At 47.9% G+C, this 144179-nt stretch overlaps 1 protein-coding gene across 1 annotated transcript; it reads left to right on the top strand.

Annotated features, from left to right (window-relative positions):
- Positions 1-49912: 49912 nt before the first annotated feature.
- LOC144168200 (arylsulfatase B-like) lies at positions 49913-123894 on the top strand. Its single transcript, XM_077697236.1, has 10 exons — positions 49913-50017; positions 68099-68258; positions 69779-69891; positions 72057-72167; positions 78878-79000; positions 79304-79427; positions 83307-83600; positions 86703-86973; positions 89666-89843; positions 123799-123894. Exons 1-10 carry the CDS (start codon positions 49913-49915, stop codon positions 123892-123894), a joined length of 1575 nt encoding a protein of 524 aa, XP_077553362.1.
- Positions 123895-144179: the final 20285 nt, after the last annotated feature.

The raw sequence follows: 144179 nt of genomic DNA, 5'->3' as shown, positions 1-144179 counted from the left end.
TCGCACGCAATTCTACTAGGCTCTAGAGTTAAGGAACCTATCCCATTGAAATTTTAGGGCAAGAACTGTACAGAAAGTTACACAAATACTATTCTTCATAACGGCCTTTATATCGGAGGCGACTCCCTACCCCACGAGAAATATCCCTTTCCTGCTGCAGCTCCACTAGGTTCTTGGGAATTTGCAATGTTGATCGAGAAAGCTGCAGACGAATAATTATATAAAAGCTTTGCAGTGAAGGGACATCAGAATTAGAAACAGAGGACGATGATAAACGCCCTGATGGCTTTATTATTTCGCTCACCTCAGTGCCATCAAAACAACCTCTGCTTTTCAGTGAATGTGGTGTATCGCGCGCCTTTTTTTTAACGGCTTTTTTGGAGTGTAATGATTCTCACTAATCCGTGTACCATTTCAGACAAATCTTGTAACATTGCGCATAGCTAATTACTGCAGCAAATCATGGAGTAGAAGTAGAAGTAGTAATGGTAGAAGAAGTAATGGTAGGAGTTTTTTAGGCAATCAAAAAAGCCACCGGTTGTTCTGGTTTATTTATCTGACCTTGTTTAGAATATCGATTATTAGGCATAAACGGTGCATCGTTTTTCCAGACATGTAGTTTATTTCAGTGAATGTGTGATCTGCAATGAATCTAAAGAACTACGAGCGTCGAATGAGCAAGCAAACTGCATTCAAAAGACTGAAGCTTGCGGGAGACCTGGAAGATGGGACAAAACATACTTGGGGCCAGAGAAAGTCTATGGCCAAATTTACATATAGAGGACACACATAAGACGAATACAGTCAGTTGCCTTTGAAAGATACAGTGGACATAGAGAATATATACGGTATCTGTTGCCTATTTGCCTGCTGGAAATATACTGGATATATGGAGGAGAGAAACTCAAAGTACACTTGGAGAACGGAGGAATTCGGTGGCGAAATTTCAAACGGGAGGACACAGCGTCTATTGCATTCGGGACATTGACTTTTTTTGACTGAACATGAAACTTTTTGTAACAGTGCCGCTTAATATCCCGCGCTAGTTATCACGTAACCTTTAGGCGCAAAAGCAAAGGCTAGTGAAAAATCTCAAACGCCAAATACCCGCCCCCCCAAAGCGAAAGCCCACTGTGCCCGCCGCAACTACTAGTAACGGGGACGTGTGCTTTCGTTCCCGCGAATGAAACATTCGCGCTGCTCCGGGAGCAGTGAAAAGAGGGGGAGGGCGAGATGTCAAGAGTCATGTGACCAAACGTTTCCCGCGCTCGCTTGCCGGAGCATTTCGCGCGCTCGTGATGCCCGCACGCAGTTATTCCTCGCCAGTTTTGCCAGATCGGCGCACGATAAAGATCCCCAGGTGGTCAAAATTAATGCGGAGCCCTCCACTACGGCGCGCCTCATCGCCTGCGTTGCGTCGGCGCGTTAAACCCCACAATCAATCAATCAATCAGTTTTGCCAGATACGTGCCGGTAGTTTTGTGTCTGCCTTCCGCATGGCGACGAATGAAGAAGCCGAGCGTCTGTTCATGTTGATGATAAAGGGGTCACCATCGTGTCTCCCAAAAATTAGCTGCGAACGATAACAGCGTCCGCCGTCTTTTCCAGATACGACTCTACCTTCGGTCGCTGCTCCGGCGGGGTGAACAGGTGCTCGAACATAAACTCATGCAATGTCAAATCCTCGTCGTCGTCGCTGCTGCTGCTGTCCGATGATGAGCTTGCGCTTGAATCTGTGGTGCTTTCATCATCTAAAAGTAGCAGCAATTCCTTTACCAGACGGCCGCGCTTAGCTGCTGCCGTACGCACTGAGCGACTACCGCGGCTGCTGGATTCCGCCATTTTTCCTCCGCCACCCGGGGATAAAACCAGAAGTGACGCAAAAGAGGTCATGTAACTTCCTCCGCGTTCCCTGTTACTCCGCCGCTGGCGACGGAGCACCGAGAACTGCTCTCGGCTGCTCTCGGCGCCAAAAAAGTGCTCCTCATCGACCAATGAAACACAACGCCCCTGCTCCTGCCCGACCACTGGAAGACGTCAGAACTCGCGAGAGCACTTTGGGTGCAGTTAGAAGTGCTCCTGTTCGCCCAATGGAAAGCGCTATAAGTGAAAAATACAAAGAAAAAAAGCAGCGAGCATGCGAGAAGCCCACCAGGAAGGCCCTGCTGCAAAAATGGACTGGTAGCCAGAGAAGGCGTGGTAATATGTATTTGCGTTCATAGCCCGGGAGTATCCGCAGGTGTCTGAGTGGAACCTCCCCCGTTCATATTCGTGTGTGTTGAAGGAGGAAGCGGGTGTAGAGGGCCGCACCGAACTCAGTTGCTGCAAGTGTTTGGCTGCCGTGACGACACTTTCCAAGAGCGCTGTCGTGCTTCTTGGAAACAACGACAAAATTCGAAAGCGAACTTTGTGGAGGCGTGGTAGCTTACATTGATGTAACTGTAGCGGCCGTGTTGGCGCGCTGCCCTCAAAGTAGGAATCTGCAGGTGTTACATCGAGTAGCAATGAGATAGCTGTAAGCGCTGGACTAAAAGGGCAGAGTGTCGTCATCTGAAAGCCACATAAATCACGACACGCTTTCAGCTGCATCCTTCAGTAAAAAAAGTCAGCGTGTGGCATTGGCGTTCATATCAAAAACGGCCTCTTTCGAGGTCTTGTGCAGTGTGAGCTTAAAGTTGGTCTGTAAATAATAACGAGGGTTGATCACCCGCGCGAAAATTCCGCAGATAAAAGAAGGGGAAAAGCAAGCCGAGAAAGTGCCATCGTCGACAACACACTCATATATGGCGGCATCGTTGCAGGGATTCAGATGGGTATTATACTTTCACTTTCCTAATCCGCAGGCATACATAGTCGCACTCCTATGTTTTATTTTTATTGTTTTACTTTACCTCCTCGGATGCATGGCAGCTCTCTCTGTTTACCAGGAAACTGCAATGGACGATACGAGAGTCATAGCTTGTTAGAGTTTGATACAGTTCGAACCCGATCTAACGAAGTCACCAGGAACCGGTAATTCTTTCATTAAATCTAGAACATCGTAAAATCTTAACTCTAGTGTTACAAGCAGCTGATTCCATAAATTCGACTGTTAAAGATCGTCGGTTCCCAGCAGCAACCATGACATCAGAATAACGGTGGTTGCAGTGCTCGCATGCAGATAATTTAGCAGAGAAAGTAATAACAAGATAATGCTTGGGCTGCTGGATGAAACGGACTTATTTCCAGAGAAAAACTATTTTCGGCGGCATGCGCTTCATTGGCATTGTGCGGACAGAGCTTCCGTAGGACCCAAGAGCGTTCACCTCATTCTCGATTCCGCGCGAGGAGCCTCAGCGAAACCCCTGAACAAGTCAATGGCGTCCATCACCTAGCCTGGAGCGGAAATAGCAGCTTCAGCAGTTTCTTGGTCGTCAACACGCTCTGGCACCTTTTATGCCCCAGAACTAACTGTACGATTTGTGGGACTGCTGATCTTCTCTCGTAGAGTTGTTTAAAAACTAAACCAGATGTGTCGTTTTCTTCTGACATAGCGCAATATTCTTTGTGGTGTTCTGACAAAACACATTCAAAATTTCTCCTTTTTAAATATGTTTCTCGATATACTTCGTTAAATCGGCAATGGGGTGGAACCTCTTGGTTCAGCCCCATTGGTTCCGAACCTGCGGGGAATCCTGCTTTGTTCATTACATCGGGAAATTCGTAAGATCGGGTTTTGTTAGATCGAGTTTTGATTTTTAATTCATCGGGAGGCTCATCAAACTAGATGGGCACAGATACATCACGAGAAGTATTGCTTGAATGGGGACTGCGGAAAATTGGGCACAATTTCTGTAGCGCAAAACCATGAAGCCGATTTCACACGAATCACGTTAGATTATGGCGACTGCTTACATGTGCGTCTCCATTCCCAAAACGACTACAGAACGCGACGCCGGGATTGAGTGGCTTCAGCGTACATTGTAGTACATGACTTGCTAGCTGCCTCCGCAACCTTTGAGCCTTAACAATACGTGCGGAGCAAGGGGAACAAGGCTACTCATGCTTGCCCGAGCAGCGGATTTGTAAACGAAAATAGCGGCCGCAACAAACACGTGTTGCGGCATCACCGGTGGTGACATAGCCCTCCCGGCCGTCACGTTCGTTTTATAGACTGTGAAAAACAGTAGGGAGCGAAACCAAAAGATAGAAGAAACAGTGACGCAGTTTTCTAATTTCATTGTACCATCCTTGAGAGTTAAGGTGGTGAGCAGCCCCGCAAAGTGTATGCGACTCGTACACCCGCGTTCTGACTTCGGTTGGGGATGCAACATGCTTGCACTGTTGTACTCACGAGCACTCGTGAATACATTACACGCAAGTAAAGCACTCGCGGCTACAGTATGTGCGGGTACAGTGCAAACGAGCAAACGAGCAGGGTGCTCACGCGTACTGTACTCAGAAATCTCCTCTGGTCTTCAATAAAGTTTTTCTCCCTCTTTGTACTCACAAGTATAATACATACGATTACTGTACTCACCTCTGTATTTTTTAGGGGCGAAGCTCCTAAAGCCATGGGTCTGTCCATCCCTTGTGTCTCGTGGTACGTGACCGCCGCATGATTTCGGAGATGTCGCAAAGTGGGCCGCGTTGCACGCGCAAGAACCGGCTGCAACCGGCAGCGCAAACTCGGCACCGGGAGCGCGAGCTTGTGTGTGTTCGCCAACGGAGGCGCGAGCGCACGTGCACTGCGAGGGGGAGATCACGCAAGAGATCACGCCACGAACGCAGGCAGTCGTTCTCGGAGATCGAACGAGACGCAAGGACCTTTGCTCGTTTCCTCTCGTCTTGTTCGGGCACAAGTTCGCCCTAAATAAAAGTTATTTCTTTACCGTTGTGTCCCATCCTACGTGACAAATTGTGGTGGAGGTGCGGGGTAGTCCTCGATGGCGCGGGGTCTTTCACCAGGTCTGGGCCTGGGAGCATTGACTCCGAAGCCCCGTAGCCCGAGTTCCCAGTTGATTTGTACAATGTACGCACACAGTCTTACGCCTTTCTTAATGATGTAATGGGCGAACTTTCACGGGAGAGTTACGGTTACCGATGATCTCCCCCTCTCGAGCTTCGCACCACTTATCATCATTCATTCCGTGGATATGGCGTGATTTTTTTTTAATTGTGCTGCTTTTTATTCAGGACCTGTAATCTCTGATCATTGAACTATCGGGTGAGTTTAAGCAAAACTGAGTACAAATGGTTGTGTTCACGGGCGAGTACGCTGACCTCTGCGCAACGATAACAACTTACATATATACTTGAACGGACTGATATATACCCACCACCACAGCAATTTTGGCCACCCTAACGTTTTACAACAGCACCCAGGAAATACCATTCTGCTACCGAAACCGTTTCAGTAATAAATAGCAAACTAGCAACTATGACACACACCATATACGCGCGAAGGGGGAATCTAGGGGCGCAATCTATATATCTCTACCCGGGTGGCTCCGATGAAGCCATCCAAAGCCGTACAATGCGAGACAGCTGTGATACTAGATATGGTTTTGGCTTTGGAAGAGCGTTTTCATTCTATTGCTCTTCGGAACTGCATGATTTGAACAAAATGAAGGCTTTCGTGTCCCACACACCCGCCTGTTAGGTTGCCACCTGTATAGGCACCTCAAGAGGCACTTCCCCAAAGAAACTGTGTTTTCAGCGTAACAAGTGGTTCCAAGTGTAGCAATGTGAGGATGAGCCACAATATTATTGTGGCAAGAAGACAAGAAGCGCGTGATACGACCAGCCAAGCATAAGATAGCCTCCTATGGAACATGCACAAGAAAATTTTGCTGCGCTCCGCCATTCGCTCCACCGGTGCAAAAGTAGCTGTGAGGCATCTTCATTGTCTCAACGAGAGATAAGACCGGGTAAAAAGAGCACCGGTGGTATTGCCGGAAATTTTCTCGCCATCAAAAATTTTGCTAATGACTGTCAGCATTGTGAAGCGTGGGCAGTTTGTAAAAAATATGGCTACGAAGAAAATGCTATTTCCGAAGCGTACGCTTTTCGAATGGTATCTACGCTTTCTCCGAGTACCTCAACGGTCTGCTTTCAAAGATAACGACCGTACTTTTGGAGCTTTCATTAGTCTTGTGTGAACACAAGGAGGCCTGTGCCGAAGATGCCTGAAACGAACGGAAATCTAAGAATCGACAGCACAACCACACCACTGGAGATCTCGGTCACGTGAATTCGACGTCCAGATTTCGGGACACGCTTCGCTTGACTACCAGAGATATTGAACAGATGATAAAGCTCTTGATTTCTAGGAGTCTCGATATCGCTCTTCCTAACTAATGGCCATATTTTAGCCCGCCTGGCAGTACCGCTGCATCCGCTGCGGAACTCCCAGCGTATTCGGTATTCCATACGAATTCTGAGGAGCGATCAACCGCATGCCACGGCGAATAACCCTAAAGTGCCCTTGCTGCTTCAGTGAAACGGCTGTGGGCTACGCACCAGTGCTACCGTGGTCCTACCACCGGGCACAAAAGAAGGCCTGGGAATCGTACCCTAGGCTTCCTATGAGGCCCGAAGCATTTCTTACGCTCCCATTTCCGACCCGCCCGCCACCGTAGTGAACAAGCACACCGCGGTAAACGTTCTAAAAAGAACCCCTCGCACTGGAGTACCTACCACAAGCACGAGTGACGATGTCCAGGAGGCCGAAGCGGTTTGAGTGTGTCTTGGCCGCCGGAGTTTACTCGTGGCAACGACCTATGTGGGCTTTGCGGTTCTAAGTGCCAATTTCAACTACATAAAATCATGAAGTCAAATGCCAGCTTCGGGCAGTGTACCGACGAGACCAAGTCGTGTCTAAGGTACGGTGAATATCCTCCGTCTATCCGGGGCAATAGCGTCACCAAAATACGGAACCGTCATCTGGAGGAGTCAGCTTAGGATGCGGATCTTCTGCTCGTAAATTACCTGGCGTATCCAATTCAGCTATGGAAGTATCCGAGTCCCGGACGCACTCTTGCAGACTTGACGTGGTACTTACTCTTCATGGTGTCACGTTTGAAATAAGAATACCTCGTGAAACAGTGGCCACTACCCTATTTTTACCACTCCCTGCAGGAGCTAAAAACTTTAGCAAACGTGATCAGTATTTTGACTGGTCTCTTTTTGATGTGTTTCAATACCTGGACCCCAAAAGCCATCACTAGCCCAATTCAGAAACTTTCCACGTCTCAGCTCAACCGCAATTTGCTTCGCACGAATGGTGCTACGATGGTTGTGGAAGTAGAAGGCAATACCATCACTCCGTACCCATACCTGATCAATCAGCCAATCAATTTCGCTGCTAGCACGAGCATCCGCGTATTCAAGGCGGAATCAGCCATGGGCACATTGCCATGAACAAGGAACTCTGTTACAGGTGGAGTTACAAAAACCAAAAAGTAAGAATGTTACAGTTGAGTTAGAGAAGTTTCAAAAGTACCTTATTATAGTTGCAGTTAGAGTGAAAAAGGCCATTATGTCTCCGTTAGTGTACAAAGCTACAAATTAGATCATAAACCAAGGGATGAAGTTTATTTATTGTAAAGGTTCAGGGAGGAACAGAACCTAATAAGGGGGTTTTATCAATCCCAACACCAACAATCATTGTGGATGCCTCGTCTTGTTAGCCCGTCTTTGCTTAGATACACTGAGTGTTCGAGAATTTATTTTTCTCAGTGTGCGAGAACAGTCGGAGAGGGCATCCAAGTGTTTCCCTCGTTCCGGAGCCGAATTTGTAGTTTCTTTTTTGTTTCTGGTGGCTGAAGATGATTGAATAGTTTTAGACACGACATCTAACACTGACCTCCTGCCTCAGTATCAAACAGAAAAAAATATGTCTTGCACTGAGCGCTTTCCTCACTTAGACTGCTAGAAGAGCGGTCCTGTGGGAACCTAAAGTGTGGCGATAAAATATTCCGATAAAGTAAGCTCAACATATCAGATGGCCTGTAAGTGTGGCTCTTTTGGATAGCTTTCTATTAAAAAGACAGCAGCTGAAACAGTATTTCGTGCTGCAGTTACTTTGTTAAAATCGTAGCAGTGTAATAGTTACAAATTACAATTTCCTTTAGTTTTAAAGTAACCAGTTACATTCTAAGAAAAAAGGAAATCCGTAGTGACTCCTTTTAGAGTAATTCGCGTGCTACAGAATTGACCCCCTTAGTACTCTTCTGTAGAGAGTCACCAGATTCTCTTTCAAAGAGAGTCCCGGGACTCTTAGACCAAGAGTCGTGACCAAGACTCGAAAGAGAGTATACGGGATTCGATAGATTATAGTCACCATGGCTCAATATAGGTGATCAAACAGAGCCCAGTTGAGTATTTTGTGGCCCCTCAAATAAAAGTCTCCCAGACAAGTTTCCAAAAAGCGCCCCGAGACTCCTTCAGACCGAGAGTCCAAATAGAGTATGCATGAATCATTGGGACATAGTCATTGCGACTCCAAATCTACGAACAAAGGGGACTTGCTGACTATTTGGTGGCCCCTGTAATGGGTGTAGAGAGACTCCTTTTGAAAGAGAGACTGTTAGGTGAAGAGTTAAATTTCACAAAGCGAGTAGAAAAGGAGCATGGATGACTGGATTGGAGACAGTCCCTTCGACTTTGTAAGGTAAGCCCCGCATGCATATCAATGCCAGGAAATAAATCTTTTATTAAATACCAATCTAAAAGAATGCGAATTTTAGAGCCCTCCGCAATGAATGTGGACTGAATTGCAAGTAAAATAGCAAGTTAAATACAAACAAGGAGAGGTAATTTCAAACGCTATTTAAATATAAAATGTAAAAAAAAATTAACAGTGCTATAAAGAATTTATACGCTCACACCTCATATCAAGATATTTCGCATGTCGCAAAGCGCACATCTTAACATTTTTTACATTCGAAACTAAAGTGAAGTGAAATTCAAATGATTGATTGATTGATTGATCGTAAAGAACGTTGTCGGGCTATTTGGTCGATCATTATTAACAGATGTATAGCGCAACAATACGAAGGACAATGAATGCACGAGGACGAAGCGCTATTGATTGATTGATTGATTGATTGATTGATTGATTGATTGATTGATTGATTGATTGATTGTAGGTGTTAATGCACGAACGCAACGAAGGCGATAAGGCGCGCCGTTATGGACGGCTCTGAATTATTTTTACCGCCTGGGTATCATTAGCGTACGCCGAAATCTCCTACACATGGGCGTGTTCGTTTTTCGCCACCATCAGAAAAGCGGCCACCATGGCAAAGAATCGAACCCGCGACGTCGTGCTCAGGAGCGGAATGCCTATGCAAATGAGCCACCGCTTCGGATTGAAACTCAAATGTGAAAGTTAATACTAACTGTGTGGGGCCCAAGCCCCTTTAATGGGGGTAAGGAGGCGCTAGCGACGTCCTCCTCCTTGGTGGGGCGAGGGCGATCCTCGCGCGCCTCCCTCCTCTCCCTACGAGGCGGCGGGGGATGCGCGCAGGAGACTCCCGGAGAGACAGCCCTTGGGACGCGCAGCGATCGCACGGTACGTAAATGCCCTTCCGCCACTTCTGGCCGTTTCTTGCATTGGCCGTTGTTTCCCACTTCCGTGGGTCACGGCACCCACCGTGTCGATTAGCGCATGCCTCGATTTGCGTCAGTGCGTTTATCTAGGATGCCCGGCGAGTCTCCGCGGGCCTATTCCACTTCTTGGTGGGTTGCCCCGCGTCCGCGATGTGACGGCTTGCGCCGTCTAAGGTCAGCGGACGAGCGCCGATGCCGCCCGGTCGAGTCCAGTGGCTTGAAATGTGTAGCGGCCACAGAGAGCCCCCTTCCCCTACGTCAGCGAGCGTTGCGGCCGGCCAACGCCGGCGGACTCTAACTGCTGCCCGACTACGGGCTGGGCACACGCTGACGGCTGTATGCCCCAGGGGCTAGGTGCGTAGTACAGTCTAGCGTTTGTATCGTGGTTGTCCGCGTAATAAACCCCTGTACTATGAAATGTATCGCTTCCATGTGAAGTGACTGACAACGTACACTCGCGGCGAGAGTCGTGGCTCGCTCTCGAACCCGTTGTGAGCAGAGTCTCTCGGCAGGGCAGCTCGGTGCTGCGAGAGAGCAGTGAGAATAATGACGGCGCGTTATTATATTATTATTGTTCTATTCTATTCCTTAATGCTAATGGCAAGGATTAAGGATAGCAGATGATGCCCACAACTGAGTGGGCAAGGTAACGAAACAGGTAACAGCCAAGGTAGCGAAAAAAGAGGCAAGGCAGATTGAAACTAATAAATGGAGTGAAAAAATGGAAGCTAAAACGTCGTTAGAGATGTACAGGGCTGAGAAGTTGAACATCAGAAAGGAAAATTTCTACGATAATTCACAGGGCAGCGCTTTGCTTTTTGAGGCTAGAGCAGGTTGCCTGCGAACTCAAAGCTTTGTGGGGAAGTATTCACAAAATGATGGGGTATGCGTGGTCTGCAGAAAAGAAGCAGAAACTATGCGGCACATAGTGTTAGAATGTGAGGGCATCCATTCAAATCTACATGAAGGAAATATTCGGCTTCCAGATGCGCTAGGATTTAAGGGTATCACAGAGGAAGTTAACTTTAAGGCTGTCGAGGGGACGAAAAGAAGATTTGAATGCTGGTGGACTAAACGCAGCGAGGGGAATATTGCCTAAGATAGTTATCACCTGTAACAGAAAAAAAAGTATTTTGTGCCTAATAAGCTTTTTGTGCCTGCGCTAAGCAGCGCTAGTATTAAACCAAGAGTGTAAAACATAGCTATATTAGTCCTTTTTGGTAAGATGACATGTCATCACCCCGATACAAAGGGGAAACCAATAGAAATCATCATCATCATCATTATCGGCAAGCCTCCAGTTCAGGTAACAGTTCTGGTAAGCATGTGCAAAAAATCTGAACTCAGCCCCAAATGCTTGCGACACTCCTTTTTCAGAAGAAATCTTTTTCTCAGCGAACAATTCTTTCATTCGTCAGCCGTGCAGCTTGGCTGGGGCCAGATGCCCTGTTTAATCAGGGTTGTGTTTCACCTTCTACAAACTTGCAGTGTTTTTATTGTGTTCTCTCCGGTAGCTAAGCATATTTTCCCATCACTGCGAACAGCAATGAACATTCGTGTAGATAAACAGCGACTGCTTTGTTTTCTTTTCCATCCACACTCTTGCACTGTTTACTGACATACCAGTATGTAACACTCCAGCCCTAGCTCAAGCTTCTGTAAAATTCGTTACAAAATATCAGTTTTTAAGGCCTCCTTTCTTCATAAAGTATTGTCACGATACCTTGCAGCTACGAGGCAATCATATTTAATTATGGTTCAGGATGCAAAATTTTGCTTTAAAAATGTCCCTGCTTTAGTAAGTTATATCGATCAAACTCAGCACACCCGTGCGGGCAATGAGCCTGAAACTGCAATTGGTGGCGGCTGGAAGGGTGACCTAGCAGCGCCTCTCCAATACTAAAGCACGAGGACATAGCTTGAAAAAAAGCTTTTAATTTAAATATCTTGTAGCGTAGAGTCGGCCACAACCTCAGCATGAATGTTCAAAAATATGGCCTGTGACTCCACTACCACTACGAAGCAATAGTAATCAAGGGCAACATAATGTTCTCAGTATGCTTAGGTATGGATGGAAAAAGGTGGCACACAGATTTTCTTGGCTGCTAAGCTTGTGTCCGATCTCCATGTAGAAAGTGTGCCCGTTAAGGAGGCGCTTCTACGCCTTTTACTCACGAATGTGGCCTCGCACATGCCTCAGCAGCAACCTCAACCTATGAAACGCTTTAGACTCGGAGTACCTTATCGCATTTCCTTAACTGCCTCAAGTTTTTCGGAATAGTTAACTCAAAAGCCTACACAATGCTAATACACCTCTCATTAGACCGGTATCCTATGAACGAAACGCTAGTGGTGCCAAGCTGCAGCAGGATGGTGTCGAAGTTCAAGTTTCCGCAAAAAACATCAGTGTGTTGCTGGGGCACGCGTTACCGCACTTGTGAGTAGAACATTGAAATGATCCCATAAGGAGCAGAGTTTCTACACAAGAATCAGCTACAGCAGTGTAATTAAAATCGTTCTGCGCACCACCTATCTCTAGCACCAGCCACCGTAAGTTTACCGCGCGGTATTCAGACACGATGACTATCACTTTGCGACACTGGGGCATTTGTGTTACGCTTTTACAGAACGGTACAAGTCGTACCATGCCGAACATCTCACAGAAAGTACTAAAATATTTCCCATATCGAAATTAAAAATCACAGCTCTTTGCGCACGTGTATGACATTAAGTGCTTTAGGAAAAACATCTGGTAGCATAGACGTTCCCCGTTTAACAATGCATGAAGCAACAATGGTTTACACTGCATAAAACGAACACTCCAATAATATGTTTCTACAATATACGTGACAGTCCCATAACGCTCATGGGAATGTAATTTTGTACTTTCTGCGCATTTATTAAACTGTAGGTTGTGGAAACTTAAAAAAAATTTAAATTCTGGGGCTTTACGCATTATAGCTACATCTGTGCTACGAGGTGCACAGAAGTTGAGCGCACTGGAATATTTTAAGTAGTGATGTAAAAATTGGAAGATTCGGAATTTTCAAGCATTGTTTCTGTACCACTAAAATGCCAGATTTTCGGTGTTTTAAGCACTACGGTGATAAGTTGTACCATAAGAGGGAAGTGCATGTAAATTTAAACCATGTGAATATTTGTAAGGGCTACTGTCTCGACAAAGGGTCGTTTTCGATCTTCGCCTCCATTAAAAAAACCCCTGGAGTTGGGATAAAATCTGTATTACGCAGCACAACGCATTAGGCACTCAGCTACACCTACCGACCTGGTATTATTGCCACAGAATTTGTTTTCGGCAAAACATCACCGCTTAATTTATTAATGTTTTGAGATGCGCTGATTTATGACCAAAGACGAATTATACCCTGAATATGATCCAATGGTAATCGAAAGACATATCGACTGAATTAAAACTATGAGCCAAGTTATAAGAAAACATTTTCGAGTATGAATACCTTCATCACCACAGACACTGTTGCGACTACAGTACAAACTTGTCAGTTTGAATTTGGCAGATATATTCTATTTTGTAATTTAGGAGCTGGTTAAAATCGGTCACGCAGGAAGCGGTTCCGTGAAATGAAGGAAGAATATCGGAAGTAATTAAGAGGTTTCGGATGATACTGTAGTTTTCAAAAATACTCTTCCAAATTAAAATTCGAGTGTTTTATAGACGCCGTATGTGCAGAAAACCAAACCGTAAAACGCTGAAAAAAAAACGAGATTTTACAACGCGTCTCCGTACCGTTAAACGACAGAACTACACCAGATTCCTCGAGGTAGCAAGGTTGCGAGTTGGGCGAGTGTGGCCTTTCTTTTTTACATTTTCCTTTGTGTAACCGCTAGTACACAAACAGGCAGTGTACATTTTATATCGTTTGAAAACAGCGCGGAAGACGGGACTAAGGAAGCAAAAGACGACACAAGCGCTGACGAACAACTATGTGATTTTAATTCTCAAGAAAATATACATAAAAACCAAAGGAAGAGAAGAAAATAGACACGGAAATACCAAATAAAATAAAATTTTGACGTAAAGGGTCATAGGAACAGATTAGTTAGTATGGCAACGACAATTTATCCGGCGCGTCACGATTAGAAGACGACTAGTCACGTAGGTAAGCGAATTCCTGATCCACCAGTGACACAGACGGTTCGCTGATACAATCGCTCCCTTTTCTGTTGAATTGGAAGGCTTCGACGATCTCCCTCTCCTTTCGCGCACGGTAAGAGGTGAGTGTCGCGCATTCTGTGAACAGGGGGGGGGGGGGGTGCAGCCGCATGAGGTGCAGTGCACTGACAGCTTGCCGCCTGTTGAAGACCTGACTTTGTTGGCGTGCTCCCTCAAGCGTTCATTCAGGCAGCTGCCTGTTTGTCCTATGTAGGATCGTTTACCCGGCAACATAATCTCCTTTACGGCGTTGCTCACACAGTCGCCGTAACTAGCTTCGTGCTTTTTGACGCACGCTGGTGCTTTGCGGCTTTCTGCGCTTACGCGCTTACACAGGGTCTCAGTTTCTTCGGGGCAGAAAACACAAGCCGTACGCCCGCCTTGCCAACAATCTTCAACACGTGGCTCACTCCATGGACGTACGAGATGACGGCTGTCTTTTGTCGTTCCGGTTGAGGGCTCTTCTCTGGAGCCTTCGAAGTGAGTTCACGCAGCAGCTTAATTTCCAATGCACGTAGGAGGTCCGTCGGATACGCGGCGCACCCCAAACGGCAGACTTGCGCCTCAAAACTCTGTTGAGCACGGTGGGGGCAGGACCTCTTCAGGGCATTATTTAGCACACTCGTGGCAACTCTCCTCTTGACTAGCTTTGAGTGTGCTTAGCTGTATGGTAATAGGCCTTTTTGGGACCTAGGTGCATACTCCAAGCAGGTGTGCTTCTCCTCAAAATACAGGCTAAGGGCCAGAAATCTCATCTGGCCGTCCGTCGGCTGTTCCATGGTCAAGGTAAAAGCAGTAAGGTGCGATTGGGACACGTCAAAAATCTCTTCATCCGCTTCACTGATTGTCCGCTTCTCGGTTTCAAAAATAACCACAAGATCGTTCACGAACCTGAATACTTTCAGGGCGATGTGCTCAGAAAGTGCTCCCTGTAACTGTCTGTCCAAGCGGGGAAGCAGAAACTTCCTTAGTAACTTCCTTAGCAGCAACTTCCTGTAACGTCCTCAGCAGTAACTTCCTTAGCAGTAATTTCCTTAGCAGTAACTTCCGGTTACTTCCTTACTCCCGTCTTCCGCGCTGTTTTCAAACAATTTGATGTACCAACAAGCCCTTCAGTTCACCCTTTTACATTTTATAGTCTGCGGTCAAACAAGCATGAAGTTTGACCTTTGTGTTTATTAGAAAAAATTAAACTTTCCATCGCCATAGAATAATTGTATTCTCGGTGACAAGTAAAGAACTTTAAAACTGAATTGCCTGCTTGTTTAGGTGTTGTGATGGTATTTCCCAAGACTGTACTCAACGGAAAATGAAGCCAATAGAGTTTGACTTATCTTGTTTGTGTTGCTTCAGGACATCAGGGGAAATATGTAAATATTTGTTGCTCCTAATTTTTTTTGAAGTGCCGTAAAGAAAACTATCTTGTTTATTGTACTCAAGTAAACATTGTCGAGCATGTAATCCATAATTGTACTACCCGGCATGGAGCGGCTTGTGTATTCTAGGTGGCGGTAGTGGAGAGTCTGAGCCCAAGTGGGTTCCACCCTCCTCGCCCTAAGGTGTGAGTGGCTTTGCCGTGTCGGGGGAAATGAGAATTCTGGTGGCTGAGCGAAATCCAGGGTTGTTTTGGAACTTCGTGCCCCCTGTATAAAGCAACACGCCACTGTGGCCTCCACTTCTTGCAAATAGTGGCCGCATTCTGACCTTCCAAACGGGAAATCAGCAAATCACCTTTTGCCGCCCTCCTCCCAGCTCTCTCTCTACCCTATCTCATTTCATAACGCTGTCCTGTGATCTCGTGTTTTCCTCATTTCCACACTTTGTCAAGGTGACTAGGGAGAATGCGGGGTAAGGAATCAACCTTGAATAATTAAAGATTGTTCTAGCAGACATGTATGGCTAACTGGCGTATCGCGTGTTCTCATATTGGGCTAGGTGGTGGGCGGCCATCATATGCGCAAGACTGGCTTCGTTGGATATGGGAACACGAACGCCTAAAATAAATGATCATCCAACAAAGAGGTACTGCAACCAAGCAGCCAATAAATTTTTCTCACTAAAAAAGCCAGCAACTTTTTCGATGTTCCACGGCATACATTGGGAAACAGAAGTCACTATTTCTCGTCGCCAAGGCTCTAAAGAATGATAGTGGAAATGGCTACAAAGTCAGGAAATTAGAATGCGGTGACGATCCCATGTAAGTCAACGATGCAGAGGAGTGTGCCAAATTGACCAGCATAAAGACTGTTGGTGACAACCCTGTCCACACACCTGGTAACCTACTGAAAAACACTTCTAGAGGCGTAATCACTGGCGACCACTATGTCAGCTTGTCTGACGCCTATGTTCTTCAATGTTTCAGGGGCCAGTATGTGGTGAACGTTCAAAAGAATCAAAGTAGGCAGAGGTGGGAAGGGAATTTCCACCCAGCAGGTCATCCCAACTTTCACGACCTGCTCATTGCCCGACTCTGTTGAGGCAGACGATGTTGAGACCTGTATACATTTGCATACAGCAAAACCTGCCAAATATTTTGCCACGGCTCGTCCAGGGACTGAGGCAAGGCAGCATGCACAAATTGTAGCATTTCATACCACACGTCTCATATATATGAAGGTCCATTGCAGTGCGTCAACTTCAAAGGAAAGCACCTCACGTACTGACGCACTCGCTCGTAAGGAAGAAAGGAAAAAGAGATTTACTTTGAAGTATAAGGAAAACATTACTTTGAGATAATCATAATGAAGACTGCTCCTAACAAGCACTAGTTTTGCCGATGTGGCACGAACACAGCGGGCACTGTATTCGGTTAGAGTGCCCTTTTAAGCCCTACCAGAGAGGCCACAATTGGCACGAAGTGAGTCCTCACTGCCACCGCGAAGACCACCGCATATACCATAAGAAACATATTACGTTTGGACATTTCCAGTGGTGTCTCCGTTCCTACCATTCCACGTTCCTGCAATGCCATCCTCCAACGCGCCCCCCCCTTCTCCCAACGCAGCCCGCCGAAGGTATACGAAGGCGTCGAAATACGTCCCCGGGGTAGCCCACTCCACACAAAGCTAAGCGATGACGCCGGAAAAAGCAGCCGTACGAGTTATCCGACAGGGCGCTACTCCATACGGCCCGAGAACGACCCGGGGAAAAACGCCGCTCAGTGCAGCTTTCACCAACACAGACCAGCGGGCCCGTAGCTCCACTTTAACATCACCTCCACAGCTCAGTGGAGTACGCGTTCCCCGTCTCGAGAGTTTCAGCCCGCGGTCCAGCGGTGAGGGTGCGCCTTCCGTGCACCGCGGCGCAAGAGCAAAGGATCGCGCCTCCACTGCTCCAACCAGCCAACCGACTCTTGCGCTTCTACCTGACCGGGAGCCGGACGTGCGCCAATGCTACCCCGTACCCGAGATCGGTGAGGGGGCCTGCACCGTTCAATCCCTCATTGATTAAACTTAACGTGTATCTGTTGGTACCCGCTCGTGTCTGGATCTCATTCCCTCTCAACTCTGCCTGGACCCACCCAAATGGGAAAAAGGGACCCAGCCGCTTCAGGCCTCGTCACTGAAGCCTTAGGTGTTTCCCCTGCACTTCTTGATGCTTACCCTAGGCCTCTTGCTGGCACTGCTGTGCCGGCTTCTGCTGAGAGGCATACTGCGTCGAGCAGCCCTCGGCATACAGCGAACTGGAGAGCTTTGCGTTGTATCCATGGCTTCATCTGAAGCTTCAGAAGCAGGGTTCCGCCAGCTGCTCGACGCAGTATGCCTCTCAGCTGAATCTGGCCCAGCAGTGCCAGCTTCAGCTGGGAGGCATACTGCGTCGAGCAGCCGGCCAAGCCCTGCTATCGAGGCTTCGCTTGATGCGATGGACACAACACCGAGCTCCCCAGTTCGCTGTATGGCGAGGGCACGGCACTTTTCTTCATCGCACCAAAGTAACGTTCCCTAGGATTGTTCCTCCCGGTTAAGCGACGGAAACTAGGAGGAGGGTAGCAATTGGAGAATACTAACATTCGCATAAAGCTTGATTTAATATGCAATAAAAACAATAGACAGAAGTTTCATGTCTCATATGACTCAATTTTTTGGTGGCCAATAAACTTATCGACTGGAGTTGTAGAGGCTGTTTAAAAATCTCTCTCAACACAATTGCTCTCTGAATTGCTGTCTCAACACAAAACTAACATAATCCGCCTTCCGGAAACACAACTAAATCCAAAACAAAGTTTCTTAAAAAAATATGCTACATTTAGGAAAGACCGCGGGGGTTGTGTGCAAGGCTGCATGCACTGCTCTTGGGGAGCTTCAATTGCAGTGGAGAAATTATTCTCATGTCGCCATCTACATCTTCTGACCAGTCTATAAACTGTAGCCATACCAACGCTAATGGTAAGAAACAGGCGGCAGTATGCTTGTATTTACCTCCAGACGGCAGCCTCTCCAGTACCGCCGTTGCAACACTACTTGATCAACTACCAGAGTCCTTTATAGTTGTTGGAGTTTTATTGCTATGCCCGTCAACACGCAGCGATGCTCAAGGGCGTATGCTTGAAAAAATTCTCCTATCATCTGGAGCATGCTGACGAAGAAGAAACACCCAACCTACTAATAATGTGTCTAATAATGATTTAAAAAATGTAAATAAGACTTGTACGGGAGTGGCAATATTCAAGCCCCAAATAAAATTTTAGACAATTCATAATACATCTACGCCCACAGAATTATTTGAGGATTATCCAGACTTGAAAAAATTCCAACTCTTGAGAAGAACGCAGGCGCATGTTGGTCGCTTGAACAGTATATGGGTAGAATATGTGGAAATGACAAGCGCAATGAATAGGTATTTCGTGAAAGCAGGGGCTTGTACTACGAAAACCAATGGAGATTGGAACCATCACCACCTCCAAACTCTATCTTTTTTAGTTCGACAAATGCGAGCGAGGTGCAAACTTCTATTTTGAAACTTAAAAACAACACCGCATCTGGTATTGACGGTATTGCAATGTAGCAGTACCGCTTTCAAAAAACAAGAATATACTGCTTGCTCTACCCAATAATAAAAAAACAATATATTACAAAGTATAAAGCCAACAAAACTGCACTCAGTTTATTCACCTATGGAAAGCATTTGGATCTATCAATCATTAAATATTGCTGAGGAAGCTAAAAAGGTTAGCAATAGCGGATTAGCAGCTGACCTTTAAAGGAGCTATTTAAGTAGTCAGGAGCAGTTAGTCGAATGTAATGGTGTTTCCTCGGAGTTAGAGGAAATAGAACAGGGTGTTCAGCAAGGATCTAAACTGGAACCACTTTTATTTTTTATATATGTGAATCATATTCAAAACATGCGAGGTACACCCAAGATAGCCATGCTTTCAATTGACGTGAACATATTTTTCTTCATTAGCTTTGAAAACGAACTTCAGTATAAAGTAAACAAATATTTCGAAAGGTTGCCAATTTGGCTGCACAGAGAAAACATGCAGCTAAACCCATCGAAGACAACCTATATTATTTTTGGACCAATAAATTGGAAGATAGGTCGACGAACTCGTATTGGATACCAGGGCACTAGAAGACGTCAAGTCAATTACAACAAAACTTCTAATAGGTACGGTTCCACAAAAAAAAAAATCTTGGTATCCGTATATAGAACACCCAGGCAATGAAATTAAAAAAAAAACATTGGCGTTCTCTGCAGATTAAGTGATTTAATATCGCCATTGCTAAAGAAACAGCTTTATAACTCTCTGCTCGGTTGGAGGCTTTCTGAGTAAAATTAGCCGGTGGAGAAGCAAATAAAATAAAAACTAACAAAAACAAACCACCTAACATCGCTTTACAAAAATGGGTTCTGGGTGTAGTTGTCATTTTCTTGGCAAATATATTTGCTAATTTTCCGGGCATGTTTACATTTTATATGAAGGTTTTACGAGTTATACACATCAAAATCTTCCTGGCAACTATAACGACACTAGCGGTATATACTCCTTCTGATATTCCAGAATTATGAATAAACTGTGCTAGGCAGTCTTTTTGTTGCAGCTCACACACATACTAAACAAAGTTAGGTTCCCATATCTTAAATACACCAGAAACCAATTTAACAAAGGTGAAAGAATTCCTGTTAGGTCAGAATTTCTGCTTCAATGGCAGCAACTGTGTAAGTTGTTTAGACTTGTCGTTTAATGCCCTGCTTTTGTAGTTGTGCCTAAGTTAAAAACACAGTCATAACTCTACTCTAAGAGTCCTATTGTACTTTGTTATATTTTGCGACGGTGTACTTTAATGTTCTTTATTTTAGAGTACTCTTATTGTCCTTCATTGTCTGCTGCTCTACATGCTACTTGCATCTTTTATCCCTAAAAGATTACGTTTTACAGCTTGTTATTTTGCTCATTTTGCTCATTCATTGTACTGTACCAATGTCTCTTCGGCTCTTGCGCCTCTTTGAGGTTGTTGTAGCCTTTAGTGTCAGTTTTCCTCCTCCTGCTTCTCAGGAAATAAAATCTTTGAATATGTGTCACACAAGATGTATGCCAATAAAGTATTGATGAAGCTGAAGACGCTGACCACCCATATATGCGCAGCAACAATAAACTCCTTCCCCCAATATTTTTCCAGCTGGGCTATCAAGCCAAAGCCGTGGTTGAATTATTGTATTTTGGCTGACAGGTAACAAAATAAGGCGAGCAGTGCCTGCCACAGGCTCCCGACAGCCAAAAACCTCTTACTTGTAAAGAAGGCAAAGGCCAATTGCCGACGGATTCGTCGTTCTGCAAAAGAGAAAGTTTGATTAGGATTGCGTCATCAATCACATGATACACGAATACGCAGATAGTGTGGAGAGGAATTAAATAAATTCCTTGGAAGTAACTATGTCATACATTCTTTTGTTCGCACGGTTGGTGCAAAGGCCAAGCAAATGCTCTAGGTGAAATTTTGAGCATGTATGAAGGTCAGCTCATTATCCGAGTAAATTCCTGAAACACAAGGCAGAGAGAGAAAACTTGATACGTGACAAACGTCAGCCTCATGTGGAATATTATTCCCATGCGAATATTTTTGTCGAATATTATTGCCGACTATGTCCTATTGATGACGTATATTATAGCTTTCACCACGCAGGAGCGGAAATTTGCCCTTACAACTTGTGAACAATATACCGGGTGATCAAAGTTAAGTCGACAGATCTTTTTAAAAATAGGTGGTTAGATTTACGCGAAAACCACCTCTACAGTAAGCGTATGGACCCAGGGGGGCACGTAATTAGGAGGTAGTTATGGAAGTAGATGCCTTAATTACCTAAAGTTGGTTAATTAAGTTTTTAGAGGCTGCAGTAACCAGGCATGTTTGTATTGGAAAGTCAGACGCAATCGTGTTTCTACGCAGTCTCAATTGGCAGAATTCTTCTAGCGCATCCGTGGCCCGAGATATCAAACGGCGAAGTTTGATTGCCGTTCGCATGATTACGCGTGCTAGAAGTCAAAACCGGCGCATAGCTCCTCCCTTTTGTTCTCTGTTTCGAAAGGGGTTCCGAGTACTGCAGATTGCCATAACGCCAGCCAAGAATGAAGGGGCGCCAGTTATCACTCTTTCCCGTGCCTCCATGCCTTTGTCGAACTACATTATGTACAGAGCAGGCACGTCACAGAAGGGAGGAGCTTTGCGCTGGTGCAGACTGCTCCTGCTCTCTATGTTTACCAGAAAAACTGCAATGGACGATACGACAGTCATAGCTCATCAGAGTTTGATACAGTTTAAACCCGATCTAGCGAAGTCACCAGGAACCGTTAATTCTTTCATTAAATCAAGAACTTCGTAAAATTTTAACTGTAGGGTTACAAGCAGCTGATTCCATAAATTCGACGTTTAAAGGGCTTCGATTCCCAGCAGCAATCATGACATCAGAATTGCGGTGGTCGCGACGCTCGGCTTCCGATAAGTTAGCAGAGAAAGTAATAACAAGAAAATGCTCAGGACTTCTGGATGAAACGGATTTATTTTCTAGGAAAAACTCACCTTTGGCGCATGCGCTTCATTGGCATTGTGCGGACAGACCTTTCATTGGACGCGAGTGCGTTCACCTCATTCTCGGTTCCGCGCGAGGAGCCTCAGAAAAACGCCTGAACAAGTCAAAGCCGCCCATCACCTAGGGTTTAGCGGAAATAGGAGCTTCAGCAGTTTCTTGCTCGTAAACACGGGCTAGCACCTTTTATGCGCCAGAACTAACTGTGTGCTTTCTGGGGCTGGTAATCGCATCTCCTAGAGCTGTTTAAAACTAGACCAGATGGCTCGTTTTCTCCTGACATGGCGCAATATTCTTGGTGGTGTTCTGACAAAACACATTCAAAATATCCTTTTAACAAAACAAAGCAGCACAGTACCCTCAGGGCCATAAGGCATTACAGAGGGGAGTGGTTAAATACAAAAAAAGGAATGACAAAAGCAGTAAAAAGAAGTAAAAAGGTTATAACAATGGCTTCTAAATATACAATTGTAGCTCATGCATTATAAGGTATAAACGAATATATCAGGTTGGCTTCTTAGTATACAATTTTAGCTAAGGCGTGACAAATCAAAATACAAATGAACATATCATTATACAATGTTAACTAAGGCTGTTTTGAATGATTCATGATCAATAATGGCAGCGGTTGATGCAGGAAGATGGTTCTATTCGACTGAAGTCCTGGGTATGAAAGACTGAAAAAATGCATTTGTCCTTAACGATGGTATTCCGATTTTATTAGCGTGATCCAAACGAGACGATATGAAATGCGGAGGCAAAATGAGCTGATGGCGTAGATGTGGGTGATAGAATATCTTATGGAACAGACAGAGACGCAAATTTTTACGGCGATAAGATAGCGTTGGGAGTTGAAGGCTACATTGCATTGAAGTTATGCTAGCAGTGCGATTATAGTTAGAAAGAATGAAGCGAACAGAGTTATTTTGTACCATTTCGAGTGATTGTATTAGCGTATCATAACTTGGATCCCACACTGATGCGGCATACTCCAGTTTAGAACGAACGAGTGTTTTGTACATTAGTAATTTAAGTGATGAAGGGGCTCTTGAAAAATTGCGTCGGAGGTATCCTAGCGTGCGGTTAGCATTGGCAGTTACATACTCGGTGTGAGTGGTCCATGTTAAATCAGCTGAAATGTGAACACCAAGATATTTATAAGATGATACATGATTTAAACGGGAGTTATCAATAAAATAAGTAGGTAACTGGTGGGCTGTTCTTGTAACACGTAAATATTTACATTTGCTAGAGTTAAGTTCCATGAGCCACGTTTTGCACCAGGATGAAATAGTATCAAGATCAGATTGCAAGACTGCTATGTCATCAGCGCAAGTTATTTGTCGGTACACAACGCAGTCATCGGCGAATAAGTGAATGTTAGAAGAAACGGATGCTGGTAAGTCGTTAATGTATATAAGGAAAAGAAGAGGACCCAACACGGAACCTTGCGGCACACCAGAGTGGACGGGTGTTAACTCAGAGTTATGATTATTAGCGGATACGAATTGCGAACGGTTGGTAAGAAAAAACTCAAGCCAAGATAGAAGTTTGGAATCGAGGTTAAGCTGATGTAGTTTAAACAACAATAGTTTGTGACACACCTTATCAAATGCCTTGGAAAAGTCAATGAATATACAATCGGCAAACGTGGACTGATCAAGAAAAGTATGCAGTTTATGGGTGAATAATGCGAGTTGCGTTTCACATGAATACGTTTTTCTGAAACCATGTTGTGACAGAGAAAAATAACAGTTCGATTCTAAAAATTTAACTAGGTTGGAAAACAATATGTGTTCAATTAGTTTACACGGAATAATAGTTAAAGAAATAGGTCGATAATTAAGGGGTGAGAGCCTGTTGCCAGATTTGAAGAATGGAACCGCCTTTCCAATTTTAAATTCAATTGGTAGCACACCGTGATCGAGCGACTGTTGATAAATTTTTGTTAGTATAATGGAAGAATAGTAACTAGTACTGATTAGAATTTTTGGACTGATGAGGTCACATCCAGGAGAAGAGGATGGTTTTAATGATTTAGTAAGTTTTTCAACACCACAAGAATCGATGGTAATTGGGGGCATCTGGTTGTGACTGTAATTGCAAGGTAAGGGTAGTGGGACATTAGTAGTTTCGGAGAAATTTGATGCAAAGGCTTGATTGAGAACTTCAGCACTTCGGTTGGAAGGAACAGCGGTATTATTTTCATCAACAAATGTTAAGCAGTCACCATCTTTGGGGGGGTTAATAACGCGCCAAAACGTTTTTGTATCGGTTGATAACATCGATGGCAAAGTAGTAATCAAAAAATTTTCTTTAGCATTTTTAAGAGCAGTGACGTAATCTTTAGATGCCTCTTTGTAGGCAGCTCACCGAACGGAGCTAGGGGACAGCCTGGCTAATTTATATAAGCGTTTCTTTCGGTTGGATAAGCGTTTTAAGTGAGTGGAATACCATGACGCGTTATCATTAGAAACTATGATGCGAGTGGGTATGTACTTATTTGTTAGTTCCTTAATTTTGTCAGAGAACATGTCCCAGTTAGTTTGTACCGAGCGACAGTCGAAATCTTCGAGGAACGGGTCGAGAAAACCAGATAATTCTTCATTAAATGCGTCAAAATTGCCTCTTTCGTAAAGCCGAATTGTTTTGATCTTATTTTTAGATTTCGGACGTGGTAAGTTAATGTCAAACGATAGCATACAGTGGTCGCTTAAGCCGGGTAGGTGCGCAATACTGGATACGTAATCTGGTCTAGAAGTTAGTACAAGATTAAGAGACGTTTGCGTTGATCTAGTTGGCTGCCTGATCAGCTGTGAGAAAGAAAAAACTGAATACGTGTTGAAGAAGTCATTAGGAGAGGTTGAAAAAGGCTGCAATGTGGGCGGTTCATTTTCCCAAGATATGTTTGGAATGTTAAAGTCACCAAGTAGGAACAACGGGATATTAGTATGACGCGTGAAAACCAGGTTGATAACATCGTGTAGCTCATTTATAAATGTAGGAGTATTATGAGGTGGACGGTAGCAAACACCGATGATAAGCTTTTGGGAAGTTAGTTCGATGATAGCCCAAATTATTTCTAGGTTGCTTTGCACATGAATACATTGCGATGGAATGTTTTTATTGATGGCTAGGAGGACGCCGCCCCCCGATCGCAAAGTGCGGTCACAACGAAAAACCGAGAAACGGTGTGCTGGAAAAAATAATTCATTATCTGAAATGTGCGGCCGTAGCCACGTCTCAGTTAATACTAAAATGTCTGGTTTAATTGTCTCAACTGCCAATGTTAGCGAGTCACGCTTGTTGAGGATACTACGAATGTTAGTAAAAAGAACTGATACACGCGACAGGTCCTGACCACTTCCCCTCACGCGCCCCTACGAGGACGTAGTAGCGCGCGGGTTCAAGCGACGCTGATCATTAGTGATTAAGGGTCGTCGTACGTCTTCGGATATTTCATTAGTAGCCTTATTGTAGATGTAGTGCGTCTTGTTAATAACCAGTGTTTTGTATCGAAGGTGAAAGAGTGGTCCGCCTGGTTGATTTTTCGCAAACACAGTTAGTTTGTTACGAATTTCCCGCGTTGCAGGGCAGAAATCTTCGGACACCGTTATGTTATTTTCTTTAAGTTTCTTGCATGCAGAAAGTACGTGGTCCTTTGCTTTAAAGCTTGAAAATTTAACAATTATTAGACGGGATTTAGTAGGAGAAAAAGACCCTAAACGATGAGCGCGTTCGAACGCGTCGTCGGGAAAAGTGGGGAGAACGTTTGTGAGGCCCCCTTCACGAGCGATTCAGATTCCTCCCAAGTCTCGCGGACAGAGTCCTGGAAACCATCAAAGATCAGGTTATTTCGACGATATCTATCCTCAAGATCGTCCACGCGCGACTGCAAGGAATCATGATTAGTGACTACGGTCGCTATATCCTCGTCGATACGCTCGAGCACTTCAGTTTTCTCTTCTACTGTCAAGAGACGCGTTTGGATGTTTTCTATGATGGCTTCAATTTTCTTTTGTCCTGCTTGGAGGGATTTAAGGCCAGCCTCCAAATCAGCCTGACATTTCGTCGCATGTATGGAACGGGACTGCAGATCCTTAAGTAGGTGAAACATGACGTTCATCTGCTCAGCGGGGTCATCGGGCAAACTTTCAAGTGCAAGAATATCGGCAGAGCGAGTCTTGGGGGGACCGGGATTGGTTTCCACATCGCCCGAGCATAGCAGCAAAAACGACATTGAGAAACAGTCGGCGATAATGTCACACAACACCCCGGGGCACGGGAGCAATAGCAAACAACGATTGTCACTTCTCTTTGCGTATAACGGATAAGTATTACGCACCTGTAAAACGTATAGGCGAGAAGGGTGAGCCATGCTGCCTAGACTGCTCCCGTGCCCACTGAGGTGGCTGGCTGGCAGGTCGCGTTTTATACAGGCCGGGCTGGACGGTGTTGACGTAGATGAGGTGGGTGCGCCGAAGTCCATGCGCACGGAGAAAGTCACGTTCAAAGGTCGGCTGTGGTCCCAGGGGTGGTGAATAGTTATCTTCACCGGCTCAGGAAAGATTGTCGATGCGCCTGCCGAAACAGACGCTCTTGGCAAACGAAGCAGCACCGCAGACATGAAGAAAGCCTGCAAAACGTAGAGGCGAGAAGCGTGAGCCATGCTGCCTAGACTGCTCCCGTGCCCACTTCTGGATATGCTAGGGTGAATCGGCAATGGGGATGAACCTGTTGTTTCAGACCCATTGGTTCAGAACCTGCGGGGAATCATGCTTTATTCACTAGATCGAGAAATTCGTAAGACCAAGTTTCGTTAGACTTAACTTTGATTATATTTCACATGGGGAGCCTCATCAAAGTAGATAGCCGCAGATACATCCCGATAACTATTGCTTGAATCGGTACAGCGGAACAGTGGGGACAATTTATGTTCCGGAAAGCCATGCATCCGATATCACGCTAATCACATTCAATTATCGCGACTGTTTACATGAGTGTCTCCGTTCACAAAACGACTACAGAACGCGGCTCCGGGATTGAGTGGCTTCAGCGCGCGTAGTAGTACATGACTTCTTAGCTGCCTCCGCAACGTTTCCCTCTTAACAATTTGTACGGAGCAAGTGCAGCAAGCCACTCATGCTTGCCTGAGGCGCGCATTTGTAAACGAAAATAACGGCCGCAATAAACACGTGCTCTGGCAGCTCCGGTGGTCACGTAGCCCGCCCGGCCGTCACGTACTTTTTAAGTTTTTATACACTGTGAAGCACAGTAGCGAGCGAAACAAAAAGATACACTTGAGGGATTTGCAGAAAGCAATAACTTGATGTTGATGGACAAAGTGTTCTACAAACAAAAGTATGGGGAATGGACGAATATAAATGATGCCCCGACAGTACAACAAAAAACGAAAGTGACTTCATTTTAAGTGACACTCGGGTATAGTGCAAGACGTAGAAGTGAATATTCGGAGCAGTGACCTTGAGATGGTTAAATGCACGCCATGGCTGAATCTCAGAAGAAAAAAATGGAAAGTCGTGAAAACTAAGAAACCCCTTATGGAGTCAGTCAGAGCCAGATCACAGGAATTTAAAATAACTTCAAAACGAATTCTCGCTCACGGCCGAGCAGAATGAGGTCAGTGTAGACAGAATAGATGACAACCTAACATCGGAACTCAGTGCAACAGCAGCAGCTATGCGAAGAACCGGGAAGTTGGGAAGAACCGGGAAAACAAACAAAGAAAGCGAAGAAAACAATTGCTAAACATACGCACGTGAATGTTTCAATTTCGGCGGATCGGATTAAATTATCCGAGCAGTCGAAACTGATTAACGAAAGCTAAACAAGCGAAATTAGCGCACATAACATGGCTGTGATCAATAAACCCTGCTATTAGGAGGAAGCTTGAAAGCAACTAACAGAAAGCTAGCCACCGGCAAAGACACGATTTACGCACTCATAGATGAGCAGGGTAACATTACGCACACCTTGTACGAGATAACAAAGGTAGCACAACGTTTCTTCACCAGGCTTATGCAAGGGACGTAATAACATGCGGCACTACCGAGGGTACAATCTCAACTTGCCACGTCCTACTAGTAACTGAGGAAGATGGAAATGGTATTAAAGGTATGAAAATAGGAAAAACTGTAGTTGACGATGGCATGACCGTTGATCTTTTGAAGGAGGGAGAAGATATTGTAGTGGAAATGCTTGCAGTACTATATCCGGAATGCATTGAGACCCAAAAGTGCTTATAGCCTGAACAAACCCAACATTATTCTGATTCGTAAGAAGGTAGATCCCAAGGACCTCAGGAATAAAATACCCATAAGCCAACTCTCAGTTGTTTACGAGCTGCGTACCAAAGTTATGTTAGCCGCATAGGTGGTAGGCTTAATTCCCATTACCCCTGACGGCAGCCTGTGTTAAGGAAAGGGTACTCAAACATGGAGCAGACCTATGACGCCAATCAAGTGATCGAAAAATCCACAGAGTACACAAACCCCTTTACATGGCATTTATAGATTATGAGAAAGTGGCGTTTGATTCTGTACTCACCGCAGCTGTTTAAGAAGCACTGAAAGACAAGAGAATAGACGCAACCTACACAAGATTTCTTGAAGAGATATATGAGGAATCCTCTGGCAGATAACCTTCCACAAGCAAAGCGATAAATTGCCGATCCGTAAGGAAGCAAGACATGGAGACTCACTCTCTCCAAAACTAGTCACGGCATGTTTCGAGGGGGTATTTCAAAACTTGACATTGAAAACATTGTATTAAAGATAAAAGGTGAATAGTGGAGTGATCGGAAGTTTGCGGAAGACAGAGTCTGTCTCAGTAAGACTGCAGACAATGCTTGACGGGCTACAATCAGAAAGCACGGCCATGGGGCTAAAATAAATATGAATAAATTTAGATTAATTAGGCATACACATGCCCAAAATGTTCTCTACAGCCTATGAAACGAAGCGCCGGAAGAAGTAAATGAATACAACAACGCCGGAGAAACGGTTAGTGGTGACCCCAACCAGGAGAGAGAAATCCGCCCGGAATGAGTATAAGTTTGGGAGAACTCCGTGACGACTCCCAAATAATGAAAAGTAAGCTACGTCTGTCACTCCAAAGAAAAATCTACATCCAGTGCATACTGCCGGTGATTGCGTATGGAACTGAAATTGGTGCCTTACTAAACAACTATGAAGCAAGCTTAGGTCGGCTCAACACGCCACAGAACGAATAATGTTCGGAATAGCACTCATGCACAGGAAACGTGCTGCGTTGTTCAGACAACAAATTTGAGTAGAAGATATCACAGTTCAAATAAAGAAAAAAAATTCACAGCATATCCACAGGGTGAATGATGATGAGTGGGCGAAGCTCCTGAGGGGAAATCATCGGTAAAACCGTGACTCTTCAGTGAAAGTTCGCCCACTACATCTGTGTCCGAACGTAACGTCTGGAAAGTCTCGCTTAAACCGCGCGTCAGCACCTTGGGGCTGAGCTCGCCTGATGCGTTTTGCAGACGCCTCACGAGTTCTCACTGCATCGGGGTCTGCCTGCCGATACGCGCGCTTTCTCGCCGCTTCCCGTTCTCTGACGTTTTGGAGATCCTCTTCGCGCCGCAGCCGTGCCGCTTCGCGTACGGCAGGGTCCTCGCGCCGTTGCCGTGACGCTTGGGCCTCTCGTTCTCGAACGCTGGGATCTTGGCGGCGTCGTCGCGCAGCCAAACGACACGCTTCAGCCTCCCGCTCTCGTACGGCAGGATCTTGGCGGCGGCGTCGCGCAGCTTCACAGAGCGCTTCTGCCTCGCGGGCTCGCACATCTGCAGCCTTATCCATCGGGCGACTCCGAGCGCGCGCCAACAGCGAACGGATTTTATTACAACGCTCCCCGCCATCTAGTAAACAATCCAAGAACTAAACTAGAGGTAGCCACGCCATCTAGAAAACAATCCAAGAACTAAACTAGAGGTGGCTACATACATACGTCGAGGATGGACAGACCCACGCCTTAAGGAGCTTCGCCCCTAAAAGAAATGGACTTGGGCTCGCCATGTAGTAAGAAAAAACCGACCTCACGCGGGCAGTTAGGACAGCATAATGGATACCAAGAGACAGGTCTAGAAGAAGGCGAAGGTCAATAACGCGACGGAGGGATGAAATATGGAACTTCGGGGATGGTCTGTAGACTCGAGTATTTCTGGGCAGGAGTGGTTGGAGGTCAGTGGGAGAGGCCTTCGTTCTGATGATAAACGAAAAACGGGATTCATACAATGAACTCCGGCTGAGCATGACATAGAGGTTTGATCTAAGTGCGAGAGCCTTCATCCTAAAAAGAACCTATATTGGTTATAGATAAAAATATAATAATAACGACAATAATTACCCTATATTTAAGGAAAAACAATCCGATGAGCAGTTAACGCGTGGAATCGCCGCAGCTAATTTGGTTTTCTGCATACCTGTCCTATCTCGCACACACAATGACCTCAACCGATGACAGACAAGATTATCAATTTTCCATAAATCTCTGCAAACAATATTCGGAAAACAATACCGGGAAAAGTATTCAGGTTATTTGAAACTGCCCCAGGCAAAGAATATTACAATCTCTTCACTGGCTCTGCCGTCATTAGAGTACCACTAGTTTTTCTGCTTTGGTATTTGGTTGTCAAGTAAACAGTAGGGAATCCATTGTGCGACAGACAGATTCGCTATGCATCACTAGATACTGACTCTATATATAATTGCTTTCCGCCGCCGCCAACTCATGCATGATCGGGAATATTTTTTTCCGACGCTTTCACATTCTATTCTTGCACTTTATTTTGGAATAGGCTCCAGCGCATCGAAATTTTGCAAGCCCGACCTCACGACGCCCAAAGCGGACATTGAAACGGTATACTTCGTTTTTTATCAATATGTCTACTGGAATCACAGTCGTTCGATGGAAGATGTAACCAAGATAGCAGAAATAGCAACAGTACTTTTAATCTTTTTTAACCAGAATGACCCCAGGCAATAAACAGAGCGTTGCTGGTAACTTCTGAGCAATACCGCTGTGCCATACTGCTGTTGACTTCTGTAAAATTGACTCCACTATGACCAACACAGTAACATCACTTTGACGCCAACTCATTTATAAAATCTCCTGAAGTGGCTAAAATTTTGTTGCGTCGTATCACATTTTAATTTTCAACCGAGTAGGGAATATAGTACTTGGAGTCCTCTCGTCCCTGGGGCAAGACTCTAAACGTTTATTGCAGCACAAGTCCTCATGATACTACTACGTATATCACCAATTTACTCAACTATGCATCATGATATAGTGACTGTGTTATCATGGCTCCATTTCCCTTACGGAAGATAGGGCTACTTACTTGATTCTTGCAAAGGAAACTAGCGCGGTTTTTAAGAGTTTTTCTAGGAAATGTGAGCATCTTAACGAACGTATAGGTTTTTTTAGGCATTGTTTTTTTTTTCACCTCATCAGTTAACCTCCATTATTCCGAGAAATAAGCCTTCTGTTTTATGTACTTTGTTTGGTTCTGTTTTCAGCGTTTGGTAGAGCCCGCCCGGTTTGTCCCTGTGTAATCCAAATGAGTATTGCTTTCCCTTTCTTTTCTATACCACATTTGACATGTTATTTGATCAGCAGAGTGTCTTACTCTTTCATCCCGAGACTATGTTTTTCTTTGATCACAAGTGTTCCCAATAGAATAGAGTTGTTTCGAAAAGGATAACGACGAAAGATAAATGCTTGCAGAGCACACGTCGCAGCATTACATTCGCCGAGTATAATCTGTGAAAGTCACTCTGTTGACCCCTAGTTGGACGCTTGTGTATTTTTATGTTCTTTTCGGAGCACACGTTTCCGCCTAAACACCTTGTTTACTGAAAGGAAATGCGGGGTACATGCACATTAAACCCACCTCAAGTTGCAAACCAACCAACCCTTGCGAACCGCCTACAGAAAACGCTTAACCCTACGTTTGTAGTGGTGTTGCATACAGATGGCCGCAGGCGTAAACATTTTACCGATGACAGCCGGGGTCACCTATATAGTAGGCTAAGCGCCGGATCGAAGAGAATATTCAGAGCGGGCATTTCGAAGGGGCCTCCGAAGGTTGCGGGCGGATCGAGCTTTTACGTCGTTGTCTTCATGCTCTAACGCTCTCCTACGAACATGGTGCATATCCCCAACAAGGAGATTATGCCAGTTTATAAGATTTACAAATAGTTATACCTGACACTAGCAGGCGATTGCCCCGGTATAATCGCGACACTATTACCGAAGAATGCGAAGCAGGAAGGCGTCGCGACCGGTCCCAGGCTCCATGAAGCCACTCCCCCGTCGTTCTGTAGCAGTTCCGAGAGCCGCCATCATTTGGAAGATCCCTTTGTAAACGCACAGAAGAATGCCTAGACCAGGTGGAGCGCCTGTGGAGTTTGAACTGTTTTGTAGCGAGAGCTACAATGGCCGTATTCTCGCTGTTTGACTGTGTCTTGTGGCCGCACCGCGAGCTGAGCGGTTGCCTAGCAACCTTTGCAGCTGGAAGCGCCGCTTGCCGCGCCATCTGACATGACGTCAGATGAGGAGGCAATGCAACCGTGTTGCAACAGCAGAGGAGCAGCAGGCGTTGTATCGCGTATATAGAAAGGGCGGCTCGGTGGGATTCTTCGTCAAATATGAAAAATGAGTCGGAGAGACTGAAATAAGCCGGGTTCCGTGGTCGAAGCGAAACCAAGAGCAGGCAATGAGCCGAGGAGACGGAGGAAGAACGAGCCGTACGCCTCCAGAAGCATCGTAAGTACGAAGAGGCTAGCTGAGCGGATTCAGATGAGGATGGTTTGTCTTCTAGTTCGGCATTTTGTGCCAGGGCCGCCAAACAACGACGGAATGAAAGCAGGAGGAGGCAACGAGCTATTTGGACAAAAGGAGAACGTTCTCGGCGTATCAAACAGTAACTTAACGAGATGTAACAACCAAACCTAAACACCCTGACGTACGAAGCTAAACAATATGAATGTAACCATGCAGAGAACCAAGCTAAACAATACCATAAACCGTACCTCTCGCTGGGCACATCCCGGCGTAACTGTGTCAAGTCACAGCCAATTTTTTTACCATGGAGACTCGCCTCGAAGTGAGTTCGAAAGCAGCGAGAGCGCCCTTACGACCAGTCCTATTCAAATGCGTTTGTCCTTGGGGTCTTTCACAACCGTTGAGCGAAACCAACAAGCGATACGTTTGCTGCATGTCCACACCAAACATCCCAAAGAAGGGGTAGTCGCTATTGGTAAAGGGATGCAGAGTGTTTTGTCGTGCTGGTTCGGAACTGATAAAAGAGAAGAAACGGTGATTTTTATGCTCGCCGTTAAAGCGAACCCCTTGCTGGGCTCGTTCGTAGCTCGCCAAAAATTGTAGATAAATTTCTCTGGAGACCAACCACCATGATTGAGAAGACAGTACGAGAGGTAAATTGAACCTCTTACCGCGAATCCTGTCGAAGCAGTTGCTGTCACAAGAGGCACATTACCTGAAACGATCCGCATCGTAGCTCGTGATTAACACAGGAAACGTTTCCCAACGATGTCTCAACTTTAAGATCTTAGTTCACTGGCGTCATGCGGAAAGACGTGCGACAAGCTCGAGGAATATCTACACCACGGGGAGCACATCGACAAACCCAAGCCATGACCTACTCGGCAGCCGTTCGCCACACCAGCGCCTCTGCCGTTCAACATCGCCCGCCTGTCTACATGCAGCAACACGCTACCAGGAAGAACGAAGTAGGGCAAACTCCTTATTGTAGGCCGCTCAGCCATCACACCTAGGAAGCCGGACAGGTCTACCGACGCTGCCTATACAAGCCCACATGAGACCAAGCAAGCGAGGAACCGTGTCTTTTGCCTGGCCATTGTTCAATGGGGACCGACGAATACCTGTATGAGTCGAGACGAGGTCCAGCGCATTTCAACCGACCGCCACCACCCTACCTATACGCATCAGGCAAAGCTGAAATTGCTACCTGAAGATCCCCCAGCACCCATACGAAAACGTAAGTGAGCCACTTTAAGGTGACGATATTTATGACACACTTCCGCAAGCCCTCCAATGGCATGAACACAAATGTTAGTCTGGGGCTTGTTGCAAACAAACATAAATGGAATTGCCTCAGCCCTCACACTACCGATCGCTGGCCAACAATGACACGACACCGTGAACACGCCCTCTGCGCAGCTGGTGCCTCTCGAAACCCACTTATAAACACCACAGCGAAGACGCTCCGTCAGCGACCGTGAGTTATACCTTTCCGGGATACTACGCTCCGACCCACCCCTAAATCGTAAATTGCTACATCCAACGTACGGCATTTCGCTAGATCAACGCCGCCTGTATTAACATTGCCTAACACCTCGCACGCTTTCAATGGCCGCGCTAGGGACTCTTAGTTCGGATGCTCCTTCGTTATGTGACGGTCGATGGTGCACGCCCCACCTGACGTCACTGCTCGCGAGTGGAAACATCCCCTCCAGTATTGTTTCAACGCCAAACACATCGCCCGCTTTACAATCGTAGTGAATGCGACGCCTGTTTCTGAAGATGACGAAACAAGTTTACAACAGGGTTACTGATTCTGTTGTTGCTTCAGTAACTCCCTGCGTTAGTTTATATCCCACTACCCTGGGCCCTTCGGTCATTTCACCGGCCAAATCATCACTCACATCGGTCGTCTCCTCCGCCACGACCTCGGTCACCTCATCTCAGTCATAGCTCTGACGCCTCGTCATAGCGTGCGCCAGAACAACATGCGCCTAGTGGCACTGCGCCTTCCTTATTACTAGCTTATATTTCTCGAAGCCTTCTAACAAAACCCCGCCATGTCAACACTTTCTTAGAAGATAATAATGCTGATTTTCTCGCCTTCACTGAAACTTGACTCTGCGCGCAAGTCTTCGAAACGGAAATTTTTAACAACAATACGTACGCCATTTACCGAAAAGATCAAATAAACAATAGGAGAGGGGGTGTGTTGCTGGCTATTATGAACAATCTTCCATGTTGGCCACTTTATTTAGAAGCATCAATAGAAATGGTTTGGACCGCATGCGTCTCAAGCTATGGTGACGTACTGATAGCGGTCTGCTACATATCACCGCATTACATACAAACTCTTATTCGCAGAAGATTTGAGAAATATGATTTCTGAAGCAGTCATGCTGTGTCCATCATATTTCGACGGGGTTAACAGTGCACGAAGACGACGATGCACAAATAAGGGAAGAGAGGACAGCGCTGAACCACAAGTGATATTTATTCCGCCAAAAAAGATATATAAACCAAGACACATCCAATAAGAAGATACAACCAAATATGACGTAAACCTCTCGCGTGCTGCTTTCAACGGTCGTTGCTCCAGACACTTTTTTTTGTTCCTTTTCTGAGAGCGCAACAGATGGCATGCTTATGCAGTTTTCACCAAGACGGTGAATCTCGAGTGCCTCGATAACCTCCCGCGTATGCTTGTACTTTTCAACTAGAACCCACTGAGCACTCCCCGAACAGCGGAATGCAAGCACAATCTCTGCAGTGCTAAGCTAAGTGGCCCGAATCAAGTCTTTCCTACGAGGTTCTTATGCTCCCTCAGCTTATCGTTGAGGCATATACCAGTCTGGCCGATAAAGGTTTTCCCCAATCGAAGGGGAAAGAGTAAACAACGCCTTTATCACATTGAACAAAATTTTCCCTGTGTTTCTTTCAGCCGCACATTTTTCTCTGCCGCCGCCATTTAACATTCTAAATGGCGATTTAAATGGCGGGGGCAGAGAAAAGCATAACAACCTCGTAAGAAAGACGGTTGTTTCGCGCCACCTAGCTTCGCACTGCAAAGATTTTGCTTGCGTTCCACTGTTCAGAGAGTTTTGAGTGGTTTCTAGAGAAAAAGATATGTATAAGCATAACCATGCTATACGAAAATTGCTAAGATAAAACCAGTTCATGGAACTGGCGAGCAAGACGCGCCTAACAACTATCGACCCAATTCGTTACCCTGCGGGCTGCTGTGAAATGCGTGAACATATAAGCTCATCACACATTTCAGACGTCCGGTATCAAACCAGTTTTCCTCGTAACCAGCATCGTTTCAGAAAAGATTTATTGTAAGACATCCAGTTATTTGAATTCACCTATGATCTTCACTTTAACATGGACAATATCCTTGAGACCGATTGTGCTGTTTTAGATTTCTTGAAGGCATTTAAGCGTGCGACCTGTTGCCGTTGAATATCCAAATTGAATGCCGTCAACATGTGAAATGACATGAGCGTCAGATAAGAAAATGGGTTCGTACGCTAAACAAACGACATTACATACCTAAGGCAAATATGGACAAGAAAAGGAGTGTTGGCCGTTGCAAAGGCGTGTGTCTGCAAAACGCACATACGTGGAGTGATAAGCGTGTGACATCTATACTACTTAAGTCAAGTTTATTCAGTAAGGTGGGAAGAGTAAGGCTTATCATTTGGGTACCGTAGTTTCTTCTTGGGCAGGGTACGTGCCAGAATTCTGGTGGCCATGGGTTCTAGGCTGGGACGCTTGCATTCAGATTTGCCCGAGAAGCGATAAAATGGCGCCACTTTTTACTGCAAAGCAGTACATCTTTACTCCGCCCCCTGCCCCCTCCCACATTTTTAATTGCGGAGAAGCGGACTTACTCGGCGCCGCTTCTATGCTCCTCCATGCCACCGCCGACCCCTTTCCACAACCGTCATACCCCTCGCCACAACCGATGCCTCTCTTATCCGTTTCGTGTGCGGTTAATAACGGAGGTAGTGCTGTTAGCAGCTTGTTGGGGATAACCAACAGAAGCGCGAATAGGTGTCAAAACGAGCTAGCCGCTGCCGCCGAACGTGTAGCATAGCCTCCTGTATAACGTGTAGCTGCCACCGTTGCGGCCTAGAATTCCCCCTCGTATACAAGTGCTATTGCCTCACGGAACGCAGAGCAACTTACCCGCTTAGTACGTCTACGTGAGGCCTTAATAGTTCTTCGGATTGACAGGCTTTCCGAGCGACATTTTGCCGGGGTACTGCACGCGGAAGCACTCGCTAATCCCCGGTTCCCGGTTTGCGTGGGCACGTTTTAGTGGTGGAAGGAGCGGTAGTGCACACGTAGCTAGGCTTAATGAAGGTACCGGTGGCCCGTCCTTTGTGCTGCTGGAGATTTAAACGTGGAAGTCTCACAGGTCAAGGCGACTTGTCAGTTGTCCTCCGTTGTCGAGCGTTTTGGGTTTTGTTCGGCGTGTAACAGTCTTATTAAGATACCCATGACGCGGAAAGGAAAGGGACATGTTTGAACGATAGTATATAGCTTGAGCTCTTCTAAGTTTTAACTTGCTATAAGAGGAAGGCGTGTCATTTGATCTGAGGAACAAGATCGGTATTGAAGGATCCTCATACCGCCCAGAAGCGCAAATTGGCGCGACAACAGCAAAAAGCCACTGCCGTTGCCTCCGGAAGTTCCAGCTCACCGAGGAGCTGCAGATCCTGTCAGGATGAACAGCAACTTTTTAACGCGGTAGCGTTTTTAGGCTCATTTTGCGATTGTTCTGTGCCTTCTAGCCATCCGCTATCAGCCGCGCTCATCAAGCGTCCACGGAAATACGTCATACCTCCCATCTGGAAGCTACGACTGCGACAGGCAGATATGAAGGCTGACTTGAATCTGGAATACACGCAGCCCCAACTTAAATAAGGAAAGGTAATAATACTGCGCCCGGGACAAAAGAAAATATATGTGAATTCTACAGGCGCCGCGCCTGGGCAGTGAATTTCATTCGATGCTCGTCAGTGAAAGAATGGTCGGTGGTCGGCACACCGTCGCCAACCATGCCCGCAACTGTAGCCATCACACCAAAAGCGGCTCTCCCATCGTAACTATTGCCGGCACCCATATTCTGTCACATAACAAAAATAGCCCGAGAATATTATCGGCAGTGTCTCAAAAACCAAGGAAAGTCTAGATTATGAGCAGAAACGAACAAAAATATCTCTAGTAAGAATTAAAACCCAGCGAATAGCGCTAATTACAGTAATTATAATTCAATTGGGAATATTTCACGGCTCTGTCACCGATGAAAGGACTGTGGGGCAAACGACGAATTAGGCTACATTGTAAAACCCTTAACCAGAGAACGACAAGAGTAAAAAAACAAATATTAAGACTTACGCTCGCACTGATTATGAGCCAGATGTCGTACAGCCTGCCGTACAAGAAAGTTACCTTCAACTGAGAAAACCAAATAAACACCATCATCAGGACAGCGGCTCTCAAGCTCCAAATTTTTGCGGTCACCCAGAAGGTCCTGAAATCGGGTCTTTATAAAACTTTTGTAGACATTAGGGACGCCACTCTTGCAGCGCTGCAAAAAGAAGTCGGGACGAAATGTCGTATGTAAGCCTGCCACCCACCCCTTTCTCCCTGGACGCCATGATAGACATGTCACACATCAAGCGAGTCCTCATAAAAACTCTTCCCAACCGAAATCATTGAATCCAAAGCTAAACAAGCGTAGGCGAGAAGCTAGGGTCAAATTTCATAATCAAACGAATAAAGTACCAAAACCATGCAAGTACTGCATATACCGACAACGGAACGTACGAAAGTATTTAGGCCACAATCGTCGCCGTGGACTACCCTGTAATTTTTGTGACTGCAACCCAACACCCCCCGCCCCCACACAGGACTGAAAGAAGTGGAAATTTGAGAGCCATCCTCTTTGCAATCTAGCAAGCGAGACAACGAAATGCAAGCCCAAACATTTTTAGAGACTGTCATTACTGCATTTTGAACATCATTATAAACAGATTACCTAAACGGTTCCGAAGCATTCCTGATTTAAATTAAAGAAGTTCAAATTACATGGACTCCCGGACCCGAGGGTAGGGAAGAGATTGAGTTTGCTTACCAAGAAGCACGTGAACTCACACACCATGCCCGTGGCGACAATGACTGCTACACACCCCTCCCCGAGATAAACGGATAACGTCTCCTCTTTGTATGCCTAGGAACACGATCCTTCGCGTGCAACAACAAGCTTCAAGGCTGAAAAATCTGAGATTGTGCGCAGCATACAAACCAAATCTACATACAGTAGACTCTCGATAAACGGAACTTCAAGGGACCGGAAAAATTAGTTCCGTTTAACAGGAGTTCCCTTTACTGAGAGAGATGTTCTAAGGTGCAAAGTTATGTGCTTACACACTTCTAAGGGCATTTCATGGAACTCTAACCACTAAAAAGTGACTGTAGCTGATAGTTTTCAAAAAGCAAGAAAACTACAAGAAGCGTAAGCACAGCATTCACAGAGGTGATTTGGCAACAATGAATCGCTGTGCGCTACAAAATGCGTCAATTATTTTTGTTTGAGTCCTTGCAACTGCATCTTCACGGAGGCTAGAGGCCTCAACTTCGCGAGTGCTTACGAGCCACCGAATTTAGAAGATGGCAACGTGGTAATGAAGGACGAATAGCACAACGATGGCACGAACGAGGCGACAGGAAGTGAGCCCTGTAGCCTCGGCGTCTAGAATCGAGACCGAACGACTGGACAAGAACTGCGATGTTGCATTCGTTGCGCTAACACGGCTAACCACTTACGAGACGAGGCTTACGAGGCCAACAAGGATAAAAAAGCATGGAGGAAGAAAAAAAACAAGAACGAAACAGCCAGAACCGTAAAAAGCTGATTATCATGCCAGTGGATTTCACAAGAAGTTTAATTTCTGGTTCCGTTCACACGGTGATGCGGAAATTTTAGTTCCCATTACCAAGAGTTTTTTTACGTTATCTGGATACAAAACCAACCAAATTCCAGGCACCTGTTCGGTTTAAGCGGCACTTCCGTTTAAGCGATTTCCGTTTATTGAGATTCTACTGTATTCACAAATTCACTTGGGTGAAGATGCTTGGTAGGAAACATGTGACGAGAACTGAAAACTATGCTAAATGCGGAAAACAAGCAACGTCTTCCACCCGACCCAGTAATTTCGAAGGGTACGCTCAGGGTAGAACATTTCAGATATTACACATTTCATTCCTGTGGAATAATGGGCAGTTTGGTCCAGCATGAGCCTGTTGAGTTGTCAGAGAACAAGCTGCTGCATCCGGTGCTCTGGACTTCAGGCTCTCCTCTGCACACACGCCAACTATTTCTTACTGCGCAAGGGTTGTCTTTCTATCTCTCCCTAAGCATAATCTAAAATGTTCATCTCGGCCATGACACGAAGGAATAATTACATTGAACCCCTGACAGTGTCGCGCTTTCTCTGCAGTGGACGAACGCAAGCATCCGCAACCTTTCACGTCCACGTTTAAGCCACATGCCTGTAGGTGGCGTCTGTCTCTCAGGCGGCACGGCCGTTTAAAACCGGAGAGGCCAGTGTTGTTCTCATAGCTGACCTTCTGTTCTTCGAAAGTAGAAATCGTACACGAAGTAACTCCGCTGCAAAACACTTCTCTGGCACCGATGTGACGCCATCGCGACGTTCATCTTAAGTATAAACGTGGATGTCCCTGCAACATATTGCTTTGCGATACGCAGACACTGATAGGTACTTAAGCATTCTGTGTACCTTTAGCAGAGACAGATCTTGGAATAACGGTTTAGACGGTGAGTGGTAAGTTATTTAGACATTATTCCCTCATATTTTTTCTGCAGAAGAAAAAAAAATCGCGCCAATCCACCCCGTGAATGTGGTTTGAAAGCAAAGCTGTAAACGGCACCCATAACGATTACCCATGCGACGTCACTTAAATTCACTCACATCGCTCTACAAATGGTAAAACCAGATAGAAGTGAAATGCACTTAACCACACCATTTATTACTTCAAAGAGATTTTCTCGGTAAGGTTAAATAAATGCATGAAGCATGAACGGTGTCTGGTTGAGTTGTATTGGTGTAGCACAAGAGTGGAAACTTCCTTTTTAAAACTAAAGTAAGCTCCAACCCGGTGTTTGACGATCTGACTTCTCCGAGATTTGCGGCAGAGAAGGAGGAGGAGGAGGATGAAGAAATACTTCTGTTCTGATTTCTGAAGAGCCCAGAGTGAAGCCCTGGGGAGTGATTCCTTCTTCTTTGGGGCCCATATGCAGTCCGTGCGGCCTGTCCGCTGAAGCTGGGTAGGTAAAGAGGCCCTGGACAGCAGCATCTCCCATTGCTCTTGTTGGGTAGTTGATGGAAAGAGAGGAAGGTGCTCAGGGCTCAAGTCGCACACCCCGATTACGGGGCGGAGTGCTCATACTTCTGAGAAAAATTTAGATTCAGCGTCGTAGCGATTCGGATGCATTACGTGACGACGCGTAGGCTGTGGGAAGGAGCCCGGATTGTATGAGCCGTAGGGTAGTTTGTTGTTCTCTGGAACGGTCAGGGTAAGGCGAAGGCACGGTCTGTCTCAGAAGGCGATAATCCTGGGTTATCTCCATGAACGTGAAAAGCGGGTAACTGTCCTCGTGAAGCTCCATAGCACAGGAGGTAAAAGCGCAGGCTTGTTGGGTGGGCGTATTTGTTGCCCTCCATTGAAGCGTGAGTGGGGGTGGGAGGGTCCAGAAGAGCTGAATGGAACAGTTTGGAGAGTGGTTTTTTAGCACGCGCAGTGCAGGTCAGGACATCCAACCCGACATCTAATTCCAGTAGGCTTGCTGGGAATCGGTGACTACCCTCCGAACCCCTGGTTGAGTGAGAGCCAAGGTGATGGCTGCCTCTTCTGCTGCCGTCATTTCTTGGGTCCTAAGCGAGGTACACGCAAGGAGGTTGGTTCTGGAGGTAGCCACGATGATGGCGTATTGCTGCCCTCGATGTTTCGAGGCGTCTGTGTAGATAACTGCATGATCCACACCGAGGGTGGCGTTTAGCGCTTGAGCCCGTGCTTTTCGGTGACCCTCGTCGTGTGAGGGGTTCATATTTCTAAGCAAAAGGAGCATCTTTAGTTTTAGTCGCCAAGAGTCTGGGAGTACGTCAAGCGGAGTGACATTCTGGGCTGCCCAGCCAATCTGGTGAAGCATGCGGTTATCCACCGAAGTTCTGAGTCGGACCTTCTGGTTAGAAAGATGGCCTTCTATAAGCTTTTCCACCGTGTTATGAACCCCGTGCTAAGCAGCCTCTGTGTGGACGCACTAATGAGAAGACCAATGGCCTGCTCGACCGCCTTTCTAATCATTATATAAAGCATCTCCATGTCTTCCTTGTAGAGAAGGAGACAGGAGGTTGACGTGACTTTCGAGAGGACAATAGCTTCAATTAATCGAAAGGTATCGAATTCCTTTAGGCCTCGCTTCTTTGTGGCAAGTCGCGTGATCATGTGTATGATTTGAATTATGCTGTTTTTGAGGCGATGCACGGAGACGTCATTCTTGGTGTTAGTCTCGAGATGTAGGCCCACGATCGTGATGCTGGGGCTTGGAGTGATGGCCTGGCCATCAAGGAGTAGTTGAATGTATTCCTTCATTTGGCGTGAGGGCGGACGACAAGAAGCTGTGATTTTTTACGTGAACACTGGAGGCCACCGGCTTTAGCACGTTGGCGTACTAGAAGTGGGATGACATGCATTGGTGTGACCTTCCTTTAATTTTTGTAACTCTTAGCATATGAGCAAGGTGTGCACAGGGACGCTAGACGGGCGTGAGTGGTCGCGTGACGCTTTCACGTGGCATTCAGCGAGAACGCAGGGGGTAAACCCGTAGATGTGCTTGGTGAGTACACCACTTGTCTTCCCCGTCTTCGCGTGGGCTCGTAGCTATATCGGTAAGACAGCGGGCTCTCGCTTTGTTAGTCTATTAGTTCCAGGTTCGATTCCTGGCGGTGCCAGCAAATTCTTTTATTTCTTCGCTGGAGTTTTCTAGTGACACCAACGGTCGCGAAAGAACCCCTGGGGGGTAGAGGTAAAAAGCTTTGCTTTAAAAGGTGGTGCAAGGTTGTAGCGGAAGTGGTTCCCTAGTCACAAGATCAGTAATGTCTGTCACCTAAAAATAGAGCCTTTTAAATCAGAACTTTCACACTACGTGGGAGCTTAACACAAAAGCCCCACTGTTTTAGAAATTTTGCTCATTGAAACATTGGTGGGGTCATTCCATGAAATGCGATGTTTGAAGAGAACTCCCAGTGTTTTAGCACAATGTAGAAGCTTAATTGTAGAGGGCGAAAACATGATGTCGCTACCCATAATGTCGCTTCGGTTGGAACCGTACTTCTTTGGTTGTTTCGGTTTTAACTTGAAAACCACTATTGATACAGCACAAGCGCAGTTTCTCTAAAACCGCACTCGTGGTTGAAGCAAGATCGTGAGCATCATTTGATGGGAATAGCATGGTGGTGTCGTCTGCTTAAATTCCATATTTTGTACTGCTGTCTATGTTAACTAGACAATTTATGTAAATATTGAAATGTAGAGGGCCTAGCATGCATCCTTGTATTACGGCTGTGGGCATTTATATTATCTCCGACCGGATAATCTTTATTTCGACGTATTTCTGCCTGGAGTTCAGGTATGATTTAATTATATCAAATTCTACGCCCCGAAAACCCCAATGTAATAGTTTCTTAAGTAAACTTTTGTGATTGATGCAATGAAAGGCTCTGGGGAAATCAATTGACGCTACCAATGTGAGTATTCGTTTTTCAAAGTTCGTTAAAAATCCCTTTTTCGCCTAGCAATGCAGGCTGTGTTGATCTGTCCTTTCGTAAAGTGTGCTGGGATCGATTTTGAAGATTTTATGTTTCAAGACATATTGATGTGCGGTTAGAAATACATTTTTGGACACATTTCGAAAATATTGGCAGCATTTCGATTGATGTATAGTTAGATAAGGTGGTTTTGTCACCATTTTTATATAGTGCCCAAACTTTGGGACTTGCATTTTGTCAAACATATTCCGACCGACACTGACAGAATTTAAGCGTGAACTTGAACGCGTGCTAGAATATCTAGTACGTGCTTTACAGGCATTATCTGCGAGCGACCGATGTCGGAGGTGCTGATATTTTTCGGTCTTCAAAGACGCCAACTATCCTGGATTCACTGGTGGTTCCAAAAACATAGTCTGAGGGCAATCAGCTCATATACTGTAGTCACGTGTATCTACTGTACTGTTCCCGCAGTTGATGAAGTAATCCTTAAATGTATCTGCCAACTATGCTTCTTCTAGTTTAGTGCTATGGTCGATAATTTTGTTGTTTTAGTATTCGTTTGGGTACACAATTTTATAGTAGGTTCAAAGTCTTCCACATTTTAGGACTGTTGCTCTGGAATGCGTAAAGCATACTGTTATTACACTGAACACTTGCTATGTGCAGTTCACTGCTTAATTGATTGTTGAACCTTCAAAAGCTTGTAGATCCCATGCTCTAACAAACTTGTTACACAAAGCATTCCTTGTTTTCATTTTTTACATAGTTTGGGGGCGACGGAAGGTTTGCATATGTCAGAAGGACTCATTTTACCTAAGCATATAGAAAACGTACCATGATGACAAGTAGAAAATTTGGGAAAAAACATTTCATAGGCTGTATTTGCGTTTGCTAGCTCATATACGTCTGACCGGAAAACATCCCGCTCACTTGGTTGTTTCCGACGCAACTTACGTGATTCCCTGTCTACTGTTCGCATGCTTCTTTTTCTGCTGTTTGTTCTCCCTCCCCTAAAATGTGCTTCTACTATATGGTCTGCTAATCAGAACTATCTTTTTCACATAATAGAATATATTCTCAATCAAGCTGCCCATTTCATATCTTGTAGTTGCAGCTGCAACTTAAGCACCACGCAGATTAAGTGGAAGCACTCTTTGGAAAACCTGCACGCGATTTGCTCTTTGTCGCTCATATGCCTATTTCCTTAGTACGTGTACCCCTGGACTCCATCCCCGTTTACTCCGGTTTGATCCCCGTGCCCGGCGGCGTATTCCCAAACCATATCCCGTAGGGGCCCAGGCCGACCACACCCCCTAAGCAGGGGCGCAGCCAAAGAGGTTAAAAAAATTGCAATTTTTTAACCTCTTTGGACGCAGCACCGTGACGTCTCTACCTATATGTGCGCGACTTCATGCGAGGTGGATTTTTTCTTTATTCCCCCTCCCCTCGTTTCGACTGCTTTGCAGGCGGCTGATGGTTTCGCTCCGTGGGCGGGGCTGGCCTGCAGCGCTGGGGAAGCTGACGAACATGTGGTAGAAGCTAACCTTTTGTACCTGAGCCCCTGATCTCTCCGCGCTCTTCTTGCGCACCTGCAAGTTGACGCTCACCTCCGACCGTGTTCCTAGATAAGCGCTCGGCTCGGTGCTCGAAGTGCGCGCGCGCGGATGGACGCTTTCACGCGCATGTGGGAATTATACACAGTCCGGAAAGCAAACACCCTCATTGAAAGCTCATTCTACAGCACACAGAAGGGTATACAATTGAGTTGGGTGCTCTTTCACTATATACACACCTCAAAACACGATTCGGTGCTGCAGGTAAGGATTACAATAAAGGCAGCCAATTACCCATGACTACATTTAAAAACTGTCCTACTCTTGCGAAATATTACAGCTGCATGAGCTGCTATATTTTGGCACTTTCATAAGCACTATTACATTGAATTTCGTTAACATTAACTTCATTGCATTATTCTTTATCAGGAACAGTGCCACTAAGGAAAACATTGACATTTTGTTAACAGCAATGGAAGGTGTGAATCGTTCTTGCAAGAGTGATACATTGATAAGAAAGACACCAGCTCAAACGTACACGTTTTACACTCGGTCATGAATTCTGAATAATTTGCACTGCTGGTCATAACAATTTAGGGAAACATTATCGAAAATATATACCAACCAAGGGCTAAGTAATAGTTGGATTGTACAGCAACTGAAGTACTCGAGGAGTTTGATATACGTCTTCTGTACAGGGCTATTGACCACAGTCTCTTCACTGAAGCCATCAGGCCGAGTTTGTTTGATATCAGTAATCATGCGTGCTACCATTCACGCTGTTCCCAATGTCGATTAGTCATTTTTAACAATTTGTGCTTCATGCACACAGATATTTTGCTGCATAAGATACGTTATTTATAAATAGACAGCTCCAGCAGGATCCGAATGGTGCTGATGCCCCCCCTCCCCCCCTGTAATCGGGAAGGCACACCAAATCGTTACCACTTAATTTGGCTCTGTCCATTATTCGACTGTAATCGCCACCAGCTTTTAACTCTAGGTCCCGCCCCTGCGACTGCACAGTAACATGTTAGTTGGGTCCGTGACGATCCCACCGCACTAGAAGCAATTACCGAGTACGCCCTTGAAAACAGACTCTACAAATTGGTGTAGCAGCCTGGCCGACTTCCCCGTTCGGTATACAATGTGAACTGTCTGCAGCGTGCACTGTTTTCAGTGTGAACCGCATTGTCCGCAGTGTGAACTGTACATTTAAGTGTGAACTGTGCGTTTTGCTGCCACTGACTGACTTTAATGTATTCATTTTGCGATTAGGACCCCAAGACTGCGACTGTGTTCATTGTGCGAGTTGTGACCTTCCCCTTTTCTCCTCATCCTTGGTCCCCCAGGGCCCCATGGCCTCTCATTTAATGCAGTGTTATACTCACTCAGATACATATATTCTTTTCGCTGGGACTAATGAGTAGTTGCCCGTGAGCTTGAAGTCACGGTACTCGCAGCAGAGATAAAACTAACTAAAAAAGTTATATCCTTGGCGCACTAATTTTGCGATAGTTATCTGGGAGTCCAAACAGCGGCAAAAAATTGTCACTTTTAGAGATCCACTGATGTATATAGATGAGCAGTTTGTGTCTGTTTCCTGCGACGCATTTTTAGCTACCACATATATATATATATATATTGTATTATCTGGCCTTTTAATTCGCCAGCATTGTGTCACAGCTCGTGCCTCAACTGTAAGCCACACACACGCAAAAAAAGTATAGAAATGTATAAACAAAAAATAGCAGGAATAAAAATATAAATAGTACAACACAAGTTGCTCACGCAGCGAAACCATTGGCCGCCCGCAAAGCAGCCGAAACGAGGGGAGGGGTAAAAAAGAAAAAATCCCCCTCGCATGAAGTCGCGCACATATAGGTAGAGACGTCACGGTGCTGCGTCCAAGGAGGCTAAAAAATTGCAATTTTTTTAACCTCATTGGCTGCACCCCTGCTTAGGGGGTGTGGTCGGCCTGGGCCCCTACGGGATATGGTTTGGGAATACGCGGCCCGGCGGCCGCTTTTCTGATCGAGGTGAAAAGCAAAAACGCCCGTGTGTACGGCATTTCGGCGGGCGTTAAGGATCCCCAGGTGGTCAAACATAGTCGGGAGCCCTCCACTACGGCACGCATCACGGCCTGCATTGTGTCGGCGAATTAAACACTACAATCAATAAATCAAACCAGTTTGCTAACAGGCGCGCGGATCACTGCGGGCGTCTGCAAACGCACGACTTACGACCGGGAAACCATGTTCGATAAAAGTAAACAAAAAGGCGACACAGCGTGGACTTAAACGACAACGTCGTGCGCTTGCTGCTTGGAGCATTCCAAGCTGCGACGCTCTGCCATGTACCGACTTGAACATCAAGTACGTCAAGCTGCACGCGGGGTGTCCGCGCGGAGACGCACATTTGAGGCCCGCTTCAAGCGCGGAGTAAAACACGATGTTCTTAGCTAATTGAAATCAATGCTTCATTTGAAACATGTCTCTTGAAATATTTAGCATTTAACGGATATATTTAGCACGATACAGATATGTGAAAAGCGCACGTGCATGCTCGGGCTGAAATTCAACTCAGGCAAAGTACAAAACAAATGCCGACGCTACGAACCTAATGGAAATGCTGAGGGCCCCGAATACGATAATACCGCAATCGAATACATGCCAGTATCATAAAAGGAATTACCCACGTTCGATTCCAACAAGTGGAAATATTTCTTTCTCGAGGCGCGTGGTCCCCACACCTGCTCGTCGGCTCTGTTTCTCCGCGTCTCGTTTCCTCACACCTCTTGGCCTAGCATTTTCTCGTCTACGCTTTGCTGCGCGAAGTTTTTGGCTACGCTAGGCACTGATAGAACTCAAGCTTACACAACCTCGCTGTAAAACATCCGGCACCGAACAGGTGCTCGTCGCAATACTAGGAAGGTTGGTAGCCGTGTGACGCCCTTGCCGTTCCAACGCTTGGCATGGCGGCAAGAAGCCAGGGGCGTGCAACGATCATTACGGTGAGCGGGGAACAAGCTGACGCGTGCGATAGATAAAAGTAACCTCAAGGTCGTCGTAAAGTTACTAACTACATTCACGAATGTCGATACACAGTTCGTGTGGAAGCGAGAATGTGGCCTGTGAGAATGGAGGAAAGAAATTTTTAGGAGAGCGAATTACGTCACGCGTCTCAGCTTTCGCAAGCCCTGTCGCCGCGTTCTCCTTTCATCGGGATCGTCCCGCGCACTGAATCCTGGGATTTTGACGTAGCCCTGTTGTTTCGAGTTTTCTTTTTTGCGTCATCAAACACTTTTTTTTTCCCTGGTCTGTGCCTTAACGTTTTATTCTTTTCCCTCGTGAGCCTCCTCCCACACCAACCACTTTTTTTTCTCCAGCACAAAGAAATGGTTTGTCGGGGATTTTCTTACTGTCTAACATACTTTTTACGAATGCAGGCCAGTTTTTCACATGGCGCTTCGTCATAGGCCGGTTTGTGATAGTCCTTTTGGTCCCATAGGGTCATTTCTCATAGGGCAATTTTTCAGTGACAAATGTTCGTCACAGGGGCGGAAAAGTTGAGTTCGTGGTTATTCATGCAGTAATGAGGCATCTCTCATTAACCCTTGTATATGCTGCGTAAGACAGTTTGCAATTATAAGTAATTTGCACCCTCGTAAATTAAATCATTACTTATAACCTGTCTAACAAATCCCCAATTAATGACAAAGGAGTGGACCGTGATTACACCTGAAGGAACAATTATTGGTCACGAAATTTGCCATTGGAAACGCAAAATTCCTGGCGGCTATCATCAACGTTGCCAAGCAATTGGCTAAGTTGTAGCGGCTGATCCCAGTTTGAACCCGCTGTTGCAGTCAACGTGCTGTTTCGCGCGTCACTTCTGTTTCAATATTCTTACTATATCCTTCCGTCATAATGTGGGGCTAAAGGCAACGCTATAGAACAAGCAAGCCGACCGCAACAGTGAAAGGCAAGATGGGGGGGGGGTCCTTCTTTGTGGCCTGTAGGTATTGCGCTGTCTTCATGCCTCACTTTTCTGTCTAAGGTCGTTAATAACATTGCCTCTATATTTTGGTTCAAACCTCGCTACCCTACTTGTACACCTGACTAGCATTCATGGCCGAATTGCCCCTGATGAACAGCCGAAAGAATTAGGCTGAAACCACATGATTCTAACAATCCTATGCGGGTACCGGGTAGCGTTGCAATGCTTGCCCTCGTCTGGTGCTCAAGGACAGACGAAGCGGCTACAATGAAAACGCGGACGTTTTCATGGCCCCCTCGTGGCCCCTATTTCTGGACTTTTTCATTATTTTGTTACCTGCCTGCCCAGATTCCCTTTTTTGTGTCGTCAGTCGTCATGCTGCCCTGAGTCCCGTATGCCCGAAAAAAAAACAACGAAAAGAAACATCGGGGTGTTTGTTTCGTCGCACGTATGACGAACTTTCCCCTTTGTCGATCCGGCCTATGATGAAACTACATGTGACGAACGTGTCGTATCCCACTTTTTACCTGTCAGGCTGTCTTTGTAAATCTAAGAGCTCACCCCTTATGCTGTTGTCAATTCATTTGAGGTAAAAAATAAACCAAACACATGAATCAATAAAAAAACAGTACTTAAATTGCTAGAATTATTATCTGCCTAAAATTTTAAAAATCAAAGACACAAAGGCCCCTCAACAAAACGCCATTAAGCTGCTATTCCCTTAGTCGAGTAATATTCAGCGGGCGAAGCTATCTGTTTTCGTCAAAAAGTCTACAATTCTACATCATTGAAAAGTCAAGTTTTTTTGCTTTGCCACAAATGTTATCTACGTGTTTATTTTTTTTTTTCAGATGACGTTCCCGCACTGTCTAATCATCTATCTGTTATTAGGAACATACGAGACGTTTGCCGAGAAATCGCCACCGCACATCATATTTATTCTCGCCGACGACCTGGTAAGTGCTTTAATTCTTCGTGTATACCAAGTATAATTAAACCACCATTCGAAAGCTTTGCGCCGTTATATTTCATGCAGGAAACTCTCACGGGATGTCAACCGCAACTACTCCCATTCAGAAATATATTACGGTTGCCCGAGTATTTTCTTGTGATCCACAAAAAACTTTTTCTATCTGCTCTAACGTACGCTTGGCCCAAATCGGCCTCCCAGCGGCGTAGCAAAACGCTCCTCTCGAATTCTTCCCTTTATGCATAGTTTCACAAAGCACCTTGGACGTTAGGAGCCTGCGTTGACCCCATAGCCCTAGCGAAGATTGCACGCGGCGCGCCTTTGCGCGTCATGTACATTACCGGGAGCTATAGATTCTACGTGTCTCTCGCCGGCGCACATACAAAACGTAGAAGCTTGCTCGGAAAATCGGGCGTTCGCACTATTATAAAGGTATCACGAAGAGAATACAAGTTTGGTTCATGAAAGAAACGCCCTTGTCCAAATAACGGTGATTCCAACAGTATCGCAACATTCCAATGTATATTCAAGAAAACAGATGAACCAGTAGTGACTCCCCAGGCAAAGTCTCTACGACATTGCAGGAACTTGGATGCGTGATTGGTGACCGCCGACCAACGCCGCCACTAAGATGACTGGGCAATTTTAGTGGGTCCTGTTGCTCCGTTTTATTCTACGACTTGAACCCTATCAGATGCCGGCTTCTGTGTATGTGGCTGCAACCGGGGACGTGCTCGGGAGCCCAGGAAGAGGCGTATGGCCCGGCGATGGTTTATCTCCAGCTCCTCCGACCGCAGTGGCTGCAGGTGTACCAGTGGCAGAGCATACAGGACAGCCGAAGACGCCATTCCATGAAACACTCGCAGGGCCACGGAGTGCGAGCAGCCCTGGGCTCGCGCCGGCTGCCTCCTAACGCCCCGCTGAACTCCGACCGTGCGCTGCTGCAGTGCCCCCACCGCTGGTATCCAGGTCAGCCGGCAGTCAATGAGGAGCCCCAGGTGTTTGACCCTGAAGCACCATGGGAACAGCTGACAGCTCAGGGTGAGGGGGTGTTGTTCTGCGTGCCTGGTAGCCACGGGGGGGGGGGGGTACATTATGGTATTTGTCTTGGTCTCGGACAGCTGCAGGCCACGGCCTCTCAAGAAGTCTTCCACCGCCCCCAGCACCTCCTGGTGGCACGCCTTCACCATGTACAGCTGTCTTGTTGGCCCGTGCATCCAGGTGGTAACGTCGTCCGTGAAGACTGCAACTCCCTCTGCATACCGGAGCCCAGCGGGAATGCAGTCTGGCAGGGGGACAAGCGCCAGGTTGAAAACGAACGGGCTCAGCACGCTCCCCTGGGGCATCCCAGAGCGGACATCTTGTGGCCTACTGGTCGCCCGGTGTACCTTTCCCCGAAGGGTCCGGCCAGCCAGAAACGCCTGCACATAGCTTCTGAGGTGCCCCACGACGCCCATGCCGTCCAAGTATTCCAGGATGGTGGTGTGGGAGACGGAGTCAAACGCCGAGCTGATGTCAAGGAGGATGCCGAAGTGGGCCACCTCTTCTCGTGGCGCACCTGCTCCAGCATAGAGACGACGTCCCCCAGTGCCTCAGCAGTGCAGCGGTGCCGCCTGAAGCCACTCTGCTGGTCCGGGAAGACGCCACGCTTGTCAGCTATCCATCACAGGCGTGCCAGGACTCTGCTTTCTATGGGTTTGCCTGCCGACGACGTGAGAGACACTGGCCAGTAAGATGCTGGCTCCATGGGTGGGTTGCCCACCTTCATGATGGGTGATACCAGGCCCACCAGCCAAGATACCGGAAGGACATCCGCCTTCCACACTCGGTTGAAGAGGCACAGGAGTGGCCTCCGCTGGGTGACGTCCAGGTTTCACAGCATCTGGTACGTCCATGGTGAAAACAGCGCATCCAAGACGAAGACAGATAAGGGAAAATACAAACACGGCGCTGACTCGCAACTGAAGACTCTAATGAAGAAACACCCATATTTATAGTGCACATCACCGATAACACAAACAAGAAAGAAAGATGTAAAACCAGTCAGAACTGACTACTACGTTAAGCGATAGACACAGCAGTCATGCGCGGTCGAGGTATGCAACCTCTCTTTTAGGAAAGCCGACAGATGGGAGACTGATACATTCTTTATGCTGCTTGGCGATTGCATGCGCCTCAATAATCTCCCGCGTGAGTCTATCACGGTGTTTGCCTAGATTGTCACACCAAAACACGGGACACAAGGACACGTGCGTGTATGCACGGCCAAGTGCGCCGAGTTGTCGTTTCCTACAAATCTTTCATGCTCTTTTATTCGAACGTTCACACACCTACCTGTCTGGCCAATGTACGTCTTATCACAAGGCAAAGGCAAACTTTATACCACATTTGTGGCGCACGGTACAAACTTCGACCCGTGGTTGACACCGCAGCCATTTGCGGTCTCTTCTTTAGATGTCTCAGCTACCTTCTGTACTGCCAGTCAGATGCTCCTAAGCCCTACAGGGGCACTGAATACAACCCTGGCACCATACCGAGAGGCCACGTGTCTTATTCCGTACGACAGTTCGTGGATATAGGGCACAACCACAGGCCTGGTTCGTTTTGAGACTTCACGATCGCCGCGATGATAACCTTCTTTGACACCCCGGGGCACTCTTCGACACCCCGCAGCATGAACGATCCGTAGGAAACGACAACTCGACGCACTTGGCTGCGCATACACGCACGTGTCGTTATGTCCCATGTTTTGGTGGCACAACAATTCCAGCAAGCACTTCACTCACGCGGGAGATTATTGAGGCGCATGCAATGGCCAAGCAGCATGAAAAATTCATCAGTTGTCCATCTGTTGCCCTTCCTAAAAGAGAAGTTGCATATCTCGATCGCGCATGACGGCTGTGTCTATCGCGTAACGTAGTAGTGAGTTCTGACTGGTTTTATCTCTTTATTTTTTGTTTGTGTTTTCGGTGATGTGCACTATAAATATGGGTGTTTCTTCACTAAAGTCTTCAGTTGCCAGGAAGCGCCGTGTTTGTGTTTTCCTTTCGCTGTCTTCGTTTTGGATGAGCTGTTTTCATCATGAACATTCACCTACTTGCCCAGTTCACCGCACTGGTATCTGGTACGTCACCCCGTCGATGCCGGAGGCGGCGCTCCGACACTTGGGGCAGCGGTCCAGGGTGTCCTGGAGTTTTCATGGCGTGATGTCCGCTGTGCAAACGGCCACGAGCCGTTCGTCATGTCGGGGAGCCGGCATTCCGTTGGGGAGGGTTGTACCAGCTACTGCAGGCGGGCCCCGGACAAATAGATTGGAGAGCAGCTCCCTAAGGGCTCCCTCAGATATGCCCAGGGATACGGCGGCCATTAGTAATGGTATTCGACTTGTGCTGGCGGGTTGAAGAAGGGCCCGGAAGACTCGCCAGGCCCTGGATGGGTCTCGGCGAGAGTCTAAACAGGCGCAGAGGGACTCCCTTCTCTCCCTCCGATGGAGCCTGGCCCTCGTTCTGCACTTTGCGTCCCCCCGCCGGTAGGCCGTACAGACCTCCGGACGCCTGCTTCGGATGGCTCGCCGCTGCAGTTGGTTCCGCCTGGCCCACAGTTGCAGCAGCTCCAGGTCTAGCAGCGCCGGGCATGGTGGTGCTTCACCCCGTACCGTAGCCTTGGCAGCGCTGCGAACCACCACTGCCAGGAAGTCGTCCTATGAATCCTCCGCACACTGAGCCATCTCCTTTTGGAAGTCAGCCCAGTTGGTGACCGTATAGGTCCTGGTATCGGCACGCCTCTGGCCATTCCTGGGAGTGACCAGGATGGGAAAGTGGTCAGACACCCACGTGCTGGTAGCGGTATGGGTCATATCAATGTGCGTGAGCTGTACGGTGCCACAAGACCATTACGAATGAAGGTGGGGCTGCCCGTTTTGCCCACCAGCAGCCCGCAGGAGGTGGCAGCATCCAGAAGCTCTCGTCCCCTGCGTGTGGTGTGGGGGCTGCCCCAAACTGGGTGGTGGGCATTGAAATCCCCACATACCACGGCGTCCGAGATTAGGAGAGCCGCGCGGCCGGTTTCTTGGCCTTCCGCCGCTTTTTGTTGCACTGTTGGAGGGTCCATATGCCCTCACGTTGCTCGGGACCAAGTTCTGATGCCGAGGAGCCCTCTGAATGGCCACCGCAGGTCGTGATCTGTATGGGCAGCGGCCCGCCAAGCAGCTAGTTTTTGTCCTAGGCGCGTCCATCTTGCGCGAGAGTTGCAGGGTTGTGCGAGTAGTGACCAGCGGCGCACGGCGGCTCGTGGCGCCACTAAAACAGGGTGCGAAAGAAGGCATAAGCTCGCTCGCGTGAGCGGCGGAGTCGGCAGCCAGGTCGTCTGGAGGGAGAGGGGCTAGGAGGGCTGACGTCGAGCCTTGACCCGTCCCGTCTGTAGCGCCACTCGAAGCAGGGGCATGGGGTAGCGTCATAGCAGACGACTCGAAGTGGATGCACTGTTCAGCCGCGCCGCGGCTGAAAGTGCTCGGGGTCTGAGCCACGCTCTTCGGTTGCTGGCTCCGCTGCGTCATGCCCGCAATGGTTTCAACTACGACAGTTCACCAGGTCACCGTGGCCTGGCTTGCCTGTAGCTTGCGCGTGCGCTTGGGATGTGGTTTCAAGCGCGGAGGAGAGGGCGGTGGGGCTGGACAGTCAGAGATGTCCACGTCGCTGACGTCACCCGTAGCTCATCTGTCATCCTCAGCCTTGCCGCAGCTGTCCCTCGCGTGCTTACGGAGCTGGGTCAAATCCATTTCTTCTTCAGAAACCTCCTCCTGGGTATGAGGGCTCGAAATGGAGTTCAGGGACGCAGTCGAAATTGCGAGGGCATGCTTACAGGCCAGCGTCTGTTGGGGTGACGGGGCAAGTGCTTGGCTGGCGGCGGGTGGCTGCTGGAAGCCAGCCACTCCATGGTAATAAGCATGCAACAAGGCCGCTACACGTTCCTGTTCCGTGATAATGCGGTCACAGGACTGGACGAGTAGCTGGAGGCTCCGTGAGCAGGTGTAGTTCCTTGAGCGGCGATGTCCGGGTCGTGCTGGTGGTGCCATGCTGGGTAGAATATCGGCGACCTGGGATGGGGCTATCGCAGCGCGTCGCACATGGTCACTCTGTGGTGGCTTAGTTGCGATTTCAAAGAGCTAGGCCTACAAAGTAGGCCCAGCGGGCGCGGCGTGCTGGCTATTTCCCGTGGCCGATAATTTGGTCTGTCGAGGTCGATCTGCCTCACCCAGGTGTCCGATGCGGCGTCTCGATGTCCGTCGTGCGATGGTAGTGGTTGTTTAAGCAGCACTAATGCAGATCCACAGATTGGTAGTCATCAAGCGGGTGCCGAAGCGAAGCTCGTCTTCCTGCGTTAACCCCCTGGTGGCGCTACGTGCCATAGAGCGCCTCGTGCAGGCACAGCACACTGCCGCCTCCCCTCCTCATCGCACACTTTCGGAGAGGACTGGCTCGCGCCGCCACGGCGAACCGCCCTCCCCGCCGAATTTCGCGACACTCTCCTCCTTTGCTTTCTTTCATCGTTCGCTTTTAAATGCGAATGCATTTCTTAGTCGAGCCATGTCAGTCGCCGTGCGGCGTCCACGCGCCCGCAGGTGTTATCTCTCAGCTCTCACCCCCTCTCCCATAGCAACAGCTGCGAGCGAGCGCGCTCCTCCTCTCCCCTAGCAACCGGAGCAGGTGGTGCGGGCGGATCAGCGGCGAGTGAGTGGAGAGAAGGAGCGCGCTCGGGCGTGTGAGGGCGCTCACATCGCGGGAGCTCGCCGGAGCTCCCGCGTGTGTGGGAGAGCGTAGACGAGGGTAGGCGCGGTGCTTCGGTGCTTCTCCTCTCGACGCTTGCCCCACTCTCCCACGCCCGCATGCTTCTCAAAGACCCTTTGACTGCGCACTTTACCGACCACAAGGCAGTGATCGTGGCCGTCAAGTACAACGACAACACAAACAGGTGTTAAATAAATGGTTACGCTACAAATCACCGTCTCCTCATTATTTATAAATTCCGCGCAGTCTCGCGCAAAAGAAATGCATTCGCATTTCCTCACGATTCCCTTCGGGGAGGTGGGGTGAATTTTTTTCTTGCAATCGTCGGACTTCCCATCGTTCACTCGGTTACGTCGTCAACGTGGCTCAGCTGAGAGACGGCAGCGGAAGGGCTGCGCTCTAAAACAATTGCGGCCCCTTTAGTCGTTCGGTGCATACACACACATCAAGCGCCACTGCTTATTTAGACATAAAAAATCGCAAAAGACTGAGCCCTCCGGTTCGTTACCAACAATTCCCACCATTTTGCGAAGGAAGATAGCGCATCCCCCCGAATGGCTATTGGCATGACACACAGATACATTGGAGCATGCTGCAAAGAGTTTTACCATCCGGTGAGTTTGTTCTTGACTCTCAATCTTAGCCTCTTGTACAGCTATAACGACAAGTACGCTTTCCATGAACAGTCAGTCTACGTTGGTGCTGTCACCTCATCACAGACAGCCCTCGAACACTAGCAATGCTCAATACTGTTTCTGTTGTAGTTGTCATTTACAAGCAACAACAAAGAGATTTCGCCATGTGTACACCTCTGGCCACTGATTCTGCACCAAGGAGTGACCATGCAATGCCGAAAAAAAGGAATGAAGAAAAGAAGGGGCATGATACACACATCCCATTCTCCTTCGGAACCTGGGCCGAACCGTCTTTTGAGTCACCGCAATTGCAGCCGCCCCTGAGCCGCCGGTTTCTTGCTCGTCGCGATATTGGGCTTTTTGCGGTATCGTGACCGACGCATTGGCTCCACTTTCGGAGGTGGCTCATCCGGGTTCTCAAAATGACCGGTACCAGTCTGGACCGCGCTGTCCTCACACTGCCACTTCGGTAGCATGCGGGCGCTGTCCACGTCTTCCGTTTTCTATCCCCCAGGAGAGGGTACCAAGGGTACAGGTTGCACTTTTAAACGCGCACAATCACCGCTGGGCGTTGCCTGTGCATCGGTTTGGACGGCGGTTTTCCCTAAAGAACGCTGTTTGGCTAAGTCTCTTCGGCTGTTGATACAGGCTCCTTCCTGTCCGTGCACCGCAGCAGACGTTTGTCCCTGGGGTTTGCCGACCGCAGTATTTCCCGTCATATCAGACGCCACAGTTACCGCCTCCTTCTTGGGCATCCACCACATCCATGAGATGTTCACAAATATCGTTGCCGCCAATGGGACCGGCACCGCTCGCATATGGTTTGACAGACGCAGTCTCGTCGTACCCGTAGCGACGGCACCGGAACAACAGGGCACACGGCACTCTCGACAAACATGACCGGTATTGTGGCCCCTCAAACAGACAGGTCCGGTGTATTTGGGAGGACGAGTGCAAGGTTGCAGGCGACGCGCAGCTGCTGGTGTATGTCCTCAATGGAGACGCCAGCTTTACGATTCAATGAGACGGTCCGTGTCGTCTAGCCTTTCCAGGCGGAGCCCTGTAATCACCGCGTTTCCGAGCCAAACCATCTCCGGAGCGGATCGATACCTACATCAGCCAGGTGCGACCATCAGAACTCGATTAGTTCACCACACGAACTTCGACACCTCTCCGGCAAAACTAGGCCTCGTCCAGGCCTAGTGACACCGACGCACAATGGATGACGACGACAACGCTCACCCGCAGCCGCCGAGCCTGCCGGCTGCATCTATGGACGCGGACACTGCTGAGATAGGCTCGAGCGAATACACCAACCCCTGGATTATTTTACTTCGCAAGCGCTGCAAGGAAACCGCCGACAACCGAACCAAGCCGCCCGCCAGCGTCCGCCCAAACTCGCCGCCGGCAAGACGGAGAACCAAACCAGCCGTCCGAGAACCACCCGTTCGCCTACATCCCAACAACTTCACGATTGTCTACCGCCCACGTGAAGGCCTCCACGTAGCCACACTTACCACCCAAACCCTTACGTCGGCACTAGCAACGAAATGTGGCCTCTCTCTCCCGGACATTTTCAAGCAAGTGACCATACTCCTGCAACCCGCACCCAATGTTATGGTGGCCAGCACCGCTGACCCGGAGCTCCCGATCACCCTCAGCGAAATTGAAAACCTTCAGTACGCCAACCATCAGCTAGAAGACAATTACAGACTTGTTCATTAATGACTCCAGTCGTAGCCAAAGACATCTGCCCAGAGGTGTATGTTAGTGATATGTGTACACTATGCAACAGAGAGAGAGCCACCATGGCTCATATCCTATGGGATTGTGAAAATCACCCGCAAGAAGCCAGAAATACTACAATTCCGCCAAGATTCATGGACGCCATGAAGAATGGAAACTACGAAGACCAACTCCAGGCTGTCCAGCTGGCAATGGCTGGCCTCGAACGCCAACGGCCTGCAAGCGCCGCCTCCACGGAGGTTGTGTGAGCAGGCCTGGCAGGGGCTGAGCTATTGCGACGTACTAGCCGCGTCTTCACAGCAGGCTCTAATAAAGGTTGTTTCTCTCTCTCTACTTACATGAAGCCACCTCCCGGCACCAGTCGTGGAGTTGTACAGGTACTAGACCCTGCCATAACAAGCACTAACCTCATGGAGTACCTGCAATCAAACGGCCCGACTCTACTGCACGCTCACTTCATGGGCCACACCAGGTCCGCCCTGCTCACCTTCCAAACGAAGTACGTGCCTTTCTACGTGAAGGTGGGCAGCGTAATGCACCGCTGCCGCCGATTCCGACGAACTGTTCCAGTGTGCCGTGCGTGTGGTTACGTAGGACACCGGACGGACGTCTGCCCAACCCCAGAACATTCAAAGTGTGTAGACTGTGGTTTCGGTGACCCGTCCACAGACCACTCGTGTGCACCTAAATGTCAGCTGTGTTCTCTCCCACATGACACGGTAAGCAAGGACTGCCCGCGCCGCTGTCTCCCCCAACCACCTACCCGCAAGACCAACACGCGTACATCCCAGCAGGTAAGCTGGTCTGCTGTTGCCGCACGCTCCCCCGCTGCTCAACCCTGCACTACCACCACCAAACCTACCGATCATTTCCCGCCCTTACCATCGACCACGCCTCTACCACCTCCCCAACAAACCGAACCACACAAACCCCCCGACCTAAATGAAATGATGTCCACATTCCAGGAGCAGATTGCCAAGCTCCTCTCCCGTGTCGAAGCACTTGAATTCGAACGCACCCAACCACCCCCCTCACCCGCCCTCCCCCCACTGCCGAATGAGGTTACAAACGCCCAAATTGAATCAACTGTCTACGCATGCTTGAACACAATCATCGACTGCCGTTTCCAGACTGTTCTCATCCCAGAAGTAGAAAAGCAGCAAGAGCAACTCACGGCTAACCTCACCACATCCATAACCGGCGGGACCTTGCCCGTTCCCTCAACGAACGCATCGGACATATAGAGAGCATAATGCAATCAAATAACCCACCATTAATAAAAAACAATGAACTCAAGATGGCCAATAGACCCCCCGCCCGCCCACCTTTAACGGTATACCAGTGGAACTACCACTCCTTCAGGAAAAAAGGCCGCCCTCGAACTTTATCTCGCCTCACATCCAGCCGACATCATTGCACTGCAAGAAACCACCACCCCCCACCGCAACCTTCGAGGATTCGATACATATACCAAATCCACCAAACTCTTACCGCCCAAGTGAAACCCTCCACGCTTCCTATCGACCACGTGCTCATTGAACTCATTCCCCAGCAATCCACCACTCCCAGCATCTATAGACTAATCGTGTATAGCCCCCCGAAGCAACCCCTCACCGACATTGAAGCTCTCCTGAACGTCACAAGCAACCATGCCAAACGGACCCCTGCGTCGTAATAGGCGACTTCAACGCCCCCCACATCACATGGGGGTACCCGCAAGCTACACGGAGAGGCACGGCACTGCTCAACGCCATTCAGCACCGCCAGTTCACATTACAGAATGACCTTACTCAACCCACCCGTATCGGCACCAGCGTCACCCGAGACACAATTCCCGACCTCACTTTTACTCGCAACGTCGCAAATCCAACCGGGACCACGCAGTTAGACACCCTGGGTAGCGACCACCTAATCATAAAAATTTATATCCCCTCTCCCCATCATAAACACCCCACAGGTGTGGCCGAGCTCACAGATTGGGAGGCCTTCCGCGTGGACCCACTCCCACACACCACTCCAGCAAAAGACCTGGACCGCTGGGCACAAAGCATAATCGACACCCAGGCTCGACACACCAGAACCATTCACCTAACAGAGGATCTCCCAGCAGCTGACAACCATCTCAACCATATCTGGAAGCACTACGAAGCCTCCTGAATCGCTGGCGCCGCAATCCACATAACCGCAGCCTAAAACGCCGCATCGCTCAATTAACAGAATCGGCGCTGCAATACGCCAGAGCACTTCAACAACAGAACTGGCGCTCATTCTTTGATCAAGTAGCGGGGGCTCTAACGACCAAACGGACTTGGCACATTCTCCGTAAACTCATGGGCACATCCCCCTCCAAAACGGCCACCAACCAAGACATCGCCCGTCTGATACACAACCAACGCAAACCCCCATCGCAGCTTCTCTCCACGATCCGCCAACGACTCTTCCCAACACCCGTCAAGCCACCCCATCACCCGGATTACCAGGGGGCCCAAAACCCGGACCTCGACGCAACTTTTACCAGCGCGGAACTCCATCAAGCCCTCGCTAAACTCACCCGCAATACCGCACCCGGACATGACCAAGTCACCTACAAACTTCTACGAAATCTCGACGACGAACACCTCGAGGCCCTCCTTAAATACTACAATGACCATTGGAACCACGGCACGTTGCTACCACAATGGCGCCATGGCTCCACAATGGCTCCATCAGCCTTCTCCCAAAACCCAACAAGCCGATCCACTTAGACAATCTTCGGCCCATCGCCCTGACATCATGTATTGGCAAGCTACTAGAATGCCTGGTCACCCATTGGCTCACAGCCAACCTCGAAAGCACTGCCCAGCTCCCCCACACAATGTTCGAGTTCCGGGCCAACCTCTCCGCCCAGGACCTACACCTCCAAAATAAAGAAGTCATCGACAAACTGAGCAAGACCCACCCAAGCTCCATTCTAGCACTAGACATAAAGGGGGCCTTTGATGATGTAACTCACTCAGCGATTTTAACTCAGCTCCAACACACCGGATGCGGCGCCGCAACATACAACTATGCCCGAGCGTTCCTTTCTAACCACACTGCCACTCTGAGCATCGGCCCCCACAAGAGTGACTGCTTTCACACGTCAGCGCAGGGCACACCACAAGGCTCTGTCATATCGCCTCTACTCTTTAGTATTGCCCTGGTAGGTCTCCCACCACTGCTATCCTCCATACCAAATGTCTCATGCATTTTATGCAGATGACATTACTATCTGGATTCGCAAAGGCTCGCCTGGCTACTAGCAAGACCGGCTGCAAGAGGCCACAGACTCTATCACGCACTACTTGCGGAACTGTGGGCTCTGCTGCTCACCCAGCAAATCCGCTCTTCTAATACTACGTGATAGAACTAGCGGGCGCCGCCCACAGCCCACCCCCGACCCGACGGTTACCATCGATGACCAGCCCATACCAACAGTCAGAACTCAACGCATCCTCGGCGTGTATTACCATCACACTGGCTCGGGGACAGCCTTTCTCTCCAAAATACGCACAAACGTATCCCAACTGACTCACCCTATCCAACGAGTATGCTCCCGTCGACACGGGCTCCGAGAGGCAGACACCTGCCGGATCGTGCAATCCATGATCACGAGCCGCATTGTCTATGGCGCCCCATACCTCGCTCTAAAATCCCAAGAAATCGCCAAACTCGACACACTAATACGAAAGTCGTATAAGGCAGCCCTTGGGCTTCCCAACTTTATTTCGACGCAACGCCTCCTTCGGCTGGGCATCTATAATACCGTTCCAGAGCTTATTGAAGCACACCTAACAAGTCAACGCCAGAGGCTACAAGCTACCTCCACTGGCCGCCCCCTCCTAACCACCTCGGCTACCCCTCCAACCCCACCCCCGAAACCTTCTGCACCTTCTCCCCACAACCCGCGCTGCCATCCAAGTGCTCCCAATACCAAAGCACATGCACCCCTCTACAACAAGGGGCGCCGCTCACACCACACACGACTACTACTTAAACGTTATTATTCATTTTATTTATTTCCAGGTACTGTTGGCCGATTGGGCCGTTACAGGGTGGGGTAAAAAACTGCCATAACAACCGCCATGTCAAGCGTAAAGAAGAAATGCATAGCCGATACAAAAAGAATACATCATTATACTACATTCTAGAACTTACATGCTACATCACATACATTACAAAATACACTTCACAATACTACATCGTACAACGTACATGAGACAAGTTACAGGAAATGCATTCAAATTTACAATAGAACACAGGCACACAGGTTATAGCACAGACCCCACCGCCTACTACACAGACACCGCCCCATACAGCACACACCCTGCACACGCCATCGCAATCATACACTCCACAGGCAACACACCACTACAGCCACCATTCGCACCACATCTATTGACACTGCAGAGGAGGCGGCCATTGCACTCACCATTGCACACACGCCTGCTACGCACATCACCATCCTGACTGATTCCCTATCCGCCTGCCATCGCTACGCCATGGGTCGCATCACCACCCTCTCCCTCGCCATCCTCACCCAACGACCCACACTACCGGACATCCATCTCGTATGGATCCCAGGGCATTCGTCTCTTCCCGGGAATGAGGTGGCTCACGCCACTGCCCGCGCCTTAACCTACCGGGCATTGCCGGAGGGGATGAACCACCCACCACCCCCAGACCCTCCTAGCCTCCAGCCTTTACCCCCCACCTACGCCGATATAATCTCACACTACCGTCGGTCCCGCCGCTACTACCCACCACCCCGCCCGTGCCTCCCCATCGCGGACGCTCGGATCTGGCGGCGCCTACAGACCAACACTTTCTATAACCACCAACATCTACACCACATATCTCCGACCACCCATTCCCCAAACTGCACACACTGCAACTCCCCATTGACAACACTCCACTTGGTGTGGCAGTGCCCTACTATCCCTTCACCCCCCCCCCACCCAACCTACGAGCAGTGGGAGTGCGTGCGGCGCAGCGGCCAGCTCAAGGACTAGGCTGCACTGGTCGAACGGGCTAGGTCAGCGGCCGTGGCACGTGGCCTACCGGACTAGGATGGCCGCCCTTGCCCGTCTTCTTTAACACCCTCTTTACCCTCACCGAATTTTAAGAAATAAATGTTTACTCTCTCTCTCTCTCTTTCGCCACCTTTGTCATTCTTCCGTAAGGAGCAAACGCTGAACGTACTTCGTTGTCAGGAACATTGTACAGCACCCAGTGCAACTTCAAACAAATTAACGTCTTGGTTACCTGGGTTTATTACGAGGCACCGTGGCTCATTAACAGTGACGCTTGCGGTGGCCACCCGCTTCTTCACATCTTCGCCGTTCTTGAAAGTCGCGGCCCAACAGTGATTAATTTGGCATGCTCCCTGAGAAATAACATCTGGAAACAATCCCAGAATTTCAAGTTCTTTATTTACATTGTAGGCGGCCGATGAGGCGGTGCGGCCGAGCCCACGTTTATTGCGGTTGCGTTGGCTGTGCCAAGGACTCGGCACTCGGCACCCGGTCTGGAGCGACACCTCGGGAACGGTACCCTCGTTATACGCGCCTCGTCCTGTCCATGGCACAGCCAACGCAAACGAATAAACGTGGGCTCGGCCGCGCCGACTCATCGGCCGCCTACAACGTCATAAAGATACGGGTTGGCTCAGGCGAAAAGTGATAATGGTTTTACTTGAAAGGGCCCAAGCCACCCTTGTACAAGGTGTAAAATAACAGCAGGTACAGCACTTAACCACAACATATGCTGTACATAAGCGAACATTTCGTAATATCATGAATGTACAGTTCTTTAGGATAGCTAAAAAGGCCCTACAAAATACACGTGATGTTTCTTTTTTTACAGAAAATACATGACATCATACAACATAAGTCCACAATGCTTGTGTAATACAAAAAAAAAAGAATCAAACTGATTAAATGAGAACACTTCACAAGTTCTAGAAATTTGATTATGTCCTACGACACAGACAAAACTTTGAGAAGATTACACGGAGCACACAATTCTAAAACAATGCTTGGTTTCTTGACCTGTAGTAGGTGCGGAACAGCATAACGCAGCATTTGGCGACCATATTCTAGGCAGCAAAATGGGATGTTTTAGTAATCTTTATTCCTAATACTATAAATGGGCATATTGTCCTTTAAGTGGAATAACTGTGTGAAAGCAGATTTATTATTACGAATGGGGGATTTGTACCGCAATGTTAGGTTGTAAGCATGTTGTTTGTTCGGAGGTAGCAAATTAAGACGTTTAAACAGCGATTCTGCATGTGCAAAGTATTCTGTATTTGTAATATGACGTACCGCGTTCTTCTGAAACAGGTACAACTTGCTAATGTGGTCTGCGTAGTGAAACCCCTAACCAAAAAGCAATAGTTTAAATGGGACATGAAGAGTGCACTGTAAATTATAAGTTTTACCCGCGCCGGAAGGAAAGATCGGCATATTCCTAGAATACCACCGCACTTTGACACACAGCAAAGGAGATGATTAACATGTGCGTCCCTGGACATATTTTTGCGGAAAAAACGCCTAGTGTCTTTACCGCGTCGACTGCTGCAATGACCAAGCCATCATTTTTAAGTTATATAGGATGATGAGAGGAATGCCCTTTTGGATGAAAGATGACCGCTTTTGCTTAACGAGAATTGATAAGGAGTGAATTGGCTTCACTCCATGCCTGCAATGACTCTAGCGCATTGTTAATGACAGACTGTAGCAGCCGTACGTTCTTACCTTGAAAAAATAAACTGGAATCGTCAGCGTACACAATGCATTTGGGATTGTTATCAATTGTAATAATGTCATTAATATAAAAAAATAGTAATGGGCCTAAGATACTACCTTGTGGCACGCCTGTTGTAATTTTCTGGAAAGAAGAAAATTAACTTTCTATTGCTGGACATTGATGACCGTACCCTAAATAGGAAATTAGCAGTTGGAGTGGCCAGCCGCGAATGCCATATAACTGTAATTGTTTCGCAGTGTTTGATGATGAATGCGGTCGAAAGCCCCTGAAACTTCAATGAATATTCCAACACATATGTTCTTGTTTTCAAAAGATTTCATTATGATTTCTTTTTGGGCTAACAAAGCAGTTTCTGATGACCTCCCCCTAAGGAAGCCGTATTGGGATAAAATAATAATGTGTGCTTACGTGAAAAATTTGCTATCATCTTGTATATAACTTTTTTCTGGACATTTTTAAACAATACAAAGAATGGGGATAGGTCTATAATTTGACATGTTGTCCTTATTTCCCCCCTGGAACAACAAGATAAATTTCGAATTTTGCGTGAGTTTAGGAAAAATGCCCGTAGAAATGGAAAGGTTAAAGGTTATACACACCAGCGAGCACATGTGCTATGACCTTTATAACTTGTTTGATCGGCGTAATTTGCATGTTGTCAACGCCACGGGCTCGATTGTTATTAAAAGAGGAGCAAAATGCGCATATTCCGTTTTCACCTGTCGGCTCTAAAAATGTATTGTGATTGTTTGGACCAAGAACTGGAGTAAAAGACTTTTGAGTACAAGATTTGCCTTCACCTACATTTATTAACAATTTGTTGAACTGTTCAGCCAATTCTTGCCCGCGCATGTAGTGACCAGTAATAGTTAGTTCTGTAACGGCTGGTGACATTTGTTTCCGGTTAAGTAGAATACTCAGCTTTTTCCATACTTGTACGCTGCCTTCACAGTGTTCTGTGTTGATTTGCTAAAACAAGAAGGCATGTCTTTCACTTTTTAGGGCGGTATTCAGTTTGCTTCTATATGTCCTGAATTTATTTAGATCATCCATCGATATGGTTTTTAGAAACTTTTTGAAAACTGCCTTTTTCTTTTTATCATTTTCAAGATATCACTGTTAATCCAGGGTTCACGGGGTTTCTGACGCTTTTTACGATTGTTTCTTTAAAATGCTCATTGTAAAGACGCTTGAACTAGGCCATAAACTGTTCATAAGACTCATCAGCCGTTTCTGCGGGAAAAGTTCCCGAGGTGCAGTTCGAAACAGAGCAATGAAATCTGTCTAATGGAGAGTGTGTAATGTGCTGTGTTTTCATTGGAAGCATTGGATTGAATTTTCGCTGATTCGAACTTTTGACGAGCATGTAAATAAGAAAGTGATCACTTATGTCACAGCATAGTACTCCCGATAGAGTATCAGTACCGCTGATGTTAGAAATAAAGAAGTAAACAAGCGTTGCAGTGTGCGCATCGACACGCGTCGATATTGTTGTCAAAATCTTATGGCCATTTGAACTTATCGTTGATAGAAGCTGAATCTGTGTGATGGATGGCTCCCAATATTAACTTCAACTGGTTGTCGTTAATGAAGCTAAATATTTATCGGTATGACTAAATAAAGAACTCAAGTTGGAATCTGGGGGTCTGTACAAACGGCAAAACGTGATTGTTGGTTATCAATGTCAAACATTCTAAGTCATCGGTTACAAAAAAAAATCGAGGCATGACGTCACAGCTTAGATTATTTCTTAACAAGACAGCAGCAGCACCACCTCGCTTCTTTCATCGGTTTAGAAAAAAAGTTTTGTAGCCACCACGCTTGTACACTTCAAAATCATCTGTGAACGATGTTTCCGTCAGCGTAATACCATCAAACTCAAAAATAAATTCATTCAAAAAATACTTAGCTTATCATCTTCTTTCCTTGTCCATGGAATGTTTAGGTGAGAACAAGGGAGATTTATCTCTTCTCCTGATAACTAAACTACTAACATAGCTGGGAGAGACTGCCATCAGGAAGAGCCGCCGACAACGAAGGCGTTACTACCATTCACACGACCCGGTCAACATCCTCGCCATTTCGAATGCGCAAGATTGGTGCCCTTTCATATTTCCTAGCCATAATCTTTTCTCCACTATTCCAGTGATAGCGCCACTTTTTAGCCTTCTTCTGAGCAGTGGCCATAGCAAGCAGCTGCTTCATAGGCGGGCAACAGTTTTCATTAATGAACATCGCAGTAGCAGACGAGAGATCCAGTTCGCGAGTAGAGATGCGTGTATTCCTTGCCTTTTGCAACACTACATCTTCTACATCTTGTTTGGCGCGGCTCCAGAATTGAACAATATTATTCGGAATGGTGTAGGCCTTCATCAGAGGAACTCGGTGGCAAAATTTAATGTCACTTTCCTCAATTGCTTCTTTAAGAATCTCACCGGTCTGGAGTGGCGTCTCAGGAATGCTCTCTTTTTCCGGGACTGGTATTCTTTTGATTTCGAGGTTACAATTTTTTGGAGTTTGCTCTGAAGCAATTATTCTTTGGTCATGCTCGGAAAGCTGTTTCTCACGCTTTCACACTCGTTCACCAGTTTTTCCTTTGCCAACTTCAAAGCAGTATTTTTCTTTATGCTTTCAAGCGGATCACGATCAACCTTCGCTGTCTCGTACTCCTCGCTCCTGTATTCGCAGCTCTTTTTGAGGTAACATAATATGTATCTGAAATCTTGTTCCAATTGCGCTTTGAAATCACGCATTTCTTTTCTCACTTCATCTAAGGAGTTCTGAAGTTTTCATTTCGGTCTCAAGACGCAACAAAAACCACACAATAACTGGCAGCAGTTAAGGTAGCAGTTACAAAAAGAAATCACTTTCGAGTAGAGCGACAGCCAAAAAACTATATTCCCAAACTGGAGTGGTAAGGCCTAGCTATTACAGCGATGCTTCGCACTGCTGGCCCTGCCGCTGCCAAGTGGCAAGGGCGCTTGTAATCTCGCAATGTTTACAAATCCCTTCAGTGTCCTTTTAAGCCACTCAGCACAAGGACGTTTAACATCGTAATCACCTCAGAGGATCAACGTTTAACATGGCACACTCCTGTCTTCCGCCCCTCAGGGTTGGGACGACGTGAGCTTCCATGGCTCCGCGCAAATCCCGACACCCAACCTGGACGCCCTGGCGGCGGACGGCATCATCCTCAACAATTACTACACGCAGCCTCTCTGCACGCCCTCTCGAGCTGCGCTTCTGACGGGAATGTACCCCATTCACATAGGTAAGTACCACGGCACTGCACCTCATGCCACCGCTGCTTACTACGTTGAAACTTGTGAACTCATTGTTAGCTGTTGCTCCCTTTGAAGTTGATGTTCGAGGCAGGTGGTAGTTACTTTTCATACCCATAAAATACCAAGGTGAGATTTAATATTAAGCGCGGGAGATCATCTTCCAGTCCGTTTTGTGCCCAGGCAGGTGAGTATCGATATCTACGTCGTTGCTCGCGGGGATTTCTGTTAGATTTCGTACAGTCAAATTTCCAGAGTTTAAATCGTTCGCTTTAATGCACTGCAGCTGGGACGCAGCTAATCCCGGTGTACACAGTCGCCTATTTCTGGACACACCTAATGCGATCCCCTAATAACTTGTGCAAACAAAATTAAACCCACAGGTCAACCACAGTTCTGTACGTTTAAAAAGGGTTAAAGGGAACCCATATTTCGATATCTAGTAAATCTGAAGACTTAAATAATTGCCTAGGAAGTGAATTCAAAACATTCGCTGCCTATTTCTTGCTAACCGTTTCCTTTCAGTTATATCTGATACAATTCGTGGAATTTCTCTCTGCGGCGAAAGGATAGAAACCGCTTCTCGCACCCAATTTCCCAAAGTTTCGTAATGCCAAGGGACCAACCTTCATGTTACTGCACGAAGGTTTAGGTGAAAAGGAGCCACAATTGTGGTCGGAGTTTATCTGCGGGTATGGCGCCCTCGTGAAACGTATAGAGGGAGGGCTAAGTATGCTGGCTCGGGGGAAGATAAATGCATTCCTCGACAACATGCTGAATGCAGGGAATACACAAAGTTGTTATATACGTGCAAGGGATTGAGGAATAGACCGCTGGTTGAGGAGAGAGGGGTGAGAGGGGGATCTTTGTCACAGCACCGAGGTATATGCAGGCGTAAGGTACGTAGTGAGCGCCATTTTTCCCCCCTTCTTTTAAATGCATAGCATTTTAGTAACTCACAATGTCACGCGGCGTTGGCGTGCCTTGTCGTAGTCCGCATGCGCGCCTTGTCGTAGTCCGCACGCGCGCCTTGTCGTAGTCCGCAGCCAAAGAAATAACAGTTTCCGGCGCCCGGTTTCGAACCCATGACGCCGCGGGCGGAACGCAAGGTGCCCGGCGCACTACCGACCGAGCCACGAAACCCACACAGATTTCGATGCACCGAACGCGCCTTATATCCTTCACTCATTTCTGGTTTGTTTCGAAAGCGCCACAAGTGGTCCCGCGCCTCCAAAAGATGGCGACACGGGTCCCGCGATCGAGAGATACGACTTGCCGGCGCACCCCCTCGGAAATGCTGTGCATTTGATCGTGCCCCTCGCGAGGGGGATGTCTTTTTTATGTGACGTCACATGTGGCGTCCACTCGGCTATGACGCGTCCTTGTTTGCTTTCGAACCGGGGATACGTCATAAAATGTGGATTTCAGTGGAAAGTTGCACCCCAGCTGTGCCGTTGGCGCAGCAGTTACATTAAAAGGACGTTTATTTTATTTCCCGCTAACCTGGCAGGCATGCAGCAGCTCGTCATTCGACCGGCCGAGCCATGGGGACTTCCACTGAATGTGACACTCCTTCCGGAATACTTAGGAGAACTTGGCTACGAGACACACTTGGTTGGAAAGGTGAGCAGCAATCTCGGGAACAATAAAATGTAAACAAAATCTTCTTCGTTCAGCGGATCAGTAAGTATACCTACCTCATGAACCCTAGTTCCAGCTATCGACTCAAGGCCTGCGTAACTGTGAGACGAAGCCGCATGGACTACGGGTTCTCCTTGCTGCTAGAAAATAACAGATTACTATAGTGGCTTTTTTTACATGAATACAGCATATTGCAGGGACGCTAAATAGGCTGTACGAATAAAAATCAATTGTATAGGCTGCGACGACGCATTTCCAAATGGTTTAGGGACTACCAACAAGATTGATACATCCTATTTGTCGCTGGTGTTGGGAAAACGTCCGGGAACCCCTACAATACAGATGCTCCCCTGAGAGGTGTCTTGGCTCCTACGCTTTTTAATATTGCCTTATACATACGCCTCCCAACAGACCTACCTAAAGGTTTCCCAGGTGACTCCATACGCGACACGATTAAGAATTCCTTCTCTCGCGGGGTCTGTAACGTCTTTTTTTCTTTGAACAGAAAGTCTGCGCAAATTCCGGAGTGGCGGGACCGTCACCGCAGATATTGATCGTTGCTATTGTATTTCCACTGACCACTGCCATTGACCATGCCATTACAAATTCCGTTTCGCCCGTGGTCTCCACAAAAGGAGTGAAGGAGGGCTGCACCATCTGCCCCTCAGCGTGGCGTATACTACTTTAAGATCACTTGGGTGGCAAGATTCCTCGCTGCGCTCGACGTGCTCTGTGAATCCTTCCTCGTTAGGCCGTTGTGCAAATGAAAGCTAATGTCTTCAATAGGATGTGGAAGCAGCCTCTAACTGTGCCAATTTGTTGGACACCGGACAAGAAACGACGGTTTATCTTGAGAGGTGAAAATTTGGATGCGTCTAATATGGGACTACGGACTTCAGAAACTTCTTTAGTTAACAAATAGTGCAAGAGATTTAGATGCTAAGTCGGTCACGCTGTCGTGTCTTCACATTTTTTTTTTTGTTATTTTGTTATTTTCCCCTCAGGGCACCGTTTTCATTATGCTTTGTTCCAGTTTACCTGCAGTGCTTTCTCTTAGAATTTTGGTTGCCGGTATTTTCTTGGTTCTCATTATCAATACATTTCCGCTTTCTATTCTTTTTCTGTCCACACGGTCCCCCACATCATCTCTTCATTGCTTTTCTAATACCTTTTTGGCGTAGCAAGCCCGCCTCTAGCATACTGACGCCTCCAGTTCTCAACAAACCTCTCTCTGTATCTCTCTTTATTTTGTGCCTTTACATTAGAATCAGGGGGCGAACGCTGTATACCTAACTACGCAGTGTAAGGGTAGACGGAATACTTAGTGCACAGCAGTTACGTGGACCGATTGCTCAGTGACGACCACTGACGACCCTATACCACAGTTAACCTAGCCATGATTTCAAAGCAACCGCACAGTTTAGTATTACCCATCCGCTTGAGCAAGACTTCGAAAATTCACTATGAAAAGTCGGGAATTCAGTGGGCATTACGCACAGGTCAATCTGCTCTCATTGTCGACTACTTCGCACAGCGAAGGCGACAAATCCGGTATTTTTTTAAGGTGCACCCCAAGTTTCGCATTGGGTGAAGAGCCGGCTCTGTTGTTCGGGGGACAAAACAATGGCCGCCGCTGCGAAGAGCCCCAAGCATATTTGGGTATGTTTCAGAAATAAACCAGGGTCTCCAGAGTAGGAGCTGTGCGCACTGCCGCACCTTATATCCCTGTGTTACCAGAGCCTAAACAACTGTTAGAGTGCGGTGATGACATCATATCACGTGACAGGTAACATGCCGGCACGTGAGCAGAACGGGTGCACACCATCCATGGAGAATTCCGAGTCTGGGGTACGTAGGGCGTGAAGTGTCGTCGGTCTGCCTGTCGGAGTCATTTGCGCCAAGAGACGGAAAAATGAGATCTAAGAGGGCGCAGACATGATGTAGCAGTAAAGATGTCTTCGATAAGTATTGCCATAGGATGGAATTGCGTTTTTTGGCTTGAAAGCATGCCAGAAGACTTAAGTGCCCGCGATATTGTTTTTGTCTGCTTCCCTCGTCTTTCTGTCTCTACAACTGTATTCTTTTAACTTAAACGCGCCACTTTCTTTGGTCTAAACGTAGCCTTACGTCTTCTCTCTCTAATGCAGTGGCACCTGGGGTATTTTTCGAGAAACTACACGCCAACAAAGCGGGGATTCGACACCTTCTACGGCTTCTACAACGGTGGAGAGGACTACTACAATCACACCCGCGAATTTGTAAGACCATGCTTCGTACCTAAACGCTATTTCGGGACGCACGTTGCGTGTGTTTCTTATTTCCGCATATTATTTCTGCTATGGGAGGCATGTAAAGCTTACTAAAAGTGAAGCCATTTTCCGAAGACTAGAGCACTGCAGGGGCCAATTTTTTTTAGCAAAGACCGGCCCTGGCCCATTTTAACGTTGGGCTGCCCGCAAACCCTACCGGTAGTTTTATGAAAGGACCCGGGCCCAGAAGTCATTTCACATTACCCGCCCGACGTGGCCCGGCACTTCTTTATCTTAGGATCCAACCCGACCCGAGACCGAAAAGGGTATTGAGCGTCAGGCTCTGCTGTATTATGTGCGAAGTTGCGGTCTCCTTGGAAAACGAATCGATTTTGCATGTACGAGGCGACCAGGGGTAAGAAAGGGAAGGAAAGAAGAGAGGAAGGTGTCTTCGAGCCTCTTCTGGTTTTGTGACAGTGAGACAATTCATGACATAAAAAGCACTTGCTGGAGTAACCCAGAGCTCGAAGCTAATACCACTTAGGCATTTTGCCATAGCGCATGTCCCATCTGCAAAGATTTATTTTATTTAATTTCCCACTCGCCTTGTTCTTTTCTTCTTATACGTTGATACTGAACATTACTATCAGTGAAATTTTGCTAATCTTGTAAGGAGGAAATAAATGATTTCCACAAATATACTCCCGATAGTTGTTTTCACGATGACGGTTCTATAACACGCAAAGGCGCTTCGAATTTCGAGTGGCACACAGAGGGTACGATTTCTCTTCCCTAACCGAAAAAATATCCGTAATTATTTCATTGTGTAGAATGTTTGAAGTGGACAAAAAGCGGTCGCTTAAATCTTGAATTTTTAATCAAAATACATCTTTAACTAATCATCGATGGACGCACTGCTGTCTTTCAACTGTTGTGAGGAATTATTTTATCTCACCAGTCACCGTTTTACCCCATCGCTAACGAAGAATTAACAAGTCATGAGCGCGCTTACGCGCTAGTGAAAGCATTCATTACATTGATTTTGGTATGGGAGATTCTTACATCTTTTGGTTCGAGGCGGCTTCGGTCTTTCTGCTCTTTAACAGCGGAGTACAGCACTTTGCTGTGTTTTTATCAAACGTGCGCTCGTCGACAGAGTGTCGTAGTTTAAGAATTTCTATATCCAGTGTTAGTGTACAATGCTCTGCAACTTTAAATCGAATGTACGCATCTTGGAAAAAATCATGGTGGTAGTTATTTATTGTGTGAGGCGCTAGTACTTTAAATACGTAACTGAGCACAGAACCACCGCTATCGCCGAGCCGATCACCTAACTGATCGCATAAGCAATCACAAAGGAAATCGCACGCAAGGTCTGTCACTGCAGACTCGTATTGGCGCAACGAGCTACCATACTTTATTTTTCATGGCTCGAAGCTCGAGAAGTACCCTGAAGATGATGATTATAGGCGGAAACAGGGCGGCCAAGGGCGTGAGGGGGGGGGGGGTAATTGTGTGCAAACTTCAGAGTATCACTTCTGCGCCAGCTGCGACAGGACAACACATTTTTCAGAGTCCATACGTGCAAGGATAACTGGCTGCACGTTGCATGCACACCACCAGAAAGCCCCAGTCCGACCCGGGTCTGCGTCAAAAACCAATGTCTGGTCCGAGCCCGGCTTCAGCCTATGAGGTAACTAACTGCCTTAGCTGGCCAGGCCCGGCCGCGTATTCCCAAACCATATCCCGTAGGGGCCCAGGCCGACCACACCCCCTAAGCAGGGGCGCAGCCAAAGAGATTAAAAAAATTGCAATTTTTTAACCTCCTTGGACGCAGCACCGTGACGTCTCTACCTATATGTGCGCGACTTCATGCGAGGTGGATTTTTTTCTTTTTTCCCCCTCCCCTCGTTTCGACTGCTTGGCAGGCGGCCGATGGTTTCGCTCCGTAGGCGGGGCTGGCCTGCGGCGCTGGGGAAGCTGACGCACATGTGGTAGAAGCTAACCTTTTGTACCTGAGCGCCTGATCTCTCCGCGCTCTTCTTGCGCGCCTGCAAGTTGACGCTGACCTCCGATCGTGTTCCTAAATAAGCGCTCGACTCGGTGCTCGAAGTGCGCGCGCGCGGATGGACGTGGATGGAAGAGCAAAATAAATGGAAAACGTTCCTTAAAATAAAGGAGGGAGAGAGTGAAAGCAAGCACATGGGGGCGAACGTGGATCGCCCCCATGTGCTTGCTTTCACCCTCTCCCTCCTTTATTTGAAGGAACGTTTTCCATTTATTTTGCTTAATTCTGCGTTTACTGTAGAAACATTCGAACTTATATAGCGACTTCACGCCTTCCAGATATGTCGTGCGAAACTTATCAAAGAATGAGCGCTACCTTCATCCAAGAATGAATATGCAAGTGCTTTTTTACTTAAATTGAGCACTTTCAAACTGCGTCCTGCTTCTAACAAAGAGGGAGACCCGCTGACGACGCTGGCCGCGCTATATTTTCATTGGGGATTTTTAGCAGAGCTGTGCTGCCAACGCCCAACGCGTTGCCGTTAATACCGTTTCGGTGCTCGCTACCACCATTTCTTCTATGGGCGCGGCAGCTATTTTTTTTTTTGCTTGTTTACCACAACTACGTTGATAATACCTTCTGATAACACGAGTTATGAACATATACCACTGTCTAGTCAGTTCGCCTAGAAAAGGGAGAGGCAGGAAGCTCTCTTCATGGATGCGTCAAGCTGAGATCGTTTGCACTGCTCATGAATAATAAACTTACCTGGCTTTCAAAAAGGTTGTGTGATCATCAAAAGCTAGCAAAATACGGCTCGAATAAAAAAAAACGCCTAACGATATTTAAGTGAAAACAAAAGCTGGGCTGCTTTTTTTCTTTTATTTTTTAGTGATATCAATTTTTAAGTATAGCGTGAAATGGCGAAGAAAAGCCAATTTCTCGCAGTCAAAGAAATTAGAAACACAAAATAACACGAGAATTTTAATATTTCTTCATTGGAATACAAAGCAAACAACATAGTCAACAAGCCATAGTCAAAATAATTATATGAATAACGCATTAAAAAAGAGAGGCAGAATTGTGCACAAAAATAAAACAAAATGAAGTTACACTAAGATACGTAACATGAGAAGCAACTAAATAAGAAATTCTGCTATTCCGGCAACTCAGTCGATGGTGCTTGGCTGCGGACGCACTGCTGACCCGCTCCTGCTGACCCGATGGTGCTTGGGTGCTGATAATATTAAAGGGCAAGAATTCGAGTAACCAGACAGGAAAACAGATGCAGCGGTCGCCACGCCTTAGTAGCGGGTCATGGCCCCTTGCACGGCAATCACGTGCTGCATTCTCGACGGGAGTGACGCATACAGATTGTCAATGAAACTGTGTTCATTTTGTAGGCGCATCCATTCTTCTTGTACAGCGCTCCATAGCTCATCAGCGGATGAACTGTGCAATCCTCTTTTGCACAGCCTGACCTTCATTCTGCCCCATACGGGCTCAATGATGTTAAGGTCTGCCCCTTTGGCGACCCACCTGAGGCACCGCACCCCTCGCATGTTCAGGAGCTCTTCCACAGCCTTTGCAGTGTGGACAGGGGACAGGTCTTGTTGGAACAGAAAATCTCCGTCAGGAAAAGGCCCGTCCAACGCGTAAGGGATCATGACATAATCAAGGATGTCGCAATACTTTGCCGATGTCAGTGGTCCCTCAATGCAGTGCAAAACGCCAAGCCCATCTCGGGACATAGCGCCCCAAACATTTACCGCAGTGCGGCCGCTCGATGCTACTTCTTGCACGTAAAGCGGGTCGTAGCGGGCGTTCACAGGGCGCCACACACGTTGCTTTTGATCCCAGCGCGTTGTGAACGCAGACTCACCGGAAAAAAGTAGTTTTCCAATCGTCCATGGTCCAGGAGGCGTGTTCTGTCGCGAAGTTAAGACGCGCCGTCTTGTTTGACACGGAGAGGCGTGGCTTCTGGGCCGCAACGTGGCTCTTGAGTTTACGTTCCGCTAGCCGCCGTTTTATTGTCGACACGCTTGCAGACACACCAGCGGCAGCACCGATCTCTTTGGCAGTGCTGAAGGGGCTTGCATTCGCGGCATCGCGGATAGCGACGTCTTGAGCAGCAGACGTTGCACGAGGGTGTCGTTTATGAGGAGCGTCGCTGATGCGGCCTTCATTCCTATAAGCTTGGATGATGCGATTTACGGTCTTATTCGACCTCCCAGTCATCTCTGCTATTTGGCGTTGAGTATACTGCTTCTGGCACAGTTCAACTATTCGCAGGCGCTCAGTGTTTGGCACTCGGGACATTTTCCAATGGGAAGAATGTGTGAACGTTTCACAGTGCGCGCTACACGCAGCCACTTTCACGCAATAGGTTGCGCGGCCCATCAGTCTGGAATTTCCCATTGAATAAAATGAAGCAAAGAAAAAGAGCAAGGCTAGATATCACCTGCTTTGTGAAGCTCGACTTGTAGAGCACGAAATTTGGGCGTCAAGACACGGCGGCAGTTATCATTTTCGTAGCTGATATCACCACAGGGAAAAACGATGGCGAGGGTGAAAGCAAGCACGTGGGGGCGATGCACACTGCAAGAACAGCAAAATTCTCTCCCGATAACTCGAAAATATGCCACGATTGACGCTACTGTGCAACGTTGCAGCGCGCTCGGCCACGCGCTCGCGTGGTGTAGCTCATACTGCGCGCGATAGTACACGTTTTGCACTCGGTCATGAATTCTGCATAATTTACACTGCTGGTCATAACAATTTAGGGAAACAATATCGAAAATATATACCAACCAAGGGCTAAGTAATAGTTGGATTGTACAGCAACTGAAGTACTCGAGGAGTTTGATATATGTTTTCTGTACAGGCCTATTGACCACAGTCTCTTCACTGAAGCCACCAGGCCGAGTTTGATATCAGTAATCATGCGTGCTACCATTCACGCTGTTGCCAATATCGATTAGTTATTTTTAACAATTTGTGCTTCATGCACACAGAGATTTTGCTGCATAAGATACGTTATTTATAAATAGACAGCTCCAGCAGGATCCGAATGGCGCTGATGCCCCCCCCCCCCCCTCCCCCTGTAATCGGGAAGGCACACCAAATCGTTACCACTTAATTTGGCTCTGTCCATTATTCGACCGTAATCGCCACCAGCTTTTAAGTCTAGGTCCCGCCCCTGCGACTGAACAAGAACATGTTAGTCGGGTCCGTGACGATCCCACCGCACTAGAAGCAATTACCGAGTACGCCCTTGAAAACAGACTACAAATTGGTGTAGCAGCCTGGCCGACTTTCCCGGTCGGTATACAATGTGAACTGTCTGCAGCTTGCACTGTTTTCAGTGTGAACCGCATTGTCCACAGTGTGAACTGTACATTTAAGTGTGAACTGTGCGTTTTGCTGCCACTGACTTTAATGTGTTCATTTGGCGATTAGGACCCCAAGACTGCAACTGTGTTCATTGTGCGAGTTGTGACCTTCCCCTTTTCTCCTGATCCTTGCTCCCCCAGGGCCCCATGGCCTCTCATATAATGCAGTTTTACACTCACTCCGATACGTATATTCTTTTCGCTGGTACTAATGAGTAGTTGCCCGTGAGCTTGAAGTCACGGTAGTCGCAGCAGAGATAAAACTAACAAAAAAAGTTATCTCCTTGGCGCACTATTTTTACGATAGTGATCGCGGAGTCCAAATAGCGGCAAAAAATTGTCCCTTTTAGACATCCACTGATGGGTATAGATGAGCAGTTTGTGTCTGTTTCCTGCGACGCATTTTTAGCTACCACATATATATATTTCTGTAGTGTCTGGCCTTTTCATTCGCCAGCATTGTGTCCCAGCTCGTGCCTCAACTGTAAGCCACACACACGCAAAAAAGTATACAAATGTATAAACAAGAAATAGCAGGAATAAAATAGTACAACACAAGTTGCCCGCGGAGCGAAACCATTGGCCACCCGCAAAGCAGCCGAAACGAGGGGATTGGGAAAAAAGAAAAAATTCACTTCGCATGAAGTCGCGCACATATAGGTAGAGACGTCACGGTGCTGCGTCCAAGGAGGTTAAAAAATTGCAATTTTTTAACCTCATTGGCTGCGCCCCTGCTTAGGGGGTGTGGTCGGCCTGAGCCCCTATGGGATATGGTTTGGAAATACGCGGCCCGGCCCGCGGGCTGGGTGGCGCCCGTACCATCGGGTAAGCCTGAGCCGGTGGAGTGCTCTACCGGAGTCTCCAAACCCTTTTCCTCACCCAACCTGGCTACATCGCATGTATCCCACCCAATACCCTCTCACATGTGAATTCGGCCCTAACCCGTGAAACCTCATCCATATGGTCTTGTGGTGCGCACATAATTCAGTTCTCCCTCTTTGATTCCCAACCCTCGCTTTCCCTGGTAGGGCGACCAAGCCCTACCAGGGCTTGGACGCCCTGGTATGCCCCTGGTGTCTGAGGTTGAGACAGGAAAGTCGTCCGTCCCATGGTCTGGTGGTTAAGGGACCACTCCTACGTCACCAGGGTTAAACTAATATTTTTCAACAGCAGCAACAACAACACAGACCTTTCCAAATGAATCAATAAAGTATTTTTTTTTATTTTTCTTCTGACTTCTTTACCCTGACAAAAATTTTCGGAAAATTCACATATGAGGCGAGCTTACTTTTCTTTATATCTCTCCGGGCTAGTAGAAGAGACACGTGGGTCTCGACTTTTGGATCGGCACAGAGCCACTGTGGAACGAGACGGAACGCTACTCAACGACCTTGTTCACGGAGCGAGCGATAAACCTCATCCAAGGACGAAACAAGACCAAGGTAACTAGAAGTACAACACTGACTGTCCACTTTCTCGCATGCATGATGAAAAACGTAAGAAATGGGAAAGTAACTGTCGAGCACACAATCGGCGTATTACACAGCATAATTTGAACATATCCTGGCCGGTAGCTCACTCAACAGAGAAGCCGGGAAATGGCTTATAGCGCGTATTCTGCACATGTAGCGGCACCCGACATTCCTCCAAACCATTCGACTCCATTTCTGCGAGCTTCCTCTACGCATATGAAATGGCTCCAGGAGGAGAGATTTTCATCGCTTGTGCTACCCTGCCTCTTTCAGCCTTTTTTTCTGTTGCTGTCTCACCAAGCTGTTCACCGTGGCTCGGAGGTTCCGCTTGACGCTCCGCCTGAGAACATCGCGAAGTTTCCGTACATCTGGGACGATAACCGCACGATATTCGCAGGTAAGAAGGAAAAGAGTGATTCACGGCTTCGCGCTACTTTTTCGGAATGCATAGGGTAAATTCCAGAAAAAGCGGAAAAAAACGTAACAGGATGCTTAAAACATAAAAGGGGAAGATCAGGCAGAAAATACCGAAACGCACACACTTTCTGGATAACGTTGCTTAAAAAAACCAAGACGGACTGTATGGCTGTGCCTACCACAAAATATTGTGCGAAAGCAGCATAGGTTCCATGCTCTAAAGCGTTTTCCAGTACGCCATCGCCTTTATGATCTCTTCCGTGGGTATACAAACCATTGCTAGGATTCTGAGTACGCACACAGAATTGAAAGTACGCGCGCAATTCTTTTTTGTTTTTGTATACTTTCCGAAGAGGCTTCAAACGACAAAGGGCTAAAACGGCACTCGATTTGTCGTTGCTGAACCTTGAAACCTAGTGCTCTGGTATGAACTGATTGATTGATTGATTGATTGATTGATTGATTGATTGATTGATTGATTGATTGATTGATTGATTGATTTTGGCCGTTTTTGAAATGTTGTCCCGTGCACCCCTGCCATCATTTACAACTGTTTGCGAACTTGTTCCGCGTTGCAAAGGACAACTAAGCCTGTGTGGTTTCTTCTTTTTCTTCTTTCCGTTACTATGATTGAGAGTTCTGGCTGATTAAGTGCAGAAGATTCACGATATTTCAACCTCGGTAACTCAAACTTTCTGACAATTCAAACAAGTTTCAAAGTTTTGGTTGGCCCGCTATGTTTTCAATGTATTTTAAAGCTGCTTCTATCTGACTGCGGTTAATGCGGTCAAAGTGCCGTTAATTTTTAATTTTTACTTGTCTTTGCCATAAAAAACCTGCTAAATTTGCAACTTCTGGCTGCACATTCGTATCCTGTGAGCACATGGACTGGATCCGCAAATTCATGACGAACGCAGAAAACTCTCGCAATAAACTGGCTGTCCTTGCTCGCAATGAAAATTTTCTTTTGAACACGCATTGAAAGGCAAAGCAGTCATCCATTCTTTTTTTTTTTTTTGAAGGGTGAATCGCACTTTACTATTGCGTGTTAATGTTGTATTATTAAATATATGTGAATGTTTCATCACAGCACAAGTTGTTAGGTCGCCCGGAGTCATATTGATGAAACCTTCCGATAATTAAAACTTCTGCTATTTCAAAGAAAATCCCTGACGCTGTCCCATCGAGTATGTAATAACACGGATAGGCGGGCTAGTTGGTTTGACATCTTAACGGTAACTTTTGCGCACTCGATACGGGGGAGTCCCCGTATCGAGTGCGCAAAAGTTACCTCTAAGAAATCGAGTATGACTTATCGCGAGTTGACTGTACACATTAGGGTCAACATTTTGGCAGTCCCTTTAGCTCAACAACCTTCCGCGCAACATAACCCTTATTGCGCTTAAAGCTTCGGATACTGCTTGACGACGTTAGTCATCGAAGCGTAACGCTAGGCCTAACTTCAGGTCGCCGCGTACCCGCGTCCCCCTCCTCCCGCTGCGTCACTCCCGCAGCGTCACCACCCCTAAGCAACGGTGACACCGTTGCTAAGGCTTCATCTTGCATCTTCGATATTAAGGGAGGTAAGTTGGGAGTCCTCCCGGTATATAAAGAGGGAGAGCTACGCCATGTGGCTTCTGCTTTACCGTGTACAGCGCGCAACACACTTGTCTATAACGGCAAGTTCAACTTCCACTAGTTACCTCTGAGGACTGCGGACACAAATATTTTTACAAGTACGTTGAGGACAAAAGTGTTGGGCTCGGAAATCACAACGCCGCAGCGGGTTTCCCTCAAATCATCTTCGGTAGAGGCAGGATAAGGCTGGAAGTATGAAAGGGGTGTTATAGACAAGTGTGCGGCCGTGTGTATTGGTCACCACATCTGGACCCTTCTGAGTCAAGGCACCACTTTTCGGACGCAAGAACTTCGGCAGCCGCCACTTGGGTTTGGCTGTGGTGATGGCGGCGCTGACGGCGATGGGGACTACCACGGCGGCAACCAAGTAACCGAGCGAGCGAAGGCAGGAAGAAAACGACGGGGAAAAATGTGGCGAAAGTGTGCGGGGAAGGGCAGTTCGCAGACCCGGCTCGTCGGAGCGTCTGGAGAAATTATCAGGGGGAGGGCGGCATGCGCTGCTGTAGCGCTATCTCTCTTACACTTGCGTGAGAGAGGCATAAGCTATTACGCCAACAACATGGTCGCCGGCGGCGGCGACGCGCTTGGAAACAAGAGCATAGCGCGCGCCGCCGTGCGTCCGCTGATCGCGCGATCTATCCTTGGGACGCAGCAGATGTGCGCTGTAACTAAGACATTTGCAGTTCGCGCTCCGCACAAATTTCGCATTCGGGAGTATAGTAATCGCCAATGCGTTTTTACTGCGAAGCAGTATATGTTTCAACCCCCCCCCCCCCCCCACTCCCGTTTTTCATCTGGAGAAGCCGACTTACTCGATGCCGCTCCGGGGCTCCTCCTCACCACCGCCGACTTCTCATTCACAATGGTTATTACAACGATTATTCCCCTGGCCACCAACGATGCCTCTTTCACAAGTTGCACAATCGGCTGACGGCGGCCGTTATCAGATGATTGTGGAGGATCAATGGGCGTAAAAACGCCCGAAAGCCGCCGCCGCCGCCGCTTGTAAGACATTTCAAGCGACATTGCCGCGATGGTAGCCCTCGTTGACCAGCTGGTCAAATTTCGTCTCGCGGAAGAGTAATAGATGTCAGTCTTGCCGCATACAAAGTCTCTTTTTCCCTTCGCCGGCGTATTTCACGCCTAATTATGCGACCATCTCCGGGGACAGGTTTGGACGTCCACGGTCTGGTGGTGGAGTAAGGAAGCAAGCACGCACACCGGGGATTAATGCCGCTACCGATGACATATCCGTTGTTGTGAGGGGAGACGTAAACGTGGGAGTCTCATGGCTCAATGTGCGATCTGTCAGCTGTACTCCGCAATCGATCGGTTTGGGTCTGGGTTGGTGTGTTGCAGAGACAATAATATGCCTACGACTGGCCAGCGAAAGCAACACCCCCGTGTGTGTCCGTTAGGGTAAAGATCAAGGCCTTCGAGGTGTTAACTTGCTATGGGACGGACGCATGTCGTTCGCTTCGAGGAAGAAGAGCGAAAAACGAAGAAGCGTCAGCCCGAACAGAAGCGTCAATGGGCACGAAAACAACGAAAAGCTGCTTCCACCGCCGTGGCCGCCTCAAGTTCCGGGGTGGTGGAGTAGCTGTGAACCCCTCCCGGATGAACAGCAACTGGCCCGCTTGGAACGCCAACCTGGGGCAATATCACTTGTTCAGCTTAAAGACCTTTAAGAGCGATATTTTAAAAATTCATTTTTACTTCTAAGCACCCACACATGGCCGGTTGTCGGTTTATGCGTGCTTGGGTTGAAAGTGGAGGGAGCGGAACAGGCGGGCTCTTGCAACTATAGGTTTCGTGCCCCTAGTGATGACATATTCATTCAGTTGTCTTGAGCTTTAAACGTGGTCGTGAAACGGCTCAATGCGACCGGTCAAGGGTGCTCAGTGGTAGAGTTTATTGGGTTGGCGTTTAACACAAGCAGTAAGATGCCTACTACACGGGAGGGAATACGACAACTCTACCTTTGTCCGCTAGGGTAAAACGCAGGTCTTTCAACGTTTCATTCAGATAATTGGCTAAGAAGGATGCTCCAACATAATATATAAACAAACCTGTTTTGTTTTGTGCACTCCATGGAGGGCGGCAGCTTCCCAAGTCGTCCTTCTTCACAGAGTGGAAGGGCAGTAAATTTTTTATTCACAACTATAGCCACACGCTCCAAAACATTTCTCCTTTTTCTTTCCCTTTTTTTTGTCGAGACCAGGCATGGTGGATGTGATGGACGAGTCCTTCGGTGCCGTCATGAAAGCGCTGTACGAAGCCGAAATGCTGAACAACTCTATCGTGATCTTCAGCAGCGACAATGGAGGTGGTCCATTCGGCCCGCACGCGAGCCGCGGCTTCAACTGGCCGCTGCGCGGGGCCAAAGGCACCCACTGGGAAGGCGGCACCCGTGCGGCCGCGTTCCTCTGGTCGCCGCTGCTCAACAAGACCCGCAGGGTGTCGCACCAGATGATGCACATCACCGACTGGCTGCCTACGCTGTACCACGCCGCCGGTGGGTTCTAGGTTACATCAGTTACCGTGTATCGACTTACACGCCAAAACTCGCTCAGTGTCGCCTTTTGATAAAATCTGGAAACCAGGGCAGGCTGGTCAGAGTGTTTCTTAAGGAGCCTACTCAACTAATTAATCTTTACTTTGCTCGGCGTTAATCTCCTCGAGCCAAGCACATTTTCGTCTCGATTTTCTTGGATGCGGCTTTGTGATGCCTGTTTTCTCTCGCTAATTTCTCAGCACTGCATGTTTAGCGTCTCTTTGTGAGCCTAATTTTGATTGCAGGGGAAACGTTGTTGCGAAAAGAAATTTGTGGTTGATCCCTCTTTCATAGGAAAAGAAAAAAAAAGAAAGTGAAAGGGGTCTTCACAGGAGCAGTTGATGGTAAAGGAACCTCCTTCATGTGCGAAGAGTTCGCGGGCCTGACCCCGCCAGAGAAAGTGACGCCGACACGCAGGAAATAAAAAGCAGCAGAGGGTGCTTCACTTCTCCCGCGTCCCCCGTACACGAAGGCGCTTGCATCGATGCGCCAACTGTCGGCACTTATTGTCGTCATGATGCGCTACTTCCCTTCGCCTCTCCTAGACGGAAGCACCTTCTGAATTAGTCATAGCGAAAGACATATGGCGCGTTCGTACAGCGGTCCACGTCTCCTTTCATAGCGCAGTCTTCCGCGCTATATGCAATACGCTGCAAACGAAAAGCGAACACAAAAATATAAATTAGGACACGCAAATAGCGCGATTTCTTTTCATAAATGTCAAAATGACGCGTGGCTTGGTTACAAAACAGAGTCCGGAAATTCGGCTTTGTGGATATACCAATAACGAGCCATTGTTGGACCTCAACGAACAGTATTTTTCAATTTTAGGTGGTCTGACTGATATTTTCGTGTTCGTGTTTCATTTGCCGAGTATTGTACCTCCCGTTACCACGAGAGAATTGTGGGCTCGAAACCCGCCGCTGCCGCGTCAATGCCACTTTTTCTGGGAACGTCACTTCTGTTACGGATATCACGTGACGGAGATTTTGGTGTACCCGGGCATAAAATACTTTCATGTTAAAATACATGTCTCTACGCCTACGACGTCTATGTATTATAATATTATCCTTCTCCCCATTGTCAGCTGATTTCTGAACACAGCAGCAACTAGGCCTGTCTTATCAACTTCCAAGCATTTCTATGTGAGTATAAATTCCCAATCCATCCTTTACACCACCCCCCCCCCCCATTTCCCCATTTTCTCGTACCCCACAGATTCCTGTATTCTACTCCCCGCCTCATCCCTCGGTGGGTGTGCACGGTAGGTATACCTTAATCAGATGGTGGCCCATTGCAACTTCGCTCCTTTCTTTTCGTTTGACCTGGAATGTCATCTACACACAAGTTTTTTCGCTAATAAATCATGCTCGCTTCGTTTGTATTAACATTATCCCCGCTATAGCACTTCTTCCAACGCTCTTTAAGATAAAACCTAAGCTTTCCTGCCATGCGCTTTGTAAGAAACCACGGTTATGTACACCATACTAACTATGCGACTCGTTTCATTCTCGCGGTTGGCATCACCATCGGCATCGTATATCACCCCTTCCCCCCATTTCGTTACATAGAGTGGAGGGTAATGTATTGCTTTTTGTGTTTTCAACACTACATTTGACTTCATCTTCAGCTTTAGCTCCCGAGTGAGCTTTCTGATTACAGTTCCTGGACTGTTCTTTGCGTGTCTTCTCCAGAGTCCAAAACAAGACGATGTCCCACGTAAATCCCAAGAGACTCGACTATTAAATTATTCGTCTACTCGTATTCCTGTATTCTGCTACAAAGCCTTTTGAGTACGTCATGTAGAACAGCTGTAAATAACTTCGAGGAGGGTGCCTCCCTCTGACCACTTTCTATTAGGAAACGTCTCTAGTTGAGTGTTGGGCGAGTTGATTTGCGGTTGATAGCGCATGGCTGTCTGTGGTGGCTCTTCTTCTTACCCCGTCACACGTGCTGTTTGCATACGTTGTCAAAGGAAACTTTTCGCTCCAGTTATGAAGCATTATTGGGCCCTTACATTGTATTTATACGTCCTCAAAGATCAACGTGTCAGTATCCTGAACTGCTTACTTATGGGGCAGTTTCTACTACAGCAAACCTTTTTTCACAGAACACAAAAGGTATGCAAAGATATTTTCTTCACAATGCTGGTATATCGATTATCCATTTCAAGGCATGAATAAAGGATGGCGCGACGATAATTGGAACACTTAAAAAAAATTTCCTCAGCGAGCCAGCGCTGTGTTCGCGCTCAAACTTCACGCGGAGGCCGCATGTTGTGGTCTATTTTGTTTGACACTGGGAACAACGCCGCTACTTACCTGTTTATTCTGAAAATAAATAAAACGATTTTCGCCTATGGGAAAATGGCGGCTGATTTGAACATGCGAGCCAGCGCGAGTTGATGTTGGAACGACGGCACTACCTGGGGTATGATGCAGAGCGAAACGCACGTTTGGGATTCATGGTAGGAAGTAAATGTTAAAGCCAGTTTTGGCTCCTTCCTAGCTGCAATTTGTGGTAGTCTGCTGGAACATTTGGCTATTTCCTACCGTCAATCCCAAACGTGCGTTTCGCTCTGCATCATACCGCAGGTGGCGCCGACACTGCAACATAAACTTGCGCTGGCTGGCACGCCCAAATCAGCCGCCATTTTCCCACAGGCAAAAATCGTTTTTATTTATTTTCAGGATAAACAGGTAAGTACCGGGGTTGTTTACCGTGTCAAACAAAATAGAACAGAAAATGCGACCTTCATGTGAAGTGTGAGCGCGAACAGAGCGGCGGTTCACTCAGGAAAAGGTTTTAAAGTGTTTCAATTATCGTCGCACCACCCTGTGTATTGTCGAGCAACGTTTCCTAAAAATTTCCCCCGGTCACAGTACGGAAACTTGTAAGGTATCACTTGTTTACGCATAACAGCCATGTAAGACGAATTTTATTGGATGAATTTTTGTTTTCATTTTCAATTCCTTCGTTTGTCAATCAATCATTCTTGGAACAGCATATCCGTGTTTAAGTTTGTAAATCGCCGTTTTTAAGAGCAATTTTTGTGCCTCCAAGGTGGCCGGCCGGATTTCCTTGAAGAGAAGCTCGACGGCTACGACATGTGGGACGCGCTGTCTCGGGACTTGCCCTCTCCCCGCAACGAGGTCCTGTACAACATCGAGCCCAAGCAGTGCGCGGCCGCTCTGCGCTACGGCGACTACAAGCTGGTGGAAGGCCTGTCCTTTAACGGAACCTGGGACGGTCGCTACCCAACGCCCGGCGGAACGCGCCCTTACGGAGACCTTGACCGACTAATGGAGAACTCAATCGTGGCGTGGGTACTCAGGTAGGTCTAAAATCGGGACCCGTTAATTTGATTTTATTTTAAAGACGATAGTTTTCCTTCGGCTATTTAAACGCAAAAAATATGGTCTGTCTGTCTGTCTGTCTGTCTGTCTGTCTGTCTGTCTGTCTGTCTGTCTGTCTGTCTGTCTGACTGTCTGTCTGTCTGTATGTCTGTCTGTGCCTCGATTTAGCCTCCAAGCCAAAGTTACATGCATTCTTGAACGAAATGTTTATACAGGCAGAACATTTCCAAGATACTAAATCTGGTAACATACTTAGTACTTGTCAACGGTATCCAACGAAAAGAAAACATAAAGTAAATTTGAATCGAAAAGTAAATGGGTACCTTATGCTAGCAGTGTTCTTTTAACTGAAAATAAACGTGGGCGTAATTCTCACGATAGCAAACAATAGAAGCGCGTTTAAAGGTAGACTGACGGTATTAAAAGGTCTGACGGTATTAAAGCACCCAACTATATCGACGTCCACCGGCGTTTTGAAAAAACATTCCGCGTCTGGCAGTACATCGCTATCCCTGACATAAAGCAAGGTAACCTGATTATTCTAAACTACCATAAAATGATCTAATGACCAGAAAGCAATCCTTTGAAGCACCAAACACTAACCTAAGCCATGAAAGTTATAGCTCACTTTAAAAGTAAAAAAAGCAAGGCAAAAGCCGGTCTCGAACCACCGACCTTGGCATAAAGATGCAAAGACGAAACTCCTGCACCACACCGACGGACGCATTGGGTGATGCTAGCCTAGTCCTAAATATTCCAATGTCGTTGTACGGCACTCTAGCCATGTCTGCAGCGCTGAGCGAGACTGCCGTCGGACCGCACTCTAGACACTGCGTCAAAAGTATACTTAGGCGCCAAATACAAAAATGGATTGCGCTTGAGCCTTGCGCATGTGACTAGAGCGACAGTAAAAAAAAGGTTTATTTTAATTTTGTTCAGTTTAGTTTAATTTAATTCAGCCCGGGCCCCATCGCCTTTTTCATTCCATGACCGAAAAAGGTGGGCGGGAGGGAGAGGAGAGGCAGTTACACTGCCGCGGCAGCTGCACACTACCGTCTTTAGACGACATTTCCAGCGATGCCATTCCTTTGCGAATACAACCAATACAATGTGTGTTTTTGGTTTAAAACAGCTTTTAGTGCGCAGGTGTGTAGCATAGGACACTTCCTAGCTCTAAGCAAATATTTTGATGTTCTTACCTTCCTCGCAACCTCGTAGGCATCAGTGATGGAAGAGAAGTCAACAGAGTATAATGAAACACCGCTGTCTCTCCTTGAGGAGAAATATTATAAATACCCTCCTAGCATTACCGCTTCATGGGGGTCAATGTCGGCCATCCGCTCCTGTCGTCATGCGTACGTTCAGCTAACCTCCGGCCATCATAGTGTGCTGAAAAAATCTTAGAATGTAATCTTTTTTTCTGAAGTAGGCGTCGCCATCCCGACAATTTTGTTGACTCGTTTTTTTGTGTCCTGAAGAGAGGGGTTCCGTTTATCATGCGGAGCAGCTGTATTTCACCCCACCGTTACCTAGTGTGCACAATGACACGTGGCGTAGCGCATTCACTAACCCGCTTTTTATGACACAGTGGCATAAAATGAATTGTTGATGCACAGCGAACGGTTCCTGCATTAAAGCATTTCGGTTGACTTGTGCATATTTGCACCACGGAATGAAGCCGAAGAGAAAGGACGATGTGTGCAGCAACGAAGCACGAGGGCTTATTGCTGACCTTTGCCACGTGATCACGTGACAAAGGGTGATTGAGGGTTGGGCGGTTCCGTGGTTGACGGAGGGTGGGGGAATTCCCACACTAAGTGGCGAACGGTGGTTCTAAGGTGGTTACGTGTTGCCCGGCAGCCTAAGTGATGGGTAATGAAAAAGAGGTATGTGTGATAAATATTTATGAAAGATTTTGAAGTCGGCACGAAGCTGCCTCCCCCTTTTTAGAAGGATTTGTGTGCTAGGGAGAGGTTTCCCTTGCGGCATCTATAGTGTTCCACTGTGAGTGTGTATGTATAAATATTCTGCAGGCATTGTTGTGTATGTGTTTTCTACTGCCCCGTCTGTGAATACCCGATTGTCCTGACATCTTCCCTGGTTCCGGCAATTCAGCTCCTTTTCACATTTTGGGCTTAGTAGTGCTCCCTGCACCCTCAGCTTTTGCGGATCTCTTAACAGCGTCAGCTGATAGTGATGTAGTCCCGGAAATGGGATGTGGTGCTGCCACAAAGGTTAGCTTTTCGTTAGGCCTGTACCCGCATACCCACACGAGCGTACTCGACGAGTAATTTGGCTGGTATTTTATATCTACTGCGAGCTAACTACCTGCAGCCACCTCAGTCAATCGATCAATCAATCAATCAATCAATCAATCAATCAATCAATCAATCAATCAATCAATCAATCAATCAATCAATCAATCAATCAATCAATCAATCAATCAATCAATCAATTAATCAATCAATCAAGCGTCAAGCAATTAATTAATGAATTATTACTTGAATAATTAATAAAGAATCGATCAAACCTATTGTGTTTCATAATCAAATAAATAAATTTCAATCAGCCAACGTTCTCAGTCGATAATGAGTTTCCCTGAACTAACATAACCTCGAAAGGCCACATTATAAGCTCAATAACGCCCAGAACACAATATTCTTCCCGCAGGTGTTTCTACAACAACGAATCCTTCGAGTTTCCTCCCTCTTGGCGGCTGAACGCCACGCTGCGGTGCAACGAAGACGGAAGCAATGATACTAACTTCGTGCCCAGAAAACCGCCATACTTGTTCGACATTGCCAATGACCCCTGTGAACTCAACAATCTGGCGCCTGCCTGCCCTGAGGTAAGTGCAGTTATGGTGTCAGGCTCTGGCTCGCCGGAAATATTCGGCGAGAATTCGCCAGGTTCGGGGATAAGGAACACAAAATAATACCCTGATCGGAATGCCACAACCTCTTGAAATTTAGGCTAAGAAGGTGTCTGCATCGTATTGCCTGTTGAATGTAATTCTAACATTTCACAGAACGCTGATAACGTGACAAAATAATACACGCAAGTAACGCGATTGTATCCATCTAACCGCGAAATTTCAAGAAACACAATTAGTGCGGCATCTTTACTGTCGAAGGGACGACGGGTACCATAGCTGCTCACGGAACATAACAGCTGCTAACGATCAGTAACATGTCAACTGGTAACATAGCTCACATAAAAGAAGAAAAAACTGAGCAGGAAAGCGACCCAAAAAGAACATTGCGGATACCAGCGAATCTTCACTATGAACGCGCCACCGCTCTAGGACAGCACACTGGGACAAAAACTGCACTCCCTCAACAGAACAGAATCTGGCGAACGTCCACAACGTCAATAATCTCCCTATGCACTGACGACCTAAATAACGGCCCTTAGTCGTCAGCAGCTGTAGCGCACCTGACCAAGGCGATGCTGGGAATCTCTGTGTCCGGGCCGGTCCCAGGTCGTCTGTAATCACAGGTCGCATCTGTAATTTAAACTTGGCAATGTTTAATCTTCAAACCCTGTCTACTGAGGAGAGCTTTGCTGTGCAAACAGAAGAGCTTTCAGGCACTAAGCGGGGTAGGATTAAGCGCAAGCGTATGCATTGCTATCCAAGACATCGAAAATACAGGAAGATTGGGGTTGGTGTTTTGATCCACAGAGAAATAGTAGGAAATGGGAAGGAATTATTCAGCATGGGCGAATAGCTCGCGGCCGATGCGTTCTAGCCGAAGTGGGGAGAGGGGGGGGGGGGTTGTACAGGTGAATGGTAGCACAAGCTTGCAATGGGGCCATCAAAGCAAATTACGATTTTGGTGCATTCAAAGGTTACTTTGTTTCAATAACAATCATGCCATGTTAGTTCACACTTGGAACGACTACATTTGAGATTAGGGAAAGCAGATGAAGAAATAACGACTCGCCAACCACTGTCTTGTCGGGTACGTGACGGCCCAGATACATTTTAAGCTATTTTTAAGCTACGTTTTTAAACGTACCACCAAAAAACGCGGCTGTAAAATTGAGGGAGTGGTACCATTAGTTTATTTTGACCATGACACTGGCATGATAACGTGTAGTTAACACACCGATAACTCTGTTTTTAGTTTTTCCCGTTATACGTCGCTTCTGATATTCAGGTGGGCGAAATTGCAAGGTTTTTCAATAATTTATATCCTTTTTCGGTTACAACAACGTCTTTCGGGGCTGCAACGGAGTATTAGGGAGTTACTGAAGGCTAGTTCTCTCAAATTAAACAAGGTTTCTTTTTTCTTCGTGACCGTAAGTAGGAAGAAGCAAGCAGACGAGCGTGCAGGGGGTACTCTCGTTATAAGTGGCCGGAGAAGCCAAACTGATACACTTGTCAGATTTTCAAAGGAGATAACCTGTAGATATTGAAGGCATTTCTCCGCAAACGAAGGAATCGTAATTGAACGTAGAAAAGTTTCTACGATTAATCTAAAAATAAAATGTACTAAATTCTAAGGTACAATCCGGGTTTCGTGGATTGTGTGTATGTGGTATACATCGGCAAAGTTTAAAGAAGATATCACCGTGTGCAGAGAAAGAGAACAAGGCTAAAGGTAGGAAATATAAAACGAAAAAGGATGAAACTAGCCCCAAAGAAGAAAACCTAACTTACAGTAAGTATAGGACCGAAGAATCAGGAGGTCAAGGCCAACGTACTCATACAAATACGCGTGGAGATGAGCCCCGCAAAATAGTGTGCACCCGCTGTCTGACAGCTGACACCCGGAAGCTCTCATTTTTTGTGCATGCTTCGTCTGGTGTTCCTATAGCGCCATCCACCAAGAACCGAACAATCATGACGCACCCTCCAAATTATGTCGAAGCGGTATTTATGGTTAGCTTTATCAATTAAGAGGCTAACCTACATATATTTTATTTCATGTAATTGCAATGTAGTTTCTTTCCTTCCCATCTTGGGCAATTATTGCACATAGAGCGTTTACGTCTGTCTGCATGTCGACGAGCGCTCCATCTCTGAGCTACAGGACGAAAACGCCACACCTAGAGGCACTCCTTGCTTTCTACATGCAGTTGCTGGCCATGCTCCAAGAAAGACTCGACAGCTACCGGAATTCGTCCGTGGCGCCCAGAAACAAAGACTGCGACCCCCAGGGCTTCCCGGAATGCAACAATGGAACATGGGGACCATGGGTTGACTCTCAGTTTTCCGACGGGCCAAATTATTGCCAAAAGCAATACATGGGGACTTGCTTGTCCTGAACAAAGAATGCTGTTTACGCGGTGTTTGAAAGAAATCGGAACGGTCTTCTTTAGTTTGTTTTCTCCCAGTGCCATAGACATTGCAATATTCGTTGCAACTTGCTGCAGCGACTCCAGCAGCGGGCCTGGATATCCTTTCGTTTGTGCATTCAAAATACCACCGTTATTTAGAGATGGTAACATTCTTTTGATAACAAGATCGTAACGGTGTCTTTCCGATAAAGAGCGTTAGTAGAACGCTTTTCTTTAGGACGAACAAGTTATTCCCGGGAAAATTCCCACAACCCCCTCTTGCTCATTTAGTTGTCGGAAAGATTGAGTTCAAAGCACTCGCACCCGACCCAATGGAGGAACGAATATATACGACTGCCGCCCCGAATACACAGTCTTTTCTGACTCTCACGCCGCTATTATACAAATAAATATCACTCACTACCTTCTACCCTTCAACAGGAGGTCGAACGAGTGGTCTCCGCTGTACAACCATCCATGGGTTTCCTCCGTTGTGTCCCTGGACATTCCGGCATTGACGGCAATGAGGTGGCGCATCAGTTCGCCCGCGACACTCTTTACCGGGCACCGTTGATGCCCTGGCCCGGGCCCTCGGAGGACGGTGAGAGGCTCTCGCTGCGCCGCAGCATCAAGGAGGTCTACCTTCAGCTCCGTCCGCACAAACGCCTCTACCCGCCTCCTCACCCATCACTCACCGTAACGGAGGCTCGACTACTCCGGCACATCCAAATGAATTCCCTAATCACTCCCTCCGCCTATTCCTCTATCGCTTTAGAACTGGCCCCTCTTGTCCCAACTGCCCTACTGCCTACACTAATTTACCTCATTGCCTATTCTACTGCCCAGCGGCTCAGCTAACCGACTCGTATCCCTCCCAGCCTCCCAGTCCCTTTCCGTCACCACCTGGACGGCCTGGCTTTCTCTGAAGCGGAAGAACAACAGAGCAGACTGGTCGCTTCTTGTGGACGTGCACAGGAACCAGAACAGCTCGGGACAGTGCGCTAAGAGTGGTTGGTCTTCGGTGGGATAAACCGGGGGACTTCAACCGGTGCGTGAACGAAGACCGCTACTGCAGGTCGCTGCTGAACTTTTTACATGAGACCGGACTCCATGCCTACCTTTAGACTTGTACAGGGTCATCAATTTCCTGACTACCTGTGCTTTTGTACCCGGTATTTTTATTCTACCTAATGTCTTATCTTTTCTTTATATGCCGCATGGCAAAAATGCGAATTAAAAAAAAAAAAAAGACTGGTCGCTTAGGCGGTCGACGTGATCGGCCTGTAGCTTCGGCCCAATGAAGGTCTTTTCTACTCTCCTGTACTGTATGACTGGAGCATAAAAGATGCATGGATATGTATTTTCGGTCGTTTAAGGAACGCCAGGGTGAAAAAAACGAGCGTGGGCGCGTGGAGCGCTTCTGCCTTTGGCGTAGACGTTCGCTAGCAGTAACGTCCGCTGACGTAACGCTGGAGTCGCCGAAAAGGGCGCCTTGTGCGTAATAACGGTGAGATGACATTACGGCAGCGCATTGCAATGTTTTGTATTTGCGCCCCGCCATGCTGGAGTAGATTCAGCCGTGATGGCCATGTCCGCGGTGGAGTCGGGTGTGCTGAGCACGGGAGTGGACGGAGGCACTCCAGGAGTGACATCGTCCTTCGTGGGAACGTGCGGGCACATGAACCGGCACTTGATCGCGACAGCAGATAGGATTTCGTAGCGGCGAGGGGTTAAGGCTGTAGTGGCTATCCCTTGCCTAGAAGGCTGCCCTCGGGGTGAAGTCCCCACTTCGGACAGCGGTGCAGTTAGAATGGACCACGAGTGGGCGGCCGGTAGGGTGATTAGTGGGGAAGCCTTCGTCTCGACATCGCTGATGGTCGTGCCAGGACGAGGTAATGGGTCGCTAAAGGTGAAGGCACGGTAGAGCCTACACGTGTGTATGACGGGGATCTAGATAACCTAAAAGCAACTTTGGACACCGTCGAGGACCAGCGTGACCAGTGGTGATCTGCGATAACGTTTGTTGTAAGTCTCATCCGCGTAGATGCGGTTGCCGCATTGGAGATGAAGGCCAAGGGGCCGAAGCTGGACGCAGGGGACAGCGCCGGCCGGGACGGCGTTAAATGTAGAGTGTGCGGCGGCCAAGAGCGCACAAACTGTGTGTGGTGTAGGCGGATACGGGACGTCGCTGAAACAGTAGTGCGGAAGCACAGCAGCGCGAGGGTCATCGTAATGGTTGCGCTGGCCTGTGGTACGCTGAGGACGTAACAAAGCCCAACCTCAAGCTTTTCCGAGAGGACAGAGTGCTGGAGAGGCAATGTTTAGAACTTCGCTGTGAACTGTTTAAGACAAGTACTTGAAACTCGGACTAATAACAGCGCCATATTAGCGGTAGATTGTTATTAGAATGGTTTCAGGATAGTTTTGATAAACAATATTAAGAGCCGTTTTCTGTAACCAAATAGTAGGTAAACGTACATGTATACTGCAGCAGAGAATTCTGTAGCGTGCAACTTCACTCTGAACTAATCGCGACAAGTAAGTTAAACGTATTGACAGAGTCGTCCTACTGGACAATTTCAGTTTTTTTATAAATCACTACATTATATTAACTAGCTCTGGAACGACGCGTGTGATTCTTCCTCAACGCGACTTCATTTGGCGCACGCTCTATGGCAAAATCAAGAATTACGCAGCTTCGCTGTAAGAAGAGCGCAATTCGAAGAAAAAAGTGCTTTCTGTCTTGTCGCGCGCCACAAGGAAACTGAAGGTTTCTGAAACAGAGATGCGGCGTAATAGAAGGAGAGTCAGTGAGGGAATTGTTGTTGTTGTTGTTGAAATGACCTCCCATTTCAAATGGGAGGCCACTTGACCAAAGTACGGGAAGAGGGGGGAGAGGCAGGAAGGGGTAGCCGAGTACCAGAAATGGTGGGTGCATGAAGGCCATAGAAGAGAGCACTGCCGACAGCAGAGCCAGGCCATGTTACAGATCGTATGAGTCAAGTCAAGTCGACTATTACGACCGAGGTAGACGCCGGTTTACACTAATCTTGACAGACCCCTCTCTAGGCCGAACACCTCGAGGGCTGTGAGAAAATTAGGGTCTTCGAAGGGCGCTTATCGTCAAAAAATCTAAAGAGTAAAAAGGTCCAAAGAATCAAAAGATTCACTAATCAAGTGACGGCTGAATGAAAAAAATCCAACCTGTCGAAAGGTCCAAAGGGACTCAAAACATCCGACGAGTCAGGAGATCCGACGAGTCAAAGGTTCAATAATTCAGAATCCGCGTGAGGAGGTCCAACGAATTATCGAAACTTTCGGAGCCGTGGCTGGATTACAATGACAGACTACGTCATTTTATCGTATTTTTAGTGTTTGCTAGGCTCTGTTATCTTCGCTTTCCGTTATTAAAGTAGAAGCTATGCATTTGGGGTTCCGAATTAAGCCGTGGTTAATATGGACGTTACGAACGACGCCATTAGTCGAACTCGCTTTTATTTTTATTATTCTTTCAGGTTGTTCTCTTTTGTCGTCAATCAGCCATTCTCTGCTATTACATGCGAATGATTTTGTAGTCATTGATTGTGAGGTTTAATCCGCCGACGCTGCACAGGTGATGAGGCGCGCCGTAGTGAAGTGCTCCAGATTAATCTTGGCCACCTGTGGGTCTTCAACGTGCGCCGAAACCTCGAACACACGGGCGTTTTCGGTTTTCACCTCCACCTGAAAAGCGGCCGCCGCGGCCCGAAATCGAACCCGCGTCCTTTTGATTAGCAGCACAATGCCTTCAAATGTGTAGTTATTGCTTGGTTATATTAAATGTAAATGTCATGTTTATTATTATTTAATGTAACAAATGTGTGTATACCCGTCGAATGAAGCTCACCTGGGGTAGATGTTGTTTTTTTTCTTTGTTTGTTATTGTGTCCACGTGCAGAAACAAACGAACATTGGGCTCATAGTCTGTTTTAGTAAAATAATTCTATACGGTTCAAAAATGACCACAGCTTGGTGAATGTAGGCGAGCGATGATTTTCTACTCTGGCTGCTACCGCGGTTCAATAAAGGTTACTCTGTCTGTCTTTTACTGCGCCAGAAGAGCTATGCCCTCGTATAGTTTATAATGCCCTGGCAGATGGGCGCAGTCGCCGCGGCATAGCATGAAAAAGGGGCCATTGTCTCCTGCAATTTCGCGTTTTTTGTGCGAACTTCGGAGTAAGGTAGTGAGGACACTGCCATGGGGTACCTAAAAAGTGCCTGAATCCTGTTCTAGGATGAGGACTGGGTAACTTGCAAGAAGGGAGCGAACCTAGCCAAAGTAGGGTGAAAATCACTCCTCTGACTATTAAGGCCGCTATTCCAGCCTTCGAGCTTGTTAGTAGTGCGAGGCCATTGTGCACCGCACTGTCTCCAGATGCCTTTACCATTTGGGTTGAAGAGCCAGTTGGCAAACTGTTGGCATACTGTTGCATCCACGCGTTGTTAAGTGGCGCAAGTGGTCGTCTTGTCATGATGACATCTTACGCGAGTTCCAAACGTAATTTGTGTGGCACGAACAAACTGGAGGTGACGCATGCTCCCAAGCAATTACTGCACCAGCAGGTTGTTGTTGCACAGGCTCCACACACCGAGGTCCTCGCGTTTGGTGTTAAAAGAGCCATGATGAAAAAATACAAGTTAGTTTTATTCGAAATATTTCGTGTTGTATAGTGTCCCCAGAACTTGCGCAGCAGCAAATGATGCCGTATTGACTGAGCAATTATTCAAGGTAGGTTAAAATTTTGATTCTGCCTCCATATCGTGTGTTTTGGTGACATCTATGATAAAGTCATAACGGCGCGTATACAAAAGAAAGTACACTGCGCCATTCGTCTCTGCAGCCTTGCTTGCTGTCAAACTTCCCAGATGGCGCTAGCATACTCAGTACTCCGCCGTTGCTTTGTTTTTGACCGTATTTGCACCTGGCTTGTTTTTGTTATGGTAGTAGGTAATCGTTTCATGAAACATGGGGCATGCTCGATAAACAGGGTCACGTAAGGTAACGTCGGTCGCGCCAATCGCCCAGCGTCGTATAAGGAAACTTCAAAGCGTCGGACTGCCGTGCAGCTAAAACAAGCATAGTACGCCCAGTACCAACAGCAGTGCGCATCGGTACTTGTATGTTTACGTGTATTTTCTCAACTTTTGCTGTTTACAGCACCGTTATTACTGCTGTAAAATAGATATGTATTACATTTAGGCGAAAATAGCTCGTTCGGCAAGGTTAGAAGCTCTTCCTAATTCGCGTTTGCTTTTGCTGGCCTCCGGCAATTTAAGAGCTGTCACATATGACATCATAGGTTCTGTTGCGGAAATGAGCTAGCGGGTCGCATGGTCCTTTCCTTTCTTCCTAATACAGCTTATTTGAGCGAATTTTACGTTAAAAGTGTTGTCAGGATTATTCTAACGAGGTAATCTTTTGAATGAACCAAACTTGCACCTTGTCTTCATGGCTCCTTTAAGCACAATACCTCAAAGTGAAAAGCACAACCACGAATCTGGAAAATAAATCTTTTTTTTATAAAAACAAGTGTCCGACTGACTGACAGACTGACTGAAGCATCAACGCCCAGACAAAACTGCTAGGTCTAGAGACTTGAAAGTTCGCGAGTTTATTTGCGTCATTGAGTAGGTGCTCACTAAGGCGGGTTTTTCGGAAATTGCACTCGAAACCGCGGAAAAGGGCGAAATTGTGGTTTCGCGAATTCGTGGTTTTCTCGGTCACCCATTCACATATCGAAGCGCTTTTTGCTGATATATGTAGCCCTTAAGAATATCTAAAAAGTAGTTTTTGGATTTCGCCCTAAGCTACACAAGCGAGTTGATTCCGCATTCCGGAAATAAAATGGTGTTCCTTAAGATTCTCAAATAATTCTTTCACCGATTCAGTTATTCAACTAATTTTTGCTAGCATATGTTACTCATGCAAATGCACACAACCATTTTTTTAAGTATTTCGCCCAGCGACGCCGCTAAAAGGGCCAAATTGTTTTTTTTACAAATGACGTGGCTGACGAGCCAAAAAGGCCAGACAGATTATGTACACGCCTAGCCAAACTGCTCTTTCCAACGGCTACAGGTTTCAAGGGCACATGCTGATTACGGTGTTGGAGGTGAATATTGTTATAATTTTAAAAATTCCACCATGGAGAGAGTGAGAACCGGTCAAAAAGTTTTTCAGATATTAATTTTTATACCGCACGCCATATGAGATATCGAACTGGTTATTGTTGAGATAGGCAACTTACTCAGGTATCTAAACACTGTTCTACAACAATTTCAATGACACGCTCCAAAAAGAGGCAAGCAGCATTTCGGGAAAACACTGTGTTTTCACACATTCGTAAATAACCACACAGGCAGTTGATATCTCCTATTCGTTTTTCTTGAAAATGCTACCCATTTAATTGCCCAAAAACCAATTTCAGGATTTTGTCCTAACATGCGGATAAGAAGGCCAGCGAGATTTTTTAATCTGCATCCCTTTGGACGTAAAATTCAGTTGAGTTTCCTCGCGTTCGCTTAGCAGTCGCCATCTGTTGACACCTTCGGCAACTACGCGTCTCCCGTAGGAGCCGGTGTCTTATATCATAAATGTAAAAGAGAAGATGTACCAGTAAAAAGCGCAAAGGTTAGCCCTCGCATCTGTTGGGATTTCATGAATCCCCGCGCCTCCCATAGGGAGCCCATGTTACTTATGATAAAACTGTACCGATGGGCATCGTTCATTTCTTCTGAGATAGCACTTCCTACAAGGAAGAATACCCCTCACCCAGCTGGCCTCCATCGTGTGTTCCTAGCGCAATCTCCTGCCGAACTGAAGTTGTGTTTACAACCTGGCACTCGTCCTCATATCAAATTAAGGGTGCGGGCAAAGCAAGCTCCTCCTTGTTCCATCCACTTTTCCCACCCTTGAGCTGTGTGAGAACCTGTTGACTAACAGTGATCTGGATGTCCGGACAATACTTCCTCCAGGGCGATGGCTGCCCGCTCATCACCTGGCTTTCTGTAATTGGGAACCACTCCTACTTCGCCGGCTCAATAAAACCTTTTTCACTCACTGACTCATTCGCTCAAACGCGCCATCTTGGTGCAATTTGTTTAGCCAGAGTTGTAGTAAAACACGAGTGCCATTCGTTTCACATTACCACGACACGGCTGCAGTTGGAGCCCATGTACTGACAGCAGGCAGGCGCTCCCGAGTGTGTACCACTTCCCAATGAAGTAGCCTAATATGGTGACTAACAAATAAACAAGCTTGTGTTATACCCATTGCTGTCATTAATATAATTGCCCACCCGGGCACCGCCGGGTACTACAGCTAGTTATGAAATAAATTTAATGAAATTACACATGACGTCATACTGGTATTTATAATTTGAAAGTAGATTAAGTCCGAAAAAATCCCAGAAATATCTCGAGTGACGTTCAAAATACTCGCAGTAACGCACTCTTATCGGCGCGCGTACGAACAGCCGGCTGCAGTGATGAGGCGCTGGAGCAACTTCCGTTGTCGTTTTCAAGTTGTACCAGAGTATAGGACACATTTGATACCAATTCTAAGGAAGCGTACCTCACCACCTCACGTTTAGCCTTCCCTCACATGCACCTCAGTATTCCTAACCGCAAATATTTTCTCGGGTGAGTTGTTCAGTCCTGGTAACTCATGTATTCTACTGATTTCTTACATTGTAACTAGTGACCTAGACCCCTCTAAAAGGTTGCCGAATGCTACAGCCTTCAAGCCAAATTATTATCTTTTCAGCGTGTAACCCCCTATCCGCGTTGCTTAGTCCGTGTAAAGTACACTAATTCAGCCTCCACCTATAGCATGTTTGACGACGCAGGTAAACCCTGTTAATTAAATACTGCGTAGGCATAATGTCAGTTATTTTACACAAAAAAGGTGTTCTGAGAAATATTTCCAGAAGGGCACACTTACTGCTGGCGTCCCTTGTTCATCGAATGATACAAGGGAAACAACGTATGCGCATACACAACTTATATGGTTGTATGTGTATGTGTATATATCCCAATATATCTGTATACTAGTAGTAGTACCCGGCGGTGCCCGGGTGAGCCATTATATTAATGACAGCAATGGGTATAACACAAGTTCGTTTACTTGTTAGTCACCATATTAGGCTACTTCATTGGGAAGTGGTACACACTCGGGAGTGCCTGCCTGCTGTCAGTACATGGGCTCCAACTGCAGGCGCATCGTGGTAATGTAAACGACTGGCATTCGTGTTTTACTCCAATTCTCGCTAAAGAAATTGCAACATGATGGTGCGCTCGGGCGAGTGAATCACTGAGTGAAAAAAGTTTTATTAAGCTGGCGAAGTGGTAGTGGTTCCCAATTTCAGAAAGCCAGCTGATGAGCGGGCAGCCATCGCTCTGGAGGAAGTATTGTCCGGACATCCAGATCGCTGTTAGTCACCAGGTTCTTCTAAAGCTCAAGGGTGGGAAAAGTGGATGAAAGAAGGAGGAGCTTGCTTTGCTCGCACCCTTAATTTGATATAAGGAAGAGTGCCATGTTGTAAACACAACTTCAATTCGGCAGGAGATTGCGCTAGAAACACACGATGGAGGCCGGCTGGGTGAGGGGTATTCTTCCTCGTAGGAAGTGCTATCTCAGAAGAAATGAACGATGCCCATCGGTACAGTTTTATCATAAGTAACATGGGCTCCCTATGGGAGGCGCGGGGATCCATGAAATCCCAACAGATGCGAGGGCTAACCTTTGCGCTTTTTACTGGTACATCTTCTCTTTTACATTTATGATATATGACACCGGCTCGATCCTACGGGAGACGCGTAGTTGCCGAAGGTGTCAACAGGTGGTGACCGTTAAGCGAACGCGGGAAAACTCAACTGAATTTTACGTCCAAAGGGATGCAGATTAACAAATCTCGCTGGCCTTCTTATCCACATGTTAGGACAAAATCCTGAAATTGGTTTTTGGGCAATTAAATGTGCAGCATTTTCAAGAAAAACGAATAGGAGATATCGACTGGCTGTGGGGTTATTTACGAATGTGTAAAAACACAGTGTTTTTTCGAAATCCTGCTTGCCACTTTGTGGAGGCGGTCATTGGAAAATGGTGTAGAACATTGTTTAGATGCCTGAGTAAGTTGCCTATCTCAACAAAAACCAGTTCGATATCTCAAATGGCGGGCGGTAAAAAAATTAATATCTGAAAAACTATTTTACCGCTTTTCACTCTCTCCATGGTGGAATTTTTAAAATTATCAGCAATATTACCCTCCAACACCATATTAAGAATGTGCCCTTGAAATCTGTAGCCGTTCGAAAGAGCAGTTTGGCTAGACGTGTACATAACCCGTTAGGCCTTTTTGGCTCGTCAGCAGCGTCATTTGTAAAAAACAACTTGGCCCTTTTAGCGGCGTCGCAGGGCGAAATCCTTAAAATGGTTCTGTGCATTTGTATGAGTAACATATGCTAGCAAAAATCATTTGGATAACTGAATCGGTGAAAGATTTATTTGAGAATCTTAATGAACATCATTTTATATCCGGAATGCGGAATTACCTCGCTAGTGTAGGTTAGGGCGAAATCCAAAAACTACTTTTTAGATATTCCTAAGGGCTACATATATCCGCAAAAACCGCAAAAAAAATGCAGATGCAAAAGCAAGGGTGTTCTCGTACAGGTCTCACATAAAGCACGTATTTCTTTCTCTCTCTATTTTAGTTTCATTCCGGTGAAGCCGCTTAACTAGGCAAAGCATCCCCGCTGCCCTGCCCCACCACCGACGCCTCTTTCATAAGTTTTGCATCCACCGCCACCAGCGATGCCTTTTTCACAAATTGTACAATCGCCTGAAATGGCGCTAGAGCCTAATCAGGAGGTGTGCTTTGAACTCGCTATGGGACGGACGCGTGTGGTTCTCTCAGAGGCAGAAGAGCGGAAATTCCGAAGGAGCATGGGCGTGCATAGATGCGCGAACGGGCGTGAAAACAACGGAAAGCCAGCGCCGCAGAACATGCAGTCACCGCCCTTCCCGCCTCAAGTTCCACCTCGTAGATTAGCTGAGAATCCCTCCCGAATAAGAGAAACTTGCCCGCTGGGAACGCTATCGTGAGCGAATAATTCTTTTCGAGCTTGAAGGAATTCCGCAGCGACATTTTTTCCGGTGACTTTCATGTCTAAGCACGGGTACATCATGCCGCTCGCGCCCAAGGGCTGCAGGCCGTCATTTGAGCGGGAAGAATTCAGATAGACTCGAACTTCCCCTGTCTCCTTTAACCTGGTTTTGGGCGAAACAAGGTTATCAGCATCACCATCATCATCACAGGTTGTGGGTTTATGCACGCAGGGGTGAGGGAGAGAGAAAGAAGGAGCGTGCACGCGCGGTTAGGCTTCATGCCCTCAACTATGAGGTACCCTACCGATGACATACCTGGCTGCTGTCCTCCGTTGGCGAGATGTTAGTTTCGTGCGTCACACAGATGTTACGGTGCCTACGACGTGGGAGGGAAATGTTGCTCTGCTAGAATAAAGCTGTAGTTCTTCCAAGTTTCATTCTGCTAATTGGCTAGGAAACACGTTCAATAGTGTTGTGCGGCGGCAGGACACAGATGAGATGAACGATAGGGTGGGGTAAAGCGATCTATATACAGAATGCTCATGGCGGGCATAAGATAGCGCGCGCAAGGACACAGCCACTTAGTCGTTTTCGTTTTTTCGTGCCTGAGCCCACGCAGTATGGGACATTGCCCGCCTATGCGTGTCCCGTGACAATAGCGAATGACAAACAGACGTAATTTGTTTCGTGCAATCCTTAGACTGCACCCACCTTCGCTGAAAATCCTTATGAACAGGGTGAAAGAGCACTGCATTTTCTAAAATGGTATTATCACGTTGCCCTTCGCGCTTCACCTTTTCCTCGAAGGTGATCCTAGCTGCACGTACAAAAAAACATTTCGGCCACAACAAACAACGTATGTAGCGGTACCTTCACATACGGTAACACTGGTGTCACGCCTCATGCATGTGAACGTGGTTCCGCGCCAAGAAATCTTGAGCATATCTGATGCAGAATAAATTAATATAACGAAATAGTACAGCGTATCTTAATTAAAAATAAAATCTTTTCCTATTTGTCTTAACAACGAAGAAGAATATTCGGGATGCAAAACAAGGTCGAAAAGGAGCGAGATAAAAGCGCAACAACAAAAAAACAGACTGTCTCTCGTGGTCGGCTTGAGCGTTACCAAACACCACGAAAACAAAACAAAAAGAAAAAGACGCCGTCTCGCTTTTTAGGCACTAGCAACGGCAATAGCTGCCTCTGCCTAATTTGAGCCAGCGAGACCGTGCAACTCCGGCCATCAACGTTTCATTGCGCAAAAAAATTGGCCGCGTATTTGCTCCTTTCATTGGAAATGTCGACAAAAGACGATAGTCTTTGTGAATGCCTCCTTTTTCTTTCCCGCTCACCTCTCATTGTGCTCCTCTTCCGTCGCGCTCCTCCGAAGTTAAATACACTAAAGCTTTTGTCAACTCAATTTAAATTTATCGTGTTCCACGGCTACGGGCCTGGTTCTTTGATGCCAGCGCGGCAGTTCGGCGGAGACGCTCGTGAATCGAGCTGCCCTACTTCAACGTGTATACAACCACATTTCCTTATTCCACGTGCGTTCCAAGCGGTACGTGGAACCTCTACCGGAACCTTTTGTTTCTGTTGCCGAGTGATTTCTCAAATGCCGCCAGGAGCGAGGGCAACAGCAGGTGACGTGATGTATTAAAAATGTGCATGTAAGGACGGGACAAGCGAAGGGAGACAACACACAGCGCATACTACTTCATTTTTATTAAATCATGTCAATACACCAACTAGTCCCTCAGATCGCTTAGCAGGTGACGGTTATCTGCAGTAGATGTAGAATATCATTTGCTATCTCAAAAACCAAGCATCCATGAATTTTTAAATAAAAGAACACCGCTAATATCACTTATTCATTGATGTTCTGCCTTATGTTGCGTAATGTCTTCTTCTTGTTCAACAATGTTACAAGTATGAACATTGACACCGGACTTAAACGTTTAGATTTGGCTGCGTGTATATAAGAATATTGCGCAGATTTTGTTTCACTTTGGCCGGGTGGCTGAATGGAGTCACAGACAGACAGACAGACAGACAGACAGAACGAAATTTGGGGGTTCAAGTAGTCCAAGAAAAACCTCGTCTTTACTAAGGGCGATACTGCGGGGCTATGCATGTGCCGCTACATGAGCCTTGTTGCTGACGCGGCTTACACTACGGGGCTGCTATCGGCCACGTCTCACCAGAGTGCGGCGACTTGGGAAGTCTCGAGAGGGGCTCCGCTTTACTGATTTTACTTGCCCCTCCGTCCTCATTCGCATATAATGCTGTTCTCATAGCAATAAATGTATCGATATACTCACCAAGACACATTTCTAAGGTTCTTTGCATTGGCCTTATTTTGCAACACTGGTAAAACGGCTCGCGCAGGATATGCACGATAAGTTTGTACATGGATTGGTAAGTTTCTCCGGGAACAGTCCTTTTGCGGCAGCAAAGCTGCAGCTCGTCATCGCGTTGCTAGAGTTGACGGGAGCCAGCGGGGCTGATGGAAGCGACGGGCCTCGAACAATAATCACGCTTATTCACATGACAGGGATATGGGACAGTCTATGCCATAGTCAGGTACGGCTCTTGTACCGTCACAATTCCCCAAATTTTCTGGGTTTCCCTCGCCGATGTGTGAAGTTCCAGCCTCCCGGAATTACGCGCGAACAAGTTCGCACGCACCATAGTCGTCCACGTGCAGGCAGCCAGGCGCCGGAAGTCTGCGGCGACGCCGATTACAATGCTCCGTTGACGGGTGGCCGAGAAGAAAATGGGGGCACAGCTCAGTCGTGCTTGCCATGGCGACACTCCGCCTGTATGAAAGGCCTAGGGCAGAGACGATCCTTCATGGCCACGCCGATCTTAAAAACCTCTTCAAAAGAAAAAAATGCGAGCCACGCATTCCGGCCGGCGAATTGGATGGGTTGAAAAAAAACAGCATTACCATGAAGCGCGCCTGCGTCTTAATGCCTCATGAAACAGAAAGTCTGGTAGACAGCTCACTGGGCATAGCAGCGGTGAAAATTGAACAGACCACAAAAGGCCGCTAAGAAAAAATGCATGTAGCTGTACCACTGTACCAACACGTGTGTCAGTGTAGCCATTATGATGAATTGTGCACGTCAAGAGAGAACTTGTCGCGGTGGCCTTTATAGTGATAAAATTTGGAGTTCTACTGTTGTTGTATGATTTGCGTTTGTTGAAGGTAAGCCGAAGCCCCTTCCGTGCTAAGGTACACCGTCTTGCCGTGCACTTCAGTTATGCGTGCAAGATGTTGGCGGATTTGTTAGTCTACGCAGAAACACAGCACAAAAAGGGCTACTTACGGCCTTAGGCAGCCTTTTCTTGAACATAACATACGTTACGGGTCGGTGTTAGGCATCACTTTACTAACACTTGTAGACTTCGCTTGAAATCGTTACAGCCTTTTGGTCCGAAGCTTCTACATTCGCGCTCAGACGCCTAAACTTGAGATTAAAACATGATTCAGTATGTCATACCCCTGAACGTTTCTGCTAATATGAACATAAATGAAAAATGCGGTTTTCATTTTGCAGTAGAGCACAAAACGGCCCGACCCATGCTACGTATCGGTTAGCAAGGGCGTAGAGAATGAACTCAAGTGGTCAATAAATTAACTGTACTGAATGTATAGTCTGCAAGGGTTTCCGTACATGGTTTTGAATAATATGATGGTGTGGAGTGCAGGACCAAAATTCCAGGGTCAGTCCATCAATGTGAACTTCTCGGTGTCATGACCACAGCCAAGGTGACCAGGTTCCGTTAAGGTTCTCCGGGTAGCCCCTGGGATCAGCGGGCTGGTTTCTCGGCGTCACCGACAAGACTGCATAGGGGTCCAGTCTTCGTTTTAGAGTCGCCACCACCTGGCATACGAGATTTTCAGGTCATCTGATATTAGTTATACCCGATAATTTGACCTAAAATACCATAATGAATAATTATCCATAGTTGATGATGATGACGATGATTGCAGGATTTAACGCGCCGAAGCAACGCAGGCGATGGGGCGCGTGGTAGTGCAGGGCTCCGGATTAATTTTGACCACCTGGGGATCTTTAACGTGCGCCCAAACCTCGTACACACGGGCGTTTTTGCTCTTCGCCTCCATCAGAAAAGCGGCCACCGCGGCCGCGAATCGAACCCGCGACCACGTTCTCAGCAGTGCAACGCCTTAGCCACGGAGCCACCGCGGCGGGTCTATTATCCATACTCAATGCATTAATGTACAAGGCCATCCACTTTAGGTGCGAACACGGCGCAGCGTGGCCGCGCTCCGCAGAGCGCCAGACAACAAGCTGCGGCCACGCATCGAAGCTAAGCGGCGCAGGGGCATAGGGGCTTGGAGGCGGGGCTTCGTGTCGTCTGCTAGCGGGGGAGTTCGCCGTGCTTGCTTTGCTGTGAAGCACGCCGAATTCTCGGGGCGCTTGTAGCGTCTTAGCGCGCCGCGACCGCGTTGCGGGAAAGCGCACTTCTCTCACTGTAGCGCGTTGTGTAGTCTCGGCGTACGAAAACTGAGCGCTTCCTCTTTTCAGGCCAACGGTCCCAGTTCAATGCATGCATTAAAAAAGTCCCGAAGTGAAGGTATTTCTGGACTTGTTTGGCTGGGGTTTAACGCCGCAAAACGACTGTTGCTGCGAAGACGCTGTAGAGAAGAGCTCCGGATAACCAACTGAGGCAATGACACTGCGCAGCAAGCACGCGTTCTTCCATTTCGCCTCTTTTGAAAAGCGGCACCTGCTACTGGGATCGAAAATGGTTCTCCTGGCTCAGCATTTCCAAGCGCTTTATCCACCGAGCCACCGTGGTGGAGCAGAATGGCGAGTGGGGCTAGTATGTGAAATAGCATTTTGAAACCTTCAGAAAGCGCAACACTGAAAAAACGCGACACGAACAAAGCGCTCGTCCTGTGTTCCATTTGTTTGCGTCGCTTTTTTTCGGTGTTGTGCTTTCTGAAGGTTTCAAAATGCACAGTGGTGGGCCATGTCAATTCCTGGCGGGTTTCTCAGGACTTCGCCGCACCCTAGAAGTAAGAAGGGTCAAGGAAAAATGCTTTATTTTCGACGTGTGCTCTCTACAGCAGATGGCCATCTGACCGGATTTGCCGTCCGGCCAGCATTTTTACAGCGGAGCTGTTGTAACTGGCCGTAAGTTCACCTTTACACGCACAAAGAAATACCAACGAAATTCCCAGCGTCCGTGGGCGCGCGCCTCAAGGTGGCCGCCGAGCGTCCCCGGCACGCGCAGTGGATCTAGCGAAAATAAAAAAAACTGGCAAAACCCTCGAGGAACGAGAAAATGCCGAGCGCTCGTGAGCGCGTGCCTCGCGGAGACCACCGAGTCTCCGGCTCGCGCAGTGGCTTTAGCAAAAAGGAAAAAACTTACACCATCTTCCCGTGGGTAACCCTGATGAGGACGGGAAGCATCATGGGGGTTCGAGGTGGGCATAGTCTTGGCCATCGCGGACCCAAACACCAAGGCAGTCCTCTGTGACTCAAAGGGAGCCGTGAGGAACTTTGCCCAAGGCAGGCTGTGTCGTGGAGCAGTGCGGGTGCTCACCGCGTTGGATTTTACGGGCAGAAAAGTAACAGTGAAGTGGTTCCCCGCCCACGTGGGGACAGATGCGTCTAAACTTGCGGACAACCACAACGAGACAGCGAACTCTGTTGCGCGAGAATTATCTGACCGCGCAGCAGAAACGAGCCTGTCTGCAGAGCTGTGGGCGGAAACTATAGATAGGATGGGCACGTTCCACGAAATTACAAAGTATTATCGCATGAACAGACGAGTAATGGCACCGCCGCACCCTGATCTTACCAGGGAGCAGGCGGCGCTATTTAGACAGCTGAAAACGGGATCGTTACTGACTCCGATCATAATGAAGCACATATGCCCAGAACAGTATCCGGATGACAAGTGTAAGGTGTGCCGCAGGGCTCGGGCCACTATGATCCACATCCTGTGGGATTGTTCAGCAAGACCAGCAGAAGCGGAAACAGAGACTGTGATCCCGCCGTTGCTTCAAGACGCGGCGCGGAGCTATAACAAGGAAGCCCAACTCCTGGCCGTCCAGCAGATCCTGGAGGCCCTCCAAAGACAGCGACCGAGTGAAAGCTGCGAGGCGTCAGCCACCCCTCGGGGTAACGGCGACTAGCCTGAGGGCGAGTATCGAGGACGCTGACGAGTAGAGGGTCCAGACAGGACCGACGTTAGCCCGCGTCTAGGTATCCCGGCAAGGCGGTGCCTACTGCAGGCGATTTAATAAAGTCTTTGTCATGTCATGTCATGTGCGGTTCCATTGTGTTGCCGTTATGTTGAGTGACCTGGTGTTTAGTAGCGCCAGAGGGAATTCCACGTCCGGTTCCACACCGGTGGCAAAGGCACGCAAGTACTGTTGTGTGACGGTGAGTAGGCGGTGGTTCTCGAGTCGCCGAAACTCGTCCATCATGTTCTTATCCATGTTGTCGTCTCTGTGGTAGAATCGGTAGTCTCCGTCAGCGTTGTTGAGGAGGAAAAGTTTATTGACGTTGGTGCACCGGCTGGGAGCAACGTACATGCCCTCCTCTTCGCAGCTTTGTCTTCTTCTCCTTCTTCTTCTTCGGCGGTTCCCCTACCGGAAGATGACGACGGTGGTTGAACGCGAAGCTATGTTGTGATGGATTACCAACGTACACGCCCTCCTCTTCGTAGCTTTGTCTTTTTCTCCTTATTCTTCCTCAGCGGTTCCCCTACGGGAAGATGACGACGGCGGTTCAACTCGAAGCTATCTCGTGAGGGATTTTTTGGTGGGCCAATCCCTAGGGGCATCCTGCCACAATCATCATCAGAGGCGCTGCGGACGGGGCACGGACAAGTGACATGCCCCCGAGCAAGAGATGCTCCGTATTTAAAGAACCTCCAGCGCTTTCTTCAGCTGCTACCACGCGTGTAAAAAAAAACTCCAGTTCGCGGATTGCTCGATGCGACTTCGAATGTGATCAACGAACTCATGGAAATCGACAACAAATATCGTAAATGTGAAAAGCAATCAAAAGATGTTCAGATCCACAATACAAGTGTTTGTTGATATGTAAGGCATTCGTAGCACTACGCTCATTGAAAACGTATTGAATATATTGGTGATTTTTCAGTTCGAGGCGTTTGGCTAGGCAATAGGAAATGGGAAAGAAAAGAATGCAGAATTTGTGGACCCCAAGAACGGGGAAGCTGTTGCGCAATTGTGTAACATAGAATTGGTGACCACAGCTTCATTACTCACGCACTCCCATGGCGAGGAAGTGCGGGTTGTACCAGAAGGTAGGATACGTAGCAGCGGCGACAAAGGGAAGGGCCGCTGTCTTCCAATAACTAGCCATGTGGGCAGCGCAACCAATGGCATATGCATTAAAGTGTAGAAGACTAGAGTGGCACCAGTCAAGGACTCGGCCGGAGAGTAGGAGATCGGGCTGGGTGCGTGACCCGCTGTCTGGGCGACTGCTTGAACCGTCCCGTCGATGCGCGATATTTATATATAAAAAAAACCAGCACACATCGATACCAAAGTTGGGAGATCGAAACCCAGTTGCTGTGGACAAAATTCCTCGGAGGCGAAATGGAGATATCCATGTGCTGCGTCACCAGTACATATTAAATAAAGCCTCGTGGCCGAAACTATACGTAGCCCTTCTCTATAGCGTCTCTTATGACGTACAGGAGGGCTACCAAGGCAGTTCGGAAATGTTTGCAACAATAAATGCATTAAACTAGGACCGTGGACCTGAAATGAGGAAGCGCTTAGTTGTCGTACGCAGAAACTACACACTGCGGCGCCGGGAGAGAAGTGCGCTTTTCAGCAACGCAGTCGTGGCATGCTAAGACGCTACAAGCATGCCGAGAGTTAGGCGTGCTTCACAGCAAAGCAAGCATGGTGAACTCCCCCGCTAGCAGACGACACAAAGCCCCGCCTCCAAGCCCCTATGCGCCTGCGCCGCTTAGCTTCGATGCGCGGCCGCGGCTTTTGCTCTGGCGCTCTGCGGAGCGAGGCCACGCTGCGCCGTGTTCGCACCTAAAGTGGACGGCCCCGTACACTAAAACGTTCATCGAAACCGGCGTAACACATTGACTGCGCTAGCAAACGTGGGTAGATACGAAGACAGAGTGTACGAGCGCAAAAATTACATCTTTGTCATTTTCATAGTAGACTGCACGCATATATAATACCCGCTATCAACAAGCAACCGGCACACTTCAACAACGACCAGATGCACCTCTTCTGGTTCGGCTATATTGAAGTCCATGCTTCCAAACATGGCGTTTAAAAACGTGTGGGTAGACACAGCCGAACAAAAGGGTAATAAGTAAGGACACAGAACCAGAGTATAGGCACAGCTTGAGTCCACAAAAGTGACACGCGTCAATCTGAAAGTCCAAGTAAAGGTCAATGGCAGCGAAAATTTTAAACGGCCTAGCAGAAACGACAATGACAACTGTTGACAAGAAACCGTACGTAAATAGCAAAACAGTGCTTATCCAGGTCACGTGAGTAAAATAGAGTCACATGCAAATACAACGAACAAAGAAAACAGGTTTGTCTGAAAGAGCGCGGACTCATATAAATGCAAATTATGCACGTAACTTTGTTCACCTGCAAAAACAGGATACATCTGGTTTATAGACAGACGTATAGTTCGCCCTACCATTTACTTTGCTTTTAAAAGCTTCCATTATATCCTCCTCCCATTTTCTTGTGCCCGTGCCAGGACTTTCATACCCGCCAGCTTTGGTGCAGACCTCAAGGTTTGCAGTGTATAGCAAGGTATTGTCCTGAATTATATTTAACTGAAAGAATGTAATTTGTTCCTTGTCGTTCAAACACCGCCATGTTTGATCTATATAAAGTGTCCCTTCGATTCCCCTTGCCCCTCCTGAACCAGTCCACAGCGGTGCAAAGCCGATTCCACCATCCTGCATGATCGGGAGACCCAAACATACGCTTTGTTCGCCTGCTTCTGCACCTCCAGGGCAGGGAGTGCAGGAAAAGCCATGAACTCGTCCTCACCCGTCGGCACCACCGGTGAATCGAACGCCGCAGTTCTGGTGCCGCGAGCCGCGCCCTGAAACAAACGACGAGGTGCTGCACCGCCTGAACGGGTTTACGTGGTGCCGCTGAATAGCACAGACCCAAACTCTCCTATTTTTGAGTGCGAGTTTGCGGACTAGAGCCGAGACGCGCGTGGTGTGATGGTTCTTGTGGTGTTTTCTACGAACGTGCTTTTTTCGTGAAGTCCCTTAGTATCGGGAATACGCTTGCTAACTTAAAGGGAGCTGACAATACCACTGCGACATTGTACGGGCTACCTACTTTCTTGACGCTATCCTTTGCGTTTTCTTATTTTGAGTTCCACGTGGGTTCTTTTTGAATATTTAGCTTTTTGTGGACTGCAGTAAGTTGGTATGATTTTTTTGAGAAGTTGGAGGCATTCGCGTTTCTGAACAGTATCAGTTGGAATAATTCTTTCTTCGTGTCAGTGCTCCTAGTTGTGCGTGTGTGCACGACACAACAAGGAGAATCTTTGCGCCGTTCCTAACTCTCTTGCATGCGTAATCATGCGAATGACAGTTAAAATTTGGAGTCGGATATCTCAGAGCACAAACGCGCTAGAATTATTCTAACTGATACTGTGTACAAACACTAATGCCCCTAACTTTTCAATAGAAACATGCCCACATATTGCAGTCAACAAAAATACAATTATTTAATTTTAATTACTTCGGCTGCTGACCCCGATAATTATCACCTCACTTTGTGTCCCCCTGTCCACATAAATTATTTGCACAGAGGTCTTCGCGTGCCTTCCCGTGCCTAAGTTTAAGAATACAGTGGAGCCTAATTTTGAACACCCGGTATAGTTTAGTAAGAATTTTCGTACGCACCCGGCTTGTCGAGAGACATTTTTCGAGCCAACTACCGTCGCCTAACTCAGTGCCTTGAAAGTCTTGATAAAAACCTACGCACGCATATATTTGGAAAATTATAAGAACTAAACTCGGGACCAAGTTAAGAACAACAATAGCTCATGTACAGTTTCACTCCACCGATGCGATATACGCGTTTTGGAAGGAGGTTGTTTTGGACGCGTGATACTGTCTGCTGTTTCTCACGTAGATTGTTTCCCGTCGCTGTAGCAGCAGGTTAAGTCCACAAAATCACGGAAGTGGCTCCTGCCATGTTCGAAATATTCCCTGTAACGCACAACTTGCGCCGTGCGGAGTAACATCCAAGCGCGGTGATGACACATCAGGCACAGCGGCAACTTCTGTTGTTGCTCGTACTTGTACCCTAGTGTAGCCGTATCACTGACTGGGACAGTGAAAAACAACAATGCCTTTATCCTGCCCTAAAGATACTCAGTACTTTTCGGTGCACGTTAAACATTCTCACGTGGTCAAAATCAACTGCACGTGCCTAAAGCCCGGCTTTAGCTTCGTCGCATCAAAAGCCATTGCTTCGTAATTTCAAAACTAAATGTGTCTTGTAATACATTCAAATTACGCAATTTCGATGCTTTACCGAAACCGCGGTTGCTGACTTACGACGTGCTCGTCTTACCCTTCATGACCACGTGCTTCCCACCCTCCGCGCCTTCTCTGTACAGCTGCGTTCACAGGAAAATACGGGAGGACGGGTCGTTTAAAGGATTTATATCATGGCTGCTCAATGAAAGGTTCCGGCTTTCAGGCTGTTTTCAGCAGCCAAACGTCGTGTGCTCTGTTTCTAAGTAGGTGCAATAGAACAAGAGTTAAGGCGGTTCACGACCATATATGGATTGTTCACAAACATTAGATAAGTTTCTTTTGTTTCCACAAATTGCGCACACACGTTTTCATAGGTCTTTATGCTAGCGGTACAACGAGACGATACGAGCTGCGAGACCAGTCCGGCAAATACCCTTGCGTTATTGTGTATGTGAAAGTACGCAGAATGCGTACCTCAGTACGCTAGCCACTCTGGAGCTTTTCATGTGTCTGTTAAGGGGGGCGGAAGGTCGAGATCCGCCAGTCGTGGGGTAGTGGTCATCGTACACACCTTCGCTAAACACACCCATGACAAGCTTGCAGTCGTCGTCGTCCCTTAAATGGGGTCTATGTTGTACAGGACTTCGGTATACGAGGCGACCGAAGACCCAGAGACAAGTGGCGCCACATGTCCAGGCCGTCCATCTGATGGCTCAGAAGGTCCGGTTGGCCACCTTTGTGCAAAAAACAAAACAAAAAACGCGATCTTATTTGTGTCTCAAAAATTCTCAGCAATGTGTCAGCAATGTCTCAGCAAACGTGGTGACCAACTTACCTACGAGGCGATCCCAGATGGTGATTCCGGCACATCACGACGACGCACGCACCCCGAAGTCGTCCACACGATTCACCTCAAACCTTTCTGGGCAAGATGAGGAACATAAATGGTTAACAGCGCACAAACACGACGACACACAAGGAAGAGAAGACAGGACAAGCGCTGTCAGCGCTTGTCCTGTCTTTTCTTTCTTGTGTGTCGTCGTGTTTGTGCGCTGTTAACCCTTTATGATGCTACAACTAGCCCACCAAGCAATCCTCAAGATGAGGAACTTTTTTTGTTGTCGTTGTTTATTCAGACTGTAGTTTTATTTTAGCATCGGATCGATGCACTTTTAGAGGGGGAGTAATGCCGCGAACCATGCATGGGGTTTGTTTATGTTTTGTTTTACTTCCCGGCCGCGCCTGGCTGTGTTATCTCTGTCCCAAGCGAAGCACGTGTTCCATTCTCTACTTTTATGCCGCATTGGTTATCTCATTCTGATAAGGAGAGCGTTGGACCCTAACGTCACTTGCCTAGAGTAATCTTCTGTCATCTTCGATGTTCTGGATTTAAATCGACGGTTGGAAAAACACTTGTGCCGAAAGATAAAAGCCTGCAGAGCAGAAGCCGCGGTATTAGATTCGCCTACACCAGACTGCGCAGGTCACATCGTTGACTGCTGTTTCGCCGCCTGTGTATTCTTGGAGTTTTTAGGGGAGCACAAGTTCGCTCCAACAAACTAATTTTCCTGGAAGACAACTGCGTCGTCTTTGGCTTCGTGACAATATTTTTAATGCTTTTTCCACCAAAACTTCCCCACACGATGCTTCAAAGTCAATGTTTATTGATTGATTGATTGATTGATTGATTGATTGATTGATTGATTGATTGATTGATTGATTGATTGATTGATTGATTGATTGATTGATTGATTGATTGAGGTGTTTAACGCGCCGACGTAACGCAGGCAATGAGGTGCGCCGTAGTGGAGGGCTCCGGATTAATTTTGACCACCTGGGGATCTTTAACGTGCGCCGAAATCTTGAACGCACGGGCGTTTTTGCTTTTCGCCTCCATCAGAAAAGCGGCCGCCGCGGCCGGGAATCGAACCGGCGAACTCGTGCTCAGCAGCGCAACGCCTTGGCCACTCAGCCACCGCGGCAGGTCAAAGTCAATGTAAATAAACTTTTCATGAGAATGCCGCATCAAATGGAGTGTTTCAATTCAGTATGAGCCAAATTCAAACTTATCCCCCCAATATTGCTGAAATTCCCGGGATAATTTTAAATAACTTGTGGCTATAAATTTCCACTAACAGACATCGTTGACAGCGTTTTGACAGCGTTGCATTTAGATGCCCTAACAAACTGCCGCTTGTGTTTCAAATCGTGTTAGGTGGATCAGGCTCATTTCGAAAAAAAAAACACCTGTGGTGTACTCACATGGATGGGATAACGCGCGGAAACCGCGCAGCGTCTGATATCGTATTTTCAAAGGAAACATCCTCTTTAAGATACTCGAAAACGATAAAGTACTGTATCCTTCGAGCCAAAACATGCAGATCACAAAAAAAGTTGTGCGGGCAAGTTAGAAGACGCCCGAGCTATCCCGCACATGGAGTTGCCACCTGAGCGTCACACCAAGTTATTTCTATCTTACATCCCATACACATGTTCAAGCGAGTAAATCTGTCTTCGCTAACGTGCACTGTGTGGCACATTAATGCAGAATAGCGAATTTATTTCTCACCTCAAAGAAGCTACTGATATGATTCACCGGGTTCGGCGAAAAAGGAGCGCGCCCCAGTAACGAACGTGCTGCCGCACAGTGACCGACCCAGTGTTGCACATGCCTGCCAATAGTGGCGCTGGGTGTCGCGGGCTCCGTGTCGCGCTCTCGGCACTGGCCGGTGCCTATTGCGAACATACCCGGCACACATTGTACCTTGCTGCAACCTCCGTGGTTTTAAGTGAAAGCCTGTACACGTGAGGTGTTATTACGCCTGTTTTAATCTTTTTAAAGCAAACCTTTTTATTTTTACCAGGCAACGGTTGTTTCGTGGCCTGTGGGGGGGGGGAGGGTTTTACTCACGGAACACACTGTAGATTGCGCGGCGAACTTACCCAGCATTCCCGGCGCGGAGATGCCTCGTCGCCGACGGGCGCGTCGGCGGTACGGCTTTTGTCGTCTTCTTTAGCGACAGTTGTGTTGTCCTGTTTTGGCGCAGCTTCGCGTCCATTGCGTGCTTTCTTCGCACAGCTTCATTAACGTATTCGGCAGCACCTTCTGGGTAAACCTAACCCGACGGAATTAAGTGGTCGTACGGCAAGGATATGTTAAGAATTGGTTTGCAGGGAGAGAAAACAAAATGTAGAGACCCCACACAGACATTCCGCCGCTAGAGCAATGTTGCCAATGCTTGCCACGAATGGGACTCCGTTTTCTAAATTGGTGATTACCAATTCTGTTGTGTTTAAAGAGGTAGTATTACAAATGCAAAAGTAGCAACATTTTGTTCTGATAAATAGCGATTGTAAAAGTTCCCTAATCTTTCTCCCAATTCTAAAAATTACTAAACTAATTAATTTAAATCGGTATAAATGGGAATCAGTAAGCTCACATGCCGAATTTATTCGGTGTCCGCGCTTGTGTCGCGCCGTGGTGCAGCCCCGAGCTACCGCATCAGGATGGCTAGGTTCCGCTGTCTCAACTTTCGAATGACGCACCTCGCCTATTTGTTTCCGCCGACGCACCTCCGGGCTAGAGCGGCGTCCGCCGCTCTAGCCCAGCCGTGGCAGACGCTGCTGCGTTCGTGACGTCGCCCCCGCGAATTCCAGGTAACGGCTGGCAGAATCTCTGGTTTCACTCTTTGTACAGCCACGTGCGTGAATTCAAGGGACGTCGCATGGGCAGTTGTTGTGGGTGTCGATTAAAGCTTTACTTTTCCAGTCACCTTCACAGCGTGGATTGGAGCCAATTTTTTGAGACTTTCTTCCATTCCCTATTATCTACTGAAGGGATTTTGTAGGCATCAATTCCGCGCGCTTACAAGCGGTTGATCGGATTGCTGAAATTTGCAACCCGACTGTGCTAGCATGTTGTCTTCTCCATTGCGTGATTTTTATTGCGTTCTTCCACTGTCTTCCTTCCCACGGTCTCGAGTGTTTGCCGGCGAGGCCTGTCAACCTGAACTCTCTAATACGTCTTTGCTCTCCCGCTTAGCACTGATTATGCTCTGCGCAAGTTCGAAGCGCGCACTCCGTTACATAGTTCGACGTTCCCTCTTCCCCGCTGGCCTTAGCAGCTGTTCTGATGCAGAGTGACATTGACTGTGAAGCTGGCGCCGTGTGCCGCATAGCAACGAGTTGTGCTTGTCTGTCTCTCGGCGGGAACGGCTGCGTCGTCCGTTATCGGTTCTTCGTTCATTCATCTTGCGCCTCAGGTATGCTCAGGTACGTGCACGAAAAGCTGCACCACGCGCCTGCCAGCTCGTAAGGTGGGATTTCACGCGGGCGCAGGTGAGTAGCGTGATTATGGGCCATCGTAGCAAGTATGTGTCACCCGAAGAACTTCGAATCGTTGCACAACCAGCGAGTTCAAATAAATAGCTCGTCGCTGTTGTTGATTTTATTAATCTCCGATCGTATCTGGGAAACGTATCTCTCCTTCATTTTCCCGTTTTTTTTTTCGGTGGGGCAATTGGGGGCGCTGTTAAAACGTGGGGAACCTGAAGGAAGAGTGGAAGGTAAAGTGGGCGGGAAGTATGGAAGCGAAAAACTCATTGGGCCTATAAAATGGAAGCAAGCGAGAGATCAAGAAAGAACCTTTATACGATAAGACTAAAAAGAATGCATGCATCGCTCTTTGCGGTCCGAGCTGGTTGCCTAAGGACGAGGACCTATGCAATAAAATATTCATCGCAGGATTCGTTTGTGTATGCTATACAAAAGACGTGGGCAGATTCGAATACTAAATAATGGAATACCAAAGTAGTCACCCGGTCCCAAAGGAACAGCAAGTCGACCGACCTTCCTGAAGCACTCGGTTTTACCCTTGAAGTAAGTATTAACAAGTCTGCACTGAAAAATTGGCAAAAAAGGATGGGTGGAGTAAAAGCAGAGAAGAGACCGATACAGCTACTTCACAACCACAGTTAGATTCTGCGAATAACCGTAAAGTATTTCCGCAAATCATTATATTTATTTCGTAGTACATATGATACGTATTTCCAAAGAGGTTATCATAAGCAGAATAATAAACGATGCATGGGATGTTTCCTTTGTCGCAATTCAGGAGATAGGAAGCACTTAGTCATCATCATAGTCATCATCGGCCGGTGTTTTTTTATTCTGCGAGGCGCGGGCGCAATGGCGCAAGCCGCGCCATGACTTTGCCGAAGAGGCACAGACATGTAGTGTTGCCAATCGAAGAAATTGACAGCTGAACTTTATAGTGAATACCATCTATACGCCTTTGTATAACATTATTCCCAGGCATGTAACTTACGTGGCGTTATAAAAACAGCGGGTAAGTTCTTCGTACGTAGCCGATTACGTCTAATATTTTTATACGGTATTGATTTGGTGAGGAAGATGATGTTTATTCAGTTTTATTTTGTACAACGTGTAAGAGAAGGTTCTCGACCCTAACATAAAAAAACGAAATAAACAATGCATGCCCTATATCGAAAGAGTTCAGAACGCGTGAGTTGCAGTGTGGGAAGAGCTGAAACCCATTGTGCCAGTCTTAAAACGTGGAATCTTCTTGTCCCGTACCGGTTAGAGTGCCCCACTTATATGCTCGCAAGGTGCCGTTTGGTGCAGGACATCGAGCACCTACGCCCAAGACCATTCAGCTTAACGATGCTTCTCGCTCCACGGCCCTCCCCTTCTGCTCAACGGAAAGCACTAGTGGCGTTATTTCAATACATGGACAAGATCGGCGCCACCGAAATGATTTAAAATACTACTGTGATCGTGGTGTGCATCGAACGGTACACACAAAGTGCATGTCTGTTCTTTTTTTTTACTTCTTTAATACTCCTTCTTCTGCCATGTTACCTTTTGGCAACGAAGTGTTTGAGTGGCGCCCCCTGGCTCTGACGTCGGCTTAGGGACTCGCGCCGCTGTCGTCTGCTACACTCCCCTTGTGAAGGGCCGCAGTGCCTGTGCGAGAAATCGTCCGCTTTGATGCTTTCGTGCATTAAAAAGCATATTTGTAGTAATTCAGTTATTTTTGCCAACTTCTGACACATCTCAATAATTTCAAGCTGTACCTCCCCTCACGGCTGCAACACACGAGGAGAAAGAGAATAACTTCCTTCAGAGCATCGGCCAGAAGATCGTGTGTAACTAGTCTTTTCCATCTTACTCGCGCGGTCCAGCGCCCAGATGTCCTCGATAAGTATTCAAAACACTAAAGGCTTCCCTACAGCATTTTTGAGATGCTCTTATGAAGACTCAACAGTGTAATGCTAAGTACCAAGTAGCGGTCCCCTTCACGCATGTGACACGGCAGGAAATAAAGCGGCTGTCCTTTATTTCTTTCGCGTGCAGACTACGCCAACAAGCACATCCCACCGCCAGCGAGGATTGCCCGAAACGCGTCCTGCCCAGACTCGGCCCGGAATGAGCCATCTAACTGCCTCCGCTGAAACGATGAAGACTGCCGGCCAGAACACCCGCCAATACAAGACGCCCACTAGCACTGCGCCCGGCCTCAGCAAGGTGAGGTGGTCCAACACTGTCGAGCAAACTCCCACTGCTCACGACTTCCCCCTCTTCCATCCATATTCACTACCCCCCCCCCCCGACAACTTCTCAACAAACTCGCGTTTCTCATGACTCCTCCCTCCTCCCACCCAAACAACCAGCCCATCGGAAGCACCCCAACAAGTCTCCCTCTCTCCCAACCTTCATGAAGTCCTTAGAAACATCCAGCAACAACAAGCCGCCCTCAGCGAACACCTCAATTCTTTGGCGGCAGCTGTAGCTGCTATTCAAAGCCCCTCCTTATGCAATAACTCCCCCACAACTCTCCCACCACAGACTTTACAAGCCGAGCATGCTGCGGCCATCCTTGAAGAGAACATGCCAACACGAATAATCCCCCCATCGACCAACGCCTGGAAAAGGCCATCGGCGACTTCTAATCGACCATCACAACATCCCTGACTTCTATTCAGAACATGAGCGAAGTGCTTACTGCTCGCATCACAAACATTGAAAAGGCTTTGCTATACTCGGTTACAACTCAAGAACGGCACCACCTCATGTAGTGTATCACTCCGCCAAAGCGCCGGACCCGTGACGTCAGTGCGCGCGCGTTTTGAAAGGGGTTTGCTATGAATGCGTGATATCGTCTGCCTTGTCCCACGCAGTTTTTTTGTCGTCACTGGAGTCGTTTATAAGCATATTAAGTCCAAAAAATCACGGTAACGGGTCACGCCATGTTCGAAATATTCCCAGTAACGCCCTACTTGCGCCGCGCGGAGAAACATCCGGCTACGGTGATAAGGCACAGCAGCAACTTCCGGTGCCGTTCTTAAGTTGTCACCGAGTATAGCAACTCTTCCTTTCCCATCTCGCAATCCAAGAAAGCCAAACTCGAACCATTCAATACGCACGATCCTATTGGCCTAGCCACTGCTCTCCGCAACGAAGATGTCTAACTCCCCAGCCCTGACTATTTATCAATGGAATTGCCGATCCTTAAATAACAAAAAAGCTCCATTGGGATTCTACATCACCCCTGCCCCTCCCGATATCGTCGCCCTCCAGGAAACCGACACGCCTTCCCCTGTAATTCGTGGGCACACGGCCTACACCCAAGATCCCTTACACCGCACTGCAATACTAGTAGCCAAGTACCTCACCACCCAAGAACATAGCCTAACCTCCCCCATCGCCAATACATTTGTCGAAATTCTTCCAACTCGGCGAAACGAACCCAACGTTTTTGTTCAAAACGTATACAGCCCACCTCACAGTCCTGTGCAAGCAATCGACACCCTCGTGCACGACGCCAAGTGGACAGCGCATCAAAATCCTTTCTTTCTGCTCGGCGATTTTAACCCCCACACTACTCTTGGGGATACTCCCAGGTTACAAAAAAGGGAACAGCGCTCCTCCACGCCACCCAGCATCGCGCCCTTGTTCTTTACAATGACCTGGCCACTCCAACCAGACTTGGGAACAGCGTATCACGCGACACCTCCCCAGGCCTCATATTCGGAGCCAACGTAGGGCATTTTACTTGGAAAAGGACTCCAGACACCCTCGGAAGGGACCACTACCTGATTAAAATTGTGATACCTCAACTGCACACAACCCAAAAACATTGGTTTCACAAAGATCACTCATTGGCCCGCATTCCGCAAGGATCCCACCGCCCTTCCTTCCATCACCGAAAACCTAGAAGAGTTGACATCGGCCCAAGAAAATCTCGTTCAGAAGCATACCGAAACAATTCCCCTGACCGAAAAGAATCCTGCCGTCGACGCCCATTTGCTCCATCTCTGGGCAGCCCGCCGAGGGGGGCTAGTCAAACGCTGGGACCGACAAAAGCATAGCCGCACCCTCAAGAAACGTATTGCGGCAATCACTTTACAAGCGGCCCAGTGCGCTCAAACATTGCACACACAAAACTGGCACTCCTTCTGCGACGAGCTAAGAGGCACTCTCAGCACCAAGCGCACCTGGTACATCCTTCAGAAACTAATCGGCGAAAAACCTACTCGAACGGCCACCAACCACCAAATTAATAGAGTCACACATAACAGTGACCGGCCTCCCCGAGAACTCCTACATTCGATCAGAGATCACCTGTTCGGCCACCCAGTCCCGCACCCTCACCCTCCGGCCACTAGCAACACGGTTCCGCCAAACGAAACACTTGATGCCTCGTTCACCCACGTTTAACTCCAACAAGCCCTGGGACGCCTCACTCGCACTACTACCGCGGGTATACGGATGGCTTTACCAACAAGCTCATTCGAAACCTCGACGATAAAGCCAAAGAATCCCTTCTCACTCTTTTCAACCACCACTGGGAAGCAGGCACCTTGCCCCCTCAATTGCGTCACTCAGACATCACCCTAATTCCCAAACCGCACAAACTTTTTCCTCCACCAAATTTGCGACCCATTTCTCCAACATCGCGCCTGGGTAAACTTTTCGAACACATGGTGCATTCCCGCCTTACTTCCTACCTCGAAACTAAAGATCTGTTTCCCCATACCATATTTGGCTTCATATATCACCTGTCTACATAAGACGTGCTCATCCAACTAAAAGAGCAAATTATCGACAACCTTATAGACTTTCCCCAGCACCATCCTCACTCTAGATGTCCAGGGCGCATTTGACAACGTGACGCATGACGCCATATTACAAGGGCTCCTTCACACGCAATGCGGTCCTCGGCCTTTGACTACGTGCGCGCCTTTCTTACTGACCGAACTCCAACTATCCGCCTTGGCCCATACAAATTTCCTACTTTCAACTCCCTAAGGGACTCCCTAAGGGTCGGTCATTTCCCCCTTGCTATTCAATCTTGACCTCTTTGAACTACCTAATAACCTCCCACCATACCGGATAAGAGCCACGCCTTTTACGTGGACGATATGACACTTTGGATAAACAAAGGCTCGCCAGGCTACCAACAAGGTGCCTTACAATAACCTTCGACCTCACCCTGCAGTATCGCACACCTCGCGGCATAACTTGTGCTGCCCAAAAGTTCGCTCTCTTCGTCCTCCGCTCCAGAACGCTTAGTCGACCCTCGAGCACCTTTTCACGCAGATGAGTCCACAGCAGCACTCCTCCCTCAACTGCAGGGCACGATATCGCAACTTATCGATCTCATCCGGCGAATCTGCACACACCAACATGGCCTGAGGAAACAGGACACTTGCCGTCTCGTCCACGCCCTACTTCTCAGCCGCCTCACATACGGCACCCCCTACGGCTGTCTCAAACCTCTCAAGAACAGAGCAAGCTGTATGCACTCATTCGCCGGGCTTACAAGATCGCTCTAGGCCTGCCAGCTTTTGCCGCCACACAGAAATTGCTTCAGCTGGGGCTGCATAACACCCTCTCTGAACTCCTCGAAGCACAACAGACAGGTCAGTTGGCATGTCTGTCCCTCACTCCTACCGGCTGAACGGTCCTCAGGGCACTAGGCCGCCCCACGCCGAACCCTCATAACGAGCTTCACCACCTCCCTCCCCACATCCCGACCAATATCAAGGTGGCACCAATTACACGTCACATGCATCCCGTATACAACCCCGGCCGACGCAAAGCCAGAGTGCAGCACCTTCAACGCAAGTACTCCTCAGCCCCGGATGCTCGCTATAGCGACATCGCCTAAACCACATTGCACCCCCGCTCGACCCTAGCAGTCACGGACAACGAGGGCACCGTTCTCAACACCACTGCCTTCCTTCATCTCTCTTCAACTGCTCCTGAAGCCACCGCCATTGCCCTTGCGGCGGCCCCTCACACACCCAGCACCCACCTAACCATAATCACAGATTCTCAACAAGCCTGCCGATATTACCTCCTGGGAAGAGTACCCCCGGCGGCGTTCAAGCTCCTGAAAGCCATTCCCGACCTACCTACAATAACCATCGTATGGACCCCGGGACACGCCTCACTCCCTGGGAATGAAGCAGCATATGCTGCGGCCCGCGATCTTCCCTTCCGGGCATTCCCTACAGGGCCAGGCGTCTAGGACTCTACGACGGCCACTATCCATCCTCTTCAACCCTTCTTCACCGACATCTTATCACACTACCGCCACGCTCGCCGAAGGTATCCTCCGGCCCATCCTACCCTGTCCGTCGAAGAGTCACGAATTTGGCGCAGACTACAAACTGGCACATACTACAACTCCACCATGCTCTTCCACATATCCCCCTCACGCTTCGAGTACAACTGCCCGGACTGTCAAGATCCAGCCACCACTGCCAACCTCGTCTTCCTGTGCCCTCAACACCCTGTTCCTCTCCCTTCCCCTACCTCCGAGCAGTGGCAATGCGCATTGACGAGCTCGGACCTGCAGGAGCAGCGCAGGCTGATCCGGCGGGCCACACGAGCAGCGGCGGCGCGCGGCCTCCTGAAGTGAGGAGGCCACCCACCGTTTTGTTTTCTCAGTAAAAGTTTTGCCTCCCCTCCTCTTGCTGTTGAGTTGAATCAGCTGAATTTTTTTCTGCGTTTGTCCAACGCATAATTTTCCAGCACCATTACAAACATCTTATAAGTATGTTTGGGGATGTTTGGGAGGCTGTCATGCGAAGAAATCGCAACGACATAAAAGAAACGCCCAAAGAAGACGACAACAACGAAGACGCAAGGCACGCGGCGCGAAGGTCATCGACACCGGCTACGGCGCCGAAGGCTCGCGACCACGGCACGAGTTCGCGCCGGTAACCAGCCAATCGGGAGCGGCCAGCGACAGCGTCCGGCGGGCAGAGGCGATCCCGAGAGAAGAACTCCGAAGTGTGGAGAGTGACTGGGGGCTTGGCGGTCGGGCGACCGGACCCGTGCTGTGCCCCGAAAGGTCCTCCACAACCGCATTCCCAAGACACCCCCGCGCACAAGTCGTCACGCCGGCCTCAGTGAAAGAACGCGACGCCCCAAGGCAGCTGCGTCGGCCACTACGCCACGGGAGCTGGGAGCGCGCTCGACTACCGCCGCCACGACATCACCTGGACGTTTCAAAACCTCAACACCACCACTGGGACGTGAGGTAGGAGTAGCCCGTCCCCGCAGAGAACACATATTTTGGGACATTTCATTCCCGTACTTAGTCCTCACCCTTGACTTCCGGACTTTGACTATTCCCCGTTTGCTTGAACTCCTTACCGTGTTCCATAACGCTTTTTCACCTTTATTCTGTATTTATTAGTTCCCACTGTTCTTTAGTTTATCTCTGTTTGCTGTGTGTATTTGTTTGGGTTTCGGGTTACATAAACAGAAAGTCTCGTTTCCACAGTTTCTTATATTTTTATTATTGTCCCGAACCTGACAATAATTGGCGTCCGCGACAGGACGAGGCTAGTTCATTTGGCATTCCCTTAAAAAAAAACCGAACCCGGAATGGACACACGGGAGCTCATTGCCATGGGCGAACGCTTGGGCTTGAGTGGCGACGAACTGAGGCAGTGGATCCAGGCAGAGCAGAAGCGTTTACGAGACGAAAGAGCGTTAGAACGGGAGCACGAGCGGGTGAAAGTCGAGCACGAGCGCGCTCGTGCAGAAGTCGAAGAGCGCAATTTGCAGCTGCGGATTCGCTTGGCGGAACTCAATGCAGCGCGAGGAGAGGGGGCCCAAACAGATGGCGAGGGAGAGACCACTGGTCAGGCTCAGGCTGCCACCCCGAAAAGCTTCAGCGCACGCAAATTCCTGCCGCCTTTTGAGGATGCCCGAGATGATCTCGACGCATACCTTAAACGGTTTGAATGCGTAGCCCAAAGTCAAAGCTGGCCTAAGTCGAAATGGGCCATCGCCATCAGCACGTGCCTTACCGGAGAAGCACTGAAAGTCTACGGCCGCCTTTCCCCAGAAGAGTCGCTAGACTACGACCAGGTCAAGCTTGCACTACTGCAGCGGTTTCGATTCACCGCAGAAGGCTATAGAGAGCGCTTCCGTCAGTCGAAGCCGGAGAGGGACGAAACCGCTAAACAATACGCCGCTCGACTGAAAGGTTATTTTGAGCGGTGGGTAGAACTCTCTAGCATTGACAAAACCTTCGACAAACTCGCCGATTTGTTAATCACGGAGCAACTTCTCTCGAACTGCCATAGAAAACTCGCGATGTTCGTGCGGGAGAGAGAGTGCAAAACACTCTCTGAGACCGCGACTGCTGTTGACCATTTTATGGATGCCCAAAAGCAGAACCACTTGTTAATTTTTGATAACAACGGAGAACAACAAGGAAACCCGGTGACAAGTGAACGTGACGTGGAACAGCAGGACAGTCCCGGCCCGGGTGGTATAAGGAAAGGAAAATGGAGGGTAACTAATGCCGTCTTAGACGTCCGTGCAGGAATGGATAATATGCCTGTTGTGAAGGGCAGAGTCGATGGCAAGCCGGCTATTGTTTTAAGAGACACGGGAACTAACACAGTAATCGTTCGCCAGTCTCTCGTGCCAGGAGCGGCACTTACCGGCACCTCTTGCATGTTACAATTAGCCAATGGAAAATGTATCACTGCCCCAGAAGCGAAAGTGTTCATCGAGTCTCCGTTTTTCACTGGAATGGCGTTGGTAAGCTGTTTGAAATCTCCACTGTACGATGTGGTCATTGGCAATGTTCGAGGGGCCCAAAACTTTGAGGATCTAGCCCGGAGTCCAAACCGACTGAGCCCAGAAACATCGCCCGGTACCTGTAACACGCTGAAACTTCGGAGAATAAATGTAGCCAGAGAGCAGGTGAATACCGGTTACGATGGCGATGCAGCCGGCTGTCAGTCAAGCCAATGGTCCCCTGTGTATCCGAGCAGAATATTTTACTCGAAACGCCGAAAGCCCACCAATCCACTGTAATACGCTCAACAGCACTGCTATGTTTGTTTCTTGGCTTGGCGTTCATATGGTGTACGTTGAGTTTGAGGACGTTTGACTAGAGTTGGTCAGCATGTTGATTAAGTTGTGCTTGTGTGCTGTTGTTTAGTACGATGATGCTGTTAAAGACTACGAATGAAGTTGGCGTGCTATAATATGAGTGTTCCATAGACAGTTTCGTGAAGTTTTGGTGAACTGTGCGTGTTAGGACTGCAAAAAGACATTTTTCGTGGAAAAATGCTTGAGTGGGGGGACGTGTCATGCGAAGAAATCGCAACGACATAAAAGAAACGCCCAAAGAAGACGACAACAACGAAGACGCAAGGCACGCGGCGCGAAGGTCATCGACACCGGCTACGGCGCCGAAGGCTCGCGACCACGGCACGAGTTCGCGCCGGTAACCAGCCAATCGGGAGCGGCCAGCGACAGCGTCCGGCGGGCAGAGGCGATCCCGAGAGAAGAACTCCGAAGTGTGGAGAGTGACTGGGGGCTTGGCGGTCGGGCGACCGGACCCGTGCTGTGCCCCGAAAGGTCCTCCACAACCGCATTCCCAAGACACCCCCGCGCACAAGTCGTCACGCCGGCCTCAGTGAAAGAACGCGACGCCCCAAGGCAGCTGCGTCGGCCACTACGCCACGGGAGCTGGGAGCGCGCTCGACTACCGCCGCCACGACATCACCTGGACGTTTCAAAACCTCAACACCACCACTGGGACGTGAGGTAGGAGTAGCCCGTCCCCGCAGAGAACACATATTTTGGGACATTTCATTCCCGTACTTAGTCCTCACCCTTGACTTCCGGACTTTGACTATTCCCCGTTTGCTTGAACTCCTTACCGTGTTCCATAACGCTTTTTCACCTTTATTCTGTATTTATTAGTTCCCACTGTTCTTTAGTTTATCTCTGTTTGCTGTGTGTATTTGTTTGGGTTTCGGGTTACATAAACAGAAAGTCTCGTTTCCACAGTTTCTTATATTTTTATTATTGTCCCGAACCTGACAGAGGCCCACAAAAAAACGTGTAAACGTTTTCTTCAGGCTGTATGGCATACATTGCCTTCTTCACAAATCGGCTTTCGTAATGGTTGCGTGAAAGAATTCGCATATCCGCAGCGTGCGTTGTTTATTCACTTGCAAATACAATGAGAACGTTTGTGCTACGCCACCGTGATCGAGCCCCAGACTTCGTTGTCCAGAGTACTCGAAGGCGGCTTTTGTGCTCCGAATTTCTACTGTAAACATCGTTATTATGAAGAGCTGACTCTCAACTCAAACAGTTATGACATGATTACGGCGTTGAAGGATTGATCTACTCGCTAACGAACGCAATAAATAGTATACGCGTATATATTACAAGAATCAAAACCGAAGAATTTTACAAGCAGCTCTTTATAGTTTTCCGACCATTCCAGGCGTGAAGAACAAATTTTGGTCCACTCGGGATGGTGTTCTATGGATTGAAGAAAATAACTCTTTATCTCTTGTCCTGGACTGAGAAACCGGCCCACTAATCCACTCGATTTTACCTTTAAAAAAGTTTTCTTCTCCTCCTCCTTCTCGTGTGTATTTTTTCTATAATGCATTTCTGAATATCGGGAGCATATGGCTGGGGGAAATGTACCGAAATATCTCTCCATGTATGAACAAACAGTTTTACTGTATTTTTACCATAGACGTGACAAGTTTTGCTCAATTATCCTCCATACTGGTTGGAAGCTTAGTGTAAGACCAGCACGCCCCTATACACACAGTGGCTTATTGGGACCTCAACCTACAGTTTTTGCAGCCCATACTGAATGTTGGCATACTTTCATGCTATGACAACGTGATGTGATGTGATACAATACTTTCGAGCGTTCGGCAAGGTTGCAGAAACTGTTTTAAGCTACATACGATTCCTGGGAAACATAATGCCTTCTGCCAAAGCCGGCAGCCCCGAAGGCCTGGAATTTGTTTTGGCCTTGTATTTTCGCTGTTTTCGGTTACTAGTAGCTGGCTGCTCCCTTTGTTCGAAAGATTGCTTAATACAGAAGATGACGCCTAGCTCCGACTCTTCGCGCACCGTAAAGGACCGGCATCGGAAGGAATGCGGTGACGAAGGAATTTTTCTCCCCAGCTGGCGGAAGATGCCGCCAGGGCCCATGGGCTCCTGACCGCCGTCTTAAGGGACGAGGACACTGCCACTCCCAAGCAGTGACTCTGTCTTAACAGTGGCGACTATAATAAAGTTTTTATCATCATCTCCCCTAGTAGTATCACAGAACTGGGAGGATTTTAGAGAAGCAAAGGTCTAGCTTTGCCTGTAGTGCCAGAAAAAGCGTAGTGGTGGCGTCGTGAACTACCGAGTACGCCCGCTTGATGGCGCTGTAAACACGGCTTTGTAAACATGGCGGATGCTTTTTGCGCAGGCCGCTTGAGCTCCTTAATAACATGGCTGCCCTCGCACGGCGGCCGCCGGCTCGCTGCTCCACGGCCGGACTCGACTCTCCTCCCGCGCGCGAAAGGAGCGTCGAGTTCGGCCGTGGCTGCTCCTGCTGGTTCCTGGCTGGCACGCTGGCCGCGTGTTTACTTGCGCCGCGCTGGTGAAGTGATGTTACGCCAGGTGACCGTATGGCCTCGACTGACACAGACCACAGTGAGCAGCAAGTGAGAACAAATCGTTTATTGACATCCGCAAGTTTACAGAGGCCAGGACATCATTTCATTTCGATTGCTGCAATTGTACGTCGCTTTCGTGACAACATTTTTTTTGCCATAACAACTCATTCACTTGCGCTAAGATTTCGAACGAAGGGCCCAAATGAGGTATTGACGGCGACAACGGTTTCCTTTGCACCGTCTTTCTAGCGGAGTGCATAACACTCACCTTCTGTTGGAAGAATAAAATATTCTGGCCTCGACAGCTGTCTTCCGATGCGGAATTTCCCACATTTGTCACTCCACAAGCACTCAATTCCCGTGTTTTGACAGTCCTCTCAACAACTGATGGACGCAAAAGCACATAACAGCAATAACAGTCACGAAACCAGTGCTCCGCGCACATAGAAACGGTGGGCCGTTGCAGCGGTTTCAATTTGAATTGGCGGCTTTGTGGTTGCGAATTCAGAAACGAGGTGGTGCACCCATGGAGGAAAGAATACTAAGGAGAGGCCCCTAGCATCCCAATGCATTGCGAAAAGTGTGAAGGAAGTTACGTCATTTTTCTTGAGCCCATGGACAATGTTGCTTACTTGTTTACAACTGCGGCGGTCAAATTTGGGCAAATAGAACGGACAAATTTTTAAGGCGCTTGGTATGTGGCTGCCTCGCTACGCTTGCAAACCAGCGCAGTCGCTACGACAAACGTTTTTAGATTAGGCCAGTTTGAAAACTCTGCCGTCGGAGGCGTCTGCGTTCGCCATCCCGCGAGCCTGTTGCTATGACGACGACAAACGCGACTTTTCCAGGCTTAAGAGCTGAAAAATCGTCCTTCTATCTCAAAAACAAAGGCCGTTTTTCGATTGAAACTTTGGGTGAGGGTTAGAATGGGCAAATTGAAGGCGAAATCAACAGCTTAGAAGATGACATCGCACCGAGGAATTAGCGACGAAGCTGTTTTCGCTTCGAAGCGGGAGGACAGGGCGACGCCATGTTAGTCAAATCAAACCGGAGACAGGAAAGGATGATGGGATAGAGTGCTGGGCTCCGTGGGCTCAAGTCATGGCGGGACTCGGCTTCACAAATGTGACGTCAGGGCCTCTCCTAACCTTTTCTTTCCTCCATGTGGTGCACCTTTCGGCTGTTCGTAAAAAGTTACGTACATTTTTGCTCAACGGATGTTTGATGCGGAACTTGTTAATAGTATTTTTAAATAACACATTGTAAGCGAGCTGTGTGGGCTCTTTGAGCCACGGAATGAATGTTTTGTATTCTATACCAAAAGTAACCTTTTGCTTGCGCCGTCTGGTGGACTTGATGGTCGAAAAGTGCCCTGTAGGTTGGTCACGTGGGGCGTCGATTTTTACGCCGCCTATAGGGAAACCAGGGAACGTCCAAGCTTGAGAGGCCTGGCAGTATCCAACACTATGGCGGTGAGCGCGTCCACGGGCGGCGCTGCGAAGCGCGCCTTCGTGACGTCAGCTTAGGGATTCTCGCTTTTGTCGTCTGCTTCACTCGGGCTCGCTCTCCCGGCCGTTTCGCTGCGTTCGGTTCACGTCCGATGCTTCTCCGCACCAGATTTTGCCTGTGCGTAAATTTTTATCAAAATATTAAACTCAAAATCGCATACACTAGCTGAAGGCATGAGTTGAAGTATAGTTTTGGATACCACTACGGAAGAAACATTGCCAGCGTCGCCCCATTCCTTGCGAAGCCGGTCCTGCGTGGAGCGCGAAGAGTCGGAGCGGGGCGTCAGCTTCTGTATTAAGCAATCTTTCGAACAAAGGGAACAGCCAGCTGCTAGTAACCGACCACAGCGAAAATACAAGACCAAGACAAATTCCAGGCCTTCGGGGCTGTCGGTTTTGGCAGAAGGCATTGCGATTCCCGTTAATCATTTTTAACGTAAAACGGTTTTTGCAACCCTTCTGAACGCTCGAAAGTATTGTACCACATCACTTTCCGTTGTCATGGCATGAAAGTATGCGCACATGCAATGTGGCGCGCAAAAACTGTAGGTTGACTTCCAAATAACCTACTGTGTGCATAGGCGCGCGCTCGTTTTATACCACGCTTCTAACCAGTATGGAGATTTATTGAGCAAAAGGAGTCACGTCTACGGTAAAGACACAGTGTTTGCTCAGACCTTGGGTTATATTTCAGTTTCATTTCTCACTACCATATCGACTTAATGCGTTATAGGAAAAGTGCACTCACGAGGAGGAGGAGGAAGAGCAGGAGAAATCTATTTAATAGTAAAGTCGAGCTGATTAGTGGGCCGGGTCTTCACTCCAGGACAAGAGAGTAAGAGCAATTTTCTTCATTACATAGAACGCCATCCTAAGTAGACGAGGATTTGTTCTTTATACCTGGAAGGGTTGGAAAGCAATTAGGAGCTGTTTGAAATAATCATCGGTTTCGATTCTTGTGAAATATGCCCGTGTACTATTTATTACGTTCATTAGCGAGTGTATAAAGCTTTCAATACAGTAATCATTTCATAATTGTTCGGGTTGAGAGTCAGTTCGTTATGATAACGATGGATACAATAGAAATCCGGAGCACAAAAGCAGCCTCTGGACAACGTTGTCTGGGGCGCGATTGCGTTGTCGTAGCACAAACCTTCGCCTTGTATTTGCATGTGAATAAACAACGCACGATACGGATATGCATCTTCTTGCACGCAGCCATAACGAAATCCAATTCGTGAAGAAGGGAATGTATGCCATACAGCCTGAAGAAAATATCCACACAATCTTTGTGAGCCTCCCAAACATCCCCAAACCTTCTAATACGACATTTGTGACGGTGCAAAAAGAATAATGGGATGGGAACAGTAAAAAACATTCATCTGATACAATTCAACAACAACGAAAGAAATAGAAGATAGCCGCTTCATTTCCTGCTGTACGATGCTTGGATAGGGGCCCGCTGCTTGTCACGAAGCATTACACTGTTGTGACTTCATAGGGGCATCTCAAAAATACTTTAGGGAAGCCTGTGAATTTTGAACACATATCGGGGAGCTCTGAGCACTGAACCTCGTGAATAAGCTAGAAAGGACGAGTTACACACGAGTTCTGACCAATGCTCTGAAGAAAGTTGTTTTCGCTCTCCTCGTGTATTCCAAACTTGTGGGGGGTACAGCTTGAAATTATTCTGATGTGTAGAAGCTGGCACAAATAACTGAATTACAAAAATGGGCTTTTTAATCCATTACAGCATGAAAGCGGGTGATTTCTAGCGCAGGCACTGCTGCCCTGCCCAGGCGGAGTGTAGCAGACGACAGCGGCGAGAGTCCCTAAGCCGACGTCAGAGCCAGAGGGCGCCACTCAAACATCTCACCGCCAATACTTTTACTCTTGCCCTGAGCTGGTGTATGCGATTATAAGTCTATTGTTATGATAAAAAGTTGCGCACACGCAATATTTGGTGCGGACAAGCATAAAAAGTCAACCGAGCGCGAAGAAACAGCAGCGAGAGCGAGCCCGAGTGAAGCAGACGACAAATGCGAGAATCCCTAAGCCGATGTCACGGAGGAGTAAGGTCCATTAAATTGAAGGAGCGCTTCGCAGCGCCGCCCGTGGCCGCGCTCACCGCTAGTAGGGCTTTTCCTATAGACGGTATTCATTCAAAAGTTTAGCGGGCGATTTTCTTCGCTTGGCCACACTGAAAGCCGCCATGCCTGTGGCCACTGTGCTAGCGCATGCGCTGTGCGCCCACATCTCGAGAAAAAAAAAAAAAAAAAACACCGGTGTCCCGTTTGTCGTCTGCCGCGTTTCAACCCAATTATCAGTAGTGGCGTCAAGAGATATATTATTAATCGCATTCACATTACGTGGTGGCGCTCTACCTGCCATCGATAACTTCGCATCACCGGAGGATGAAACCGCGGCAGCGAACGGCCGGAACGGCGCGCAAAAGTCCGACACTGCAGTTGGCTGCCGCCGTGGATGCCGACGCAAGTGCACCCGCACCGTATCCACGACTTTGTCTGGTAAGTTCCCTCTAATACATGGTTTATTACAAAAACCGAATAATAGGGAGTTTTAGTATAGCGGAAAGCACCACTTTAGCGCACCCATAGCGTTAGCGGGCACGCTAACCGTAGCATAACGAGGCGCTATCCGTTCGCGATTGCGGCCCGCAAAACGTTAACGCTACAGCTAAAACGCTATACTAAAACTCTCTAATTTCTTTGGAGAGCTGTTTCACGCGTACGCCGATTTAGCGATGGTAGCGAATGCGAGGCCGCTTCCCGAGCCGTGCTGTAACCCGAGCGCTGACGGATCGCAAGCGCCCTTTGAACAAATCCCTCGAGTTTGGCTTCCGTACGGCAACATTTTCTGCATATGCCTCGGGCGATCGCTTTTCCGCGAGCATACGCGTGACTTATCGCGACGCAGTCGCACGCATACGTGGGCTCTAACGTTTTTACCGCTCTAACTACTCGTGCACGCCCCCGTGTGCCAACGTGTTTTCAAATAAATTGGAATGAAAACTTAGGTAGGTAGCAATGCGCGACCATCAGCTTCGCAGTCACCAGTCGCGGCCGCACGCTGGATGCCTTGTCGGTTGTTCGTACGAGGGATAAAAAACAGGCGCGCTCTTGTTTTTTATTTAAATCGCGGCAATCACTGACACTGACATCACTGAGATTTTCTTCAGACTCCAATTCCAGAGAAAATCTGCTGTTGCAGTGACCAACCCGTTCCGCTGGTGCCGTGTAGATTCAATGCGCAAGTCTTGACGCAGAAAAATTACTAGGACCCAGATTTCGGAAGTGTAGTGGACGCGCATTTCACGGCGCGCTGAAGGTGCGTTTCTCACGCTCGCTCGGGCGGCGGTTCGCGTTACCGGACCCGCCGGATGTGTGACGCGTGAGCTATCGTGTTCCACGCCTGCGCCGCCGCGCCATCGGGGACCGGGGGGTTTATTTCTCTTCGCTTAATAAGGCACTTGAGTTCCAGCAACCGGTCGGTGTGGTCGCTTTCATCGTCGCTCGTCAGCCGACGAGACATGGTGTCAGAAGTGGGATAAAGTTAGCGACACATCGATCAATTATTAATAGCAATCAGTCTAAGGTGCGTAGCATGCAAAACACGCTATGGCGGATGGCGATCCTTCTATCCAGTTCAGCGGCACCGGGCTTCAACCGCCACCGAAATTGGATTTTGGGAACCCAAGCTCTTGGAAAAAATGGGTCTACCAGTTCGACAACTATTGCTATGCATCTGGGCTCTACCAAGCGCCGGGAGAAGTACATGTCAGAACGCTTCTTTACGACATGGGCTCCCAAGACGCCTGCCGCGTTCTCAACACTCTAGCATTGTCCAGCGAAGACTGGAGCTCGCTAGAAGAAGTTCACTGATCACTTCATCCACCCGGTCAACGAGGTCTACGAAAGTGTCCGCTTCCACTGTCGAACCCAGGGCGAAGGCGAGACCGTAGACGAGTTCTACACTGCGCTGCGTACACTTGTCAAAAAGTGCAACTACGCCTTAGCGGAAGTGGAAGAACGACTCGTTCGAGACAGGTTCGTCGTGGGTCTCCGGGACTCTAACCTTGTGGACAAACTGTGCCGAACACAAAAGCTTACCCTTAAAGAAGCAAGACTACAGGCTCGCATCAACGAAGATGCCGTGAAAGCCCGTGCAGCAGTGCTCCAAAAAGAGCCGAATCCTGCTTACGTTGTGGCCGAGGCCAAAGTTCAAAAGCGCTTCCAAAAGTCGCGACATGGCTCGGATTCTCAAGGGAGCTCCGGCAAGCGTGTTACGAAGTCCAACACAAGCGACGCTACCACGAGCTGCAGATACTGTGGTCGATCAACGCATCCTCGAGCAGATTGCCTAGCTAGGCAAGCCAAGTGCAAAGGGTGTAATCGGATTGGACACTTCGAAGCAGTCTGCGAAAAGAAAAGCAAGAAGAACATGGGAGCTCTCACACTGCGCTCCGTAGCAGCCATCACCAGAGCCAAGTTCGTAAAAGTGGCCGTCAACGGACTACGCTAACTTCAAGGTTGACTCGGGTGCGGAGGTGACAGTGGTACCGGACTCGTTTCCAGGCATACCGAAACAGCTGCAAAAGCCAGAAGGTGAGCTTACGGGCCCAGGAAATTCCTCCCTCACCGTTCTCGGAACATTCCAAGCGAAACTGAGCTGGAAAGGCAGGTCTACAGTGCAAACAGTGTATGTTGTGCCTTCGCAAGACCCGCCGCTTCTTGGATTCCCTGTGATGCAGGCTCTCGGAGTTATACGGTTCGTGGACAGTGTAACGGATTCTACCGTCACTTTGAAGGACAGTCTCTTCGATGGCTTGGGCGAGCTGCAAGACGAATACGTGATACGTCTCCAACCAGGCGCCAAACCGTTCTCACTCAGCGTGCCGAGAAGAGTACCGATTCCGCTTCACAAACCAGTTCGAGAGGAGCTCACCAAGCTCGAATCCCAGGGAGTCATCCAACGGGTGGACCGTCCCACACCATGGTGTTCCGGTATGGTGGCTGTTCCAAAAGCAGGAGAAGGCTACCGAATATGCGTTGACCTCACCCGACTCAACGAAGTCGTGCTTCGGGAGCGTCACATACTACCCTCAGTCGAGAACATCCTGGGACGCCTCGGATCAGCAAAGGTATTCTCTAAGCTCGATGCTACCGCTAGCTTTCACCAGGTGAAGCTTTCAGAAGAAAGTCAAGAACTCACTACGTTCATAACACCAATGGGAAGATTCTGTTTCCAAAGGCTACCTTTTGGAATCTGCTCAGCGCCAGAATATTTTGAGCGACAGATGAGCAGAATTCTGGAAGACCTCGAAGGAGTTGTGAGCATGATTGACGACATTCTTGTTTTCGGAGCACCGCAGCAAGAGCATGACCAACGTCTCAAGCAGGTGTTATAGCGCTTGGAAGAAGCGGGAATCAAGCTGAACCGCAAGAAATGCACGTTCTCTGCAAACCAAGTCAAGTTTCTTGTAGTCGTGGTTAGCGCGCAAGGAATCAGTCCCGATCCAGAAAAGGTCGAGGCCTTGGCGGAGTAACGCTAGTTCCATCTTTGGCTCGTTCCTTTTAACTGCGCTATTTTTACTGTGCACCTTAAAACACCCGGTTATTCCTCCCTCCCCCTCTGTGCTTTTACTACATAGCTGCATTTATTACATGGAATGGAGAGTTGATTTTTAAGCAATGCCTTGGGCACACATGGTATCTAGCAGGTTATTTTATGCACCATTCTTTTTTTAAGCAACCAACCTTCCCAACCGGCAAGCAGACTATTCATATGCTTGCAGGCTCTGTTTTCACCATCCTTGCGTCTGCACATATGTATATTTGTTAAACGTTGCCTGCATACCTTCTAGTCCAGACTTCATATTTGAAAAGCGGCAACTGGCCACAGTTGCCGCTTTTCTAATGGAGGCGAAAAGCAGAAATGCCCATGTTCGAGATTTTGGCAGACGTTAAAACATCCCCAAGTGGTCAAAATTAACCTTAGTCCCTCACTACGGTGTGCCTCATCGCCTGTGTAGTGTCAGTGTGTTAAACCTCATAGTCAATCAAAGTGTTTGTACAAACCTTCTACAAAGCAAGCACAAGCCGTTTTCAACTTTATGTGGTCACTGGTGAACTGACTGTTGTAAAACTGTGCATCGCAGCATGTTTAAGTTCACATGTTACTACTCACTCTTGCAGGTCTGAAGCATGAGATCAACCACTGGCTCTCAACAGCCACTCCCCCAGTCCGGCGAAGTCAACAAAAAGCCATCCAGCCACCACTAGGCACACAAGGCTGCAGAAAAAACTTGGCATAGCGTATGCATGTTTCTGGCCTATTTTTGCTTCTCTTAAGAAGGTAAAGTTTATGCAGCCTGTGTTGCTTTTCAGTTTCAGTTGTACAACTTTTTTTTTATGTTGATTATGCATTTTCGTGTTGAAACGTATAAAAATGTGCAGTGCCAAAGGGACACTGCACCTCCAAGGCAAACTTCATTTTAGATTTTTTTATCCTTCACCTACGTAAATGCTGGCATCATTACAGGAGTACTTGTCGAACGTTTTGATGTGTGGGTGTTTGCGTCTGTCCCGAATGCAAGATGGTGTACCACGGTCCCTTAAAGGGGCTGGACCTACCCCACTTCTGATAGTGATGAAAAGCATGTCATAGTCTTCACATAAGACATATGATGGCCAATTCTTTAAATACGTGTGAACATCCACTGCCTGACTACTCTTTACGTCCGAACTTTCAGCCTCTCATCAGTGCTAGTAAACATCCTACGCGAGGCTGACCCCTTTGCTAAGCTGCACAGAAAAAAGGTCAACCCAACAGCTCAGCCATTATCAGCAGCTGACAATCCTTGTGAATCCTCAGGTGCTGTCAAGTGCACAAATAACTCCGCCATGTGCTCACCTTTGTGAGAGAGAAACGAGCCAAGAATGCCCCAGCAACACATCAGTGATGGCCTCCCAGATGGCCGATAGGATTCTCCAGGTACAGCGCGAAGGGGTTTTGAACCCCCTCCCCCAAACATTTTACTATGCTGCACATAAGCAAGTGCTAGCATTCATTTTGGCAAGGCTCCTTCCATTCTCCCATACCTCCATACACCCCCAACCCCTAAAAGTATTTCTGGCTGTACCAGCAGTTGATGGACTGTGAAGAATGAGCACCCTGGAAAGAACTAAAGGAGGTGTTTCAGGTGTGCATTTGGAGGTTGTCAGGTGACACACTGTTGAGTCGAGTTGATACGTGCAGCATACCACGGTAGCAATGCACCAAGCATGTGTGATCCTGCATTCAAGGCCAGTGCACTGCAGGCGTATTAGTAACTGCACTTGCATTGGGTCAAATTAAACTACGCAGCTGTTGAGAAAAACAATGGGGTGACACGGGAGCAAAACTCTAGATTGATGCAAGCAGCAGCTGAAAGGCATTACATGCTGCCACATGAATAAGTGCCTCCTGCCAAGAAGACACTGGCTGTACGGCCTAGTTTAACAGTACGATGTTCATTTCGTGCTTGTTGCTTTGGCTACATGTGGCTTCGGCCTTGTTGAAGCGTTTTAGCGATTAGCGGTCAGTAATGCATTGAACGTTTTTTTCTTGACCTCTGATTGGGAGCTTAAGCACGCGACAGGCTTCATTAAAATCAAGTCCTAGCACTTCGGGATTTACACTCTATGCGCAGATTGTGACTATTCGTGAAGGACGAGGACAATAGAAAGGAGCAGTAAAAAATTCTTTAGGGCCTCATCTGGGGAGAGTGACCATTTGGGCTCCTTTCCTTGGTTGCAGCAAAGCCAAGGGAATGCGAGCTGTGGACCGGCGACCAAGGACAACTCCACCCGGAGCTGGGATTGTGTGCGCTGGACGTTGCGTCGTCGGCTGTCGAGCACTGAGGGCCAAAACCATCGAGGACAGGCGGCCATATCCATGCCAACAGAATCAACCTAAACAACAAGGTGAGCTGGGCAGCTACGGTCTCCCACGGCAAACACACTCAGAGACACATGGTCCCCCAGAGTCAATACACTCACGGCAGACATTCCGATTCATGCTCAGAAATTAACAAAATCCATCACATGCTTCAGTCCATTATCGTTGGAAAAAAAAAAGTTCTAAAAGCAGCCCTAACTGAACTTAAGGGAGTCGACACCACTGTCAACCCCGCCTCTTCCAAAACGTCAGACCAGCATCTCAGGCCATCGTTGACTCCAGCCACAGCAGGTTAACGACCTTGGGGTCCTCAGAAATTGGGTCCGCAGATGCAATGGACAATTCTCCATCTGGCTCTGCTCAGTTAAAACACTGGGACAAGAAAATTGGCCTTGGCAAACCCCCCTTGCTTCGGGGTCGGATGATTAGTACGTTACGGAAGGTGTGCTTCACAATTTTGGAGAACAGATCATGGAAACCCTCGTGCGACATTCAAAACCATGTTAGTGCAATTTGAAGATAAGATTGGTGCTGAAATCACCGGTCTCAACATTTGCATCACCGGTTCTTTGAGGACGCTGCGTGAAGGGGAATGGGCCCCATAAAATCGACTGCACGTGCGTCTGGCCTCCGTCAGCGGACAGTTCCAAAGTGCTCACCAATCGTCTAAAGGCACATTCCCACTGCGTGACGTCGCAAGTGATGAGCCAGGCATCGCTTTTTCTCGCTTTGCGAGGGAGGACAAGATCGCTCTAGGACTGAATCCCCTCGTTGCACCTCGGCAATGCAAAACCGGATAGCCAATCATGGCTAAGGAGTCAGCTGACGTAGCTGCAAAGGAAAGATTTGTTTACATCCAGCAATGCAAACAATGGTGAGCCGCTGCTGCCGCACAGGGCTGACTGTGCCTGTCGGGTCAGGGGTCAGGCCGGCAAGGAATTTTTCATGCGCTTCAGTTCTTTGGTCAGTGACTTCAGGGTATGTGTGTACTAATCAACAAACAGTGTAGAACTCATCAGTGTGGAAAGTCTTTTCAAATGGCAAACACGGTGTAGAACTTGGAGCGTTCGGAGGCGTCAAAACTTCTGCGTCTGTGAAAAGAAGTGAAATTTGCTGGCCGGGATGCGAGTATTGTTGCATCGAATTAATTACTAAATGCAAAACATGGCTGACCGGCACGTTTCTCCTAAACGTATGGAGCCCTTCTCGCAACACCTCCAAATTGACCAAGCTTTTTTAGAAAACTCTTGAAATTTTCCATTTCGACACATTACTCATTGTCGGTGATTTTAATGCACATCACACTAAGTGGGGATTGCAAGCATGACACCATTAAAAAGCGAAAACCTTTGGCTTGATGCCCAACAAGAAGGCCTCACCCTTACCACTGACCATACGCATCCCGAACACACATAAAGGAAGACCACTTTACGCAACACATAAGAGAATCTCGGCAGCAACCACCCGTCAACATCAAACGAAGGTCTGGTAGGCCCGCTTATACTCATTTACTGAGATGCATTTCAAGGGCTCTGAGTGGTGCAGCGGGATTCCTCACACTCGGTGATTGGTCCACATAACTGAGAAATAACTAACATCAAGGCAAAGGCGGATCAACTGGGCCGAGATGCTGAGCAGGCAACTAATTATACATTTGAAGCAGGGAACCAATGCCAGGTTGACTTGCAGCTTCTCCACATGTGGGAGGCCAAGAGTGGTTTGCAACAGCAGCTCCGCAAGAACAAAGTCAGTTGCAACGTGTTTTGTCGCCTGGATTGGCTTGACCAACACATTGAAGAATACTTAGTTATTGCGACAAAATTGGCATGCAGCTTGCGATTGCACCGTGAGAAGCAACTACCCAAGACATGAAACGTCATCTGATGCTTAATCGATCTCGGTAAGAGCCAAGCCATACATTGATGCAACCTAATGGGGAATTCCATTGAGAGAACAGGAGCAGTGGCGTCGTGCAGTGAGGAGTAGGTGACAGAACACTTGGGGGCACGCGGGAGCAGGGCCACTGCACCTGCCTTGAGTGCGGCACGCACCCGGAAAGCAGGTGGGAGAGGAAAAAACGACGAGGGGAAAGCACGGTCCCGACCGGCTGTATGGGCATACATGATAGCATTTATCAGGTTAAATAAGGGCGATCCGGCTACATTACTTGCAGTAGCAGCAATATGAGGCCTGTCTGCAAGATTGGCGAGTGAGGAACAGGCGGTATCACTACGAGGGCGTCTCAAATACGACAAAAACCAGTAACAGAGGCTATTTTGCTCATATGCACCATCTCTCGGGGTGAAGTAGAGGTTAAACTGCCGGCTACTTGTTCTTGTAGTCGTTCGTGCGAATCTCCCCGGTGCCGTTCGTTTTCTCTCTCTCTCTCTCTCTCTCTCTCTCTCTCTCTCTCTCTCTCTCTCTCTCTCTCTCTCTCTCTCTCTCTCTCTCTCTCTCTCTCTCTCTCTTCAGCCTTTAGCGTTTTTGAGAACTGAGAACGAATATTTCAGTAGAAGAAACACCCCCGCCCCACGCAGAATCGTTAAATGATGTACAACCAAAGTGGGAAGCTCCTTCACTGGGTCTGTTTACTGAACAGCACCGTTGATTCTGGGCATGGAGTTCAGTGAGAGTAAAGCCCCTCCTATGGGCAGGGCCGCGGCGGAGGGGCTTTAATTTAGAGCAGCCCAGCGGCAGCGCGGCGGCGCGCGCCATGTCGTCGCTCCATGTACCGTAATTACCCGATTCTAACGCGCACCCTTTTTCAGGAAAAATAGGCCGAAAAATCACATGCGCGTTAGCATCGGATTCGAAACCGAAACCGGAACAGCGGAAATTTCGTCCCACCCATCGCCATCACCATGTCAAGATGGCGCTAAAGCTTTTAGCAACGATTTTTCGGACTCAGGAAGCATATGCGCCTAGACTTTTCTATCGGCGTTCACACAAATCATCAAATTGTTCCACTTGCGCGCTTGATAACAGCAATGGCAGCAGCGGCTCTCACGCGTTCAAAACGAGCGGTCGGCTGAAGCGTGCGGCTCTGGAGAAGCTCGCGGGATGGGCGTGCGAGGCGTGGGCCATGATCCCATCGACCATGGTTGAATGTTCGTTCAGAAGTGTGGCATCGCGAAGGCTCTTGGCGGCACCGAGGACGAGATGTTCTGGTCAGCGGAAAGCGACGAGGAGTGAGATGAGCGAAATTACTTTGGGGAATAAATCGCCCATTTCTCCCGCATTCGTTTGTCTGGGTTATAAAGTTCCGTGCACGTTACAAACGGAGGTGCAAGTTTTTTGGTTTTTTTTGTCAGAAAAATCGGGTGCGCGTTAGAATCGGGGGCGCATTAGAATTGGATAAGTACAGTAGCTCAGAGATTTCCCACCGCGCGAACTTTGTTGTGAAAGTTCGCTCCACGTATTCCAGCCTTTAGGCATCCCAGCAATCTCTGCGGAAAAGCATGTGTGAGCAAAGCCGGGCAAAGCACGTGTGGCGGTGTGAAGCATTCGCATGCTCGTAGGGCTCGCTGCCCATTCCACAAAGTTGCAAATGCACGATGGATACTGCTGCGCTCCCCGATACAAGGGAGCAAAACACACACACACACACACACAAAGGGGAGGATATGACGTTAAAGGTCATGTGACTTCCTTCGTATCGTACTGTGCTCACTCCGACTTTTCAAGCGGGAGCAGATCGAACTGCTCCCAACTGCTCTCAGAGCACTGAAAGTGGTCTCGCACTACCACTGGATGACAGTGCTCCTACTTCTGTTCGACCACTGAAACACGCCTGCTCAGGAGAGAGCACTTTCAGAGTGCTTTTGAGTGCTCCTGCTCTCCCAATGGAATTCGCCATAAGTGTCATTCCCTATCAGATTGGTAGCACGGGCAAAGAACTACTGAAGGTTATTCAGGATCTTCATATTGCAAGCTGTGCTGCCAAGGTACTGCCCCCCTACTCGAACCGGAATAATGCCCTCCTCAACATTACTTCGGGCAAGGTACGCGGCTGCCATTACGGCCCTTTGCACAAAACAAAATGTGCTTTTAGGCAAAACGACATCAGGAACAAATGCTTGTAATCTAGGTTATGACTTTTTGGAAGCCCTCACTCATTAGCTCAATATGTGTTGGGATAGAGGCCACATTCCGAAACAGTGGAAAAGAGCCAAAAATATTTTAATCCCTAAACCTGAAAAAAAGCTTACGATTGAAATTCTCCAGCCATTATCTCTCATTCCATGCGTGGGAAAGGTTCTTGAACATGGAGGAAAACTCTTTTTCTGCATACCATGATCAGTTTCAGACGTACACTTTCTACAAAGGTTAAGGCAGCATGAGCTTTACTAACAGCCAAACAAGGAGTCGCATTTTAAGCACATTGGACATTAACCTTCCTTGCAGCACGACTTTACAAGTAGCTATTCCAACAACGCGGAGATTGCATCCTCATTCCCCCTCTTCTCGTGAAACGCACCCCAATTACAACGACGAGCGACGATAGGCCAGGGCGCAAGCTCTGCGCAGACGCTAAGCTAAATGTGAGGACGTGGTTTACAGGGACGCAGCCAACTATTTTCGTCTCGACGTAATATTAGTTGCTGTAGTCAATAACCAGGGAAACTCCATTGCCTCTGGCCCGCTTCATACCCCAGTGGTGTATGAAGCAGCAGCCATTGCACTGGCAATGGTGGCCTTCACAAAAATCAGAACAGTAAAAAAATTCAGGGAAGCTTGCGCTCACGTGCAAGGCTTGATCATTGACGGACACAAAGTTGAGTTTTATTGTCGTGGTGCCGTGGTTGACGCCGGCGGGATGGCATTTCATTACCTTACGTTGAGCAACGCCAGAGTGAGCTCGTCGTTTTGGTCGACGTTTTCTTGTGCCGCCTTGTAAGCATGACTTATCGTCTCTAGCAGATGCTTTGCACGCCGAGCCTGTCGAAGCACACCGGCCTCTTCCTTTCCTCGGCCATGCCAACTATCTGTGGCCTATCCACTATCCGCGACAAACTATACACACGTATCAAGGCACGCGAGCATGAATGGTGTGCATTTTCGTAGTATTTTAAAAGCTGCGGACACCATACAGAAATGATTTGCTCAACAGCATCGCTGTTAATTAAAACCTCCAAGTCTGCAATCCTAAATTTCTCCTGAGGGCAGATCTCCGAAGAGGTGTCCGTACCTCTAACGTTTGGCTTCGACCCCGAAAAACGAACCGGCAAGTTAAATCTAATCTGGACCGCTGCCCTCTTTGGCATGGCCAGGAGTGAATCCGCACACAACGCCGCTTGCGGCTTCACCGACCTAGCGCACGTCAATCTGGACGGTGGCTTCATCTCACTGTCAGGCAGGAACAGAGTAGTGTCCTACACGGATATCCCCAACCACTGTCAGCTGACCTGAGCCTGTATCCCTCCCAGGAATCTGTGGTTTGGAGACACCTCCAGACAAATTCGTGTCGGAGCTTAATTGTCTACAGCTACTGTTACCCAGGACAGGTAACAGTAGCTGTCCCCCCACCCCCCCTGCAGAGTGCCACAGGTGCCAGGAAGGAGCAGGCCTAGCACACATGCTATGTCAGCGTCCTCACACAGCCACACCAAGTTGCAGTGTTAATAGCAGTGGGAGACCGTACTGCACAGCTCCTACTTGGGGAGAGTAGAACAAGGGTAGGAGCAGTAAGCACCCTGGAACTATCATCACATCTGTCTCTGGCCCTCCAACACCTTTCACCGTATGAATTGGTCCAATTTTTACTGCCCCATTTGCTCAAT

Source organism: Haemaphysalis longicornis, unplaced genomic scaffold, assembly GCF_048455015.1.
Source record: "Haemaphysalis longicornis isolate Haplotype H1 unplaced genomic scaffold, Haemaphysalis longicornis Haplotype H1 scaffold_2, whole genome shotgun sequence".
In the NCBI taxonomy this organism is placed as follows: domain Eukaryota; kingdom Metazoa; phylum Arthropoda; class Arachnida; order Ixodida; family Ixodidae; genus Haemaphysalis; species Haemaphysalis longicornis.
This window is presented reverse-complemented; position numbering and strand designations above follow the sequence as displayed.

Coding starts and splice junctions, on each gene's coding strand:
- LOC144168200 (XM_077697236.1), top strand. CDS start 49,913: ATGACGTTCCCGCACTGTCTAATCATCTATCTGTTATTAGGAACATAC. Junction 69,892..72,056: donor AGACACACTTGGTTGGAAAG/GTGAGCAGCAAT, acceptor TCTCTAATGCAG/TGGCACCTGGGGTATTTTTC. Junction 79,001..79,303: donor AAGGACGAAACAAGACCAAG/GTAACTAGAAGT, acceptor TGCCTCTTTCAG/CCTTTTTTTCTGTTGCTGTC.